At 43.2% G+C, this 144,179-nt stretch overlaps 3 protein-coding genes and 1 pseudogene across 4 annotated transcripts; 3 read left to right on the top strand and 1 right to left on the bottom strand.

Annotated features, from left to right (window-relative positions):
* Positions 1–5,216: 5,216 nt before the first annotated feature.
* Positions 5,217–6,098, top strand: LOC135559673 (uncharacterized). The gene has a single exon (XM_065000423.1). It carries the CDS (start codon positions 5,217–5,219, stop codon positions 6,096–6,098), a length of 882 nt encoding a protein of 293 aa, XP_064856495.1.
* A 10,134-nt stretch (positions 6,099–16,232) lies between these two features.
* On the top strand, positions 16,233–68,397 carry LOC115108061 (FERM and PDZ domain-containing protein 4-like). 2 transcript variants are annotated; one of them, XM_029632028.2, is made up of 17 exons: positions 16,233–16,451; positions 48,435–48,551; positions 56,469–56,629; positions 56,947–57,049; positions 57,863–57,908; positions 59,042–59,146; positions 59,663–59,770; positions 60,429–60,560; positions 61,071–61,190; positions 61,461–61,597; positions 62,149–62,275; positions 62,449–62,538; positions 62,675–62,857; positions 63,063–63,192; positions 63,314–64,345; positions 64,735–66,000; positions 66,472–68,397. In XM_029632028.2, exons 1-17 carry the CDS (start codon positions 16,396–16,398, stop codon positions 67,860–67,862), a joined length of 5,304 nt encoding a protein of 1,767 aa, XP_029487888.2. In that variant the 5' UTR covers positions 16,233–16,395; the 3' UTR covers positions 67,863–68,397. The 2 variants fall into 2 exon arrangements, with proteins under 2 accessions (XP_029487888.2, XP_029488061.2); XM_029632201.2 differs by lacking the exon at positions 16,233–16,451 and adding an exon at positions 46,171–46,438.
* A 3,090-nt stretch (positions 68,398–71,487) lies between these two features.
* Positions 71,488–71,987, bottom strand: LOC115141910 (toll-like receptor 7; annotated as a pseudogene).
* Positions 71,988–80,152: 8,165 nt separating this feature from the next.
* Positions 80,153–88,603, top strand: LOC115108358 (toll-like receptor 8). Its single transcript, XM_065001594.1, has 6 exons — positions 80,153–80,170; positions 82,627–85,727; positions 86,550–86,571; positions 86,870–86,883; positions 87,850–87,962; positions 88,100–88,603. The coding sequence occupies exons 1-6, from the start codon at positions 80,168–80,170 to the stop codon at positions 88,129–88,131; spliced, it is 3,285 nt and encodes a 1,094-aa protein (XP_064857666.1). The 5' UTR covers positions 80,153–80,167; the 3' UTR covers positions 88,132–88,603.
* Positions 88,604–144,179: the final 55,576 nt, after the last annotated feature.

Genomic DNA, 144,179 nt, shown 5'->3' on the forward strand with positions numbered 1-144,179 from the left:
TAAGAAATGGTAAATAAAATGCAACAATATTATCGAATCAAAATAAAACAGAAGTGTCTGTCCTATACCTAGGAGGTATAAGAAAGCTCAGGAAATATTTTAGTTTTTTTGGACACATATTTAACCCCTTATTTTTGTTGGCACAAAACTACCTCCATATTTCCATTGGTTTGTATTGGTTACCTTCAGATGAGTCCTGTGACACTTGTGGGGGTCATAGAGCAGAACGGAGAACATCATGATGTTTGTGAGCGTCTCCTCTTTCCAGAGAGTGTTGTCATACGCTACAGACGTTCGGACGCTCGGACGCTATAGATGTGAGAAGACTGATTTTCGGGATGTGTCATGGTCTGACGAACATCGCTGTAGTTCAGCCACCTTCCACAGCAGATGCAGAAGACCGACATAGTCAGATGGGGTGGATTGAGCCCACTGACGGATTTTGATGGGTATTTAATTAAATTATGTTAATACTGTTGACACACAGGTGCTTCAATAATCTCCTAAGAATTAAACTTCCATGGGCTTTGTGTCCTGCTATCAATCCCTATTTATTACCCTGCTACCCATATTACAAACCCTGAATAGTATTTCACCAATTGCTTTAGCAGTTATCTTTCCTCAAGGTAAAACATACAGTTATGACTATAACTACTGTTCCCAGAAGGAGGGAAACGAGGTACAACACAGCTATGGGGAGTTTGTGTGCTAGTGCCCTCTGAATCCCAGCCTTCCACAGGTGATTAACCAGAGGCACGGGATTCATTCCTTCTTCTCAGTATCGCTCTTCACCGAGCCCAAAACTGGGTTGCCCCTGAACAGGTGTTGTACTTAGTTTCCCTCTTTCAGGGAGCTATAGTTATAGTCAACTGTAAGTTCCCTTTCAATCGCTCATCTCTGTACAACAAGGACATTGTCAATAAGGACATTGTGGGCTACACTTGGGGCAGTGACATCCAAGCGATAAAACCTCACAAAACTGGATGGTGATGCCCAATTCGCCGCAGCACAAATGTCCCCTACATATAACCCTTTAAACAATGCCCAAAGACGCTGGCAGAGTGGGAGAGTACACTGTAAGGTAATTCCTGCCTTTTAATAGAACAATAGCCTCCACCATCATTTTAGATTTCAGTGATTTAGCAGACACACTTATTACATTTTAATACTTTTTTCATACTGGTCCCGTTTGGGAAATCGAACCCACAATCCTGGTGCCATGCTCTACCAACTGAGCTACACAGGACATAAAACAGAATCCAGTGTGAGAGACGCTCCTTAGAAAGTGCTCTCCCACAAGCCAGATTAGCAAAATAAACAAAACGTTTTTCACACAAACTGAGACCCCTGGTGGATAATGCTCTTACCGGACACAGGACATGTAACTGTTACTCCTCAGAAGAAAACGGAGGAGGTGAAAAGGGAAAAAACTCTAATCTAGAGGCCTGTAGGACATAGTCGTGACCGTAGGGTTGAAGGCCGCATTAGTACACAGCATCACTTTAGATTTGCCAAGGGTGAACTGCATGCAGGAGCAGTGAACGGATAACGCGCTGAGATCTCCAATGTGTTTAGCTGAGGCCAAAGCCACAAGCAGGGCGGTCTTGTAGGAGAGGATCTTCAGATTCACAGACTCCATCGGTTAATAATAGCCTATGATTAAATGTTTAGGCTATACTGGGGTCTCAACACCAACACCATCATCATTATCATTATTCACATCATTCCAATTCATTCAAATCACATTAATCAACTTTGGTATTGACATCAGTGAGAAGGCTTTCCAAGTGAGGACAGACACATGGGTAGGCCGACCAATAGAAAACATCTGAAAATGAAAATTATTATGAAATTCGGATCACAAAAATCCAATGTTTATTTGAATTCTGCCTTTTCCTATACATTTTAACAAATCTAGTCAGTCAATTTAATATAAAACAACATCACAAAATCTATTTGGCCTATATCGTTGCATTTAGTTTCATTAGGATACAGAAAATGTAGGCTATTTCAATAGAACAGAATACCATATTTTTTATAGATTTAGCCAAGGTTCAACTTTAAGGAAAATGCATCTTTTAAGACTATTTTGAAACTCACCTCATGTCTCAGCCTGGTCTCATAGACTGAACGCAACACAGTAAATATAAATCCGGGACACTCATATTAGTATGAGATGTTACGTTTGGTATGGTTACATAAGACAGAAGGTTACTTAAGGTAAAAAATGAAAGGAGGGTGATTGATTGGAGTGGAAGGGTGGGCGTATAACACAAACATTTAGTAACCCAAAGGTTGCGTGTTCAAGTCTCATCACAGCCAGCTTTAGCTAGTTTGCAACTTTTCAACTACTTTGCAACTACTTAGCATATTACTGTACCTAACCTTAACTCTTTTAGCTAACCCTTTTCCTAACCATTAACCCTTTAACCTAACTCCTAACCGTAACCCGAACGAACCCCTGACCCTAACCCCTAGCCTAGCTAACATTAGCCACCTAGCTAACTTTAGCCACAACAAATTGAAATTCATAACATATCATACGAATTGTAATTCGTAATATATCATACGGATTGGATGATGGACATCCACAAATGAATACATACCATACAAAACATATCATACTAAATGAAGTGTCTCAAATTTACAGTACATACAGAATAATACGAAATTATGATTGTTGAAACAGGATTGAAGTTCAATGTCTAATTTCACAGTTACAAGCTTATTATATTGATAGGCAAAAGACACTGTTATTAATACAAGGAAGTGTATTATGTCACACGATTTTGGACAAGTAAAATGTTATTAGAATGTATTAAAATGTTACATTCCCATGACGCCCAAAAGACGGTTCTAGTTTTAGGAGGTTTTGCTTAAATATAAAATGATAATCGGAAAACAACAAAGTATGCTGCTAACGAACAATAACTAGGCCCAATTGTTTAACTTTTAAACTATCCTCTTTGAACTGCTGGAACTGAATAAATGGGTTGGATTGATGTCTTCGATAGTCCAGCAATTGAATTGCAAGTTGTTCATATGCTAACAATCCAAATATTCTGCTTAAAAAGATATTGCACTGTTACCCTCAGTTTTCATTACATTTACATTTAAGTCATTTAGCAGACGCTCTTATCCAGAGCGACTTACAAATTGGTGCGTTCACCTTATGACATCCAGTGGAACAGCCACTTTACAATAGTGCATCTAAATCTTTTAAGGGGGGTGAGAAGGATTACTTTATCCTATCCTAGGTATTCCTTAAAGAGGTGGGGTTTCAGGTGTCTCCGGAAGGTGGTGATTGACTCCGCTGTCCTGGCGTCGTGAGGGAGTTTGTTCCACCATTGGGGGGCCAGAGCAGCGAACAGTTTTGACTGGGCTGAGCGGGAACTGTACTTCCTCAGTGGTAGGGAGGCGAGCAGGCCAGAGGTGGATGAACGCAGTGCCCTTGTTTGGGTGTAGGGCCTGATCAGAGCCTGGAGGTACTGAGGTGCCGTTCCCCTCACAGCTCCGTAGGCAAGCACCATGGTCTTGTAGCGGATGCGAGCTTCAACTGGAAGCCAGTGGAGAGAGCGGAGGAGCGGGGTGACGTGAGAGAACTTGGGAAGGTTGAACACCAGACGGGCTGCAGCGTTCTGGATGAGTTGTAGGGGTTTAATGGCACAGGCAGGGAGCCCAGCCAACAGCGAGTTGCAGTAATCTAGACGGGTGATGACAAGTGCCTGGATTAGGACCTGCGCCGCTTCCTGTGTGAGGCAGGGTCGTACTCTGCGGATGTTGTAGAGCATGAACCTACAGGAACGGGCCACCGCCTTGATGTTAGTTGAGAACGACAGGGTGTTGTCCAGGATCACGCCAAGGTTCTTAGCGCTCTGGGAGGAGGACACAATGGAGTTGTCAACCGTGATGGCGAGATCATGGAACGGGCAGTCCTTCCCCGGGAGGAAGAGCAGCTCCGTCTTGCCGAGGTTCAGCTTGAGGTGGTGATCCGTCATCCACACTGATATGTCTGCCAGACATGCAGAGATGCGATTCGCCACCTGGTCATCAGAAGGGGGAAAGGAGAAGATTAATTGTGTGTCGTCTGCATAGCAATGATAGGAGAGACCATGTGAGGTTATGACAGAGCCAAGTGACTTGGTGTATAGCGAGAATAGGAGAGGGCCTAGAACAGAGCCCTGGGGACGCCAGTGGTGAGAGCGCGTGGTGAGGAGACAGATTCTCGCCACACCACCTGGTAGGAGCGACCTGTCAGGTAGGACGCAATCCAAGCGTGGGCCGCGCCGGAGATGCCCAACTCGGAGAGGGGTGGAGAGGAGGATCTGATGGTTCACAGTATCGAAGGCAGCCGATAGGTCTAGAAGGATGAGAGCAGAGGAGAGAGAGTTAGCTTTAGCAGTGCGGAGCGCCTCCGTGATACAGAGAAGAGCAGTCTCAGTTGAATGACTAGTCTTGAAACCTGACTGATTTGGATCAAGAAGGTCATTCTGAGAGAGATAGCGGGAGAGCTGGCCAAGGACGGCACGTTCAAGAGTTTTGGAGAGAAAAGAAAGAAGGGATACTGGTCTGTAGTTGTTGACATCGGAGGGATCGAGTGTAGGTTTTTTCAGAAGGGGTGCAACTCTCGCTCTCTTGAAGACGGAAGGGACGTAGCCAGCGGTCAGGGATGAGTTGATGAGCGAGGTGAGGTAAGGGAGAAGGTCTCCGGAAATGGTCTGGAGAAGAGAGGAGGGGATAGGGTCAAGCGGGCAGGTTGTTGGGCGGCCGGCCGTCACAAGACGCGAGATTTCATCTGGAGAGAGAGGGAAGAAAGAGGTCAGAGCACAGGGTAGGGCAGTGTGAGCAGAACCAGCGGTGTCGTTTGACTTAGCAAACGAGGATCGGATCTTCATCTTCATCATTCTTAGAGGAGGTCAGAACAAGCAATGGAACCTGTATTTATCCTCTCTGTGGGTGGAAAAAATATCCTGCCACAAATAACGACAGACCTCAAATGAGTCCTTCTGGAAGTTCACCGAATATGACGTTTTCGAATGCAGAGGTCGCATAATCCTCACTGATGGGGTTATCTCCAAGTTATTTAGAGAATACAACCATATCCAGGATCCGAAAGGTGATGAATGGCCTGAAGGGGAGAAGCCTGAAGACCCAGGAAGAGCGACCAAGTTGTGGACAGTGATACACATTGTTTGCCTGCATGTATTTGGGGAGAAATGCCCTATCTGAAGAACATGAAGAAGTTGGTGCAGAGACACCGACAGAAGAACAACACGGCACCCCCTGTACCTACATCCCTCACCCCCTGTACCTACATCCCTCACCCCCTGTACCTACATCCCTCACCCCCTGTACCTACATCCCTCACCCCCTGTACCTACATCCCTCACCCCCTGTACCTACATCCCTCACCCCCTGTACCTACATCCCTCACCCCCTGTACCTACATCCCTCACCCCCTGTACCTACATCCCTCACCCCCTGTACCTACATCCCTCACCCCTGTACCTACATCCCTCACCCCTGTACCTACATCCCTCACCCCCTGTACCTACATCCCTCACCCCCTGTACCTACATCCCTCACCCCTGTACCTACATCCTCACCCCTGTACCTACATCCCTCACCCCCTGTACCTACATCCCTCACCCCCTGTACCTACATCCCTCACCCCTGTACCTACATCCCTCACCCCTGTACCTACATCCCTCACCCCCTGTACCTACATCCCTCACCCCCTGTACCTACATCCCTCACCCCCTGTACCTACATCCCTCACCCCTGTACCTCATCCTCACCCCCTGTACCTACATCCCTCACCCCCTGTACCTACATCCCTCACCCCTGTACCTACATCCCTCACCCCCTGTACCTACATCCCTCACCCCTGTACCTACATCCCTCACCCCCTGTACCTACATCCCTCACCCCCTCACATCCCTCACCCCCTGTACCTACATCCCTCACCCCCTGTACCTACATCCCTCACCCCCTGTACCTACATCCCTCACCCCTGTACCTACATCCCTCTCATCATCCCTGACAGCTATAAGGCCTCCTCTAGCATGACAGTGGACTCAGGCCAGACAGAATTCTGATCTTCACAACCACAAGCAACTTGGAATACCTGTGTGACTTAAAGGACTGGTTTGCAGATGGACCATTCAAGACACACCCTTGTCTGTTCAGCCAGGTGTACACCATTCATGGGTTGCAGGAGGGGAACATAGCTCCAACAATGTTCAAGTTGCTGCACAATAAGACAGGTATGTAGCAACAATTACTATTAACGTTGCTTTATTGAGGTGTTCATAACAACAACAACAACAACAAAGAAGACAAAATGTAGGCATAAACATGCAGTTTAACATTATATATTTTATATTTTTAGGGAACATACGCTCTTGCATTTGTGGCACTGAAGAACATGAGGCCTGACCTGAAACCAGACTGAATTTGAGCCTGCGTGTTTGAGCCGGCGGTTCCACAGCCGGGGATGCCTATTTCACGTGAAACAGGTCATTAGTGACCCGTTACAGACAGGGGAGGCATTTGAACTTAGAAAAAAAACTATTTTCATCAAAATGCATGTTTTTGCAGAAATGCCTTCTTGAGCATGTGAACTTTCATGTTCCTTAATAACAAACTCATATGTAATCTGTAAATATAAATAGAATGTGAAATCACAAAGCTGTTAAACCATGATTGGTTGAGATAATGAGGGAGCTGGGACATTCACGAGAAAGAGAGTCCATTCTGTCACTTAAACCTGCTCAGTGAAATGGCACATCCTGTTAAATGTTACCGCGAATATTTGAAAGATCCATTGGATTAACTCATATTTTCATCATGGACTACATGTAAAAGTGTAGCAACTGCTTTCAATACCAGTGTTGTCCTGGACACAGCTCTGTCTTCTGTTTCTAAAGCAGTCTGGACTGGTTGAAGCTGAGTTATTTTGAAAGCGTTTCAGACAAGTCTGCTGTGAATCATCATAATCCATATACTATACCGGTAAGAGTCTAAAGTTAAAATGCCAAGATAGCTACATGTACATACGTTGTCTTAACTGAATCTAAAAGGTAGTGTTAGCTGTTGTTAGTTATTGTTCATTGTTAGCTATATAGGTAGGTAGCTAGACAGTTGCGTTCAGGTACCGTTGCCGCTTGCTTCGTCCTGCAACGAGCCACTGTTTTAAAGATGGCTCGTTGCGAGACAAAGTAATGTTAAGACAGCTAGCTGAGCTGTCCATTTGCATTCTGTTGTTAATATGATTGCTGATGTGCTAAGGCTTGCATGACGTGATGATAATCTTTTTCATGCTTGCCAGTTTGTCATATTTAACTAGCTAGCTGTCGAAGATAGTCGCTAGGGTGCGAATGCTAATCGATTAGCAAGCTAATCAAACCTCATGTTATGTTACAGTGAAACATGCTAAATTGGCTAGCTAGCCACAATGAAAATAAAGCTAAGTAGCTATCTATTGGATTATAGATTTTGAGGTCGGTTTTGTTGCTTGTTCAACTAGCTGGCTAGCTAGATAAATACTATTTACATTTAGCCAGCCGGTAACTATGAAGCTAAATGTTTGCTAAACCTTGCTTTTTTATTGTGTCTGCATTGCCATTGTTGGTCTGGAAGCAGGTTATGTGTGTATAGGTCATTTCAGTACAGCTGTAGCAATAAACAGGCAAATAAGCAATAGGACATTAATGAATGTTTTAACTTATTTTTCTGGAATTTGTCTTTCAGCATAAACCTGCTCTCCGCCACCAGTACAAGGAGATGAGAAGGAGAGCCGCACACTCGGAGCTCAGATGCAATCATTATTAGAACCAATGTTTTGACAGCCAAGCTGTCTTCATCAGGGTATAATGACAAACTGCGGGTCACTAGTTTATATAGTTTGAAAAGAGACACACAGGTGTCTGTAATCATGGCCGGCTGCGGCTTGATTTCATTGGTCGATTTACAGATATATATAGAACATATAAAAAAGAGGAATGGATTACATATGATCGTAGATACAATTTGGCCACATACTGCAGGCCTACACACATTATTTACAATGGATAGCAAAAACCACAATCACAACAACAACAAAATATTTGTATTGCTGGTATGCAAGGTTTTAATGTCTTGTCTATTTCTGCTTTTTGTCTGCTTTCCTCCTTTACAGCCTGGTGTTGTTGTAGCCAAGGAGCTTTCACTCAGATGGATCCAGGTTTCAGCTGCTGTGCAATGTTGAAGTCCTTCCTCCCAGAGATGTAAAAGCATCCCCCGGACGAGACACAACCCGGCAAACATAGATTTTTGAGAAGATCAGAACATTTGCAATGAAAAGGCCATGGACATTTACATGTCCTGCTCTAAAGGCTAGCTTCCTTTCTTCATATCATATCATAACATGACCTGAACCACAGTTACTCAGAGGATCTTATGAGTAACTTAGATATTGTTTTTATCTTGATTATACAACAATAGGTAATTTCATACAGTAAATGGTTTGGCTAATGGGGGTAACTTGGTGAGATAATGTTCAGAGAATCCATTTAGGCAATTTGATGAAAGTATTCCTTCTCTAAATATACTGTATGTTCTCCAAGGATTAATGTAGGTCAGGTGTGAAAATGACAGCAAAATGTTTGAATGCCTTTTTCTACTTTTAAAACAGCATTACTTCCACGTTTCCTCCAACTAAAGTGTATGATATGCCCTTTTGAAGCTCTTTACAAAACACAATTTGAAATGTTTTAACATTTAGTAATCAAAAAATTTAAAAAATGATGGGGCAAAAATAACCAAAAAATAAGAGAAAGCTACATGACAATGCAGTGCCAAAAAAACAAGTTCACAAACTTTCCGCCGTGTTGAGGCGGATGCGCACCCGTGTTGAGGCGGATGCGCACCCGTGTTGAGACTGCCGGGGAGATGCGTCACCCAGAGTGAGGGAAAGTGCTCACTGCTCAACAGCAGTAGGGAGCGAGCCAAGGAAAAGATGGGGCGAGACCACACCATCCCTGTCTGTTGATGTATGCCACGTTTTGGGATATAACTTGACCCATGGGGGTCCCCAGTGACAACAGCTGCGAGCCCTTCCGCCGTGCTAGAGCACGTAGACAGGACTGGGACACCCGTAGTGACCGGTTTAGGTGGCGCGATGTGTCCAAGCGAGTGTCTATTCATCATGTGTGTAACACCCCAATTGTCCAGGTAGTCCAATATCCTGAGCCCCAGACAACGCTTCGGTGCCAAACTCTGCTCCACAACCTTTGTGAAAGTGCGAGGCGAGAGGGAAAGCCCGAACTTTCTGCGAGGGGAATATATGGCCATGAAAGTACGCCTCCTTCAGGTCGATGGAGGTGAACCAATTGCCCCGGGCGCACTGACTGTAACTGTAACAACTGGCTGTTCGTGAGCATTCTGAATTTGTAGACGCAGGTGTGCTTGTTTAGGACACACAGGTCTAAAAAGGGATGAAAAGTCCAAACCAGGAAATACCGGCTATACCAGCCATCCTGGGCCTCTGACATAGGAACCATTCGGTTTGCCTGCTTCTGGAGAAGGGAAGAAATCTCCTCCCTCAAAATGGGCACTGAGGCTTCAGGAGCAGTTGACATAATGCCTTTAAATCCTTGGGGACGCACAATGAATTGTAGCCTGTACCCCAATGTCACTGTTTGCATAATCCACGGCAACACTGTGCATCCAAGCCATTGGTCTTCAGACAGCGAGTCTCCCATAAAGTGCCATCTAAACGAGTTCAACCACGCCTTGTGGGCTCTGAGAATTTGGTTATTTTTCCATGCATTTTTTAATTTCCACAACTCTCAACAAGAAAGTGTCTGACTGTGTGGGAAACAAACTATTTTTATTAAGCTCACATATGGAGGACACAACCCTCTTGACACCCGTGAACACCATGGAACGTGAGGTAGAAATAATGTGTTTAAGATAAGATGTTTTAGAAGAAAAAGAAACGCACACCTATTAAGACGAGGTGCTGGCTAGCGGAGTAGAAAACATAAAAATAAAAGAGAGCCGCACACTCTAGAAGCTCAAGATTCAAAACTGTAATTACCAACGTTTCAACGGGCAATCTGTCTTCATCAGGGTATGTGGCTGTCGAAACGTTGGTAATTACATTTTTGCATCTGAGCTCCTACAGTGTGCGGCTCTCTTTTATTTTTAAGTGAAGATGTTTGCCTGAAGCCCGGTCCACTCTGGGTTCGTGGGCTTCGGCTACCAGTGACGTACCCGATATACCGTGCCACTTAGGGATACTGTTGTCACAGCGAACATCTGAAGAGGGGAAGAGGGGACCAGTGGGAATATCAGCTTGGCTAAATGTGGCTGGGCTCAGGTTGTCTTAAACTCACTTCACAAAACTAGTTACTAATTAACACACAATGTGCAGAAGAATGAGCTCGCCCTCCTTAAGTGGGACAGTTAAGTTGGAGTAAAGACGTTCCAATGTTTGTTTTTTAAAGAAAGGCATGAATTGTTCTGCTCAGCTCGAGGTGAAGAGCAGAAGAATTTAAGGAACGAATCCGGGACGTGGGTTTATCACCCAAGGAGTGGGGTGGGGCTTGCAATGAGGCACGGTGTTCATTGGCCTTGTCAGACGTGATTCAAATGTTCTTCAGTAGAGGGCGCTGGTGCGCGAACTCTCCCTAGCTGTGTTGTACCGAGTTGACCGACTGAAAGTTGAACTATCATTGAGGACTATGACCCTCCGATGAGCTCCACAACTAGTCATTCATATACCCTGGTTGTTTGATTTGGAATCCCCACAGCTGTTAAGGTTTTTCCTCCAGAGAAAAAAAAAGATTTACCAGAGGCTCCCATAGTGCCAGGGAGCTGGGGACTGGAGCACACCGTGTAGTCTGTGCCTGGCAGAGGGTTCATAGAGTTGTTGTCTCACCGGAGCCCGCTGCTTCACGCCTGTAAGGCTTCTGGGGCTGCTAAATGTGGGAGTTATTTCCTTCAATGATTTATTAGGTTATCTCTACACCGTTGCCCTGGGATTTCAAGTGGGCTGCAGAGTGAAAAAATGAGAGGAGGCCTAAGCTTTATCATCCCAACACTCCTGTTCTTCTGACTCGCTCACTTTGCAAGAATGCATATTCACATCACTACCCTAAAACACACATCAAAGCATTACATTATTTTTTGAGGTGTAGGTTATTCATTTAACAAATGATTGCCTTTTGTATTTCCATAATGCTGTTAGACTGTAGCAAACAAATTACACATACCGAAGGTGTTGCTTGGTCGGTTTCAAAGTGCAATTCCCTCATTGGTCACATGTCTGTGCTGTTGTTTGGTCTAGACGGGCAGTGGATGCCATCAGAACATTTACAATGTCTGAGTGTCAACTTGTTCCCACATTTCTGTTGATTTGTGTGAGGGGTTTTATTGTCAGATTTGATTGAAAATGCTTTGCTCACGGGTCAAAATCTTTAATAATTTGCATGATAGTAACATTACTCCCTGTATTCTGTAAGGATACCTTTTATAGTCACCCTATGTTTTTCAATGGACAATAAACAACGTAGCCTACCTTGACTGAACTTGACAGACAAAAAGAGCATTTCAGATGCTTCCCCTATTTAGCCTTAATCCATGTGGAAGAAACTAGGGCCATTTTCCACATGAGGTCAGTTTATGCCTACCCCTTTAGCTGATCAGTGAATTGGATTCCTCGGAACACATGCTTTTTTTGGTTTACTTGAATTTATTGAAGAGCTCTGTTATTACTCCATTTTCTATGTAGCCTATTGCTTCTGAACATCTTGCATCAGTACACAGTCATCTGTGTCCTGGCATAGGCTGCAAATGTAGTCATGGGAGACTATTTTACCACAATGATAAAGAAGTGCTTTGGAATTTGATTGCATCATTGTGTCTCTTGATAACATTTGTGTCTCTCCTCATGAATGATTTCATTGCCTGGGTGTGGGCCATTTTTTATTTACAGATGCCAAACTGCAAAAACGTGTCACTGCTTGACACCACAGGAAGTGATGGATTTTTCATGCCACTGCACCCATGTACTTAAACTGAGTCATCAGCCAATTATATGATAGTACTGAATCATCTCTCTAAGTAGAGGACTTTGAAACTCTGACCTGCAATTACTTTAATAGGTTAATATTTACTTTTGACCTGCAATTACTTGAATAGGTTCATATAATTCTCTCATGAAATATACTATATTTTACGGTCATTCAGATGGTTTCAGCCATATTGTGTATGGGAAATCAATAACCACAGTATCATTGGATAAGATAATAAGAACGTCCAAAGTACATCAATATGCTGCACACTATTTTGGATTACTGGAGCTTTTTGACTACACAGTGTCCAGGTGCCCGACTCACTGCTGAAAAATGTTACTATTGAAATACAACTGCTATCAACATTATCACCTTTATTGTAATTATATAGTAGCCAAAAGGCTTAGTATCTGTTACATGTTTTTCAAGTATGAGATCTTTGCTAAACCTATGAGAGACATTTGAATGTCTTTACAGGGCTGTGAATGTGAGGAAGCTATCAGGTCTGAGTGCTCTGATTATCAGTCTTCACACTTGATAGCCCATCTCCTCAACAATGGGGAAATGGCAGTAATGGTGAGAGAAATGCAATTTAGATGTGAGACAAGCTCTTGATAAACCACTTCCACTTGATAAACCACTTACAAAAGCCATGCCGTTTCACATGTCCACTTAGACTGAACATTGAAACATAACTGGCCCCCCATCTATTGATTTCCTTGTTCTTCTCAATATCATCCGGCTGTTGATAGGATTTACACCAGAAGACAGTCAGGGAAGACAGTCAGAGAAGGCTGGAAGAGAAGTCCTCCTCTCCAGGATAGAGGGGGCATATGGTAGATCGCAGGTTTTTTTTCTATTTGTCCCATTAGTTAGAGCCTACCTTGGAGGGAGAACATGGAGATAGAACACAGTGGTGTACCTGCAGTAGAGCAAGTCTGTGATGCCAGTTTTGCCATGGACGAGCACCAATTAGAGCAACAGAAGTGAGTTAAAAAATATATATATATATTTTTACTTTATATTATATTACTCTACTCCAGCGTGCTGATATGACTGAAGATACTGTAGCGTACAATGATTTGGACACTGCAATCATTTGTATGTAGTGCTACACATGAAATATGCATGTGTTATTGCTCTGTCTGCAGGTTATTTTTTAAGCACATTTCTAGTGTATTTTCACATGCTAAGTTATCACAGTTAACAGATGGATGTATATTAGTTAAGTGTCTCCACAGTTGTAGCAATATTCAAGTAGGATAATGCATTTTTTTTTGCGTGTAAGCCAAGAGCACACGACTGTTTAGGTCTGCCTTAGAATATATTTGTTAGGTAGACAAAACAAGGACATTTGGAAAAAAGAAAAGGAGAGCCGCACACTCGGAGCTCAGATGCAATCAGTTTTAGAACCAACGTTTTGACAGCCAAGCTGTCTTCATCAGGGTATAATGACAAACTGCGGGTCACTAGTTTATATACTTTGAAAGGAGACACACAGGTGTCGGTAATCATGGCCGGAGTTGGCTTGATTTCATTGGTCGATTTACAGATATAAATAGAACATGTGAAAAAGAGGAATGGATTACATATGATCCTAGATACAATTTGGCCACATACTGCAGGCCTACAAACATTATTTACAATGAATAGCAAAAACCACAATAATCACAAAAACCAAATGATTTTTTAGCTTTGACAATTGAGCCAGTCATGCTTTAAAAAGGTTCCAGCTGCAGGTCTGTGCTAATTTTTAAGTGACACCCTGGGCTTTGTGACCTTACTGGCTTTCCATGGCCACATTGATTTTCCTCCCACATTACAGATAATTGCTGGGTGCTGTGAATCCTATCCTCCCAGAGCTGTAACAGGGAGGTGCTGTAGTGTGTCGAGAGTTGCTATCTGATATTGGGAAGATGATAGACCTTAATCTCATTGACTGTTGGGTTTCACTGTAAAAACTCCATTCCTTGCTAGGAGTAGAGAAACAGTTATACACCCTATAGAGTGGAGTTGATGTGGTTATTATAGAGTTTGTTATGGAGTTAAATTGTATTTCATTAATTATAAACCTTGTTTTCAAAGTGGTTACTGTATCATGAAAATGAGATACCAAAGAATGGGCTACATAAAAGTTTTAAGTTTAGATTCAGAACCGATAGGGAGTATTTTACACACTCATAACGATGTAACCGTTGTAATCGCTGACTTCCATGCAATATAGTATTTCCATATAGCTAATATCATTCATGAGAATAATGTCCAATGTTATGAAGAGTTCATTCTAATTGGTCAACATATAATGATACACTTTTCAAATTGTGAAACAAATCACACTATTGCTCCAATAAATTGAGTCCATAGGTTTTGTGAACACGTTAGTCACCTTTAGGACAGTGTTTGGTGTCTCCCGGAACTGCAGTTAATATATGAATAATTCTGCTGTTTTGCATGGTGTTACTGTCATCGTTTTATTCAAATCGCTGCATTCACTGTTTCTTCTGCTCCATAAACTCGGACAAAGACACTTTCCCCCGTTCTTAATATGTCACACACACACAACTACTTTGATAAAACTAACTCACTGCGAGTGAATCACTTATTTGTAGACCATTTCAAGTCTGTCATGTACAGAGTAGTCATATAAGTGTAGTTGGTGACTATTGTATGGTTATTTTGTGGCTACTAGAGTACCATCCTTGTTATTTGTTTTATTATGTTATATATGCCTAAGAGTGTGGTTGATAAATCTGAAGTTTAGAACCTAGTGTGATAACCATGCTGGTCAGGATAGTATTTTGTAAGGAGGAAGGCAGCTCACATCTAGAATTAGATGATTTAGGCTACCTCCCACACACACTGGCATTTTATCAAACCTAAAACATGTATCGTCATTACTGTGGTGATGACCGTTGTGCATATTTACCCGAATCTTAACATTTAGGCTCGTGATGAATTAGATCAACAACAACAACAAAAAGATAGGCGGCATTGCCTCACTTGGAGTGGCCCCCATCCTTGGGCTAAATGGTACGGTCTGGTCTAGTTTGTGTGTCATGGAAAAACAGGCCACTGATGCATTGCACTGTGGCCCAGGGGCCAGTGGCAGTCCACATGACTGGATTGGTTCATGTCAAGTATTTATGTCACAGGGGGAAATACTTTTTCGACCTCGGCCTAGTCCATATGGTTATCCTCAACTTTATGGTAATGAGAAAAGGGTGTGTTGGAGTGCTATACAAGGTGTATTGGACGTGTAGAATTTCCAAAAGATAATTGTATTGGGGATTACTAGCCTGTACTTAATCATTCATACAGTAACTGTTCAGTTCTCATGGACAACTGTCCAAAACCTACAAGACATCATATCTGTTATGTCATTTAATTTAATTCAGTTGCAGCAAGGCAACACACATGTGCTTCATTTCATAACTAATGGAAGACTGCGTATGCCATTCACGCATGAGAGAATCTGCTCAGGGTAATCCAGCATGAACTATCGTAATGCTGTAACGCTGCAGCTTTAAGGGATAATTCTGCCCTAACAATCCCATAATCAGACTCATACTCATTAATTGAATAGTCTGGGGCTAGAATTTACTGTAAGCTACAGTACATGATTAGTGCATATTATTGGCAAAGCCTTGTTTTGGACAGGTGCTTGAGTGATGGCTAGTAGGCCATTTGATTTCATAGTGTGACGTTCAAAGTTGGTGCTGGTATCTATGGGCCTGAAAATATATTTTTGTCTCATCTGCTGCTCAAATGGTTGGGGAAAGTTACATGTGTTGTACAGTAGTGTTCCACAAACAGCCCACTGCTTCGATGTCCTGCGTCATCGTTGTCACCATTGTGCAGCTAGGTGAAGGGGAAGGAAGGAGCAGGTGAAATCCTGACTTCCAATAGGTTTTTCAAAAAAAATTAGTGCCCATTTTCTTAGCGAAGCATCAGTAGTGCACCAGCGCAGCCACTTATCGGTTCCTAGCTGTTCACGATTGATCCCTCTTTTGCTTTCTGATGCAGTGGCCCGGAATGTGATGTTATTTCATTACTGAGGCAGAAGAGACGAGCTGGGTCCCAGCCCTGGGGGCATCTCTCTCTCCCTGACTTGGACAGGACCACAGTACGTGATAACAGCTGAATGGTTCATGCAGGCTAGCTCAGTCAGTTGCCTATTGTAACTCCTGCTGGAGCGTGGAACAGACAAGAGACTCTGGACTCTGGAGAAAGGAGTGAAGGAGTGAACATCCAGTAGAACTGGTGAAAGGGTCAGTTCGGAGAGAGAGAGGAGGAGAGGAGAGGAAAACGAGGGCTGTTTCAAGGCCTGTCTTTAGCTATGGACCCAAATACGGACCCAGAAGACAATGAACTTGGAGTGTTCACCGTCATTCAGTGAGTAGATAATTCAAGTCCTAGTACGCAGTTCTGTATTGTACTTTTGTAATGAATTTGCTGAATATTGGTTTGATTACATAACATTTTTATAATTTGGAATTTTAAAACATCAGTGTTAGTAATCAATGAATGCTGTATAGGATTCATTTCAGGATTGTGGATTAACCATAAATCCACTTCTGGTTGAAGTTATTTGCATTAAACATGTCACATCAAAGTTGTAAGTCTTTTTAGTCTATAAATGCCAAACAACTGAGGATAAGATGTATCTTGTATACATATAATTTCTCTCTAAACAGTGATTAGAATGGACTGTGTGGATGCTGGGTATTTGTTTGGCGATGACACAGTAATTGGCCATGTGATGATTGTACTCTCCACTGATGTTATGTAAATAGCTTGTATTGACAGATGGAACCTCCAAAACCCAAACACGCTTTACCCAGCATAGGATGGAATAATATTGGTCTGTGCCTCAAAGTTTTTGGGGAATTTTGGTTTATCCCTCTTTGAAGAATTCCACTGTACTGTAAATAATATAATTGCCATACGTATTGTACTATGTGACCTTATCTTGGATTAGCATGGTGTTGACCTCTTTTAACGTGAGCTTCGAACTTCTTAAGGTGTTTTACTAAAACTGATCAACTGAATCAAAATCCATTTTGACTTATTCTGTGATCTCAGCCAGGTTTCACTCCACTTCTAATTCCAATTAGTCACACTGGTGAATATTCATGGAACATGCCATTAAAATGTTGAGCTTCCTGCTTACACTGTTTAATTCAGTGAATAAATCACCAGTGGCATGGGGATAATGAGGATGGCACAACTAGATCACAGACACACAAACAGATTGGCTAGGTTAAAGCACTGATGTGTCACACATATAGGCAGCCAGGAAGGCAGATGAAAGCGCACACGCATACGCAGAATAAGATGGACAGGGGGGCAGGGTGGTGTTAGTGGTCCATGTCAGAGTGCAGCTTGCTGTGACGGTTGCTGACACGTACATCTGGTTGAGGGCCAGGGGCCAGGTGAGGGCGAGAGGGCAGTCTACCACCACTGACAGATTAACCTTGTACTGTATCTCTGCTGTGGGCTCCAACAAACTAACATACACAACATCACTGAGAAAACGCACCATGTACAAACAATCTATACTGTATATTTTCCTTCACAGTCGGATACAGTATCGGTCTGAAATGTATATTTTGATATCTTGAATGGGAGGATATAAGTCTGAGTATGTGCTGCTGTCCTTAAATCACACTAAACACTAAACTCCCGAAAGTGATTACTCCATAGCCTTCTGCTTATAGGTCTTCTAGCTTTCTTTGCGAGCAACTTGAGTTAAAGGTACAATACATACATTTTATCTCAATATCAAGTCATTTCTGGGTAACAACAATTTATTGTGATTGTTTCAATTAAAATTATACAAAATAAACAATAGCTTCTTAGCAGAGAGCAATTCCTCAAGCAATCATTTTGCTAGGACTACTCTGGGACTACTGTACTCTGGGAGTGCTTTGATTTGGAAAGTTAGCTGTTATTGACAGAGAGGTTTGGAACTCTCTTTCTTATTGGTCTATTAACTAATTTACCGCATGAATGCCAAACCTCCCTCCCACCAAAACAGGCTGAAATTTCAGGCGGTCTTTTCAAACAGCTCTTACACTAAAAGGGCATTATCATAGTTTTAACAATTTCACAGTATTATTTCAACCTCATAGTGTGGAGATGCATATAAAACACAGGGAAATCACGTTTTTGACTGCACTGGGCCTTTAAACTCTGGACTTGCAGAATTTAGCTAACCGCGGGTGAAATCAGCTGTTTTTCAAACGAGCTCAGTGATAGAGGCAGCTATGTTAGGAATCAGAGGGTGAGCTTTGATTGGTTCAAGGCCCGGGCCACAGTTTCCTTAGATGTCCTTCCTGTCTGACCTTAATATCCTCTGCCACTCCCGCTGGCCTCTAGGCAAGGCAGTGGCCCAAATGGACAAACAGCCCAGAATACGCCGAGTCTCTCTTTCTCCACCACAGCCATGGGACAAGCAGACTGTCAGATATTTTCCACTCACTGATCTGATCTGGGTGTACTAGATGCCTTGGCTGTTTGGCAGTTAGGAGCATTGGGCCACTAACTGAAAGGTTGCTGGATCGAAAATCCCTAGCCGACAAGGTAAAATCTGTCGTCCTGCCCTTGAGCAAGGCAATTAACCCTAATTGCTTCATGGTCACCGTCAATAATGGCTAATCCCCTGGCTCTGACTCCACTCTCGACGATGTCTCAGGGGGAATGAAATACAGGTTACCCACTAGTACAGGTTACCCACTTGTACATACAAGGACTATATAAGCAGGACTATATAAGCACACCCTAATTAAATAATAATACAATTGTTACTATACATGATCTGCAACATATATGTTCATATTTTGTAAGATGGTTATACTGTACCTCTATATTTCAGGCTGTGCCTCTTATGTGTGTGATGTTGAGCTTTACAGGTTGCTAGATTCTATTGACCAACCGTATGCAGATGAAGACCATATTTCCCCGTTTCCTTAATGGTTACCGATGAAGTTACAAAGTTGCAGAGAGTCAGCATTCCTGAGGCTCAAGGTCTCTACATGGTCAGTGGGGCATCAGGGATGTCTGAGTCTGACTGATCAACCACACTTCTGCCTCACTGCCTTAAAGAGAGCAGCCAAATCATGAATCTGAATAGAGTGGGAATGACAAGTTGCTTTATTGCACGGCTCACCAACAAAGGCACTCTAAGTCACTCTCTAGACGCTAACAAGCTGTGGCGTTTTAATATGGAATGGTTGCTGTGTCTCTGCAGGGAAATGGCTACGGATCATTGTTTTAAATGCTTTAGCCTGAGTATCCTAATATTATACTAAGAAATGTCAAACGCATTGTGTGTGTGATGATCACAGGAGAGAGAGTGTCTGAATAGATTGCCTTTATTACCGAGGAGAGAAGACCATTTTATCAGGATGTCGGAGACAAGATGAGGCAGTATCAAACCCCATATATCACAGACACCTTAACGATCTAAATTGCCTCTTGGTGCTTTTTGACAGAGAGACCTGGTCTGTAGACTCTGATTAATGAGGGGCGATTCTTCCTCAATTGGATAATAGACATTTGCTAATCTATCATTTGCATGTGAGACTGTAGAGTGGGCTGGCACTGGGGTAATTTGAGTGTGTTTGCAGGTGGCATTAGTTATGAAATAGGCTACATTCCTTTATATATTTCCTTTGTTAATATCCTCACATCCATCAACATGATTCCACAGACCATATTGAAAATGGCTTTGAAAAGCAATGCCTTTACGTGATGTAAAATATGTCTTTCAGTCTAGCAATGTGAAACATAGGAAACATTCAAACTCAAAATGTGAAAAAACAGCTTCTGAATAATTCAATGGCTATGAATCATAGGAGCGCCTCAGCCCTCCTCCCATCCCATCTTATCTGATCTTAAAAAAATATTAAAAAATTGTACATCATGTTTCTTATTACTTAAAAGGGCTTCTGGACATCAGAACAGCAATCACTAACCTCAATTTAGACGAAAACTTCTACTTTAATGAGTCTTCGACGCAGGACATATTGCTCACTCCGGACCAGGCTCTATACCCTCACACTCGGAAGAGAAAAAAGCCGTAATATCCTATGCTTCTCGGAGTCAAGAACAAGGACATGGATAATATACAGTTAGCTGTATACAGAGCCACAGGTGACACAATCTCTATTGCACTGCACACTGCCCTTTCACACCGGGACAAAAGGAACACCTAAATGAGAATGCTGTTCATTGACGACAGCTCAGCATTCAACTCCACAGTGCCCTCTAAGCTCATCACCAAGCTAAGGACCCTGGGATTGAACACCTCCCTCTGTAACTGGATCCTGGATCCTGGGAGGAGGTCAAAGATCTGTCACTGTGGTGCCAGGACAACCTCTCCCTCAATGTGGGCAATACAAAGGTTCTTATCGTGGACTATAGGAAGTGGAGGACCAAAAATGTTTTTTTTTGTGGTTTGTATCACTTGTTTCACAACATGCCTACCACTTTGAAGATGCTAAATATTTTTTTATTGTGAAACGAACAAGAAATAATACACAAAAAAATAGATAACATAAGAGTGCATAAATAGACAGCTAACTATTCAGCTCCTTCAAGTTGGATGGATTCCGCTTGTGTACAGCAATCTTTAAGTCTGGGATTTGACTAGGCCATTCCAAGATATTTAAATGTTTCCCCGTAAACCACTCAAGTGTTGTTTTATCAGTATGCTTAGGGTCATTGTCCTGCTGGAAGGTGAACCTCCATCCCAGTCTCAAATCTCTGGAAGACAAACAGGTTTCCCTCAAGAATTTCCCTGTATTTAGCGCCATCCATCATTCCTTCAATTCTGACCAGTTTCCCAGTCCCTGCCAATGAAAAAAAATCCCCACAGCATGATGCTGCCACCACCATGCTTCACTGTGAGGATGGTGTTCTCGGGGTGTAGAGGTGTTTGGTTCGCGCCAGACAGTGTTTTCCTTGATGGCCAAAAAGCTCAATTTTAGTCTCATCTGAGCAGAGTACCTTCCATGGTTGGGGAGTCTACCACATGCCTTTTGGTGAACACCAAAAAAAAAATCTTATTTTTTTCTTGAAGCAATGGCTTTTTTTTCTGGCCACTCTTCCGTAAAGCCCAGCTCTGTGGAGTATACGGCTTAAAGTGGTCCTATGGACAGATACTCCAATCTCCGCTATAGAGCTTTGCAGCTACTTCAGGGTTATCTTTGGTCTCTTTGTTGCCTCTCTGATTAATTAAAAATCCTACAATGTGATTTTCTAGATTTTTTTTCTCATTTTGTCTGTCATAGTTGAAGTGTACCTATGATGAAAATTACAGGCCTCTTTCATATTTTTAAGTGGGAGAACTTGCACAATTGGTGGCTGACTAAATACTTTTTTGCCCCACTGTATACTGAGATCATGTAACACTTAGATTGCACACAGGTGGACTTTATTTAACTAATTATTTGACTTCCGAAGGTAATTGGTTGCACCAGGTCTTATTTAGGGGCTTCATAGCAACATACACATGCACGCACCACTTTTCCGTTTGTATTAAAAAAATTAAAAAATGAAACAAGTAATTTTTTCCATTTCCCTTTCAAATGAAATCCAAATAAAAATCCATTTAAATTACAGGTTGTAATGCAACAAAATAGGAAAAATGCCAAGGGGGATGAATACTTTTGCAAGGCACTGTATCATGGTTTGAACACCAATACAGTAAAGAAGAGGGCATGACCTTGCCTCTTCCCCCTCAGGAGGCTCAACATTTTTAGCATGGGCCCTCAGATCCTCAAAAAGTTATACCACTGCACCATTGGGAGCATTTTGATTGACTGCATCACAACTTGGTATGGCAACTGCTCGGCATCAGACTGCAAAGCACTACAATAAAGGAATAATAATAGTGCGTATGGCCCAGTGCATTAATGGGGCCGAACTCCCTGCCATCCAGGACCTCTATAGCAGGTGGTGTCAGAGGAAGGCCCTAAAACTTGTCAAAGACTCCAGCCACCAAAGTCATAGACTGTTCTCTCTGCTACCGCAATGCAAGTGGTGCCAGATTGCCAAGACTGGGACCAAAAGGTTACTGAACAGCTTCTACCCCTATTTACTCTCACACATACTACACTGACACACACACACACACACACACACACACACACACACACACACACACACACACACACACACACACACACACACACACACACTATAATAACGCTCACACACACTACACTGACACACACACACACTACACTGACACACACACACACACACACACACGCACACAGAAAAACTTTATCACTCTTTAACACTCTTCACACACACTGCTGTTATTCTGTTTATTATCTATCCTGATTGCCTCAACTACCTCGTACCACTCGGTACTGGTATTCATTGTATATAGCCTCGTTACTGTTATTTTATTGATACTATTTCAAGGTTCTTTTTCAAATTTAAATTGTTACATTTAAGCATTTCACAGTTAAGTCTACACCTTTTGTATTCGGCGCATGTGACCAATGAAAATTTGATTTGATTTGAATAGGTTAGCTGCCCCGCATATCGCCATTTAACAAGCGTTACAGCTCTGCGATCTGGACAGAAAAAATACAATTCCAGTGGGATTTACAATAAAGGAATAATGTCCTAGATGTTTTGACTGAAATAATGAAATCAATGTGTGTCCTCTCAAATGGCCATGTCAAATTGTTTGGAGATGTGGTTATGTGAGCTGGTGTCGAGGGTGAATGGTGGAGACATTAGCTATACAACCACTGAAGAAAAATGACAGGGTCCTTTTCCCATCTCTGCCTGCAGCTAGTCCTTCTGCTCCTCTATGGCCATGGTGTTCATGTATTGTACAGATCATCCCCCTCTCTCTCTCTTTCTCTCTCTCTTTCTCTCTCTCTCGCTCTCTCTCTCTTTCTCTCTTTCTCTCTCCCCTTCCCCCCTTCCCCTCATCACCCTGCCACACCTCCTCTTTCCCTGCTGAGCAACACCCACGCTGCTGCTGTGATCTCTCCTCCTTCCTCCATACTTTCATTCTCAAAACACAACACATGATGGTGGGAATTGATGAGACTGCCCTTTGCAGAGGAGAGGAGGAATTCAAGGAACAGGCTCAATCCATCAGCAGTGATTTGTGTGCCCTACAACCCCAGCGTCCCCCCTACATCCCACCCTCTCTTTCTCCCTCTCTCTCTCCCTCTCTCTTGCACTCTCTCTCTCCCCCTCTCACTCAGCCTCTCTCTCTCTTTCTCTCTCTCTCTCTCTCTCTCTCTCTCTCTCTCTCTCTCTGTGTCTCCCATCGCTCTCCCTCTCCCTCTCACTGTGTCCCTTCAAAGCTGTTTTTACTGCACGGCCCCTGCACATCATTCCACTGCGATGGAAATTAAATGAAGGTGGCTTAACGCAGCTGAACGGAGGCATGCTTTGAAGGATGTAGCCGGGTGAAGCGCCACTGCCAGATTCTTTTCCAGGGGCGGTGGATTTGTGCTGCTGAGGCGAGGACACAGCAATCACTCAGCCATGCAGAAGCCCTGACAAGAGAACTAATCTCTCCACCTGACTTGTGGAAGCTCCAGCTTTTTTCTCCCTGCATTATTTATTCCCAGTGCTAAAGACAGTGGCACAATGGAGCCAGCAACGTGAAGTAGATGGTCGATTTGTAGTCTTGGACGGACTGACCATAGTCTGCTGCGCACATGGATGTGTTTAGCTTTGTGAAGATGGCAAAGCTGTCAGGGTGAGTCGGATGGATGCTGTTGAATTTGCCTGTCTGCTTCGATGCCACTTGTGTAATAGGTGGCGGTGTATACTTTACCCACATGATCGACAGGGATGGGAAACGTGGGATTTAACAAGCACCATTTAGAATGGAATCTGGTGTAATGGTTGTAGAAACGGCACATACTGTTCAAGGATTATTATAATGACAGTCCCGAGTGCTGTCGCATGCAATTCACATGAGAGAGAGAGAGAGCGAGAGAGCGAGAGAGAGAGAGAGTGAGACAGTGAGAGATAACGGGGAGTGAGGTGGTTGAAGTGATGTGGTCCATGTGTCTAAACTTAATGAGGTGCTTTGTTCAGAATGTGAATATATGGTCAGGTTTTAATCTTGCATTACACTGACTCTGTTGCATATGTACTGGAGTGTTTATGGTGGGGTTTATAGCATACGCACACACCCATGATTAAGTGTGTGTCAGCGACACTCAACTGAAAATCATATTTTGGTTGATGTTTAATTGGATGATTCATATAGTTGTCTTTTTTCAATGGAATATTAGATATTTATACAGGAGTGTTTATGAAGCTGTATTTTGTAATGAATCAAATGTAAAATAATGACAAAGAGATATGATGATACTAATTAGACATGAGTGAATACTGTATAAGTGTATATTTAGCTAGAGGTTGTTTAGTGTGTGTTTAGTCAGCAGATTGAACTGAGGAAACATTTGTCAATGATTGCAATGACTTCAGTTGTGTGCTATGAGGCAGAAAGCTTGCCATGTTGTGTTATTTTAAGCCTACTATTTACATATACTGTTGTCAGCATCTAGCAGACAACAATTCAATATGATATGAAGTGTGTTCAGCCCCCAGGGGTGAGTTGTCAATCTATATTGTCAATGCTGTTGCATCTGATTAGGTTGCAGCTTGATCATGTCACCACATTACTTGCACATATGTCATTTACAAAACTCAACTACAGTGCCATGCAGTTATGACTAGGCTATACAGCATAACATGAGAGGAAAGGTGACTGGAATATGTATGTCTGTCTGTATATTGTAAAGATTCTGAGCAAGATGAAAGGTCTCCCAGACAGACTGTCACCTTTTGCCTCTGTTGTATCTGGTTCAATCTGCAACACTGCTTGTCTATGGCTGTGACATCAGTTTATCATCGAACCTCATATCACATTAAATGTCCCATTTTCCTGATAAACAAACACTTGTGATGCCAAGTGTCTCAATGAAAGACTTATAAACTCAGCAGAAAAAGAAACGTCCTCTCACTGTCCACTGCATTTATTTTCAGCAGACTTAACATGTGTAAATATTTGTATGAACATAACAAGATTCAACAACTGAGACATAAACTGAACAAGTTCCACAGACATGTGACTAACAGAAATGGAATAATGTCTCCATGAACAAAGGGGGGGTCAAAATCAAATTTAACAGTCAGTATCTGGTGTTGCCACCAGCTGCATTAAGTACTGCAGTGCATCTCCTCCTCATGGACTGCACCAGATATGCCAGTTCTTGCTGTGAGATGTTACCCCACTCTTCCACCAAGGCACCTGCAAGTTCCTGGACATTTCTGGGGGGAATGGCCCTAGCCCTCACCCTCCGTTCCAACAGGTCCCAGATGTGCTCAATAGGATTGAGATCAGGGCTCTTCGCTGGCCAATGCAAAACACTGACATTCCTGTCTTGCAGGAAATCATGCACAGAACGAGCAGTAGGGCTGGTGGCATTGTCATGCTGGAGGGACATGTCAGGATGAGCCTGCAGGAAGGGTACCACATGAGGGAGGAGGATGTCTTCCCTGTAACGCACAGCGTTGAGATTGCCTGTAATGACAACAAGCTCAGTCGATGATGCTGTGAGACACCGCCCCAGACCATGACGGACCTTCCACCTCCAAATCGATCCCGCTCCAGAGTACAGGCCTCGGTGTAACGCTCATTCCTTCGACGATAAACGCGAATCCGACCATCACCCCTGGTGCGAAAAAAAACGTGACTTGTCAGTGGAGAGCACTTTTTGCCAGTCCTGACTGGTCCAGCAACGGTGGGTTTGTGCCCATAGGCGACGTTGTGGCCAGTGATGTCTGGTGAGGACCTGCCTTACAACAGGCCTACAAGCCCCCAGTCCAGCCTCTCTCAGCCTATTGCGGACAATCTGAGCACTGATGGAGGGATTGTGCGTTCCTGGTGTAACTCAGGCAGTTGTTGTTGCCATCCTGTACCTGTCCCGCAGTAGAAAGGCCTCTTTAGTGTCCAAGTTTTCATAACTGTGACCTTAATTGCCTACCGTCTGAAAGCTGTTAGTGTCTTAATGACTGTTCCACAGGTGCATGTTCATTAATTGTTAATGGTTCGTTGAACAAACTGTGTTTAAACCCTTACCAATGAAGATCTGTGAAGTTATTTGGATTCTTACGAATTATCTTTGAAAGACAGGGTCCTGAAAAAGGGATGTTTCTTTTTTTTGCTGAGTTTAAGATGATTCACAGAAATATGTCCATACCTGTTGAATGGCAAATGAAAAGCAAATGATTAAATAAATGGCAATGACTTCTACAAGGGATGACTAAAGATTATCTCAAGTATTTTTTTGTGCAAGTTAGTTGATTTACCAAATCACTGAATATCTAGATCTGTATCTATTTAATTCTGAATATAACCATAAATAAAACATTGCTGTGTGTTTTGGGGAACACTATTTTGGGGAACACAAATGACTTATTTGGAACGAAGGAGGACAGGCCTGTTACTTTAAATGATGTCACTGTTTCTCCACACTGTTGTCTTTCCCATGGCAGTGAATGTTTATGATGTTGCTGCTGTTGGGGCATTAACGTCAGTGCACCGCTGTCACTGTTAATAATGGAGCCTATGATTGTGTTCTTACTGTAGTGCTACACAGGCTTCCTCTACTGCCAGCCTAGCTGTCCACCCTGTCGCTATCTTATGATGGCAAATGGAATGTTTTAGAATGTAATAAATAGACGGTGTTTCAGAGATCCAGGAGAATGCAGATCTCTTTTATATTTGTCTCCGCCTCATGCCTACCGACACCCTGTCGTCTCAGCTGTCACACAGAAGAGCTTGTCCCAGCCTTGTTTTTCTCTCTCACCGCAGCAATGGCACCTTTCTTGTGCGAATGCTCTGAAACACATGGCTAACCTGTATTCATGTTTTGTGTGAGGGAAAGCTTTGTTTACATTTTTTTTAATCATTATGTGAAGGATACTGAAACACAAATAATATCCCCTTTTGATCGTTTTTTTTATTCGATAACGACATATGTAGGATTTTGCTGGTGCAATAATCTTGCACCAACAGGAAATGTGGTTTATAATTCATGGACATTTTTGTACGGGTTGACACAATTTTCTCGAGGGAAGATCAAGTCTGAAATGTCAAAGTGGGAATGACAAACTTCAAAAGACCTTTTAAACGTCAAATACATTACAGGCTTTGAATGTCCTGCATTGCAGGAAAGTTCTCCCACAACAGGGGGTAATCAAATGAAAAACCTACATCTGTATATGGGTGTAAGTCTTGTTTTACCACAGTATGAGGGTTAAGAAGGACAGGACCAGCCATTATTACTCTTCTGGAGGGGTTCACAAGCCCAGCTATGTAAACCAGATGAGGAGGATATAAAAAGTGAGCGCTACGGTGTGTCTGTCCATTGCTGTATTATGAAGGTGGTAAAATACACTTTTTTTTTTGCAGTTGAAGTTTCACCAGGTTTCTACAGCCTCAGATATTTATCACTTACACATAAACACTCCTCAAAGCTTAAAAACTCTGTTCAACATAAAAAAGATACATTTTTGCAAAATGCCCCAAACAGATTTGAACTTATTGACGGGTATATGCAAAACTGGCTGGAGCCAGCCAGCATGTCTTTATGGTAAAAGCTCTAACATTTGGTTTATGAAAAGTCATATAAAAAGAAGCACTTGGGCGGAAGTATGGAATGGCATGTTTAATGCATGATTCCCCCATGCCTCTGAGTTTTAAAAAAAAAAAAAAAAAAACATTAAAGTACTCTGTCTAAAATATAAGTTGTGAGTATACTGTAATGAGATTGCAATTCAGAACCAGTCTTTGTTTGGCTTAAAGCATATTTACTCTCTAGAAGCACGAAGCCAAAGCCTACTTAAAAACAAAGCTACTGTATGTTGAATATTTAGACAACTAGACATGAAGGCTTACAGCACTTGAGTACATTCTGTTGTTTTACTCCATTTTCTTCTAGGCCTTCACCATTAAAGCTTTAGATAATGACATTCATGAAATCAGTTTGCCTAGGTCAAGCCCATTTTACCTATCCAGTTTCCAGATACATAACTCACTGGACTGGACAACATTTGATTACCCTAAATATTCATTAGAGTACAAGGGAGGAGGTCTGTTTTAGAAATGGGGGCCTCTTGGGGACAAGTATGGCGGAGATGGCATGGTAGAGGATCCAGCTGGCTTGTGAAAAGAGAGAGAGAAAGAAGGAATGGCGAGGAAGAGAAAAAAGGAGGAAGAGAACTGGAAAAATACAATCATTTGTTTTGTTCTCTTGCTTTAAAGCTTGTGCATGAATGCAGCACTACAATAATGTACAGTAGAATTCAAAGGCAACCCTGTGGCCAAGGGGTAATTGGGTTTGTGTAAGACTTAACATGAGCATTGGGGGGCGAAAGGGTCTGGGCAGGGTTTATACTGTACAGTATCAAAGGGTCTGGACAGGGTTTATACTGTACAGTATGAAAGGGTCTGGACAGGGTTTATACTGTACAGTATGAAAGGGTCTGGGCAGGGTTTACTGTACAGTATGAAAGGGTCTGGACAGGGTTTATACTGTACAGTATGAAAGGGTCTGGACAGGGTTTATACTGTACAGTATGAAAGGGTCTGAGGAGGGTTTATAGTGTACAGTATGAAAGGGTCTGGACAGGGTTTATACTAGAGTTCAACCGATTAATCGGAATGGCCGATTAATTAGGGCCGATTTCAAGTTTTCATAACAATCGGAAATCGGTGTTTTTGGACACCGATTTGGCCGATTAAAAAATATATATATTTTTAAACCTTTGTTTAACTATGCAAGTCAGTTAAGAACACATTCTTATTTTCAATGATGGCCTAGGAACGATGTGTTAACTGCCTTGTTCAGGGGCAGAACGACAGATTTTTTACCTTGTCAGCTCGGGGATTCAATCTTGCAACCTTACGGTTAACATGTCCAACGCTCTGACCACCTGCCTTACATTGCACTCCACGAGGAGCCTGCCTGTTACGCGAATGCAGTAAGAAGCCAAGGTAAGTTGCTAGCTAGCATTCAACTTATCTTATAAAAAACAATCAATCAATCAATCATAATCACTAGTTAACTACACATGGTTGATGATATTACTAGTTTATCTAGCATGTCCTGCCTTGCATATAATCGATGCGGTGCACATTCGCAAAAAAGGACTGTCGTTGCTCCAACTGTACCTGACCGTACACATCAATGCCTTTCTTAAAATCAATACACAGAAGTATATATTTTTAATCCTGCATATTTAGCTAAAAGAAATCCTGGTTAGCAGGCAATATTAACCAGGTGAAATTTTGTCACTTCTCTTGCGTTCATTGCACGCAGAGTCAGGGTATATGCAACAGTTTGACCCGCCTGGCTCATTGCAAACTAATTTGCCAGAATTTAACGTAATTATGACATAACATTGACGGTTGTGCAATGTAACAGGAATATTTAGACTTATGGATGCCACCCGTTAGATAAAATACGTAATGGTTCCGTATTTCACTGAAAGAATAAACGTTTTGTTTTCGAGATGATAGTTTCTGGATTCGACCATATTAAGGACCTAAGGCTCGTATTTCTGTGTGTTATTATATTATAATTAAGTCTATGATTTGATAGAGCAGTCTGACTGAGCGATGGTAGGCAGCAGCAGGCTCATAAGCATTCATTCAAACAGCACTTTCCTGGGTTTGCCAGCAACTCTTCGCAGAGCATTGCGCTGTTTATGACTTCAAGCCTATCAACTCCCGAGATTAGGCTGGTGTAACCGATGTGAAATGGCTAGCTAGTTAGCGGGGTGCGCGCTAATAGCGTTTCAAACGTCACTCGCTCTGAGACTTGGAGTAGTTGTTCCCCTTTCTCTACATGGGTAACGCTCCTTCGAGGGTGGCTGTTGTCGATGTGTTCCTGGTTCGAGCCCAGGTAGGAGCAAGGAGAGGGACGGAAGCTATACTGTCACACTGGCAATACTAAAGTGCCTATAAGAACATCCAATAGTCAAAGATATATGAAATACAAATCGTATAGAGAGAAATAGTCCTATAATTCCTATAATAACTACAACCTAAAACTTCTTACCTGGGAATATTGAAGACTCATGTTAAAAGGAACCACCAACTTTCATATGTTCTCATGTTCTGAGCAAGGAACTTAAACGTTAGCTTTCTTACATGGCACATATTGCACTTTTACTTTCTTCTCCAACACTTTGTTTTTGCATTATTTAAGCCAAATTGAACATGTTTCATTATTTATTTGAGGCTAAATGTATTTTATTGATGTATTATATTAAGTTAAAATAAGTGTTCATTCAGTATTGTTTGTAATTGTCATTATTACAAATAAAAATTTAAATAGTCCGAATTAATCCGTATCGGCTTGTTTTGGTCCTCCAATAATCGGTATTGGTATCGGCGTTGAAAAATCATAATCGGCCGACCTCTAGTTTATACTGTACAGTATGAAAGGGTCTGGGGAGGGTTTATACTGTACAGTATCAAAGGGTCTGGGCAGGGTTTATACTGTACAGTATGAAAGGGTCTGGGCAGGGTTTATACTGTACAGTATGAAAGGGTCTGGACAGGGTTTATACTGTACAGTATGAAAGGGTTTGGGGAGGGTTTATACAGTACAGTATGAAAGGGTCTGGACAGGGTTTATACTGTACAGTATGAAAGGGTCTGGGCAGGGTTTATACTGTACAGTATGAAAGGGTCTGGACAGGGTTTATACTGTACAGTATGAAAGGGTCTGGGCAGGGTTTATACTGTACAGTATGAAAGGGTTTGGGGAGGGTTTATACAGTACAGTATGAAAGGGTCTGGACAGGGTTTATACTGTACAGTATGAAAGGGTCTGGGCAGGGTTTATACTGTACAGTATGAAAGGGCTTGGGCAGGGTTTATACTGTACAGTATGAAAGGGTTTGGGGAGGGTTTATACTGTACAGTATGAAAGGGGTTGGGGAGGGGTGTGAACTATGGAAGTGAACTATGGAAATATACACAGTGTCGAAATAGTATCTTTGTAGAGTATTTCAATATTTTCTTTATTATAGCATACAACTTGTGATTTGTATATAACATGCTGTTACATACGTTGATACAGTTTATTCTGTAAGTACAGCAAAGTACTGCCATGGTGGTTTGAGTGGCGTGTGTGTGCCTGGCAATAGTATAATACATTTCTCTGTGTGTGTGTGTGTGTGTGTGTGTGTGTGTGTGTGTGTGTGTGTGTGTGTGTGTGTGTGTGTGTGTGTGTGTGTGCGTGCGTGCGTGCGTGCGTGCGTGTGCGTGTACGCACGTCTGTCTACAACTGATTTCCAATTATATTCCAATTATATTCCACAGCATTTCTATATTCCACAGCATCCCGAAGTCTGATCAATTTGATGTTATTTTAATGCTTAATGGACCAAAAAAATGTGCTTTTCTTTCAAAAACAATGAAATTTCGAAGTGACCCCAAACTTTTGAACGGTAGTGTAAGTAGAAGCAGATCAGCCCATGGTTTATATAACATAGGACACACATTCACACTGGAACTGGTGCAGACAGACACAGTTCCTCCCAGGCTAAATGAGGAAGAACATCTCTATTTGATTATGTTCTGGCTCTCCCTGAATAACATGTAGACCGTGTTCAGACAAAAAGACAGCAGGATTTCAACCACACTCACAACAACAATACTCAGTAAGATCTTGGCGGGTGGTTTAATTCCCAGATGTCAATTTTTCTCAACACAGAGGAGATTAGCTACAATGTAAAATACCCTATAGAGAACTGGTAGAGAGAGAGAGAGAGAGAGAGAGAGAGAGAGAGAAGAGAGAGAAAGAGAGAGAGAGACTGCCTGCCATAACGTAGTAGTTTCCCATGACAACAATATCATCACTTACAAATAGGGGAATGTAATATTCAGCTCTTTTTAAATAATAGTAAAATATGGATAGAGGGTCTTGCCCAGTAGCAGAATCCAATGCACGGTGCTAGATACCGATACTCTCCTTCCTTACTGTATGGACAACAACTGTGAAGTGTTCACACCACTCTGGGGTCTGGATTTGGCTCCATTTACTCTGTTAATTATTCTCTCCTCCTGCTGATCATTTTGCACGTGTGATGTAGGTGGTTTACACAAAAAAAATTTACCTTTACATATGCCAAATAAACAGTGAGAGATGCTACACAACATAGACCTGTTAAATGGCTCACCATGACAGTGGTTCTACATTTCTGCTGCAAGACAAGTATTCAAGTGTAGCATTCATACTTTAGGCTTGAAATGATGCAATGTTTTCATTGGTTCTCTTTCAAAATCAAATTAAATTGTATTTGTCACATACACGTGTTTAGCAGATGTTATTTCTGGTGTAGCGAAATGCTGGTGTTTCTAGCTCTAACAGTGCAGTACTACCTAACAATTTCACAACAATACACACATCTAAAGTAAGGGAATGGAATTATATAAATATTATATAAATATTTGGGTGAGCAATGTCAGAGTGGCATAGACTAAGAGGGCAGCAGCCTCTAATGTGCTAGTGATGGCTATTTAACAGTCTGATGGCCTTGAGATAGAAGCTGTACTGACCTTGCCTTCTGGATGATAGCGGGGTGAACAGGCAGTGGCTCAGGTGGTTATTGTCCTTGATGATATTTTTGGCCTTCCTGTGACATCGTGTGCTGTAGGTGTCCTGGAGGGCAGGTAGTTTGCCCCCGGTTATGGGGCAGACCGCATCACCCTCTGGAGGACCCTGCGGTTGCGGGTGGTCCAGTTGCCGTACCAGGCAGTGATACAGCCAGACAGTTTTGAGGGTTTTAGATGGAAAGCCAAATTTCTTCAGCCTCCTGAGGTTGAAGAGGTGCTGTTGCACCTTTTTCACCACACTGTCTGTGTAGGTGGACCATTTCAGTTTGTCAGTGATGTGTACGCAGAGGAACTTGAAGCTTTCCACGTTTTCCACTGCGGTACCATCTATGTGGATGGTGGGGTTCTCCCTCTGCTCTTTCCTGAAGTCCATAATCAGCTCCTTTGTTTTGTTGACGTTGGGTGAGAGGTTATTTCCCTGGCACCACATTCCCAGGCCCCTCACCTCCCTGTAGGCTGTCTTGTCATTGTTGGTAATCAGGCCTACTACTGCTGTGTCATCTGCAAATGTGATGATGGGTGAACAGTCATGATGAACAGGGATTACAGGTGGGGGCTGAGCACGCATCCTTGTGGGTCCCCACTTATAAGGATCAGCGAAGTGGAGATGTTTAATCCTACCTTCACCATCTGTGGGCAGCCCAATAGGAAGTCCAGGACCCAGTTGCACAGGGCACGGCAAAGAGCTTAATGATGAGCTTGGAGGGTACTATGGTGTTGAATGCTGAGCTGTAGTCAATGAACAGCATTCTTACATACAGTTGAAGTCAGAAGTTTACATACACTTAGGTTGGAGTCATTAAAACTAGTTTTTCAACCAAAACTATAGTTTTGGCAAGTCGGTTAGGACATCTACTTTGTGCATGACACAAGTAATTTTTCCAACAATTGTTTACAGACAGATTATTTCACTTCCAGGGGGTCAGAAGTTTACATACACCAAGTTGACTGTGCCTTGAAACAGCTTGGAAAATTCCAGAAAATTATGTGATGACTTTAGAAGCTTCTGATAGGCTAATTGACATAATTGGAGTCAATTGGAGGTGTACCTGTGGATGTATTTCAAGGCCTACCTTCAAACTCAGTGCCTCTTTGCTTGACATCATTGGAAAATCAGCCAAGACCCCAGAAAAAGATTGTAGACCTCCACAAGTCTGGTTCATCCCTGGGAGCAATTTCCAAACGCCTGAAGGTACCACGTTCATCTGTAAAAACAATAGTACGCAAGTGTAAACACCATGGGACCACACAGCCATCTAACCGCTCAGGAAGGAGACGCGTTCTGTCTCCTAGAGATGAACATACTTTGGTGCGAAAAGTGCAAATCATTCCCAGAACAATAGCAAAGGACCTTGTGACGATGCTGGAGCAAACAGGTACAAAAGTATCTATATCCACAGTAAAACGAGTCCTATATTGACATAACATGAAAGGCTGCTCAGCAATGTAGAAGCCATTGCTCCAAAACCGCCATAAAAAAAGACAGACTACGGTTTGCAACTGCATATGGGGACAAAGATTGTACTTTTTGTAGAAATGTCCTCTGGTTTGATAAAACAAAAATAGAACTGTTTGGCCATAATGACCATCGTTATGTTTGGAGGAAAAAGGGGGAGGCTTGCAAGTCGAAGAGCACCATCCCAATCGTGAGGCAGCATCATATTGTGGGGGTGCTTTGCTGCAGGAGGGACTGGTGCACTTCACAAAAATAGATGGCTTCATTAGAAAGGAAAATTATGTGGATATATTGAAGCAACATCTCAAGACATCAATCAGTCAGAAAGTTAAAGCTTGGTCGCAAATGGGTCTTCCAAATGGACAATGACCCCAAGCATACTTCCAAAGTTGTGGAAAAATAGCTTAAGGACAACAAAGTTAAGGTATTGGAGTGGCCATCACAAAGCCTCTGACCTCAATCCTATAGAAAATTTGTGGGCAGAACCGAAAAAGCGTGTGCGAGCAAGGAGGCCAACAAACCTGACTCAGTTACACCAGCTCTGTCAAATCACCCAACTTATTGTGGGAAGCTTGTGGAAGGCTACCCAAAATGTTTGACCCAATTTAATTAAACAATTTAAAGGCAATGCTTCCAAATACTAATTGAGTGTATGTAAACTTCTGACCCACTGGAAATTTGATGAAAAAAATAAAAGCTGAAATAAATCATTCTCTCTGCTATTATTCTGACATTTCACATTCTTAAAATAAAGTGGTGATCCTAACTGACCTAAGACAAGGATTAAATGTCAGGAATTGTGAAAAACTGAGTTTAAATGTATTTGGCTAAGGTGTATGTAAACTTCCTCTTGTCCAGAATGGATATGGCAGTGTGCAGTGCGACGGCGATTGCATCGTCACTCTTGTGATTCAAGATGGCGTAGCAGTCAGACGTATGTTTTTGTCTTGTCCCTTCCTGTCCCTTGTTAACATCGTTTTTCCTTGGGGTTTTTCCATATATACATTTCATATTTTAATACCACTTTCTATGTACGGACTGAATATTCTCTCCTGCAACTCGCCTCGCCCAATGTGGTACGGATCTGCTATCTTTATACGTAAGAACTCATCAACTCATCAAAAGCTACCAGCTAACTGGCTACCAGCTAACTGGCTACTAGTTAGCCACAGCCCGCTAGCTGTCTAAAGTACATCAGACTGTTTGCTTAAGATGCCCATCGGACAAATTCTTTGGCCACTATACCCACCATACGTTGCCCCTCTGATCCGTCGGCTGAACCGTCGCCTGAACCGGAACCCCGACAGAAGTTAGCCAGCTAACATTTACATTTACATTTAAGTCATTTAGCAGACGCTCTTATCCAGAGCGACTTACAAATTGGTGCGTTCACCTTAAGACATCCAGTGGAACAGCCACTTTACAATAGTGCATCTAAATCTTTTAAGGGGGTGAGAAGGATTACTTTATCCTATCCTAGGTATTCCTGAAAGAGGTGGGGTTTCAGGTGTCTCCGGAAGGTGGTGATTGACTCCGCTGTCCTGGCGTCGTGAGGGAGTTTGTTCCACCATTGGGGGGCCAGAGCAGCGAACAGTTTTGACTGGGCTGCGCGGGAACTGTACTTCCTCAGTGGTAGGGAGGCGAGCAGGCCAGAGGTGGATGAACGCAGTGCCCTTGTTTGGGTGTAGGGCCTGATCAGAGCCTGGAGGTACTGAGGTGCCGTTCCCCTCACAGCTCCGTAGGCAAGCACCATGGTCTTGTAGCGGATGCGAGCTTCAACTGGAAGCCAGTGGAGAGAGCGGAGGAGCGGGGTGACGTGACTAACTAACTAGTAGTCAGCTAGCCACTGCTAAGCGGTCATCAGCCACCTCTAGCACAGACAACTCTCGCCAGTCTGCACAGAGCGACTTAAACTAGAGCAAAAAAAATTCTCCCATCTCCCGGTTAGCCAAAGAGGTCCATCAGCCACTACTTGGGCTACAATACCTATTTTGCCAACTGGCTTGGACCCCTGCCAACTCATCACGACTGGACCACCAACGTGATTTACCCGATGTGTTTATTCTCAACTGGCTCAGCCGTTGCTTCGTCCCCTGAAATCCCATCCGCTAGCATGCTAGCCGCTGCCTGCTTGCTGTCCAGAGCACATCAGACTGTTAGCTTAAAAGGCCCACCGTTTAAATTATTTGGCCACTATACATATTTTGCCAATTGGCCTGGTTTACCACACAGAGCCCTGCTGATCCGTCTGCTGACGCAACAGCACGAGGGGGCCACAACAGACTTTCTTCCGTCGCGACGTCCCTCCAAGGCACTTCTGTTAGCTTGCTAGCCCCGGCCTGCAAGCTGCCTGAAGCCACTCACTGGACTCCTATGATCACTCAGCTACGCATGCCTCTCGCTAACGCCAATATTCCTTGTCCATTGCTGTTTTGGTTATTATTTATTGCGTTATTTCACTGTAGAGCCTCTAGCCCTGCTCAATATGCCTTATTAAATACTTTAGTTCCACCTAACACACATGTGGTGACATAACCTGGTTTAAATGATATTTTTAGGGACAATATCTCTTTCATCGAGATTCTATGCACAGGTTTACCCTCAATATATCCACATCCTACCATACCTTTGTTTGTACATTAAGCCTTGAATCTATTCTACCGTGCCCCAAAATCTGCTACTTTTACTCTCTGTTCTGAACGTACTAGACGACCAGTTATTTTAGCCTTTAGCCGTACCCTTATCCTACTCCTCCTCTGTTCCTCTGGTGATGTGGAGGTTAATCCAGGCCCTGCAGTGCCTAGCTCCACTCCCAGGCTCTGTCATTTGTTGACTTCTGTAACCGTAAAAGCCTTGGTTTCATTCATGTTAACATTAGAAGCCTCCTCCCTAAGTTTGTTTTACTCACTGCCCTAGCACACTCTGCTAATCCGGATGTCCTAGCCGTGTCTGAATCCTGGCTCAGAAAGACCAACCAAAAACCCTGAAATTTCCATCCCTAACTATAACATTTTCCGACAAGATAGAACTGCCAAAGGGGGTGGTGTTGCAATCTACTGCAGAGATAGCCTGCAGAGTTCTGTCTTACTATCCAGGTCTGAACCCAAACAATTCGAGCTTCTACTTTTAAAAATCCCCCTTTCCAGAAACAAGTCTATCACAGTTGCCACTTGCTATAGACCACCCTCTGCCCACAGCTGTGCCCTGGACACCATATGTGAACTGATTGCCCCCCATCTATCTTCAAAGCTCGTGCGGCTAGGTGACCTAAACCGGGACATGCTTAACACCCCGGCCATCCTACAATCTAAGGTTGATGCCCTCAATCTCTCACAAATTATCAATGAACCCACCAGGTACAACCCCAAATCCGTAAACACGGGTACCCTCATAGATACCATCATAACCAACTTGCCCTCCAAATATACCTCTGCTGTTTTCAACCAAGATCTCAGCCATCACTGCCTCATTGCCTGTATCCGTAATGGGTCTGCGGTCAAACGACCACCCCTCATCACTGTCAAAAGCTCCCTAAAACACTTCAGCAAGCAGGCCTACCTAACTGACCTGGCCCGGGTATGCTGGAAGGATATTGACCTCATCCCGCCAGTAGAGGACGCCTGGTCATTCTTTAAAAGTGTCTTCCTTTCAAAAAATCTAGAACCAGAAACAGACATAGCCCTTGGTTCTCTCCAGACCTGACTGCCCTTGACCAGCACAAAAACATCCTGTGGCATTCTGCATTAGCATTGAATAGCATCAATATGCAACATTTCAGGGAAGTTAGGAACAAATATACACAGGCAGTTAGGAAAGCTAAGGCTAGCTTTTTCATGCAGAAATTTGCATCCTGTAGCACAAACTCACAAATGTTCTGGGAAACTGTAAAGTCCATGGAGAATAAGAGCAACTCCTCCCAGCTGCCCACTGCACAGAGGCTAGGAAACACTGTCACCACCGATAAATCCACTATAATTGAGAATTTCAATAAGCATTTTTCTACGGCTGGCCATGCTTTCCACCTGGCTACCCCTACTCCGGTCAACAGGCCTGCAATCCCCACAGCAACTCGCCCAAGCCTCCCCAATGTATTTATTTATTTATCTTGCTCCTTTGCAACCCAGTATCTCTACTTGCACATTCATCTTCTGCACATTTACCATTCCAGTGTCTAATTGCTATATTGTAATTTCTTCGCCACCATGGCCTATTTATTGCCTTACCTCACTTATCTTACCTCATTTGCAGTCACTGTATATAGATTTGTATTTTCTCTACTGTATTATTGACTGTATGTTTGTTTATTCCATGTGTAACTCGGTATTGTTGTATGTGTCGAACTGCTGTGCTTTATCTTGGTCAGGTCGCAGTTGTAAATGAGAACTAGCATACCTGGTTAAATAAAGGTGAAATAAATTATTTTAATATTTTTTGTCTATGGATCTATTGAGGAGGTAAGCGAATTGAAGTGGGTCTAGGGTGTCAGGTAAGGTAGATGATCCTTGGCTTGTCTCTCAAAGCACTTCATGATAGTTCATTTAGTTCAGTTACCTTTGCTTTCTTGGGTACAGGAACAATGGTGGATATTTTGAACCATGTGGGGACAGCAGACTGGGATATGGAGAGATTGAATATGTCCGTAAACACACCAGCCAGCTGGTCTGTGCATGCTCTGAGGACGCTGCTAGGGATTCCGTCTGGGCAGGTAGCCAAGCGAGGGTTAACACGCTTAAAACCTGTTAGGGATGCTGCGAATTTTCGCAGCTTTTTGTAAAAAATCGCGCAACATTTCAACGTCCTGCTACTCATGCCAGGAATATAGTATATGCATATGATTAGTATGTGTGGATAGAAAACACTCTGAAGTCTCTAAAACTGGTTGAATCATGTCTGTGGCTATAACAGAACGTGTTTAGGAGTCAAAATCCCAAGGAAAACTGTTCACAAAAAACACCCCAAAAATATCCATCCGCCAGTCTCTATATTGTCTATGCCAAGGGAAAAGAGATGGAGTCCCGTTTACAATGCCTACAGCTTCCACACGATGTCGCCAGTACTGGCAATTCCGTTCTGGTTTATCCTTGGTGTGATGACGATGAGGCACTTCCTGTCTTGGGGTACACCGAAGGAAGTTATGAAAGGAAAAATATGGACGATGATTTCAAGACTTGCTGCTATCGAATACAAATCGCCCCGTGATCAATTTGATCGATTATTAACGTTTATTAATACCTAAAGTTGGTTTACAAAAGTAGTTTGAAGTGTTTTGTAAAAGTTTATAGGCAACTTTTTAATTTTAAAAAATGACGTTGTGTTTTGGAAAGGTGCTTTTTCCTGGATCAGACGGGCTTCCTAAATGGACATTTTGGGTATACAATGACGGATTTAATCGGGGAAAAGACCCAATTGTGATGTTTATGGGACATATAGGAGTGCCAACAAAGAAGCTCGTCAAAGGTAATGAATGTTTTATATTTTATTTCTGCGTTTTGTGTAGTGCCGGCAACGCTAATTCTTTTGTTTGCGTCTCGTTCAGGTATTTCGGGGGGGTGCATGCTATCAGATAATAGTTTCTCATGCTTTCGCCGAAAAGCATTTGACAAATCTGACATGTTGGCTAGATTCACAACGAGTGTAGCTTTAATTGAGTACCCTGCATGTGTGTTTTAATGAAAGTTTGAATTTTATCGAGTACTACAGTTGGCGCTCTGAAATTTCCGCTGATTTTGGTCCCTGTACAGGGACCGCAGCCGTAAAAGGTTTTAAATGTTTTACTCATGTAAGCCACAGAGAAGGAGAGCCCACAGTCCTTGTTAGCGGGCCACGTCAGTGGCACTGTCATCCTCAAAGCGGGCGAAGAAGGTGTTTAGCTTGTCTGGAAGCAAGATATTGGTGTCTGGTTGGTTTTCTCTTTGTGGTCCGTGATTGTCTGTTGACCCTGCCACATATGTCTTGTGTCGGAGCCATTGAATTGTGACTCCACTTTGTCTCTATACTGACGTTTTGCCTGTTTGATTGACATACGGAGGGAATAAATACACTGTTTGTATTCGGTCATATTCAAAGTCACCTTGCCATGGTTAAATGCGATGGTTCGGGCTATAGTTTTACGCTAACGCTGCCATCTATCCACAGTTTCTGGTTAGGGTAGGTTTTAATTGTCACAGTGGGTACAACATCTCCTATACACTTCCTGATAAACTCAGTCACCATGTTTGTGTATTCGTCAATATTATTCTCGGAGGCTACCCGGAATATATCCCAGTCCGAGCGATCAAAACTATCTTGAAGCATGGATTCCGATTGGTCAGACCAGCGTTGAATAGTCCTTAGCATGGGTACTTCCAGTTTGAGTTTCTGCCTTTAGGAAGGGAGGGGCAAAATGAAGATCAGATTTGCCGAAGGGAGAGAGAGGGCCTTGTAGGCATCTCAGAAGTTGGAGTAGCAGTGGTTGAGTGTTTTAGCAGCGCGAGTACTACAGTCGATGTGTTGATAGAACTTCGGCAGAGTTTTATAAGGTGCCACTCATCTGTCCTACGCTCATTCTCACCTCTTTTCCCTGCAGAAGATCACTACGGCTCCTAAAGCTCTCCTCAGCATGACTAGATCCCTGTCTTCCTACTTAACTGTTTTCAGGCGAACCGTGAGGTTAATGCTGCCGAACGTAGGACCTTAGCTTCTGTCAATAGTGTTGTGTATCGGTATTGGTATTTATTGGTATTTATTCAGATCCCCATCCTCCCAGCGGTCCCAGCTTACGTGGCCAAAAGCCAAATGCAACTGATCCAGCATAGTCCAAACCAGATATTTTGCTATCATGGACATGGAGGAGCTAGGGTTCAGCAAGCTGTCCCTGGCAAACCACCTCAACCACAGTGCCTAGTCACTGACTGGCACTTCTCTCCCTGGGAAGACAGAGCACTTTTCCGCAACCATCTTCCAGAAGGTCTACTTGTCTGTGGCCCATTCAGTACGGGCGTTGAACATAATGTCCCTACTGTTGGCTTACCAGGCCCATTTGTTACTGGAGAAAGGCAATCTCTTGGACATTGACACAGCTATCCAGAACCTATTGAAGGTGCCATTCAAGGCTGTGGGTGCTCCACAAGCCTTGCTGTGTTAGGGGAGAGAGCCCTGTGGCTCAACTTGTCCAGCCTCTTGGACAAGCAGATTTCCTTGACGGTCCTATTGAGCCGAGGGAACTGTTTGGACCAGTACCGCAGCAACCCAGTCTACCCCTTGACGAGCCAAGCCTTCGCGGCAGGGAAAGGGCAACACACTGGCACCAGGGTTTTCCACACTGCAAAGCACCCAGCGACGAACAGGCAGCGAACCCACAGTTCGAGTATCCTAACAGAGGCTGGCAGTGGGGAAAGCCACCCTTTGCTGCAGCCGCATCTAAATTCCGCCCAATTGATTCCCTGGGGGAAGAAGGGGCACCCGACTTAGTGGTACTTTCCGAGCAGCAGAAGGGGCAGCCAAAAGTTCACATTGTGTCCTGGCCTGTCCCCACTCGGGTGGAGCACAGACTTCCCCCCCCAATCTAAAACCCTAACCCTTGTGCAGTGGCTCATTCAGATGTATCTGCTCAAATGGAAGATGGAGGGGGCTCACTCTACCCCCAAGTGCCCAGTTTACCCCTCCGTGCTACAGCTTTCCCCTCGGCTCTCGTTCAAGTAGCCGGGGCAGGTCGCCACCAAGCACCATTGTTTTGATACTATCCCTTTAAATCATATGAGTCTCTGTCCCATTCAAGAGTCTTGTCAAGGCCACAGAGCAGAAATAGCAGAAACTCACTATAACGCCACCAGGGGGCACACCAGGACCACTGGTGAGCGTTTGTCATCCAACTTGTGGGTGACTCGCCACAAGAGCAGGGAACTGGCCCGCATTCGCAGCCCAATCCTGGGTCTTGTCCACAGTTACAAAGGGGAACTGGCTATGAAGTACAGGAGGTTGGTAGCACCTTAATTGGGGAGAAAGGGCTGGTGGTAATGACTGGAGCAGAATCAGTGGAATGGTATCAAATACATCAAACACGTGGTTTCCAGGTGTTTGATGCCATTACATTTGCTCCGTTCCGGCCATTATTATGAGCTGTGATCCCTCAGCAGCCTTCTTTGCTATGAAGCCATCTGTTTTCAAAGGGATTTTAGCTTCAATAGCTAGAATCCCGTGGTGACTCAGCTTGAATACCAGAGCAGGAAATCTCCTCTCTATTGAGCAACAGTGCAATCAGAGCAATACCAGCGAAAGAGAGCCCTAACAGCATCTACTCCCGGTTTTTCCTGGTTCCCCAAAGAAGGAGGGGATACGCCCCATTCTGGACCTACGGGTCCTTAACAGCTATCTGAGAAAGTTCACGTTCTGTACTCTCTATTCCCTGGGTCGACTGGTTTGACCTACAGCACGCTTATTTTCACATAAGTATTTTGCCAGCACACAGGAGGTTTCTCAGTTTTTCCTTTAAGGGCTCAGCCTATGAATACCTCGCTGTCCCCTTGTTAGCACTACCTCCCTGGACGTTCAGCAAGGGTGTGGAGGTGGCTCTAGCATCCCTGAGAATCAGGAGGCTGAGAGCCTCTGCCTACGTAGACGATTACCTGCTTTTCTCCCTGACACAGGAGCATGCAGTGTGAGTTACGGCTTCCCTTGTAACCCACCTCACAACCACCTCAGTTGTTGTACCGCTAGGTCAACTGAGAATGAGAGACTCACAATGTATGTGTACACAACGTCACCTCAATCGAAAGATGAACAATAACCTCAGAATGTCTTTTGGCTTTCTGTCACTAGACGAGCCCCTCGATCTTCGTTTCTGGCAATCCCCTAGCGGTAGTATCAATGAGGAAGGTGGTGGTGACAGAGGCATCACTCACAGGGTGGTGACCGGTCCACGAGGGAAGAGCAGTAAACGGAGCATGTCTGCGATATGGGAGTTGGCCATATCCACATTGTAAGATATTGAAACAGGTATTTGAGGGGCCTCCCGAGTGGCGCAGCAGTCTAAGGCAATGCGTCGCAGTGCTAGTGGTGTCATTACAGACCCGGGTTCGGTCCCGTGCTGTATCACAACCGGCCATGATCAGGAGTCCCATAGGGCGGCGCACAATTGGCCAAGTGTTGTATGGGTTAGGGGAGGGTTTGGCCGGGGGGGCCTTACCCAGCTCATCGTGCTCTAGAAAATCTATGTGGTGGGCCAGGCACCTGCAGGTTGACCTCAGTCGTCAGTTGAACAGTGTTTCATCTGACACATTGGTTTGGCTGGAGGGCGGTTGTTAAGAAGCGCGGTTTGGCAGGTCATGTTTCAGAGGACGCATGACTCGACCTTCACCTCCCGAGCCCGATGAGGAGTTGCACTAATGATACAAGATCAAAATTGCGGAAAAATGGAGGGTAAAATACAAGACCAACAAAAATTTGAGAAACAAGTATTTGAAAGAGAACTCAAGTTTTATTTTGTAACCCCGGTTCTGATAGTATGTGTGGAAGTAAGAGACCCTTAGTTGGTTTCTGATTCCTAATTATATGGTAGGAACTACCTAGCTGGGTCAAACAGAGGGGAGACATTACTTTCACACTCCCCCAAAATGTCAGATGCCAAAGCAGGTGCCTCTCCACCCCAGGAGGAGGCATCTTGTCTGAGAGCTTTGGTATGCGTCTCAAATGTCACCCTACTCCCTATTTAGTGCACTACTTTCTACCAGGGAACATAGGGAACAGGTGTGTGCAGGGGGGGGGGGGGTGTCAACAGAGTGGCAGATGTTAAACCAGTTACGCAACATTTTCACTACACAGCTGAAAATGACTTCCAACACACCTGAAAACACTAGCAATATTCTCCCACTTTGGGGATTTTATGCAGTGGTTATGTTGAAGAAAACTCTGTTGTACTGTACAGCAGCAGATACTGTCATGACATTACGGTGATAAACATTCTTGTTTTTACAATTTGTTCTGCATGTAGCTACGGTATTTTAATGTTAATAAGTACAGTAGTGAGGGGCAAATATATTGGAATCTCCTATAGGGTTGTTTACTGTAGGTTAAAGGGTCAATCTGCAGTTGCTACATCCAATTTTAGACATCCAATGTAAAATAATAATATGTACACATTGATTTTTTTAAGAGTATAACTTATGAGCTCAGTCGAACCCCATCAGAACCCACAATATAAGCGTATATATCTCCAATGTTTGTAAGGAAAGTAAATGTAAACAAACACTGTATAGCCTCAAAATATGGTTAAAACTATAACTTTGATCATCCATAGCCCTGTCTATGAATTTGAGAGTAGTTACATTTCTCCAGCCCCATCACTCAGCTTTTTACCAAAACAGTGGTGGGGATTGTTATTGTTTAAACGGCAGATTGCCCCTTTAAGGATACTAAAACTGCGTATTGCCCCACAAGCACAATAAACATCAGGGGTTATACATATTTCCTGTTTATAATGATGTGCGTCTTGTTGTAGCCATAATGGCCGACAGCCACTTGAATCCTCAATGGTGAAACCGCCACGTCCGTTTGCGATATTACAACAACAAAGCATTTACTGCAAACAGTGAACAGGTTACTTTCCCTCGGACATCGTTGCGGCGCGGGATAGAGCGGCAGCACATGTACTGCAATTTCACCCATTTTACCATCATGTGCAACGCTCCCCCAGCCTCCCCCACCTCTGCTTTGTCGACAAAACAAAAACAATAACAACGGCTGTGGGGTGGACAGTGGCACTGTTTCCCCCTTACTGTGGATTCCATCTTTAACCCTCAATGTGGGTAATGAGAGGGATGTCGATGCCAGTGTCCGGCTTTAGTTTCACTCATGGAGGTGATCCCTGTGAATTATTCAAGCAGAGTGGAGTGTGTCTTGTGTTCCAATGGCCGTGCTTGGTGTAGTCTCTGCCACCTATCAAGCAAAGGAAGATCATTCATTAACACCAAGTCTTCAGGGGAATATACTATGACATGTTCTCACCAGAACCTGGTTGATAAAGACAACGAGAGAGAAAGAAAGAGAGGGAGAGGAGAGAGAACGTGCGAGGTAGTGAGCAGAGTGATAAAGAAAGAATGAGATTAGTTTAGTTATGCTATGTTTATTATCGACTGAAAAGGGATAGCTCCCCTGACTGCATACAGGCTCAAGACCATTGGGTCCTTATGGTCGATTGTTGGGCTGATGTTGGTGTCAACTTAATAAACTATGCACAGAAATCCGACACCTTTTGAGGCAAAGATATTTCTTCCTCCTCCCCCACACATATAGAGGTTGACATTTAGCCGGTGTAAAATTAAGTCCCTTTAATAAATGCAGGCGAGGTTGTGATCTTTGTGTTTAAACTTGGAGTATAAAGTAGAGCCTGAACTATGCCTGACCTTCATTGTCATGGCAACAGAGGCTATGAGACTCCCAGGAGTGCAATACTTCTAATGGTTATTATTCACCATCAGTAATGTTTCCAGAAGGTTGACTGCTGGTGGAAAATTATCGCCTACCTACCTGTACTCTAAGGAAGGTAATTTAAAGTTGTTGATCTTATTATTGTCTGTGGTTTATGGACTTAGGTGGCTCTGTTTCAGTTGTATACAACATTGTAGAAGGTAATGTTGGTATTTTAGAACAGATTGATAATTGATTAGGATTGAATAGTTCCTCATTAAACATCCAGTACCATACTTAAAAACAAAATATACACAGTATCCTCTTGTCTATCCACTTTCTGTGGTGTTCTTTATTCCAAGAGAAGTCTAAAGGAACCTCTTATTCTCAGAACACAACATTGAACAGGGACTCCCCGTCCATCTATTAACAGCATTTTTGAGCATCAGAGACTAACAACGTCCAGAGACCCAGTTTCTCTGACTCCTGGCTAACCTGGTAATGAATTGCGCAGCGTGGATTACCCACCTGGGCCCGTCCTGGCGCTCTACTAATGCCAGATAGGGTAGTCATCATTTATTAAAGCCTACCTAGGCTTAGTTTCACTGTCCACCACTGCAGCGAACTTCCTCAACTCCTCTACTGGCTATTATTCTTCCTCCAGAACACACAGCCTCAATGGCATAATGTATTCTGGGACTACAGATAACAGAAAGCAAAGATCAAAATACCAATGACTGTGCCATTAGGGGAGAGAAAGATAGGGGAGTGTGGCTGAAAAGAAAGAGAATGGATATTATACAGCTTCTGGTCGATTCAGAATGGGATTTTGAAGGCACATCTTCGGAATCTGTGAGTAGAACCATGCTCCATTTGTATAGCAAAGACTTCCGGAGAATTGTCATAGTCACCATAGCTGCATGGTGCCCTGCTTGCTGTTCTGAATGTGGAGTATTGAAGATTATGGGTGTCATTAGAGTTCAAGGACTTCTCTCAATTGAGAGGACAGGCTCAACTCTCCACAGTCACATTTCAGTGATGGTGTCATGCTATTCAGTACACCACTTAGAGAGTTCAAATTTGGCATTGAACTTTATTACCAATGCCTTATTGTAGGATACCACAAAATCCCCACTGCTGTGAAATAATGTACAGTGTTTACCAAATAAATACAACATGGTATTTGGTGATGTAAAAATATGTTTAAAAAGGAAATTGTAAGAAAGAGACAATACAATGCTAACTCATTTCCCAAATGGGGAAAAAGAGAATGAAATTATGCGGGCAGAATCAATGTGATGAGGACCTCTGGCCAGGGGAACCTGCTGCTTTCTGTTAATGCATTGTGGCACCCATAAATTCATAGCATGTGGAAACGCTAATACCTCTCAAAACACACGATTGTATTGGAGGAAATCAGATTGCACCCGTTTGGAGCCCAGCCTATCCCACTGCTCTGCTGTTCTATGGGTTACAGAGTAGGCTACAGACGCTATTTCCAGCAGACTCCCCTATGATTTAATATGAACACATGCAGAATCAATGCATCCAGTAGCACTTAAGTGCTTTTTTAACGAGGTTAAGTAATCTCAGAACTACCGTAGACCTATTGGCTGTTGCTTTATTTAATTGTTGCTGGATGAAAGTAACATAAGCCTTGTTATCAAGGTCATGCAGGTCACGTTCATGGCAGAATTATACAATATAGCTGCTCGGTTGTCTATTGTTTTCTCCTCTGGCTTTTGAATCTACTTTACATGTTGTGTTTTCATGCATAGAGCATGCAATGTAATATGACACACACACACACACCACACACACACAGACATAGACATTAAGTTGGTTGGTAACCGGGGAGAAATAAAGAGGGGAAGAAAGAGAGGCTTTGAATAATGAATGCGAAGAGGCCTGTTACACAGCAGACAAGCCTTTGAAGTGACATAACTTACTGCCACAGCCTTCATATCTTCACCCATTGCTCACATAGAGAGAGAGAGACAGGGAAAGAGAGAGAGACAGCGATAAAGAGACCAAAAGCTAGTAAGAGAGGGGAGGGACGGGGCAGGGGAGAGAAAGAGAAAGAAAGAAAGAAAGAAAGAAAGAAAGAAAGAAAGAAAGAAAGAAAGAAAGAAAGAAAGAAAGAGAGAAGTATGAGGGCATACATCATGCTCTTAGGCTCATCATGGACCTATTCCTATTCGTTTTACTTGAACATTGAAGACACAGGAAGGGATCTGTTTGATGACTTGATTTAAGTGTTGTGGCAAAGTAAGGATTAGAGCCTTTGGTGATTTCGCTCTTAGACGATTTGATTTAGATCATTTCCAGCTGGAAGACAAATTACAGCACAGATTTCATAGGAAAGATGGGTTCTACTTTGCTCTTTCAGTACTATCCATTATTTCCTGAAAAGGGACTTAACACATGGGTCTCCGTTCTCTCACTTATAAACTCTGAACTCTTCCTGGCACTGCCCTTATCACAGAATTCCTCCGGGTTCCCTGCTTTCTGAGGAATCTGGGGACATCTCGGAATAAAAACGATTTCATGCCTCTGAGAGCACAAGAGTGAGGCATGACAATTACGCCTACGTGTCTCAATTACATTATTCATGTGATTTACATTCATTGACTGAACACTGGTTAAGGAACATTGTTCGTGACGTTCAAATTAGACATCCACGTGCTATGAGTTGGGATGCCTCAAACTGTGCCATGATGACTCACCTAGTGTAAAAAGTAGTGCACTACATGGGGAATAGGGTGGGTTTTAAGATGCAGACTATTGGACTTTTGCCATTGCTGTAAGTATGTTATGACTGACCTCCTCCCCCTGTCCTCCTCCCCAGCCACAGGACCAAGTCATCAGGCTGGCCCCCTCCTTCTGGCACCTGGAGCGCCGCTCATGGACCCCCCAATGGATGGGACATGGCCACCAATAGAGACGGGCGAGACTGCTACATCAAGTAAGTCGAGTCGAGGCGAGGCGAGGAGAGGAGAGGAGGAAAGAGGAGGGAAGAGGAGAGGAGGAACGAGGAGAGAGAAAAAAAGAAGACAGTGGTTCTCTCTCAGTCCCAGATGTTTGGGAGGCTTCGGCAACCTGTGATTATTTCAGCCACGTCATTGCCTAGTGCCTCCACACTCTGTCTCTCTCTCTCTCTCTCTCTCTCTCTCTCCATCTGTGCCTTCAGAATACTGATTCCCCTTTTCTTTCCATTGCTGCGCACAGACACAGACCCTGTCTGCACACAGACTCTCTCTCTCTCTCTCTCTCTCTCTCTCTCTCTCTCTCTCTCTCTCTCTCTCTCACACACACACTCACAGACACGCTCCAACCACTTTACTGTAGCTAGCTCTGGAGCAGAGAACTAAACCCTAATTATGTTCTCTGCCGGCTCCTGATAAAGAATTCACCTGCGTAGCGACTTTCTTTGATCTCTATGAGACTGCATGTGGCTGCAGAGACGCTGGGGTGCAGTGCTATCAGCATAATCGATCCATAGCCATTCTGGATATCTGAGGAGGACTACAGGTAAAATAATCCTCTCTGTCTATCTGTCTCTCCTATGATCTGAATGTGGTTTGACTGTATTGTTCTGCTCTGTACTGTACTGTTCTGTACTGTATGCGGGCAAGAAAGCCCAGAGTAACAAGTGAGTGTTTGGCTGTTTCTTCATGCCTTATGATGCTTCTGTAGGAGGATGAGGCTTTGCAACCACAAAAAAAAGAAGACAAGATTCCCAGCCATACTGTGGCATTCGTACTTATCTCTTTATGCATAATATAGTGCTTTCTTATTCAGACACAGTGTGTACTCATGGAATATGCACCCTGCTGTAACACAACATTACGTACTGCATGTGCACATTGTTTGCCTGGTGATTACATATAAACCCAGAGATTTGCGACATGTTATATTGTGACGTTATGCTGCATTGAGATAGGTACTGTCGGAAACAGGCTCGGGAACTTATCATACTTGGGTTAGAGCTTGAGCAGCGTGATGTCAGACAGGTTACATAAGAGCTCCAGAGGAGGACCGAGTGCATTGGATGTACATAGTCTGTCGGGATGAGGCGCATCACTGAGGCTGGTTTGGCTCGAACCTTTGCTAAAACGGGAAGGAGACTCATCAGTAACGTGGCGTGTCTGTGTCCGCAGTGGTCAAGGTTCTAATTGTGGTGTTGCTTAACGAAACGGGTACAGTATGCATGACAGGAAGGCGTGAATAAACCAGTGACAGTGACTAAGCATACTGTATCACACCATATACACTGAGCGTATAAAACACCTGCTCGTTCCATGACATAGACTGACCAGGTGAATCCAGATGAAAGCTGTGATCACTTGTTAAATCCACTTCAAACAGTGTAGATGAAGAGGAGGAGACAGGTTAAAGAAGGATTTTTAAGCCTTGAAACAATTGAGACATGGATTGTGTACGTGAGCCATTCAGAGGGTGAATGGACAAGACAAAATATTCAAGTGCCTTTGAACGGGTATGGTAGTAGGTGCCAGGTTTGGGTCAAGAACTGTAACGGTTTCCTGTGGGCATCCAGCCAACTTGACACAACTGTGGAAGTATTGGAGTCAACATGGGCCAGCATTCTTGTGGAACTCTTTCGACACCTTGTAGAGGCCATGCCCCGACTAACTGAGGCCCTTCCGAGGGCAAAATTGGGGAGGGGGGGCGGTGCAACTCAATGATAGGAAGGTATTCCTAATGTTTGGTATACTCAGTGTATAACAGAGATAGCTAGCTATATGACTTTGGTAAGAGGTGTATATTTACAGTCCATGGGAGCTACAGTCCATAGGAATCCAAAAGGTTGGATTACATCAGTAGCATTGTGGTGATATGGTCAAAAAGCCCAGTTTCATGAAGACTGATCATAGAAGAGGATAATTCCATAAGATATCTAAGATTATAATGTACTGTCTCCCTCTCTGTACTGTCTCCCTTTATCAAAAGATTTACTTCATACATTAGGCATTATATTGCTTGTCAATGGTAATTCAAAGTGCTTAGAACATTGCTACCCAAGCTGGGAGTACACGGCCAAAGAAACGAAACAAAATGACTTAAAGATAAATTATTAGCTTTTTCTCTCTCATCCCACTCTCCTGTTTGTAATATAGGAAACATATTTTAATCTAAGAGTACATTTAAGGTGTAAAGGTGGGGAAAGCAGAGCTGCGAGTCAGCATCCTTTCCCAAAGTTGGCTTTATCAAAAGCTTTACTTCATACATTAGGCATTATATTGCTTGTCAATGGTAATTCAAAGTGCTTAGAACATTGCTACCCAAGTAGGGAGTACACGGCCATAGAAACAACACAATTACTTCAAGAGAAATGGTTTGTTGCAACCCTTCAGACGATCTCCTCTGAAGAAGATGTGGTCCTGGTGGAGACTCAGTAAGGACAATAGTTTGTGTTGCTTATGTTTATATATCTTGTGTTGCTTACGGTCGGTCATATGTTTCTTAGAGCTTGGTGAGCTTGTGGTTGTCCTGGTTATTTTGGATACAACCTTACCACAACTTTCTGGGAATGGTGCAGGATAGTTGCTTGGCTTTGGAACATTCTCAGCACATTTAAGGAGCTTGACAAAAAAAACAATGTTTTCTTGGTATTTCATGACTTTAACAAAACTTTTCCTAAATGTTCAAACATGATTAAATGTCATTTCAAATGTCCTGCAATAGTTCAGAGAACGTTAAGAAACAATGTTCCTCTGTGGGAATTTCAGTACTTCAGCATAAGGTTTCCCACAGGTTTTATCATGGTTCTATTTAAAGTCATGTTCTCAAATTGTTCCGAGAACATTAAGAAAACTTTCCATAAAAACAACAAAAAAAGCCTTACTGACTAACATTTTGAGAGAACATTCTAAGAATGTTATTAAAAAATATATACAATATATATAGTCAGACATTTTACATTGTGGTGTCGCTCTAAACATGCGCATAATTCCTATCGGAACTCAGCCCTTTTAAAAACACAGGGCTTATGCAACATCATTTTTTGTTTTACATACAAAACAGGACTGATATACATATGAGGAGACAGCTGAAGGCTCTACCTATCCATTGATGTAAATATACACCCTATCTGATTCCCATTTTGTCCACTAAATAGCAGTAGGAGATCATATGAAGTCTCTTGGCCACTTCATACAAGTTACCTCTGGTTTGGGTAGTGAAACACTGAACTGATTGTCAAGCCTGACATCTTAATGTTACCCTAGAAATCAGGGTTTTAAAGTTATCCGGACGTGCGACCTGTCCCAGACCTGCTGTTTTCAACTCTCTAGAGACAACAGGAGCGGTAGAGATACTCTCAATGATCGACTATGAAAAGCCAACTGACATTTACTCCTGAGGTGCTGACTTGCTGCACCCTCGACAACTACTGTGATTATTATTATTTGACCATGCTGGTCATTTGTGAACATTTGAACATCTTGGCCATCTCCACCTGGCACAGCCAGAAGAGGACTTGCCACCCCTCATAGCCTGGTTCCACTCTAGGTTTCTTCCTAGGTTTGGCCTTTCTAGGGAGTTTTTCCGAGCCACTATGCTTCTACACCTGTATTGCGTGCTGTTTGGGGTTTTAGGCTGGGTTTCTGTACAGCACTTTGAGATATCAGCTGATCTAAGAAGGGCTTTATAAATACATTTGATTTTATTCATTTTTGTTGTTGTTGAAATAAGAAGACAGGAGAGAAAACTTCAAACTTCTGTTCCCATTCACTTTTCCTATTGTAAATGAGTGAGATAGATCATGGAGGTTGTGGAGGACGCATAGAAGGTAATGTGGATGGGGAAGGAAATGCATTGCTTTACACTGACCATCAGGGTGTACCCTTTCCATGCATACTAAATGACCGACATTGCATACTCTATGAATATGACTATGGCCTTGGGAGAGGAGAGCAGAGGAAACGTATGGCTTCATTCCAACAACCAATGTGAAACCAAAAACATACGTTCGCACAACTTCCAAGGAATTAAATATGCTAGCTGAGAGGGCTGTCAGTACGTTGGGAGGCGGGCCATCTCTAGCAGGTGGCCGTGGTTGGAGATGAGACAGCACACTTCCTGGTTGCAGATGTCCATATGTTTTTCCACTGCACACAATCTGTTGTGGTTGTCATGTATAAGTGCTGAAACCAACATCACAAATCCAAAAGTGACTTTGTCTCAGTGGCACCTTAGCAATATGATATGTTTTATCGCAACCCAAAACCAAGGGAATCAACCATATAACATTACTCACGATGTGTTTCAAATGTCAGTAAGAAGACGTCTGTGTGTCTGTTACCATAGGCCTCCGTGTAAATGTCAAGAAGCCCCTTCCTGCACCTTCCCTGCCCTCACTCAGTGCCTTGAAAGATTCATTGTGGCTATTCAGTGACGAATGGAACGTGTGTCAGGAAGGACTGTGATTTACACACTGGCTCCCCAGTCAGCCCACAGGCCTAATTACCCAACACAGTGGCTACCATGGGAAGAGTTGCTATTGCTGCCTCTGATACTACAGTTCTGCTGCTGGAGAAGGGAAAGATACTGGATGAGGAAAAACTGGAGGAACATACAGAGGAGATGCAAAGCTACAAATTGGCACATAAACAGTTTTGTAGACAGTTTATGTGGTGTAAATGTAAAGGATATTACAGTTTGATTAATTGATGTACTGTGTATGATCTACAAATACACTTATTAACACAGTTAACATGATAGTCTAATTGAATTGCAGTCTATTTACATAGATCCATCTAGAGGGAATATCCCGAAATAAAGTCAATGTTGACTAGTTCAAATGAGAGGGGTGGTCGGGGTTCAGACTGAGGAGTGCCGGGCAACAGACTAACAGGTATCAGTGACAGGTTGGCCAACCACAGTGGTTCCACAGGTCCAACATGAAGCCAGTCTGTCTCTGTTTTAACCTCAGGACTTGGCCCTTCCCTAATCACCAGCATACTACACCACCTCACACAGGTCAAAGGCTCATTGGCCAATGGCCACACGTTCTATTTCTGGTTTCCCATATGGCTGAAGAATCACATGCAAGTAAGATGCTGCCATATACTTTTTTTTAGTGCTAAATCTGTTTCCCACTGGGCACACATTCCCACTGGGCACACATTCCCACTGGGCACACATTCCCACTGGGCACACAACTGGGCACACATTCCCACTGGGCACACATTCCCACTGGGCACACAACTGGGCACACATTCCCACTGGGCACACATTCCCACTGGGCACACAACTGGGCACACATTCCCACTGGGCACACATTCCCACTGGGAACACATTCCCACTGGGCACACATTCCCACTGGGCACACCACGTCATTTCAATGTGGATAATTGATCATCAATGTGGATAATTGGGTAATATTTGGTTGAGAAGTTGATCGATAATATTACAACCTATATTCACCCACTCAAAATACACATAGTTTGTTGAATTTCCAATGCTTTAAAACATCTGAAAGCACAACCAAATTCCAATGAAAAAACAATGTCTTATTTTTGGTTTAGTTGTCATCCAAATGTTTATCACTGTGCTTTTTAAAGGCACAGCAAAGATCAGATGGAAATACAATGTCAGATCTTTTTTTAAATGTATGCAACACATGAATGTGTTATTACTGTGCTTCATCTAATAGCAGAACCAAATGACCTGGATTGCAGTTGAGATTACATAAAAAGTACATGGAGCAAACAATCAATGCCCTTCGAGATTCTGCACAGATTATTGCAGCATTTACTCTATAATACTCCGTAAACTGGTCATCTATGTATACCCGTCGCAAGACCCACTGGTTGATGTTTATTTATAAAACCCTCTAGGCCTCACTCCCCCCTATCTGAGATACCTACTGCAGCCCTCATCCTCCACATACAATACCCATTCTGCCAGTCACATTATGCTAAAGGTCCCCAAAGCACACACATCCCTGGGTCGCTTCTCTTCAGTTCGCTGCAGCTGGAACGAGCCTCAAAAAGCACTCAACCTGGACCGTTTTATCTCCATCTCCAGGGCTCCCGAGTGGCGCTGCTGTCTAAGGCACTGCTTCTCCGCGCTAGAGATGTCACTAAAGACACCCTGGTTCAAATCCAGTTTGTATCATAACCGGACGTGATTGGGAGTCCCATAGGGCGGTGCACAGTTTGGCCAGCGTAGGCCGTCATTGTAAATAAGAATTTGTTCTTAACTGGCTTGCCTAGTTAAATAAAAAATCGAATTCATTCAAAGACTCGATCATGGACACTCTTACTGACAGTTGTGGCTGCTTTGTGTGATGTGCTGTTGTCTCTACATTCTTGCCCTTTGTGCTGTTGTCTGTGCCCAATAATGTTTGTGCCATGTTTTGTGCTGCTGCCATGTTGTGTTGCTACCATGTTGTTGTCATGATGTGTTGTCACCATGATGTGTTTTCATGTGTTGCTTCCATGCTGTTGTTGTCTTAGGTCTCTCTGTATGTAGTGTGGTGGTGTCCCTCTTGTCATGATGTGTGTTTTGTCCGATATTTTTATTTTATTTTTTTAATCCCAGCCCTCGCCCCCACAGGAGGCCTTTTGCCCTTTGGTAGGCCGTCATTATAAATAAGAATTTGTTCTTAACTGACTTGCCTAGTTAAATAAACCTTTAAACAAATAAAAGCAACATCTGAAGATCTTCACAGACCTGCAACCGATGCTATTTTTAACATGCAGGCTTTGATTAAGAAGCAATGTATACAGTAGTTACAGTAACCTTGAAATGTTGTCATGGATATTCTACTCATGTTAAGGTTGAATGTTACATTAGTTTGTAAGAGAGCCTTAACTTTGGGTTGTTTATTGTATTACAAAAGTAATATTGAATTGTGTTTGGTTGAAAACACAGCCAACTATCAACATTCAAAGGAGCTTGGATAGATCCATCTGTGCCACCGGCTTAATCCCTTTCTTGAACTTTTCTTTTTGGTTTTATTTGTGGTTGAGTTTTCTTTTTGGTTGAGGAGATGTGAATCCAACATATGATTTGTTACCTTGTCGACTAAATCAGTTGCACAGTTGAAACTGTCCAAGCAGAAGATAAAATTGGACTTTTTTCCAATCCAATGTATTTTCAACATAGAGTCCATGTCACAATACGTCGGCCAATTACGTTGAAATAACTTTGATTCAACCGGTTTTTGCCCAGTGGGTTTATCTGCATTATCTGCATTAGTATGTGTGAGTGAAAGTGAGGCTGTATGAAGATGTAACCACAGCTAGATTGTCATCGCCCACGTGTTCTATTTTGAGGCATGGCAGTAGTTTGTAATTTCAGACTAAATGCTACTTTTCAGCGTTGAACATTTAAGGAACTTAATAGACTGGGAAACATTCAGTTCATATCTAAGAGCATGACATTTACTGCTGTACTCCTACTGTATGTTTCAGATTTATGGAATAAACTAGCCAAAGTTACAGTAGTATTTCATATATATTTATTTGCAATGTTTTTAGATTAAAAAAACAACAACATATTTTGTTAAATGGATTCTTAACACCTTATGGCCCATTTTGGATATACTGAATCACATCTCCATTTTAAAGATGAAAGGTCAAATCAAATCTAAGGTTATTTGTCACGTACACAGGATACAGCAGTTATAAACAGTACAGTGAAATGCCTGCTTGTAAGCTCTTACTCAACAATACAATACTACTAAGTCATATAAATAAAATACACACAAGAAATCAAATACAATAATACACATGAAAATATACACTACATACAAGTTTTGTTTTTTGTTGGTGTTCAGTCGTGTAGTGACACTATCACCTGTTTAGTGACCTGTTGGACTTATGGTTGTCCCCTTCCCTCTTCACTCTCCCAGCCACGTGTCCCAAAGCAGCTCCCTGGAGGAGGTTCGTCTGGACGGGGACAAGTTTGTACCTCCAGCCCCCCGCAAGGTGGAGATGAGACGAGATCCAGTCCTGGGCTTTGGCTTTGTGGCAGGCAGTGAGAAACCTGTGGTGGTCCGGTCAGTCACACCAGGTAAACATACCAGCCCACCTGTAAACCAATCATGTCACCATTAATAACCACAGTTTCACACATAGCCATTATCAACAGGAAGTAAGATGTATTACTGTATATCCAATAGTGACCAGATGACAAAAGATGGCGACCAATCGGTGATGATAACCAATGAAAGGCCACATTTGATTTATAAACCATGCACTTCAGGGTACTTGATATATTAGCCAACCTTACGCCTAAAGAGTACAATGAATCCAGAAAACAAAGAAGAATTACTAGCTAGTACCTTTGTAATTGGTACCACTCCCCTGTGGTTCCCTGTGTCTTGGTAGGAGGTCCCTCTGAGGGCAGATTGACTCCAGGAGACGAGATCATCATGATTAACGATGAGCCGGTTAGCTCCGCCCCCAGGGAGAGGGTCATCGACCTCGTCAGGTACAGGAACTCAATGTCTCTAACATACGTACAGTATCCCTGCTGAGTTTACATGGGATTGGTGTATGCACAGGAAGTCATTTGGACATTTCTTTCCTAAAACATTGTAATGTCAAGCTGTGTGTGCCTTGCCTTGCTGAGTCATTTCCATGACTCGTGAGTCATGACAATAGGCAGTAAATGTCTATATGAATGAGACTCCTGTTTTAACTGGTTAACTAACTATAAAAAAAAAAATTAAAAACCTGAAGTGAATGCCCTATGTATAGATTCAATGTCAATGCCAGAAATACCCAGATAGTGTGGGGTAATGGGGTAGAGTATTTTGCCCACGTTTGCACCATGCGGGTCCAACTATATACCCGTGTGAATTATTTCTGTCTTACTACATGCTTGACTCAGGTGAGTGAGTGAGTGGCTGAACGGCCATATGACCTACATTCTGTGGACTGTGGAGTGAGTTTGTACAGTAGATTAGTGCAGTGAAATATGTCCATAAGGAGTCCAGTCCATCACTGCTCCCCTGGCCTTGAGTCAGTGTGCTGGGCTCCATCTCAGCAGTAAACTACTGTTTCATTACAGGAGTAACAGCCAGGCTTGAGGCATGGCTAGAATAGATTGCTCATGTTGTTAGACCTTCTTCATGGGCTCATTTCAGCAGTCAGAATCTGCTCACTGCATAGGAGAAACAATGCCTGACTCAGTCCTGATTAATCGACTTCCGCTGTACATGAATATGACTTATTTCCCTTTTTAATCTACAGTTTAATGATGTTTTCGTTGACTTGTTTGTGTTGTGTTCCTTCTCTGTAGGAGCTGCAAGGAATCCATTGTTTTGACAGTGGTTCAACCGTACCCAGTAAGTATCAATCGTCCCATCTTTAAAGGTTTCCATTGATAAAATTCAGAGCGAACTTCTGGGATATGAAGTTCAATGGACTGTGTGTCTGTTGACTCGGTGAATCCAAGACAATCCGAGACGTAAAAAGGTGGCCATGTCTCTGCTGGCGTCAAAACGGCGAGGTAACTGCTTAGTGTTCGCCTGGCTAACTCACAGAGATTTCAGTCCAAACACTGAATACTGAAAGTTGTCCAAGTCCTCTCATGGTAGCAACAACCCCTAGCACGAGACCCCAGATGAACCTCAACCTGCCACATTGACAGCTGTTAGCACCCGGGAGGACCATATGAGGATGGATAGAATGCCACAATAACAGCTACTGTGAATGTAGGTGATATTATGATTCATAAAATAGGTCAATGAGATGGATTTGTGCCGTCACCACCAAAATAGACAATGACTTGTATATCAAATAATCGGAATATCACCATGTAAGTTCGAACTCTGGCAGAAATCATTCTGTGTTGTATCCTAGCTTTGGGTAGCATATTTCAGACTTCCACTCAACAATGGTTTATATATGACAAAAGCAGCAATTACGTCCAGAAAGACCGCACAGAACTTGTAAAACATATTACATTTAATATTTTCACACACACCTCTGAAAATTATATAATTTGAGCATTCATTTCTTCTAATGATATTTTCCTGTATGAAGACTGTCTCAAGGGAAATAGCCTGACGTGTTATTCTACTGGAAAGGGCCTCAACTTGAGAAGAAGTTCATCTTGAAAATGTCTTCGGTTTGCAGAAAAAAAAACAGATCGAGAGAGCTCCAGAATCCCATAAGATGCATGCAAAACCGGCTCTTCTAATTCAAAGCTGTGCTGTGACTCAATAACACAGACACCAGTGGGGGTGTCCTTCCACTACACACCCTTACAGCATCTCTAATCATATCAATGTATTACAATATGAGGAATTGAATGAAAACACTAGTGTTAATGGTAGTGGGATGAGGATGAGGATGAGGATGGGATAGTGTAAATGGAACGTTATTCTTCTCCCGCCACGGGGGAATGGCTGATTGGTTGTGGCTTCTCTGAAGGGGTGGTCCTGTTGCCAACTGTGTTTTTTATTCACCCCCCCAGTCTCCCAAATCTGCGTTCATCAGTGCAGCCAAGAAGGCCAAGTTAAAGTCTAATCCAGTGAAAGTCCGCTTTGCAGAAGAGGTCATCATTAATGGACAGGTCCCAGTAAGTACAACAGTAGTTTTCTACAACACTACATCACACTCTGTCTCATATTATTGTATACCAAAGTTTTCCAAAAGGTAAAAGTATGCACCTATGACATTGACCTTGAATCTTCTAATATTGCAACATATGTTGGACTGTTGAACTGTATTGGATGCCAGTCGTGTTCTTCTTTCCATTGCCATTACCTGCCATTACACATTGCTTTCTCATTATATTAAAAAAATATGTTTAGGTGCAGTGAAATGTGTTGTTTTACATGGTCAGCCATAGTAGCGCAACACCCTTGGAGCAAATTGGGGCTAAGTGCCTTGCTCAAAGGCACATTGACAGATTTTTCACCTTTATCAGCTTTGGTATTTGAACCATCAACGTTGCTGGCCCAACCCACAAACCGCTAGGCTACCTGCCACTATGTACCCCTCTAAACGCTTACTGTGACCATTTAACAGTGTAGCGTAGCCTACTGATCAATTAAAAGGCTGCAAATTAACACCATTTTCTTCTCATTTACAGGAATCTGTGAAGGACAACTCTCTACTCTTCATGCCAAATGTTCTGAAGGTGTACCTGGAGAATGGACAGACCAAATCCTTCAAGTTTGACAGTAACACATCCATTAAGGTGCAGCAATACACCCTGCCCTTCACTAAGACATCTTAATGGGGACATTGATAAAAAAAAAAGATTTTTCAATTTAACCTTACATCACTCATAGACCACTTACAGAATAGTTTATTTCTTTGATCACTGTGGCATACTGTATTCTCTTTACTTATGATTCAGCAAGTATCCAAATGTGCATTACACACAGCACTCCCACAAAGGCAAGTGAGCTGTAACTTCATTTAAGTGCACGAAGAAGTAGGCCAGCACTTTTTTCTTGTGGTGTTGCTACACAAACATCTCCAAAGTGTGCTGTTTAATCTGTGTCATTTTGTGTAATGCAGCTGACATTTAACGTCAAGTTGCGCACTGTATATTTGTGATTATGAATGTGAAAAATCCTACATTTTTAACAGGTTTGATTGAGAGGAGTTTTTTTTTTTCCATAATCTTTCTAGGATATGCAGTATTCAACAATCAAATTGTTTGCTTAAGAACGTATACATTCGTAGCTACACCTACAGTATCTGTCATGCAAACGAGTGTTTCACACAGCTCCTCTCCTCTCTTCACACCTCAGTCCCTCACACGGTGGTCCCCTATGCTGCAGTCCTGCTGTGCACGTTCCTGGCGCACGCCATATTAATAATGAATGTCTCATCTTTCTGTGTGAAAGGATGTCATCTTGACCCTGCAAGAGAAGCTCTCCGTTAAGAGTATTGAACACTTCTCGCTGATGCTGGAGCACAGGAACGAGGGCTCGGCCAGCAAACTCATGATCCTCCACGAGCAGGAGATGTTAACTCAGGTGAGGCGTTGTGGGGTCACCTACAGTGGGGTGAGCAGCCTCACACCCGGGTAGACGACAGATAGACAATATTAGGGCCTCATACAGTTACTGTTACAGTGCCTTCAAATATGACCCACGTTCGTTCATAGCAAGTGGGAATTGGGTGGTGGTGGGCATGTGATTAAATGATTGTATGTGAACAGACTGAGTGTAGGGTAACGTAGAACACAATGCAGACCCTCCATAAGACAGACTGTAGATAGAAATGATCATAATGGGTCTGGAATATTGTTTTACACCTTTTGCCCATTGTTGTTTTATGTATTTGATTATTATCATTATGGTTTATACATTTTTTGTAACATTGATGTTGTTTCTGTATGCATACAAATGAGGATATATATTTTATCACTATTTTGTACCTTTGTGATTCTTTCTTTTTTTTTGCCGTGCTTTTGAATCCATTATTCATTATTCATGACATCTCATCACTAAATGTTAATTCCGTGTCCTCGCCTGTTGTCCTAGGTGACACAGAGACCAGGGGCACACAAGATGAAATGCTTCTTCCGCATCAGCTTTGTCCCAAAGGACCCCGTTGACCTGCTCAGGAGAGATGCAGTAGCGTTTGAATACCTCTATGTTCAGGTGATTCACAGCACATGGAAAACAACACTGCCTGATTAACAAATGATTATGTTGATTGTGTAATCAACATTTTTGTATGATATTCATTGATAAGCATTTGGTAAGATTTCATATAGAAACATTAGCTCAGAAAAATGTAAATTACCTAGTGTTGACTTGGAGCCCAACACACTAAATGCATTATGGTCAGTAACAATAGTCCAACCAGTTTAACCTTCTCTCCTACTCTCTTCCTCTCCTCTCCTCTCCTTTCCTCCTCTCTTCGTTCAGAGCTGCAATGACGTGGTGCTGGAGCGATTTGGGTCAGAGCTGAAATACGACACGGCCCTGCGTCTGGCTGCCCTGCAGATGTACATCCTCACCATCAATACCAAGCAGTCACAGAAAGTCTCGCTCAAATACATTGAGTGAGTGGCTCTTGTGTTTTCTCTGTAGCTCAGTAAGTCGAGAATGGCGCTTGCAACGCTAGAATAGTAGGATCGATTCCCGGGACCACCAATAGGCTACATGACATGTATGCGTGCAAGTTGCTTTGGATAAAAGCGTCTGCTAAATGACGTATAATAGAACACTGCTGCACCACCACCAAGTCAGTATGGATCAGGTCCAATGTCTCGTCTGGTCCCCTAAAGTTCACACATGGCCCTGCATCTTCTCACATGTTCAATCTGGCAGTACATTGTCATGAGGGCTAATCTGAAAAGAACAAATCGCATCCACGTCCGATTAACTAACGACATCCACGTCAGATACAGTAACGACCCCCCCCCCCCCCATGATTGTTATGTCGTGAGTACCACAGGTAATTCATATGGATGTTGATTATAACCGATTACCTGTTGGTTACTCAACGGATCCTCTCTTTATAAAGTGATTGATGTTCGCCTGAAGGAACGTATTCTGCTGTTCTATCATGTTGTACATAAAACGTATGTCACCAGTGTTTCTTGCTCTACAGGAAGGAGTGGGGTTTGGCACTGTTTCTCCCTCCTGCAGTACTGTCCAGCATGAAAGAGAAGAACATCAAGAAAGCTCTAACACACATTCTCAAAACCAACCAGAATCTGGTACCTCCTGGAAAAAAGGTACCTTTATTCTCTCTCCTGTATCAAGAATTGTCATCCTCTCGTAAATTTCCCCACTGTTAGATAATGTAACGCGTCAATGTGACTAATCACAGCGCCAGTTTCATTGTAAAAGAAATCCCCTGTGCACATTCGTATTGTCAATAGCCTAAATTGCTCGTGTTCTCTTTCAGCTGTCAGCATTACAGGCCAAGGTCCACTATCTGAAGTATCTCAGTGACCTGCGACTGTACGGAGGACGGGTTTTTAAATCTATACTGCTGGTAAATAGCTACCTCTCTTCTTCTGAGCTCAAACTATTTGAATAACTAGACACAAAAACATCAGAATATCATATCTCATTTAACGAGTTCATGTGTACTGTGTTTCAATTGTTTCCCCTCTGCTCAATGCCCCCAGCAAGGAGAGAAGCACACAGAGGTAACCCTACTAGTGGGTCCCAGGTATGGCATCAGTCATGTGATCAACACCAAGACTAACCTGGTGGCGCTGCTGGCCGACTTCAGCCACGTCAACCGCATCGAGATGTACACAGAGGACGAGAAGAACGTCAGGGTCGAGCTACATGTTCTGGATGTGAAGGTGAAATCAAACAAATCTTCAAGAGGGACTGAATGTGACATGATCATGACGATCAATGCAATGAGTTGACATCTAGCCTGATTTAATGAGCTATATAATAGAATTTTCAGCAATAACATTATACAAGGAAATGAATGATCGATGAGGACATTGTGTCAATGTGTTAATGTGTCCGTTGTCGTCCTCTTGTCTCCCTATTCTCCAGCCCATCACTCTGCTAATGGAGTCCACTGACGCGATGAATCTGGCCTGTTTGACTGCTGGATACTACAGACTACTAGTGGACTCTCGCCGTTCCATCTTCAACATGGCAAAAACAGGGAATGCAGACACCGGTGAGTCAAGACTCTACACAGTTCCGTTGTTTTCAAAAGCCAACAATACTGTAAGTTGATACATTAGCATCACTGATATCACAGAAACGGGATTATCAACCGCTCTTTGGTTCCTTCTCAGGCCATGACTGCAGAGTAAAGCAGAACTATCAGGCTATAGAGTGGGCGTACAGCACCTCCTTTAGAGGGTGTGAGGAGCACCAGCACCACAACAACCAGCGCTGTACGTCCAGGGAGCCCTCCTCTAACAGAGACTCAGACTGCGTGGACCACGGGAGGAGTGAGAGTGACATGTCCCCCGTCTATATCACTGAGATCCAGCAGCCACCCCAGAACAACATGGCAGAGAGGGTAGATACCAGAGGGGGGACCAGAGGCCCAGCACACCCCCAGCCCTACCTCTGTGCCTCCAGACCCAAAGCCCAGGACTCCCCCCGCAGTGCCAAGGTCTCCTTCATCTTCGGGGATCCACCGTTAGACAGTGTGAACCCCCAGAACCTTGGCTACCAGAGGCTGATGGACGACGTCCCAGAGGTACTACACGACCACAGCCCCATGTATACGCGACTAGAGGAGGACTACAAGAGCAAGGATCCCATGGACGGGGAGGGCTATCCGTACAGCGCCAAAATCTTCGGCAACACTGAGTGCATTGAGGAGCCGCTGCTGCACGACATCTGCTACGCCGACACCACGGACGCCGACGAGGACGAGGATGACATCAGCTGCGAGGAGGACATGGGGCTGATGGGGGATCTGGACAAGGCCACATTCCTCTCGCTCTCGGGGTCCAGCGATGACATCATCGACCTGACCTCCCTGCCCCCGCCGCCAGAGGGTAAAGACGAGGAGGATAACGAGGATGTATTGCTTCACTCCCTCAACCTGGCCATCGCAGCCCCGCCCCCAGGCTTTAGGGACAGCTCTGATGAGGATGAGCAGCACGGTGGGGCCCAGGGGCATGTCAGAAAGGGCCAGGGGACTCGTGACGATATCCCTGTATCCCTCATAGACTCAGTCCCCACACAGGGGGAGGAGGGCCCAAAGGTGGAGGGGGCCCTGGACGATGCTGTGGTGTCCACCTTACAGGCACTGGAGGCCCTTGCGGCTTCTGAGGAGCAGAGCCCACACCCACAGTCAGAAAATAGCACAGGTTCTTCTTCTTACACTATTGTAACGTTTATTCATTAACACCATGCGGATGTTCCAGCCATTAACTTTTACATTTGTTGTTGTTGATTTTTCAATAAAAAAAACATTTTGTTCTATGTTTCCATTTAGTGTGCACATTGTTTCATTCGTTTTGAACATAAAAAATGTCCTGTATTTCACTCATTTTTGGTTCCAGTCCTTTTTTTGTTGTTTTTGTGTTTTGTGGATCATTTATTTATTTAGTATCATTTATGATCAGCCGCACAAATGCGTTTCAACTCACAGCTTTCATACTCTTTGTACCAATGAATTGTGTGCTTTTTTATGATATTTCTAAGATGCCTCAGGTAAAATGTGTTAATAAAATGTCTGTCTCTCTGTGGCACACAGGTGTAGAAATATCAAGGGCCTTTAGCCCCGAGTCCTCATCGGACTCTGGCAACGAGACTAACTCCTCAGAGATGACGGAGAGTTCAGAGCTGGTCGCTGCCCAGAAACTCTCTGAAACCCATTTGAGACTGTATGTGGCCACTGCGGAGGGCTACCACACTCTGACTGAGGAGAAAACAAAGTTTCCCATAACACCTTGTGAAGGAAAGGTAGCCCTGGCCATACAGCAGAACCCTCAGGAGACCTGGGAAGGGGGGGAGGAGGAGGAGGGGGCCAAGTCCTCAGCTGTGTCCTCCACCCAGATCCTCCACTCAGATGGGGGAGAGATGGAGCCAGAGACCATGGAGACCAAGTCCCTCACCGACTATTTCAACAAACTGCACAGGGGCTCTGTGATGAGAAAGCAGCCAGGGAAGCTGAGTGACACGGAAGGCAGGATTCAGGGAGATAACGATGACTCAACAGAAAAACGACACAGCAACATCCAGAATTCAAATAGAGGGGACCCACCCAAATATAATTCAGACCCACCCAAATATAATGCTATTCTAAGGGAACCTCCATACATGAACCAATTCGAATTGGGGCGAACACCCTATCCTTATCGAGAGAAGCCCCCAAGATATCACCGGCCTCCTGAAAACAAAATGGCGGACAATCTTTCCCCAGATTCTGTGATTGATTCACAAGCCTCGCACTCGGATAGGGGAACAATTAAGGGAGACAAGCAGGACTCAAATGAGAGAAGCCTGCAGTTAGACTCTCATTCCCGCTCCCCCGCCAAAGTCCCCCACAGTACTGAGGAAGTCAATTTACCCAGCAGCGACCCACAGCAGCAGCAGACGAGGGTTCCCTCGGCCGAGCAGGATGTCACACGGTTACACGAGTATCACCTGAGTAAGCGCATGTCATTGTTACAGGGCAGCGAGGGCGTCCACTCCCTCCAGAGCTCCCAGTGCTCCTCCATAGATGCTGGCTGCAGTTCAGGAAGCAGTAGCTGTGTCACTCCCATGGACTCTCCCCTCTGCACTGGGGAAAACATGCATCTGCTCTCAGAGTCTTCCCTCAAGGGGCTGGGCTATATTAGTGGGGAGGAGAAGGCCTATGGCACCCAAGGCCAGGGGACACAGCAGGGCAAGGCTAGACATCAGACCATAGATCCCACCCTGCTGAGGAAGATCCACGCAGCCACCAGTGCCGAGCCTGGATTCGGTACCAAACGAGGAGATGGCTGCCACCGGGTGCCTAAGATAAAAGAAACCACAGGTACAACTAAATAGAGCGGTCTTTTCCTTTGACGTCTGTGCGTTTAAATGATAAACACAATTCCAGGAGCACATTGAGGCTGTTGATAAATTATTCACTAGCTGGGGATTAGGATATGCATCATGGTGTCAGAGTAGCATTATCCATTCAGACAGAAGATAATAACAAGCATGTCACTAGCTAAGGACATGCAACAGTGCATACATGTGTAGAGGATGTGATTGGTAGAAGAAATACTGCTGTGTACTGGTTCATTATGTAACACTTGCTGCACAGAGATCTGATAAAAGTGCTGAAATGCACCTTTATTCTATTTTACCCCACTCTCTGTTATGAAAGGACAATTAGAGCAACATTTGACTAAAAGGTCATCTAATGAAAACAGGAAAAGGTTAGAGATCAAAGCAATGCACCATGTTGTCAGGGAGATGCTTAACGATTCTATTTGATTTTCTGCTCCCCCTAGTGTAGCTTGCACCCAGCTCAAGATGGCTGCAGGGGAAGACTCCTCCTCTGCTCTCTCCAACGAGGTCAACGCCGCCGCCACCACCACCTCACCACCATCATTAACCAGTAGCAGCAGCACAGAGTCCAGTGTGCCCAGTGCCACAAAGCAGCAGGGGTGCCCCTGCACTGAGCCCATCCCATGCCGCGCCCAGGCTTTCCCTTCAAGCTTACACCCATGTGACCCTATCACAGGCAGCCTCAGGAAGCCACCGCAGCAAAGGGGTCGGATGCTGAGAAGGAGCTGGAGCAGCATCACGCCGGGCTCCAGGAGCCTCGAAGAACTGTTGGAGAAAACCAAAGCCACGCTGAGTGGGAAGAGTGCCCAGAGAGTCCAGTCACCCGACGACCCCTCCAAGCCACAGAGGAGATTTTCTTTTTCCAAGACACTTTCCAAGAGCTTGTCCTTGTCCCAGGGATCAGTATGGTCTGTTAGATCAGTTAGCTCTCAGTCCTCTGGCAGGAAGCTCTTCAGAGGCGTCTCTATCATGCTGCCAGCGTCATTGGATGCCAAGCAGCTCCAAGCTGTGCCACTACCCAGACTGGACAGCAGCACCTGGATGAGGTGCCATGGGCCCTTCACACACTGCTTCCCCAAGAGGAAGACCAACACTGATGATGACGATGACGATGAAGTCGGAGGTGGAGCAGGAGAAAGCCCCACCTCCCAGCCATTCTCTGGGGGTCAGAAGGCACAGTCACTCCCTACCAGCCCCAGAGTTGACGCAAAGAACACAGTCTCTTTGTATGCCTCTGGATCTGAACCCCCCGCTGTGGCTGAACAGCTCAACATGGCCAGTGGTGTGACTGTGAGCGGCATGAGCCTGGGAGCGAAGCTGAGCCGTGTCAACTTACTGAAGGGAAAGACCTACACCCTCCCCCAGGGGTTCTCAGATGCACAGAGAGATGCCCTGGATATGATGTGTCTGGTGCGCTCCGGTGTATGCCAGGGAGGTGGCCAGAGGTCAGAGGTCAGTGAGTCCGACCTGTGGAGGTTCAGTCAGCTGCTCTCCATGGAGGCCCTAGAGCTGGGCAGCGCCTGCAATCACATGGCCCTGGTGCAAGGCAGCCCCCAGGACACCCTGCTCTCCCTGACTCACAGTTTCCACACGGTCTGTTGCTTAACACAGGCCTGCATGTCACTGGTGGAGGGCTTGAGCCCTGAGAGCCGGCAGCGCGAGGTGGTAGCAAAGGTAGACGAGGTCGTCATGAACTATGTGTGTCTGCTCCAGGCTGCTGAAACGGCTTTGGATAGTTCCCCCAATGACCAAAGTGTGAATGCATTGACACGTCACTCCACCACCATGTGTGCTATCGTCAACAGACTGAGTCACTCACTGACAACACTCTACAAGTAAACATAACACGGTTATGATTAGCGATTTCAAAGCCATACATAAGAGACGTGGGTTTATTCGACCCAAACCAATGTGAACTGCTGTGACAAAACCTTGCCTTGTGTATATTTTGTTTGATATGTAAAGTCAAATAAACTCTATTAATCATAATGACACTTTTAAAGGTGGTTATATTCAGGCCTCTGAGAAGAAGAACATGTTCCTGAGGGTATATAAACTGATATTACTTGATAAGTATACTTTTACAAATTGATAATCACCTTTTGGGGTGTAATGTGTAGATGAACAACTATTAATTCTGTATTTATTTGTATGAATTATTATGTTACACATGATACATATGTGACAAAGAGCTCTAGACAAATCACTGCGCAAGACAAGAAATTAAATGATATGATACAGTCCATTGTGACGTCGATATTTTTCATTTGCTGAAACCGACATAGTTTATGAATCTTTGCACATGTTCACTGAGTACTTTCCTCTTATTTTTGTCAGCACTACCATAACATATTAAAAGTAAAAAATGTTGCAACCTGAAGTTGATTATTGTCTCCTTTATTATTCTCATAACGATTGTTATACAAAGTATAGGTCCATTTCAATTATCAATTAAAAAACATTATTGTTCTCTAAAGCCAAGTAATGGTCTGCTTACAGTGAGTGGGGCTTTCTCCAGCTTTCTCTAAAAACCTATTTGTCACAAAAATTGCATAATTTATACCAAAAACTCCCCTGGACCATGTTTGGTTGTATTAAATCATGTTTGATTATTTACTGTTTTACCATTTACTAAGTCCAGGGTGATGATCATGCATTTTGCATGAATGATGATGGACTGTCTAAGTTTGAAGGCCGGAGAGTGTGTCTGCATAATGTATAATCTGCAGAGTAACGTTGCTTGAAGGCACAGGCTGTACAGTTCATCGCCACAGCTACTAGCTAACGTCCCAGCTGTCCTGTGTTTCTCTGAACTGAGGTTTCACTTTTATTTACAGAGAAGAAGTGGCATGTATTTATGTATGCCAAGGAAAGCCAGGCTTCTCCCCCCCCCCCCCAAAATTGCAACAAAAAATATACTAAACAATTGTTCTTTCATGTCTCTGTGTTTTCTTAAATGTCCTTCAATTCGCAAGAGGCTGAATGTATCTCACCGGAGAAAGCATCCGAGCGAAGGAAACAGCGCCCCTCTATCTCAGTATATGTGTTGCCCATCTATCTGATGCTGTCTGATCAAAAAGAGTGTGATCTTGTTGCCGCCTATAGCATTGAATGCAAGGGAAGCCAGTGAGCATTTGGCCTCCCTTGATAATAATAATAAAAAATAATAGCCAAACTGAGTGAGCTCAAAAGTGAAGGGTCCTGGCGCGCACAAAAAAGTGTCAAAGGAAGCCAGATAGGTGTGTAGCCATATCCAATCACATCACATCAGATGCCAAACGCCATTGACAGAAAAATTGTTGCATCTCGTTGTGTTGTTGTCCTCCGGTGGCTAGCTAGCAATTTCCTAAATTAGCCATAGATAGAAATAGGGATTTGGACTTGTGGTTTTACATAATTCTCCATACTGGTCAATGATTATAACAGTGATTCTATACCAACCATAAATACATACATAGTGCTCCTGGCCTGAGAGGATGGAAGTTCAACATATAGCTAGATGTAGTAGGCTAATGTTAATTAACTGGCCTGGCTTTCGTTGCCAATGAAAGGAAATTAGGCTAGCAAGCAAACATTTTACTGTTAGCCAGGTAGCCTAAAAGTGTGTACTGTATGACAGAGTCATTGACAATTTAAATCAAATTGTATTAGTCACATGCGCCGAATACAACATGTGTAGATCTTACAGTGAAATGCTTACTTACGAGCCCCTAACCAACAATGCAGTTAAAAAAAATATGGATAAGAATAAGAAATAAAAGTAACAAGTAACTAAAGACAGCAGTAAAAAACAATAGCGAGACTATATACAGGGGGGTACCGGTACAGAGTCAATGTGGAGACTATATACAGGGGGGTACCGGTACAGAGTCAATGTGGAGACTATATACAGGGGGGTACCGGTACAGAGTCAATGTGGAGACTATATACAGGGGGTACCGGTACAGAGTCAATGTGGAGACTATATACAGGGTGGTACCGGTACAGAGTCAATGTGGAGACTATATACAGGGGGGTACCGGTACAGAGTCCATGTGGAGACTATATACAGGGGGGTACCGGTAGAGAGTCCATGTGGAGACTAAATACAGGGTGGTACCGGTACAGAGTCAATGTGGAGAGACTATATAGACTATATACAGGGGGTACCGGTACAGAGTCAATGTGGAGACTATATACAGGGGGTACCAGAGTCAGAGAGTCCATGTGGAGACTAAATACAGTGGTGGTCACCAGGTACAGAGTCAATGTGGAGACTATAAACAGGGGGTACCAGTACAGAGTCAATGTGGAGACTATATACAGGGGGGTACCGGTACAGAGTCAATGTGGAGACTATATACAGGGGGGTACCGGTACAGAGTCAATGTGGAGACTATATACAGGGGGGTACCGGTAGAGAGTCCATGTGGAGACTAAATACAGGGTGGTACCGGTACAGAGTCAATGTGGAGACTATAAACAGGGGGGTACCGGTACAGAGTCAATGTGGAGACTATATACAGGGGGGTACCGGTAGAGAGTCCATGTGGAGACTAAATACAGGGTGGTACCGGAACAGAGTCAATGTGGAGACTATATACAGGGGGGTACCGGTAGAGAGTCAACGTGGAGACTATAAACAGGGGGTACCGGTACAGAGTCAATGTGGAGACTATATACAGGGGGGTACCGGTAGAGAGTCCATGTGGAGACTAAATACAGGGGGGTACCGGTAGAGAGTCAATGTGGAGACTATATACAGAGGGGTACCGGTAGAGAGTCAATGTGGAGACTATATACAGAGGGGTACCGGTAGAGAGTCCATGTGGAGACTAAAAACCTTCAGTATGTTGTTGTTGATGTAGAGCTCAGTACATTTGTCTGGCAGTTGTCTAAAGCCTTGCTGAGGGAGGGAGTTGAGGTTGTTCTGAGAGATGTCTAGGACCCTCAGATTAACCCATTTCCGAAAGTAGTTGATGTACTGTATATAGTATCTTATCCCTCCACAGCATATCTAAACGGTTACCTTTGAATTCTAACTTCTTCAGAGAAGTGTTTTCCAGCTCTGTGTTGGTGGAGGTGGAAATGTTATTGTAGTTCATGAGTAATATCTTCAGATTGGTCAAATTGTTGGTGAAATTCAGCATATGAGTCAAACCCTCAGACTCAAAGTAATGGTTGTTGTGGCTTATGTCTCACATAACTAAACTTCTCAGTTCCTGAAATGCTGAGGAATAGAAAAGGTTGAGACAGTTAGATGAGAAGTCAAGATACTTTAAGTTAGTGAGATAAGTGAACTCGGAACCATTTAGACTTCGGCTCATCGAATTTCCATAGAGATTTAGGCATCTAATGTTAGCAAGGTTCAAGAATCTGGAGTGAAGGAAGAATATCTTATTCCTGCTGATATCCCGTTTTTTTTCTCCAAACTGGCTGCACAGTTATTAACGAATGAATTCAGTGTCCCAGCCTCCTTGTCCTACTATTTGCAGCTGCATGCATACTCATCATATCTAAACCAATGAATCTCTCTCACTTCTCCTTTGTGGTAGTGCTCAGCATCTGACATTGGGGAGCCATTTAAGGCTTCCCCTCCAGAAAAATCAACAGAATTACCACTTTGAGAAGGGGACGATATGTTATTGTCTAATGAATTGATTATTTGGAAGCTTTTGAGCTCCATTAGAGTGCTAAGGTTGGTCATTTTGATGAAGTTGGTGCCCAGGTCCTTGAGTCTGCATGGGTCAGTTGTTTGAAGATAAAGCCCCTGAGGGTGAATACTTTCAGGGATTTCAGGAAGGAGAATGAGTGATTCGGGTTCAGAGTAGCTGGGTACTTCTGCAACTCGTAGTTAAAAGACAGGTCCAATTATTTGAGGTTGGTTAGAGCTCGTGGGAAGTTAGCATTTGCTATTTATCTAGCTAAAACATTGGTTGAGATATAAAGTACTCACAGCTCTGTACAGTTCTGAAACCACGCCATAAGTACAGTCGTGGCCAAAATTTTTGAGAATGACACATATTAATTTCCACAAAGTTTGCTGCGTCAGTGTCTTTAGATATTTTTGTCAGATGTTACTATGGAATACTGAAGTATAATTACAAGCATTTCATAAGTGTCGGAGGTTTCTATTGACAATTACATGAAGTTTTGACCCTTCTTTTTCAAGACCTCTGCAATCCGCCCTAGCATGTTGTCAATTAACTTCTGGACCACATCTTGACTGATGGCAACCCATTCTTGCATTATCAATGCTTGGAGTTGATCAAAATTTGTGGGTTTCTGTTTGTCCATGGCAAGGTGCTCCATCATGCTCGAAAAGGCATTGTTCGTCACCAAACTGTTCCTGGATGGTTGGGAGAAGTTGCTCTCGGAGGATGTGTTGGTACCATTCTTTATTCATGGCTGTGTTCTAAGGCAAAATTGTGAGTGAGTAAGCTCCCTTGGCTGGGAAGCAACCCCACATATGAATGGTCTCAGGATGCTTTACTGTTGGCATGACACAGAACCGATGGTAGCGCTCACCTTGTCTTCTCCAGACAAGCTTTTTTCCGGATGCCCCAAACAATCGGAAAGGGGATTCATCAGAGAAAATGACTTTACCCCAGTCCTCAGCAGTCCAATCCCTGTACCTTTTGCAGAATATTAGTCTGTCCCTGAAGTTTTTCCTGGAGAGAAGTGGCTTCTTTGTTGCCCTTCTTGACACCAGGCCATCCTCCAAAAGTCTTTGCCTCACTGTGCTTGCAGATGCACTCACACCTGCCTGCTGCCATTCCTGAGTAAGTTCTGTACTGGTGGTGCCCCGATCCCGCAGCTGAATCAACTTTAGGAGACGGTCCTGACACTTGCTGGACTTTCTTGGGCGCCCTGAAGCCTTCTTCACAACAATTGAACCGCTCTCCTTGAAGTTCTTGAAAATTCAATAAATGGTTGATTTAGGTGGAATCTTACTAGCAGCAATATCCTTGCCTGTGAAGCCCTTTTTTGTGCAAAGCAATGATGACGGCACGTGTTTCCTTGCAGGTAACCATGGCTGACAGAGGAAGAACAATGATTCCAAGCATCACCCTCCTTTTGAAGCTTCTAGTTTGTTATTTGAACTCAATCAGCATGACAGAGTGATCTCCAGCCGTCACACCTGTGTTAACGAGAGAATCACTGACATGATGTCAGCTGGTCCTTTTGTGGCAGGGCTGAAATGCAGTGGAAATGTTTTTGGGGGATTCAGTTCATTTGCATGGCAAAGAGGGACTTTGCAATTAATTGCAATTCATCTGATCAATCTTCATAACATTCTGGAGTATATGCAAATTGCCATCATACAAACTGAGGCAACAGACTTTGTGAAAATTAATATTTGTGTCATTCTCAAAACTTTTGGCCACGACTGTACAAATGTGAGGGAGTTACTACTGCAAACGTGGTATCCTCAGTTTGGTTAACATTTTAAAAGCATTTGAATTTATCTGAAGTTGTGAATCGTGAGGGCATGGAACACAAGGAAATGGTGCATTGTAACAGCGTGGGCAGTTTCCACTTACGTCAAGAATCTCAAATTGGGTAAAATGATAAAACTCTTGTTATTATAGAGATACAACTCTCTGAGACTTGATGGTAATTTTGGGGGGAATGTAGGATAGGTTATTTGACTTGAGGGATAGCAAAGTAATGTTACCAAGCTGTAGAAACGCACCCCCCTTAATTTGATAGGAAACATTACATGGGTTTCTGACAGTAACATTTTGGACCCAAATAAAGAATCTGTACATTAGTGATGTCAGAGAGGTTATTTTTCAGAATGGTATATATTGGATTCACCTCTAGACTGAGCAAAATGAGGTTCGGAGGGAGATAAAGTACCTTCAGATTCCTCAGGTCTTTGAAGGTGTTGTTTCGATGGTCACATTCTCCGTGCACATCTTGTTCTTGTGGCCGATCTTGCAGCGCATGTCAATCTCCATGATGTTCTCCAGGCCCTGTAAGGAAGTGGAGTTGATGTAAGGGATGTGGTTGATGGTGAGGGTTATTGTTACAACTTCTATGAATGGTGAGTGGAGGAGTCAAGTGCAGAGAGCAGGTAATTCTGTCCGTTGATCTTTATTCCAACGACAGCGGAGACATGGACATGCAAAACACTAGGGCGCATGAAACAACCCGTCCCAAATACACAGGACTAAAACTGTCCGGAAAAATAGCGATCATACTAATACACCAACACCAAATAAACAGAGAACAAGCCCGCACAATACCCAGCGGGCCTAGTGTCCTTAAATAGCCTATAAACAAAACTAACTCAAAACAGGTGTACCCAATTAGACCCAATTAACAGAAACAAAAGGAAAGGGAATCGATGGCAGCTAATAGGCCGGCGACGATGACCGCCGAGCGCCGCCCGAACAGGAAGAGGCAACATCTTCGGCGGACTTCGTGACAGTTATATTGGTGATGTTTTTGGAAATGTCATTTTGGACCTCCAGGAGTCCTCTCTCAGTGCAGTCCACATTGACCCCGCTCCCGTTGCTGGCCAGAGTTGGCAGAGTTTTTGGGTACCAGCCTCCAGCTGCCAGCATGAAGAAGCACCACAGGCCCAGCAGCATCACCACACACACCTGGAGGGATAGGCACTCTGTTCTCTGACAGGGGGAATAAGGACAGTGTCATTACTAGAGGGGTATTGATAATTAGTTGTATTGCCTCTTAAACCACAGGACACAACAAGTCTCAGATTAAAATTCACTGCTCAATAAAATATAAAAGTATAGAAACCAATCACTTCTGTTTGCTGGGATTCAAATAAATTGTACATGACAGTGGCACACATCAACAAAGAAATTGTTATATTAAAAGGTTATGGGGGCATTTCCCCCCCAAAAAATATTCTGATTGACCTTTCCTATGTTGTTCTACATAGACTTAAAACTAACAGATCTATGCTAAAAATATATCATTTTATTGTGATCTTTCTATTAATGTTTTCGGCATCACGAGTTTCTTTCTTTTTTAATCAATCTTTTGTTTCTCTCCATTCCCCAGAAACACAATAGATGTACGTACTCAAGTACTTTATATTCATGAAATGATCAGTGCCTTGCAAAAGTATTCATCCCCTTGGCGTTTTTCCTATTTTGTCGCATTACAACCTGTCATTTAAGTTGATTTTTATTTGGATTCCATGCAATGAACATACACAAATTAGTCCAAATTGGTGAAGTGAAATTTAAAAAATAACTTGTTTCAAAAAAGTATAAAAATAAATAACTGAAAAGTGGTGCGTGCGTATGTATTCACCCCCTTTGCTATGAAGCCCCTAAATATGATCTGGTGCAACCAATTACCTTCAGAAGTCACATATTAGTTAAATAAAGTCCACCTGTGTGAAATGTAAGTGTCACATGATCTCAGTATATATACACCTGTTCTGAAAGGCTCCAGAGTCTGCAACACCACTAAGCAAGGGGCACCACCAAGTAACCGGCACTATGAAGACCAATAACCCTAAGAATACTGCTAAAGCAACACTAGTGGTTTAAGGGGAAACATTTAAATGTCTTGGAATGGCCTAATCAAAGGCCAGACCTCAATACAATTGAGAATCTGTGGTACGACTTAAACATTGCTGTACACCAGCGGAACCCATCCAAATTGAAGGACCTGGAGCAGTTTTGCCTTGAAGAATGGCCAAACATCCCAGTGGCTAGATGTGCCAGGTTTATAGAGACATACCCCAAGAGACTTGCAGCTGTAATTGCTGTAATTGCTGTAAAAAGGTGGCTCTAACAAAGTATTGACTTTTGGTGGGTGAGTAGTTATGCATGCTCAAGTTATTTTTGTCTTATTTCTTGTTTCACAAAATATTTTGCATCTTCAAAGTGTTGTGTTAATCAAATGATACAAACCCCCCCAAAATACATTTTAATTCCAGGTTGTAAGGCAACAAATTAGGAAAAATGCCAAGGGGGGTGAATACTTTTGCAAGCCACTGTATTATCATATGAAAGTTATTCTTACACTCATGTAAGACAACATTGATCAGATGTTTGTGTAGATAAGAATTCTCACGGTTCATTTCTGTTCTTCCCATAATATGAAAGGAGAGTTAAGATTGTGAACTATGATGATGACAATGAGAACAATGTGCGAGTGTCTTCACTTCCCATTTGTCAAATGACAGAGACCTGTCATTAGGCATACAGCTGTTGCGTAAGGTCAAGTTCCCAAAATATATATATTTTTTATTGATATTCCTTAAATCAATGTTATCTAATGGGGTGCAGGTTTAATTAAATCATGCATAAGCAGCGTTTTAAGCATGTAGGCTTTCTTGCTTAATCAAATCTAACACCTTCATTTTATAGTGCACTGAATTATTTAACATTTGTCACGCCCTGATCTGTTTCACCTGTCTTTGTGCTTGTCTCCACCCCCCCCCCTCCAGGTGTCGCCCATCTTTCCCATGACCTGTTTTCTGTTTGTCTGTTGCCAGTTAGTCTTGTTTGTCAAGCTTACCCGCGTTTTGTCAAGCATACCCGCGTTTTGTCAAGCATACCCGCGTTTTGTCAAGCATACCCGCGTTTTGTCAAGCATACCCGCGTTTTGTCAAGCTTACCCGCGTTTTGTCAAGCTTACCCGCGTTTTGTCCGATCTGTTCCCAGCCGCTTTTCTCACCCTCCTGGTTTTTGACCCTTGCCTGTCCTGAACCCGCCCGCCTGACCACTCAGCCTGCCTGCCGTCCTGTACCTTAGCCCCATCTGGATTTCCGAACTCTGCCTGCCTCCCGTCCTGTACCTTTGCCTCTGTTGCTGTAATAAACATTGTTACTTCGATACGGTCTGGGTCTTACCTTATCCTGATATATTTATGCAGTTTGCAGCAGTACTAATTAAATTGTGGGTCGATGCAGCTTTTCTTCAGCATTTGCTCATCCTTTCTTTGTAACATTTATTGAAAAAGTATGGATACAGTTAATCTTAATTATAATAGCATAAACAAGGAGGAAATGTACTGTAGACATGAGGGGACAGATTTATCTCATGTCACAATGTTTACATATCTTACATTACTCGTCTGTGTATATACTGTATTTTATACCCTCTATTACACCTTTCTTATGCCATCGCTCATTCATATATTTATATGTACAATTTCTCATTCACCCCTTTAGATTTGTGTGTCTTAGGTAGTGTTGGAGAATTGTTTACTTGTTAGCTATTACTGTGCTGTTGGAACTAGAAGCGCAAGCATTTTGCTACACTCGCATTAACATCTGATAACCATGTGTATGTGACCAATAAACTTTGATTTGAGCTTGCACTGTGTGTTTGCTGATGAATGCCCTGATCTCTGGCCAGTCAATTGGTTAAATTACATTGTTTCGTCTCTTAATCGCTTCTAATATATCTGAAAATTATGCAATAACCATGAATTTAACTGATTGTATATAATGAGTGATGTCCCACGTTAAACCTGGACACACAAATAGTAGGAATTTGCACTGGCTTCAGCCATGATGGCATGAGAGGGAAATTAAACATCTGCACATCGCCTGCAGGTGCGAATGTGTGTTTCTCTGTCCAATCCGAGGCTTGAATGTGATCTGAGAATGTTTGGTCTCTTGGGTATCTTGGGAAAGCCTCAAGGGAGAGCGGACAGTGCATTCTAAACAGAGACGCATATACTGGCCAAAAAGTTTAACTTTTTCTTTTTTTTTCGAAAAAAGTGAGGCGGGGCATCTGTTAAACAGTAATTCAACTTTGTCCGGCCTAAAACTAAATTTAAAAAGTAGCACAAAATAATGAGGCTATATACAGAGGTTACCGAGTCAATGTGCAGGGCTACACGTTAGTCAAGGTAATTTGTCCATGTAGGTAGGGGTAATGTGACTATACGTAGATAGTAAACAGCAAGTAGCAGCAATGTAAAAACAAAGAGTGTCAATGCAAACAGTCCGGGTGGCCATTTGATGAATTGTTCAGCAGTCTTATGGCTTGGGGTAGATGGTGTTAAGGAGCCTTTTGGATCTAGACTTGGCGCTCCAGTACCGTTTGCCGTGCGGTAGCAGAGTGGGTGACTTGAGTCTTTGATAATGTTTTCGTCTTCCTCTGAAACCGCCTAGTATATAGGTCTTGGATGGCAGGAAGCTTTGCCACAGTGATGTACTGGGCTGTATTCACTACCCTCTGTGGCACCTTATGGTAGGATGCCGAGCAGGTGCCATGCCAGGCGGTGATGCAACCGGTCAGGATGCTCTCGATGGTGCAGCTGTACAACTTTTTGAGGATCTGGGGTCCCATGCCAAATCTTTTGTCTCCTGAGGGTGAAAAGGCGTTGTCGTGCCCTCTTCACGGCATTCTTGGTGCGTTTGGACCATGATAGTTGATGTGGACACCAAGGAACTTAACTCTTGAGCCGCTCCACTACAACCTCTTCAATGTGAATGGGGGCGTGTTCGGCCGTCCTTTTCCTGTAGTCCACGATCATCTCCTTTGTCTTGCTCATGTTGAGGGAGAGGTTGTTGTCCAGGCACCATGCTGCCAGGTCCCTGACCTCCTCCCTAAAGGCTGTCTCATCGTTGTCGGTGATTAGGCCTGCCACCGTTGTGTCGTCAGCAAACTTAATGTTGTTGGAGTCCTGCTTGGCCACACACAGAGTACAGGAGGGGACTGAGGGCCCTGAGGAGCCCCCGTGTTGAGGATCAGTGTGGAAGATGTGTTGTTGCCCACCCTCACCACCTGGGGGTGGCCCGTCAGGAAGTCCAGGATCCAGTTGCAGAGGGAGGTGTTTAGTCCCAGGGTCCTTAGCTTAGTGATGAGCTTTGGGGGCACTATGTTGTCGAATGCTTAGCTGTAGTCAATGAACAGCATTCTCACATAGGTGTTCCTTTTGTCCAGGTGGGAAAGGGCAGTGTGGAAGGCGATTAAGATTGCGCCATCTGTGGATCTGTTGGGGCGGTATGGAAATTAGAATTGGTCTAGGGTTTCCAGGATGATGGTGTTGATGTGAGTCATGACCGGCCTTTGAAAGTACTTCATGGCTACCGATGTGAGTGCAATGGGGTGGTAGTCATTTAGGCAGGTTACCTTCGCTTTCTTGGGTACAGGGACTACGATGGTCTGCTTGAAACATGTCGGTATTACAGACTCGGTCAGGGAGAGGTTAAAAATGTCAGTGAAGACACTTGCCAGTTGTACATGTCCTGGTAATCCCTCTGGTCCAGTGGCCTTGGGAATGTTGACCTGTTTAAATATCTTGCTTATATCGGCTATGGAGAGCTTGATCACACAGTCGTCCGGAACAGCTGGTGCTCTTATGTATGGTTCAGTGTTGCTTGCCTAGAAGAGAGCATAAATGGCATTTAGTCCTTCTGGATTGGCTCGCGTCACTGGGCAGCTCGTGGCTGGGTTTCCCTTTGCAAGCCCTGCCACATCCGGCGCGGGTCAGAGCCGGTGTAGTAGGATTCAATCTTAGTCCTGTATTGACGCTCTCCCCATAGATTTTGCAGTTACATAATGTCCCCATGAGTGACTGAACACTGACCAACCCCTACACTCCGAATTTTACTCTTGCTGCCCCAACACCACAGAAAGCACTGAGCTAGGCTGAAACAGATGCATTTTGGAGCTGCCTTACTCAAGAAAGCAAAAAAGAGACCATATTTGCATGCAGCTTTATTATTATTTTTGTAAAAAAAAAATATGTTGATTTTAAACGGATATGTGACACGTATTAATGCCAAAATAACATGCTAAACAGGTGTGGCTCAAAACAGGTGGGGCTCTACCCCGCTCTAAAACAGTATAAAAAATAAATGCCTTCAGAAAGAAGGAAGCAAATCAGGTGAGAACCTTTAATAACCCCAATAATATGTGCCACGGCACCCAGAGTAAACCTGGTTGAGGGAACCAATCAGCTTGCAGAACACATTTGACTCACTGTAGCTGCAAGGGGAAATTGAGCTGCTCTTCACTTGTGATTGAGTAGAGAAGAGTTGAGTCATTACATACGGAAACAAAGCGATGCATAAAAACATCCTAATAATAGACAGGCATTTGCAGTTTCATTAAACTTCCTTTTTTTGCTTGCTGGAAGCTAAAATACAGACAACGACCAGGCACTACTTATTTGATAAGGTTTTCAAAGCTCACAAGGGATCAACAGTAAATAATATGGTAAGTTAGATGAATTACAATTTTAACATTGAAGACGATTACCAAGACTATGTAGGATGTGCTTTTCTCAAGTGGCAAAAGGTATAATGAATCATTTGACAATATTATTATTTATAGGGGGAAGTAGAATTCAGTTTAACATCCATTTTACTGAATTGTTACATTCACAAATGCTTCTTCTAGGCAAAATGATGGTGCATAACTGCTATCCTGAAATTAGTGCAGAAAGTTTGGGCATGGTATTTTGAAAAACATTTTTTGGGGGGTGGGTACATCTTCCCATTCTAATTCAACTAATATGGTAGCTCAATTACTTTCATTTCTACTATTATGATAACATTGTACCACCAGTAGGAGTAGTAAAACGAATGGTAACAGCAATGAGCATTTTTTGGTAAATAAGGATTTTCTGAAATGAAGGCCACAAATGCCCAAATCTAAGGTCATCAATATTTTTAAATAATTTATTAAAGTGATATGATTATCTGATTTTGCTCACAATGTTATGTGCCTTCATTTAAATTGACTAACACCAATTGACACGTTGGATTTAGATGCACCAAATTGATAATTGTTAGCACATATTTTGTTATTGTTAGCACATTTTTCAACGCGGATGAAGAACAGCTTGGCACACTGCCTGTCACCAAGCTTTCCACGCACATGAAGTATGTCCTCACTGATGCTGTGGACATTCTAACCCCGTTAGATATTTGTACCTTTATTTAACTAGGCAAGTCAGTTAAGAACAAATTCTTATTTTACAATGACAGCCTACCCCGGCCAAACCCTCCCTTAACCTGGATGACTCTGGGCCAATTGTGCGCTGCCCTATGGGGCCCTTGATCACAGCCAGTTGTGATACAGACGGGATCGAACCAGGGTCTGTAGTGGTGCCTCTAGCACTGAGATGCAGTGCCTTAGACCACTGTGCCACTACATAAAAAGGTGGGCACAGATTGTGTCACAATCAGCTACATCCTTCCATGCATCAGAGGAATGACTAAACATCTAATCCGCTGGTTCTCAATCCTGGTCCTGGGGACCCACAGGGGTGACACATTTTTGTTTTCGTCCTAGCACTACACAGCTGACTCAAATGATCAACTCATCAAAAGGCTTTGATGATTTGAATCAGCTGTGTAATGCTAGGACGAAAAACAAAAATGTGCACCCCTTTAGGTCCCCAGGACCAGGATGGAGAACCACTGACTAACCAATTGCTCCACAACGGAAAACTTGTCAAAAACCTGAAACAAGCAGTGGACAAGCACCTGACTGTATACGAGCTGAAGAAACCATACCAGATTGCCTTAGTCTTAGATACACACTTTAACTGGCATTGTGCAATGCCACTGAGAAGCCTACCTTTACCTCAGACATCAATTGTCTTACCACAAAGTTTACCAGCACTACACAAGATGTCCCACACGGTGAGCCACCACCTCCAGCAAAGAAAAGTCGATTGGACACGCTGTTTGGTTTCATGGAACAACCAAGTACGGCAGCATGTACTCCATATCTCATCACCCCTATCTTCCACCAACTACTGATCCTCTGAAATTCTGGAATACACAAAGTCAAACATACCCAACACTGAGCAGAATTGCTGTTGAGTACCTACATATCCCAGCATCCTCTGCAGCTGTGGGGTTGCTTTTCAGCATTGGAGGGCATATCTTCAGACCAGATCAATGTCCAACTCGCTTTCTGAATCCCTGATGTTTTTAAAAATGTAACATGGCATCTTGTCCTCTTTCATTAAACACCAATGTAATTTATGGGCTGCATATTGTGATTAAAAAATGAAATACGACTTATACATATTAAGTTGTTTGTTATTTCAAATGTAACTACTAAGTACAATACATTCACAACTATTTTCAAATGTATCCAAATAATGTAATATTTTTGGGAAAATACTGTCGTTCAAATACGTCTAATGATATGTATTTTAATATATTATATATACATACCAATACTTTCCAAATTGTATTTTCAAATACATTTTATAATTCAAGTACTTTTAAAAAATACTTTTTTTTATATATGTATTGAAAAGTTTTTGAAATACCTGAAATTGTTTTTTTTTAACCCATTTCTGCATCATAATCATAAAAAAATATATTTTAATAGCTTTCTTGGTCTTATTGATCTATACAGTATATGAAATACTTTTGTTCACTGTCTAGCATTAAAAAACAGTAGATAGATATCTCTAAATCCCTAAAACATGTCACTACACCTCTACACGTCACTAGTGGGACAAGCCAATTTGCTAGCCCCCAGTAGTTTCTACAATGCATTCACATATATCTGTTGCAATAGAAAGGACTTACAATATAATGACCCTATTGCAATAGGGTGGCCATAAAATGTGTGAGTGTAGGTCTAAAGTCAACAAGTAAGTAATCATTATATTTCCATACTCACACGTGTGTACTGTTTGCTTGCAGGATGCTACCACCTGCTGGTTACAGTTGGCTCCATTGTTCCTATACCACTTCCTGGTACCTACCTCATGTCATTGGATGCCACGGCAGTTTCCATGTGACGTTACGGTCAATACTACCAATACCACGGATGACATCATCTTTAATTGTGAGGAGCGTCGACTGAAACATGTACCTGTTGGCATCACCTGGAATGTGACCGTGCTGGACCTATCAGAAAACAACATCAGAAATGTATCTCTTGATGCATTTTCTAATCTGGAGAACCTGACCCTTCTCAATCTCAACTGTGTCAACAAAAATGGTGACACACACTTCGCTGAAGGTGCCTTCAAGAATCTGACAAACCTGCAGGACCTAAGGCTTAATGGCAATGGCCTCATCAACATTCCTCAAATTCTCCCACTCATTCTGGACACACTCATGCTGGACAATAACAAGATCAATTTCTCGAATATGAGCAATCTTGTCGGTATACAACATGTGAAGGAGCTGTACTTATCCAAAAATTGCTATTACTGGAATCCCTGTGAGACTGACTTTACTATTGGATATGGCACCTTCTCAGTATTGACTAAGTTGAAGGTTTTGATGTTGGCCTATAATAATTTAACTCGTGTTCCAAAAGGACTGCCAAGCTCTATACAAGAATTACACCTCGATTCGAACAAGATACAGCAAATTGCTGAGGATGATTTCCTTGGACTAACCCATCTAACAATCCTGGAATTACAGGGAAACTGTCCACGATGCTCCAATGCTCCATATCCTTGTGTTCCCTGTCCTAATGATTCTCTGGATATTCATCCTCATGCATTTCATGGTCTTACACAGTTACAGACACTGCACCTAGCAGGCAACTCACTTCGTTTCATCAATAACTCCTGGTTTGAGAGCTTGAACAATCTTACACATCTGTTCCTGTCTTATAATTACTTAACCAATACTATCACCAGTGGAACCTTTTTTAGCTATCTACCAAAGCTAGAAAAGATTGATTTGTCATTTAATTATGATTTGCTTGCCTACCCTGAAACCCTACAGCTTTCAACAAACTTTTCACAATTGGTGTCTCTTACAACGTTACACATAATGGGTTTTGTTTTCAGGGAAATTCATTTAGAAACACTCAGACCGCTTTATGAACTCAAGCGTCTTTCAGTGTTGAACATCGGAACTAACTTTATTGTTCGATCTGATTCCCACATATTCAACAAATTCTCAAACTCAAGTCTCAAAGTCATATATCTTGCGGAAAACAGGCTTTATCCAATTTCAGTGAATGAGTCCCCAGGTTGTGGCACAGGCGGCAACTTAAAGTCGGTGTTGTACACGTCGCCACTGACTGGATATTATTCCAATTCAAGGGACTTTTCTTATGGAATAAATCACAACCTTGTGAAGCCAGAATGCTTTATCTCTGGTCGAGTGCTGGTCCTTAGTTCAAATAATCTCTTTTTCATTTCGCCAAAGCAATTTGAGGGCTATGGTGACATTGCATGTCTAAACTTGTCAAGAAATGGATTTTCAGCAGCACTGAACGGGACAGAGTTCACCTCATTACCAAACCTAAAATATCTCGACCTGTCCTTTAACAAGATTGACCTGGCCTATGACAACGCCTTCAAGGAATTAAAGAAACTCGAAATATTAGACCTAAGTTACAACAGCCACTATTTTGAAGTGTCTGGTGTGACACATAATTTACATTTTTTGAAAAATCTACCGACTTTGAAAGTATTGAATATGTCACACAATAACATTTTTACATTAACCACTAAGCAGATGACAAGCACATCTTTAAAAGAGCTTCAATTTCAACACAATTTGTTGGCTACATTATGGAAAGAGGGGGATGACTCATACAACAGCCTTTTTAAAAAGCTGACGAATTTGACCTATCTGGATATTTCATTTAACAGCATTGAGAAGATCCCATCAAAAGTCTATGAAAACATACCATATACCCTCCAAAAACTATGTATTAGTCATAATTCACTCTGCCATTTTGATTGGGATAAACTGGCAGGTTTTCAACAACTGAATTTCCTGGATCTAAGCTACAATTCTTTATTTCATGTGTCAGCAAATCTCTCAAACTTCACAGACACACTTCAGATTCTTGACTTAAGCCACAATCAGATTTTTCAACTCTCTCGTGGATTTCTTAGGGGTGCTCAAAGCCTTCAGATACTTGACCTCAGCTACAACCAACTGACTATCATCAATAAGACCACCTTCCTATCGGGCCCTGAAAACTACATGAAAACCTTGTCCTTGCAAGGTAATCCATTCCAGTGTACCTGTGATTTACTAGAGTTCATCCTGTGGATAAAAGATAACAAAAACGTGGAGATCCCCAGACTGGCCAGTGAGGTGACCTGCAACATGCCAGCCAAAATGAGAGGCCAACCAATGATACTGTTTAACATTAAAGAATGCAACGAGGACAACATAGCCTTCCTGATTTACTCCCTCTCCACTTCCTTGATCATATTCACTGTGGTCATCACTATGGCAGGGCATGTGTTTTATTGGGATGCCTCCTATATTCTATACTATCTGAGGGCAAAGCTGAAGGGCTACCATTCGTTGAAGTCAACAACAACAGGCAATCTCTATGATGCCTTTGTTACCTACGACACCAGAGACCCATTGGTGTCAGACTGGGTACTGAACCAACTGCGGGTGCAGCTGGAAGAGAGGGGGGAGAGACACCTGCCTCTCTGTCTGGAGGAACGAGACTGGGCCCCCGGGGTCCCCCTAATAGACAACCTCTTCCAGAGCATTCGACAGAGCCGCAAGACTGTCTTTGTGCTGACCGAGGCTTACATCAGGACTGGGAACTTCAGGATGGCTGTGTACCTGGCCCACCAGAGGTTGCTGGATGAGAACATAGATGTGATTGTGTTGGTTCTCCTGGAACCCGTGCTGCAGCACTCTCACTTCCTCCTTCTGCGGCGGCGTCTGTGTGGAAGGAGTGTTCTAGAGTGGCCCCAGTCTGCAGCCGCTGAGACCTGGTTCTGGCAGCACCTAAGGAACGCTGTCAGGTTAGACAACCAGGTGATGTACAACAAGATCTACTCCAGGATCTTCACCAGCAAGTAGAGCACAGTCCAGACCAGAGACTCAAGAGGAAAATATCTTTCTCACACAAATAGACTGAGCAGTTACACACACAAACTGCGATACCTTTTACAAGCTCTGTCTCTGACTATATCAGTTTTTCTAACTCTTGCACTGAATAATATGGATGATACTGTACATCTGAAATCAACAATATGTATATCAATGTGCTATTCATTGTTCTAACACTATGGCCACCAGTAACTGTGCATTATAGTTGTGGTTCAGTTTTTCAGTTTTATGCTGTCTATGGGTAGTAGATAGTTCTATTCCTATTTGTTTTTGTCAATACATTCAAACTGCATGCCATTTGTAAGTAGATATCTGATTTTAAAAAGGATGACTTGGTGCAGTCTGTCTATGGGCATCCGTCTTTATATGATAACAGGAAGTGAACTAGTCTTAAGTTCCTGTTTCTTTAAGCTCAGATGAGGATGTGAATCTGAAGCCATGGTGCTAGCCTGTCAGTGGCACTTCTTTCTTAATTTCTTTTTACTTAGAAAACTATAGGCTACAGTGATTCAACTGAACCGGTATTGTTACAACACACTATTTTATTATATTAATCAACACATTGTTTAGGGAATCTCTTGTAAATGTGGACTATACATTGGACTACAGAGTCACAGCATCAAGGTCCCTTATGATAATTGAAAATGCATTATCTAAATGTAATCAATGACATAGGGATCTGTAAAATATTACAGTTGCATAGCCTCCAGACAGGTAGGCTTATGTTTCTAATGCAAACCAATAAACGCCAGTGTTACCACCTGATGTAATACTATGTAAATCCACAGGATGTCATCATTGAGACAATCAGTAAGAGTTACTTATGCGGTGACAGCGGACTGTTTTGTGTCGGCAGCGCAATGCTCTAATATCAAATCAGATCAAATGCAAGATCCAATACGTTAAACAAATAAAACCATAACTATTGTGTATGCTCTCTCGCTTGTAAATATTGATGTAATACGTATATATTCCAACCGAGATAAACTCAAGAGTGAAGGAACGTGACGTCATGTTACATTTGCATATTGCGGACTATAATAGACCTCGCTTGATTTACTCGCCTTCACTCGTTCTCTACGCAATCAGGATTGAGACACATCAGTAGCCAGTACAACTCCGGTGAGTGCACAAACACATTATTTGTTGTCATAAGCGCTGCATAGCCGGTTTTTCTAAATGACTTTACAGCAATACAATATGTTGGTTAAGCTAGGCTACAAATTGTCGAATCGCAGCAAAAAGGTGTAAAGCCAAATGCATTAGAGGATACTCACTTAAAATGTATATGTTGAAAGCCCTATTCAATGGCATGTAATTGTATCTTGTATACGTTTTTAAATGGCAAACCCAGTCTCGGGAAAGATGCTGAACCGACTCTTGAGTGTATCACATCCGGCGGTGATTGGGAGTCCCATAGGGCGGCGCACAATTGGCCCAGCGTCGTCCGGGTTTGGCCGGCGAAGGTCGTCATTATAAATAAAAATCTTCATAACCGACTTGCCTAGTTAAATTAAATGTAGTTGGGATTTAGGCTTATGTCGGTTTTTGTAGCGTGGATGGACTGTAGACTCTGTTAATGTTGCATAAAACATTATCATGGGTTTTGGGGTGTGCTACAATGACAATATGAAAAGCAAAGTTCCAAAGGTTTTTCTGAAAGGTCGACTCCACTTGCTTCATACTGTCTTTTTGGGATTCTGCGAAGCAGGGCGGTGGTTCTTCCGCCTGCCTGCAGACTGCTTGCACGGAGTGTCAGTTACTTTCTCTAGTCATAGCGCTGATAACGAGAACACGTGCTCGTGGAGTAAACGCCCTAATGAGATTTGCCTTGCTTTTTTTTATATAAAAGCAATGGATTTGTTGTAATTGTCGGATGCTTGCCCTGTGCTGTAGATCAATGAGAACGAACCTCTGCCTCAGAAGGTTGTTTAGAATATGGGCAATTAAGAGTAGCATCTGAGGGAAGCAATGCAAAAAGAAATGTTTCAAAGGCCTGGTGTCACATTTGCAAATGTATCTAATCTGTAATAAATGATCTTGCTGCCTTTTCATTCCCATTGAAAACAGTTTCATCTCTCTTACCAGATCCTCTGCAAGCATGTCTGACAAGCCAGATCTCGCTGAAGTCTCTAACTTCGACAAGACCAAGTTGAAGAAGACCGAGACACAAGAGAAAAACCCATTGCCCACCAAAGAAAGTAAGATTGGTGCTAGGTTTATTCTACTTAATAGCACACATCACTTGTGAAATTGGTGTTTACCGTACTAACAAATGGCCCATTTAAACACTTCAGCATACACACGGACACTAAAACATATTTACCCTTCTTTGCAGCCATCGAACAGGAGAAGCAAGCAACAGCATGAAGCCCAAGCCTCTACTATGCACTGTACATTCCACAAGCATTGCCTTTTTCACCTCGTACCTGTGTAACCCAAAACCTAAGTTGCATTGTGATTGGACAAAAGCAATGACTGTACAGCCCCTCCCTAGAACTTTTATTTTATTTTTATTTTTACATCAAGTCTGAAAACAACTACTGACTGGCACTCTTTGACTAGGAGGATGTGTTGCGTGTCTCTAATCACTTCCAGCACCGTCACCTGTCCCTGCTGTGTCTCCTACTTCCAGCCACTTGTGGTTGTGAAGGGAAGTGCAAGGGTGTGATGGATCTGCCCAACCCGGGGACCCACTTCTGATGTGTAATTCAGCTTCTGGCAACATGAAATGCTTTCAAATAAAGCAGTGTTCTGTTTTTCTTGTTCAAATTCTTTTGTATAAATTCAATTCTTGGAATGCAGAAGTTTGTTTTGATATGCAAATAAAGTTATAACTCTTTCTTTGGGTGACAGTAGGTTATTTTCATACATTTTGAATATGCTTAAACTAGTTTCAGTCATCACATTGCCTCTTGTAAATGTATTTTGTGCATCTTATGTGAAGTACAACTCTGCACATTAGGCAAGGGTGTATATACCAAATAAATTGGCCATATTTTGGCATCCTGGACTCTCATTGCATCAAAAGCCTGAGAAATCACAACCGCCAGAATCCAAGCAATGTTTCACCGAGCTGCTGTGGATTGCCGGGTGGGCTTTAGAGCACTAAGTGGATGAGCAGACATTGCCTGTGCTGTCACAGTGCACCTGCCAACTGACCTAGAAAAACACCTGTGGCAATCTTTACTGCAAATGGCTTAATGGTCTGCCTGCCCGAGCAAAACGATGCACCCTTTGGTGTCGGTCTGGACTGGAGGCAGAGAAGGCCTCTGACTTCTGGTGTACTCCATCCTTTACTGTTGGGCTGGACTTGTTAACTGTTGTCGTTGTACTGGGTCTGAGGGACAGAACCCTGTATGAATAATAGTCTAAGTCATCAGCGTTTAGGCAATACATTCTCGCTATTTTAAGATTTCCACATTTTTGCCACCAACTGCTTGGACCCTAAAATACGGGTTATTTAAATCCTCCACAATCTTAACTATTTTAAGGTTTATGGTCGGGGTGTGTGGATTGCTGTCAAACTGATAAGTGTCCATGACATTCATTCCATTGAACGGGTCTTGAGTGGCAGCCTGGTGTCCCTATTCCTCCAGGACAAGATGACCTTGTACCAGATCAAAAAGGTTAAATCATGTTTAGTATAGGGTACTTTCTGATATTACTCTCCATGGGAGATTAAATGTACTGTACAAAAGTGTAAACATGCACAGCAAACTGTAGACTCATATCTGCATTTATAGGACTTCTGACCTATCAACTCAGGCAGATTACAAGCTGTTGGAATGTCCTTTAAGACACTAACCTCAAGCTCTTATCTCATTAAACCACCCCCATCATGACACAGGCCAGACATACACGTCCTGCTCTGACCCGGGCGTATGATGGAGTCCATATCCTCTTTGGATAAGTCAGAAGCATCCTGAGTCCCCCCCCCCCCCCCCCACCACCACCACACACAGCGCTGTGGCACAGCATAACACATCACAGTAAAACCCAACACGGATTGGCCCAGCCCAGGGAAACTATAGCCTCCGCCTCAGATTTATCTAGCCCAGCCCATCTTAGTCAAGTTCAGCCCAGTCTGGTGTAGAGTCCACCCCAGGTCAGCCTGGTACAGCCCTGCACAGGACGTCTTCCTCTCAGCTGCACCAGGCCATTGTTCACGCAGTCCAGAATAACAGGAGCAGGAACCCTCACTGCCTCCAGCTGTGATGCAGCTATTTCAGAGAGCCAGCTGATGTAGACACACTGAAAGACTCCCCCCTCCGCTGTCATAGCTTCCTCCTACTCCCCAACTAAACAAAAAAAATAAATGTTCTCTCACTGTCAACTGCATTTATTTTCAGCAAACTTAACGTGTAAGTATTTGTATGACCATAAGATTCAACAGCTGAACAAGTTCCACAGACATGGGGGGTCAAAATCAAAAGTAATAATCTGTATCTGGTGTGACCACCAGCTGCATTAAGTACTGCAGTGCATCTCCTCATGAACAGCACCAGGTTTGCCAGTTCTTGCTGTGAGATGTTACCCCACTATTCCACCAAGGCACCTGCAAGTTCCCGGACATTTCTGTGGGGAATGGCCCAAGCCCTCATCCTCCGATCCAACAGTTCCCAGACATGCTCAATGGGATTGAGATCCGGGCTCTTCGCTGGCCATGGCAGAACACTGACATTCCTGTCTTGCAGGAAATCACACACAGAATGAGCAGTATGGCTGGTGGTAGTGTCATGCTGGAGGGTCATGTCAGGATGAGCCTGCAGGAAGGGTACCACATGAGGGAGGAGGATGTCTTCCCTGTAACGCACAGTGTTGAGATTACCTGCAATGACAACAAGCTCAGTCCGATGATGCTGTTACACACCGCCCCAGACTGTGACGGACCCTCCACCTCCAAATTGATCCCGCTCCAGAGTACAGGTCTCGGTGTAACGCTCATTCCTTCGACGATAAACGCGAATCCGACCATCACCCCTGGTGAGACAAAACCGCGACTCGTCAGTGAAGGGCACTTTTTGCCAGTCCTGTCTGGTCCAGCGACGGCGGGTTTGTGCCCATAGGCGTCGTTGTTGCCGGTGATGTCTGGTGAAAACCTGCCTTACAACAGGCCTACAAGCCCTCAGCCAGCCTCTCTCAGCCTATTGCGGACAGTCTGAGCACTGATGGAGGGATTGTGCATTCCTGGTGTAACTCAGGCGGTTATGGTTGCCATCCTGAACCTGTCCCGCAGGTGTGATGTTCGGATGTACTGGTCCTGTGCAGGTGTTGTTACACGTGGTCTGCCACTGCAAGGACAATCAGCTGTCCGTCCTGTCTCCCTGTAGCGCTGTCTTATGCGTCTCACAGTATGGACATTGCAATTTATTGCCTTGGCCACATCTGCAGTCCTCTTGTCTTCTTGCAGCATGCCTAAGGCACGTTCACGCAGATGAGCAGGGACCCTGAGCATTTTTCTCTTGGTGTTTTTCAGAGTCAGTAGAAAGGCCTCTTTAGTGTCCTACGTTTTCAGAACTGTGACCTCAATTGCCTTCTGTCTGTAAGCTGTTAGTGTTTTGACGACCATTTCACAGGTGCATGTTCATTAATTGTTCATGGTTCCTTGAACAAGCATGGTAAACCGTGTTTAAACCCTTTACAATGAAGATCTGAAGTTATTTGGATTTTTACAAATTATCTTTGAAAGACAGGGTCCTGAAAAAGGGACATTTCTTTGTTGCTGAGTTTAATACCTTGGGCAAGATTACTGTCTCAATGTGGTGGAGGGAGTGCAGTCTTCCCATGCAAGCTATCACACACATACTCACACACCCACCCACCACACACAGAGATTCTGGTGTGAGCTAAGAGAGATATGAGTAGTTTGATAATATACAGCACCAGAAAGATGGGTACTGCTGACTTAGTGTTGTCAAATTTACTGAACAAAAACAAAAGCAACACCTAAAGTGTTGCTTCTGTGTTTCATGAGCTGAAATTAAACATCACAGAAATGTTGCATACGCACAAAAAGCTTTTCTCACAAATTTGTTTACATCCATATTAGCAAGCAAGATAAGAGAATACATCCACCTGACAGGTGTGGCATATCAAGAAGCTGATTGAACAGCCTGGTTATTACACAGGTGCACCTTGTGCTGGGGACAATAAAACACCACTCTAAAAGATGCACTTTTGTCACACAACACAATACCACGGATGTCTCAAGTTGATGCAATTGGCATGCTGACTGGAGGAATGTCCACCACAGCTGTTGCCATGGAATTGAATGTTAATCTCTCTACCTAGAATTTGGCAGTACGTCCAACCGGCCTCACAACCGCAGACCATGTGTAACCACGCTAGCCCAGGACCTCCACATCCGACATCTTCACCTGCGGAATTATCTGAGATCAGCCACCCGGACAGCTGATGAAACTGTGGGTTTGTACAACTGAAGAATTTCAGCACAAACTGTCAGAAATCTCAGGGAAGCTCATCTGCATGCCCGTCGTCCACATCGTAACCGACTTCAGTGGGCAAATGCTCAACTTCGATGTCCTTTGCCACGCTGGAGAAGTCTGCCTTTCACGGACAAATCCCGGTTTCAACTGTACCGGGCAGATAGTAGACGTTTGGGCGAGAACTTTGCTGATGTCAACGTTGTGAACAGCGTGCCCCATGGTGGCAGTGGGGTTATGGTATGGGCAGGCATAAACTATGGACAACGAACACAAGGACATTTTATCAATGGCATTTTGAATGCACCGTGATGAGATCCTGAGGCCCATTGTCGTGCCATTCGTCCGCCACCATCACGGCCCCATGTCGCAATGATCTAAACACAATTCCTGGAAGCTGAAAATGTCAGAGTTATTCCATGGCATGCATACTCACCAGTCACCCATTGAGAATGTATGGAATGCTCTGGGTTGATGAGTACGACAGCGTGTTCCAGTTCCTGCCAATATCCAGCAACTTCGCACAGCCATTAAAGAGGAGTGGGACAACATTCCACCGGCCACAATCAACAGCCTGATCAACTCTGCGATGGAGATCTGTGGCGTGGCATGTGGCAAATAGTGGTCACACCAGATATTGACTGGTTTTCTGATACAAGCCCCTATCTTTTTTTAAGGTATCTGTGACCAACAGATGCATATCTGTATTCCCAGTCATGTGAAAACCATAGATTAGGGCCTAATGAATAATTTCAGTTGACTGATTTCCTTATATGAACTGTACCTCAGTAAAATCTTTGAGATTGCTAAATTGTATTTTTATATTTTTGTTCAGTATGGTAGCGACAATGTTGGTGTAGTAGTGAACTACACGTAGTTTAACTACCTTTTTCAGTAGCTTGTTGGTAGTTGAATCGAATTCAAATCTAGGCAGTGTTTTCCGTAGTTAATTACTTTTTTGTAACGTAGTGGTGTACCTAACTACTTGAACTACAAAATACTTTTTTTTGCAAAAGTGAAATATGGGTGAAGTAGGCAAGGATTTGCATTCTTTTTTGGCATCAGACCTGCATTTCTAAATTGAAACATTGTTTCGGTGTTTAATAGGATGAATTGCATATTCCATATGATCCCAAATTGAACTGTTCTTCCAATTTGTAGTCTGTGACATTTCAAATTTACGTGATAATCTTTCAAGTAGTTTTTCAAGTAGTGAACTACTTTTTCAAAGTAACTTTAGTTAACTTTAGTTTAGATTTTCTTAAGGGTAGATTTAGTCTTCCAGTCTGAAGTAATTGGTTGCTTGGTAAACTATGTTTTCAGAGTAGCTGCCCCAGCACTGGGTAGCGATGATGAATTTGCCAGTCTGTTGTATTTGTTATTTAAGACCTGGAGACCAGGCTTTTTTCAATGGAAATGAAGTATATACACAATGCAGTGGCGGCAGAGAGTGTGGTTTCTTGTGTCTACTGTGGCCTTGGGACGAACTGCTCAGTAATGAGGGGTGACAGGTACACAGTTGTTCTGCCTGAACCTAATCCAAGGTGACAGGCACCGTCTAGGTCATGTGCTCTAATATACAGTACAGGAGAGACAGCGACACTGGCAACACAGGTGCCGCCACTGCGCTGTAGGGAAATAGCAGGGGAAAACAAGTTTGAACCCTCCACTTTGTATTTGAATTGGTTCAGGTTTTAATAGCAGGCTACACTGTAGAGGAAGATGCCCTTGCCATGCTGCCAGGTCATGTCAAATCCAGTTGTAGAATCTAAATAATTATCTTCTTCTGGCCTGCTGATTTTGTCAACAGTAGCTACACCTTGGGATACTGTTGTTGTTAGGGGTTGTCGTCATCCACCATGGATCATCATCTGACCTATAATCTAAGCATTTATCTCATTTAGGGATAATGTGATTCCTGATTCCTGCTTACAAGCTAAAATGAAAGCAGGAAGAATCAGTGACTCGGTCTATAAAAAAAAGTGGTCAGATGAAGCAGATGCTAAACTACAGGACTGTTTTGTTATCACAGACTGGAACATGTTCCGGGATTCTTCCAATGGCATTGAGGAGTACACCACATCAGTCACTTTATCTAGGCAAGTCAGTTAAGCACAAATTCTTATTTTCAATGACGGCCTAGGAACAGTGTGTTAACTGCCTGTTCAGGGGCAGAACGACAGATTTGTACCTTGTCAGCTCAGGGATTTGAACTTGCAACCTTCCTGTTACTAGTCCAACGCTCTAACCACTAGGCTACCCTGCCGCCCCAATAAGTGCATCGAGGACGTCGTCCCCACAGTAATTGTACGTACATACCCCAACCAGATGCCATGGATTACAGGCAACGTTCGCACTGAGCTAAAGGATAGAGCTGCCGCTTTCAAGGTGCGGGACTCTAACCCGGAAGCTTACAAGAAATGCCCTGCGACGAACCATCAAACAGGCAAAGCGTCAATACAGGGCTAAGATTGAATCATACTACACCGGCTCCGACGCACATCTTATGTGGCAGGGCTTGCAAACTATTACAGACTACAAAGGGAAGCACAGGCCCGAGCTGCCCAGTGACACGAGCCTACCAGACGAGCTAAATCACTTCTATGCTCGCTTCGAGGCAAGCAACACTGAGGCATGCATGAGAGCATCAGCTGTTCCGGACGATTGTGTGATCACGCTCTCTGTAGCCGTCATGAGTAGGACCTTAAAACAGGTCAACATACACAAGGCTGCGGGGCCAGGTGGATTACCAGGACGTGTAATCCGGGCATGTGCTGACCAACTGGCAGGTGTCTTCACTGACATTTTCAACATGTCCCTGATTGAGTCTGTAATACCAACATGTTTCAAGCAGACCACCATAGTCCCTGTGCCCAAGAACACAAAGGCAACCTGCCTAAATTACTACAGACCCGTAGCATTCACGTCCGTAGCCATGAAGTGCTTTGAAAGGTTGGTAATGGCTCACATCAACACCATTATCCCATAAACCACAGACCCACTCAAATTTGCATACCACCCAAACAGATCCACAGATGATGCAATCTCTATTGCACTCCACACTGCCCTTTCCCACATGGACAAAAGGAACACTTATGTGAGAATGCTATTCATTGACTACAGCTCAGCGTTCAGCACCATTGTGCCCTCAAAGCTCATCACTAAGCTAAGGATTCTGGGACTTAACACCTCCCTCTGCAACTGGATCCTGGACTTCCTGACGGGCCGCCGCCAGGTGGTGAGGGTAGGTAGCAACACATCTGCCACGCTGATCTTCAACACTGGCGCTCCCCACGGGTGCGTGCTCAGTCCCCTCCTGTACTCCCTGTTCACCAACGAGGCACGACTCCAACACCATCATTAAGTTTGCAGACGACACAACAGTGGTAGGCCTGATCACCAATAACGATGAGACAGCCTATAGGGAGGAGGTCAGAGACCTGGCCAGGTGGTGCCAGAATAACAACCTATCCCTCAACGTAACCAAGACTAAGGAGATGATTGTAGGCTACAGGAAAAGGAGGACCGAGCATGTCCCCATTCTCATCGACGGGGCTGTAGTGGAGCAGGTTGAGAGCTTCAAATTCCTTGGTGTCCACATCAACAACAAACTAGAATGGTCCAAACACACCAGACAGTCGTGAAGAGGACACGACAAAGCCTATTCCCCCTCAGGAAACTAAGAAGATTTGGCATGGGTTCATTTGTATAGTTTGGGGAACTGTGACACAAATACACAGAAAGATCACTATGTTCATATATTTTTTTCAACAGATTATAGTCTGACATCAGCTTATGACTGATCATTACATAATGGAAAACCCAGTGTTTTTGCTGGGTTTAAGGGTTTAACTGTTGGTCTTGGTGCCCTCATTTTCCATGCCCATGTAGTTTTTGAGGAGGAGTGGGTGGATGTGCCCTCGTTCTGTGAACACAAGACAAATGATCATTTCCCCCATGGCATTGCCCCTATGTCACACATATACTGTGGCACACCTAGGCTCTGCAGATGGGGGGTTCTGCCAGTGGCTTATCCCCTGGCCATCTGCCAGCTGAAGGTGTGAGTGTGGAGCAGCATTAGAGGACTTGTTTAGTGGCTGTCAGTAGAAATTAGGTCCTGAGTGTCTGATGGGACTGTTTCGTGTTCTACTCCCTCTGTGAAGGGGCTACAGCTGCTTCTTTTCACTGCGTGTGTCTGTGTCTCGCAAATGACTTCCAGGCCTGCATCGAGCACGCACAGAACATAACAGCTGTGCTGAAATGACAACAACGGTTTGTGCTCAGGGCAGGGCACAAGTTCACATGGCTCGTTTTGATTCCCAGGCCTCATTTAATCCAAAGTCATTTTCTAGTGAACATGGTGCTGTTTATTTTCTATTTGCCATTTTGAGGGAACAACAATGGCTGTCACAATGAAAATGCCTCCTATAAGGCGACACACTGATCAGCAATCCAACAAACCATACAGACAGACAGAATAAAATGTGACATAACGCAATAGAAGATTAGGGTGAGGTTATCTAGATCAAGATAGGTTATTTTTAGAATAATAATCATAATAGAGGGGAATACTCAGAGCAGACGTTTAGGATCCCAGTGAACCCTCAAAACACTATACAATACTATGGGTTCTGTTATTTAGCTGTGCTGCAGAACCGTTACACGTCTGCGGTGCCAATCTCTCCTCCCCCTCCCTCTCTATGAGGCTCCAATCACAACAGGCCTTCAGTGTCCAAACACAATGTGGACAGACACAACGGCCGGACTCCGGAGGAACACAGCAGCCCATGCCACACACCCTGGGGGTGAGGCGCTGCCACGCCAGCCAGGGACGCTGCCACCCTTCTGTGCCCTCACTGACCCTAATTAATTGAGTAACTGTTCGTTATATCAAAACACTTTCCAAAGACGGGCTATTTCAAAATACCATATGTCAATATTGGCTGTGGCAATGTTGGGATCCTACTCATATTATTTCCCGTTGTTTGGTGATTCTGACAAATGTGTAGTATTTCGGTGATTCTGACTAATGTGTAGTATTTATGTCAAGCTGTTTCAGACCAAAGAGCAAGGGGTTTTATCTTGGTGGAATAGATGAGCATGTGTTATTGAACAGTTGCTGCTTTTCAGTGTGAACCCTGCCCCAAAGTGCCCCTTCAGCCAACCCCAACAGTAAATAAACTGTTTGAATGTATGGCTAATCCATTGCAGTCTCTGACTAGTAGGACTTTAAACTGACAGGGTAACTTCAACTCCTCCTCTGCCCAATCTGGGGCTCCCTCCCTCAATCCACTGATGTTTTCATGGGCTTTTCTGCAACGTGATGCAATTTCCATTATCTACACAGTGAAGGAGAGACGGTTGTCCAGAGAAAGGGATGCAAACACAAACACACACAAACACACAGTCACACTGAGAGGTCATTGTGATGAATTTGGCCCAGAGCGAGGACCAGGAGGCCATCTGCCAGTGTTGTGACGGGACGGCACTCGCCTCGCTGACTGACTGGACCGGGTGTGGGCTGCAGTTTAGCTGTCTCTCTCTCTCTGGGAAAAACACAGATGTCTTTGAGTCCCTGGCTGCCACAGCCACAGCCTCATGATGGCCGGAGTGTCAATCTAATCAAGAGCTTGGAGTGTCATGCCACATTGATGCTGTGGCTACTGTACTATGGTCTGTCTATACTATCCAGTAATGAAGACATACTATCTTGTCAATGCTCATCTCTACAGAAATACAATTATGTGATGCTTCATACCAGAGCCATATATTTAAATACTTGACAACATTCTCATTGTGAAAAAGTTCAGGAAATAAATAGTACAGTATGATACAAATCCACAACAAACTCTCTAAGCCATCAAATACTGTACCCCTCTCAAGCCGTAAATAAACGAGAAAAGCTGTACTCAAATTCATAAACGTAAGGTCATACAGATACTTCACTGCACCAGCCAGTAATTTTCTGAAAAGGAAACACTGCAGGGTGAAAGAGACAGGGCTGGTTCCTACAGGTTAGTATTACTGGTTATACAAGAGGAAGTTGCAAGCGGTGCAAGAATAACTTCAGCTAGCAGCCTCTGTTGTGGCGAAAAATGTTTATCTCTGTTTCTGTGTTCAGTCTCAGAGCTTAATGGCCAGGTCCTTCTTTCTCTCTCTGTTTCCATGGTAGCAGACAGGTGCTTACGGCTTTTACTGAGACGGGTGCGGTTCACAATTCGAAATCAATGAGCTTTGGTTGATGCATGTGGTTTTGAGGATACATAGAATGAAATATTCCTCATATTTCCACATTTCCAAGAGGAACAAATGGAATGTGGTTAATAATTGTTTTGCTGTAGAATATTGCTGATTCGCCCATAGATAAGTGTCGTAGAAATACAGTACTGAGAGAGACTTGGTCATTTCTTCAAACAATCATCTTTATTTAATATCGATTAATAATTGCAATAATGAAACCGTCGACCCCACACTCTGAAGTGTGTTGCCGAGTGCTTAACTGATAAAGAAAAAACAGATGTTATATAGGACCTAAAAATGCTTAGTCAGACTGGTTCCAACTCCCATAAGCCACCTTGGTTATCGACACAGGATGGTGTTTTACCCCCAACCCAGCTTAGATTCCCAGATACCAGGAAGATGAGACAATGAGGCATTGTCCTAAACTCTTCCAGGCTATCACACACACCACATCGTGTCTATGAAATGCCAACTTTAGGTTTTTATCACCAAGCCATTGTCAGCTCAAGCTATCTCTAGCAAAACCCATTTTCCTTCACCATACGCCCAGGCTATCTGCAGGAAGCTAGAGAGGAAACCATCTCCTTAACAGTTGCCAGCCCAAGCTTCATAAAGACTCCTCTCAGTTAACTCAGAAAGGGAGAGAGAGAGTCCTAAGAACCTTACTCTATTTCATAAAACAGCCATCTGGTACATAAACATAACATCATCTTGTAATTATGCTACCACATAAATTAATCCTAATTTTCAGTCCACATTTTCATGTCACTTCTCACCAATCTGACAAAAGCAAGCGTTATACACAGTCATATACTGCATATCTTGAACATGTAAGATACATCTACACAGTCAGCTGTCATATATACTGTAATCTAAGTAGTTGTAGTATCACTGGTGGGCTTGAGACACTGTTATTCCATTTCTGGCAGTTCTTGTACACTGTTGCAACTTGCAAGTTGGAAACAACGCGAGGGGATTTAACTCTATGGACCATTTTCAGTAGTTCAGTTGTCAGAAAGTTAGTTCCTCAGTGCTGATTATAGTTCCTGTTTATAACTATTGCAGTCAGTCAACAGCCTGGAACGATGCTATTGGTCTTCTCACGGCAGCCCTTTACAGAAATGTCCAAAATAAACAAAAAGGCTTTTCAAGTGTGATCATACAGTGTTATACTTCAGTGAGACAATCTGGTTATATTAACTGCCTAGTACAAGCAAAAACATGATTTCCCTGTGTTTTATATGTACACTGAGCATACAAAACATTAAGATCACCTGCTCTTTCCATGACATAGACTGACCAGCTGAATCGAGGTGAAAGCTATGATCCCCACTTAAATTGGTGTATATTAAGTGGGGGAGTTTTTGTAAGTCGCTCTGGATAAGAGCGTCTGCTAAATGACTTAAATGTAAAATGTAAATGGGAGATGGGTTAAAGAAGGATTTTTAAGCAGTGAGAATACTGAGACATGGATTGTGTATGTGTGTCAATCATGGGCAAAAAAAATATATATTTATGTGCCTTTGAACAGGGTATGGTAGTAGGTGCCAGGCGCACCGGTTTGAGTGTGTCAAGAACTGCAATGCTACAGGGTTTTTCACACTCAACAGCGTCCCGTGTGTATCAATAATGGTCCACCACCCTAAGGACATCCAGAAAACTTGACACAACTGTGTGAAGCATTGGAGTCAACATGGGCCAGCATCCTTGTGGAATGCTTTTGACACCTTATAGACTCCATGCCCCGAAGAATTGAGCCTGTTCTGAGGGCGAAAGGCGAAATTTTCAGTTTACCCCTCCCTACTTAGACCACTCCCAGACAGTCCTAGCTAAATTCTTGCTTGAGAAATTGCTCCTTGCTAATTGCTAAGAAGCTGTTTCTGTTTGAAAACAAGCACAGTAAGGTACTTGTTACCCAGAAATGATTTGATACTGAGATAAAAAAAAATGGTTGCATTGGACCTTTAATCTATAACAACGAACAACATTATGAAATCTGGTCCGCTTAACTCATCATATTGGGTTGTGAAAACATTTGTCTCATTGTGAATCATTCGAAAGCATATAAAGTAAGTGATTCAATAATAATTCACTATCAGGTAATTAGTGAATTATGATGCCACATAAACATGCAATTTGTCTCTCAACTGGGCTGCCTGGATACTTGCCCAGTTAGGAAAAGCCTCCTTTTCATTTGCAAACAAGCAGGTGACAAATCTTGGTATATGGTCAACCTTCATAGAAGCCCTCAACTGTTCCACAGCAGAGGTTAGCTTACCTTCCAAGAATGGGAGGGGGGGGGGACTATTTTCTGCCTGAGAGGTTGACAGTGTGTTGAGCAGGTGAGGACTCGAAACCTCCTCCCTGGGGAATGTTAGGGTGAAAGTGGCAATTTACCTGTCCAAGCAGGCAGGCACACAGGTCACATCTCTGCAGGCACAACCCACATCTGGCACAGAAAGCATTTACACCCTGGAGGTTGTGTTTAACTGTTAATGAACAACAATTGCACTGGAGTTGTGGTTTAGGTGTTGTATTATATAACACAAAATTGTCTCTTCACTAAAGTGACTACAAATCATATAGATTAGCTCTCGAATTCCAAAACTCAGCAGATTAACAATACATTGTCGGTATCAGTACTAGAATGTGCACATCAGTGTGCTGTGGGAATATCCCCTGACTAAGAAACAAATAAACATACCCACCTAACCTTTGAGGAAATGCCATTGTTGAAATGTCAATGCCTTGTTATACTCTGCTGAACAGATAGCAGCAATTTACATGCCTAAAGACATTCATGCCTCGATGAGTGAAAACAATGGTTATGAAATAAAACTGAGCAGAGAGGTTTATTGTTGGCTTCAGTAGGCTTTGCTCTATCTAGGCAGAGAGCATATCCTTCATAGGAAATCCAGAGAGCCAATGGTTGTTTATGTTAGTGGGGGTTTCCATCTTGACTGTATTTTATGGGAAAAGCACAATTCTCTGGAACAGTGAAAACATCACAAACCTATTCCACTTAGTTCATTTGATAATGATCAACATTAGTCGTCCCAAAACAGAGGGCAGAGATACTCATTGAAATATGCAATACGTATGGAAAAGATATTGAAGAATTTAACCAGATTTGTATATGTTCTACCTGGAACTTGTAACTAATACATATGGCAGCAAATACATATACAAGATTAATATCGGACTTATACGGGTGGTTCACATTTAGACATAACAGAAATGTTGTGTGTATTACATAAAAAGCAGAGAAGAGATGTGTAATCTAAGCCTTCTAAGGTCTCACATACATGAACATGGGACATGCAAATTTCCAAGCACTTACATACCACTGTCTGACGTCATTGACACATGCAATGCGATACTTATTGAAAAATGAAGCAAAGTCTGCAGTGAGGAGGAGGACGAGTGACTTCGGTAGCAGCAGTGAATATATTTAGTTATTAAGTGGACATCTCTCAACAATCATTCTCACAATAGCACATTGGTAGTAGTCAGTAAATAAATACCAAAGCTGGGCTTGGTTAAAACCTTGGATGAGAGACCAGAGCATAGCTGTAGATAACACAACTAACTGTGCAGTAGGAGTGTGTCATCAAGGCAAAGGGTGGCTACTTTGAAGAATGTCAAATATAAAATATTTTTTGATATTTTTTGGTTACTACATGATTCCATATGTGTTATGTCATAGTTTTGAAAAAAAAAATCATATATATAAAAATAAAAAATAAGTGTTCAACAAATCTAAATATATTTTAAATTTGAGATTCTTTAAAGTAGTCACCCTTTGCCCTGATGACAGCTTTGCTCACACTGTGAAGCATTTTTTATTTATTTTTATGCTTCAGAGAGTGTGAAAAAAAAAAAAAAAACCTTGAATGAGCAGGTGTTCTAAAACATTTGACCGGTAGTGTATAAGAAAAAACATACAAAATCTTACCAGATCCTTATTAGAGCAGGGACACACACATAGGACTGTCTACCGTTTGCCAGCCAAGAGTAATAGCAGCTCTGAACAGTTTAATTCACTAACCAAACAACCCATACTGCCAGTGCCAGCCCATAATCAAATGTTTAGCTAGCTAGCTAACGTTAACATATTCATTAGCTAGCTAAGGACACCTAACTAACACGGCAGCTAAAACAGGCAGCTGTTTCATGGAAACTAATCCAATGTGATTTAATTATAATGGAAATACTAGCTACAGTGGTTAGCTAGTTTGGATGAAGTATTTAGTGTTGTGTGCATTGCGTCTGTGCACTTAGCTAGCTGAGATCACTTAGCCCATAAGTGTGACTGGCTCATGACATTTAATCGTGGCTGTACAAAGAAAATGACCTATTCTTTCATTACCTATTCTTTCATGCTCTCTGATTGGCTCAAAGTCAAGTTATTGGCCACTGACGATCATTGCGATTGTAAATGGCAAGTTTGTCGCTACCGGGTCAGCACGCAGCAGGTGCTTTTGTTCTAGCAAGAGAAGGAACGGCCTCCCACTGTGATGAGTACCTATCCTCAGTGAGGATTTTTCAATGTGTTTAATGCTTTAGATTACTTATTAGATTTATTTTGACAAATAATCTTCTTCTGCCATACAAGATTCTTATTTGAATATTATGATTATTTTCCATACGGGTTTGATATTCACAGCACAGTCACTGTTATAGTTACTCTTGGTGGAGTTGTAGTCATACTGGGGACATTAGGAGGATTTGGGCAGCATACGCTATTTCTAGTTATACCACAGTTGTACTAGAAATGTAGGATATTCATTTCATCACACTGTTGCAGGAGAATGTTCCTGCAATCCAGGGCACTTTTCACTTGAAGTGTATTTGATGTATACACTCAAATTAAGCTCCTACATCTGTAGCCTCATCAATGGGATAAGCAGTCCCTGAGGCTGTGGCCCTGGCCAGACCAGTCTTACTTGTTCTGACCCTGGGACCATCACTAATTCATTTTGTTTATCAAGGAGCATAGGCCACTCCTCTATGTCCTGCAGAACCACAGTCATAGAAATAGAAATGACAAGAATGGACCTCCACATACAAATCAGTGTTCTGTAATTATATTTCTATGCTCCCAGAGAGACACGTTTGGCTCTAATGGAGGTTCTGCTGGAAACATAAAGTGACATGGGATGAATAATTAAACTGTTTAACATCAATCTAAATCTGAATGCAAATCTAATGCTAGGGGCACAAAATGGAGAATAGCAGAGTGTTTTCTTGAACAGTAGGCAGCTCATATAATTCATTATTGGTTAATCGGAATCGCAATCTCATGTATACATTATTCACGGTGTGTGAAGAGGTAGGATTCTCAAAGAATGAGCTCCATCTTTTGTGACACCAGTGGAGCAAGGAAAATGTACTGTAGGTGTGTGGGAACTGGAGAGTTCCTTGTTAGAAACCATTAGCCCCAGAGCTTTCTTAAAGCCTCCCTTTACTGACTGCTGCTCTCCCTGTCTGACTGGTGATGATGACATGTCACGCCCCTCCCTCACACCTCCCCCACGACCAATGGGCTTTCTCCTGCGACTCAAGACCAGTCTGAGCAAGACTACCATGACACACCAAGGTCACAGATCCGCAGCATTCCAATAGAGAATTCTACATTTTCCCAAACAAAATACAAAATGCCCACAGTAACCCTTGATCTTTAAAACTTTCTTGACATTTTTTTGGGGGGGGGCTAGCCTAGTGATTAGAGCGTTGGACTAGCAACCAAAAGGTTGCAAGATCGAATCCCCGAGCTGACAAGGTAAAATCTGTCGTTCTGCCCCTGAACAAGGCAGTTAACCCACTGTTCCTAGGCCATCATTGAAAATAAGAATTTGTTCTTAACTGACTTGCCTAGTTAAATAAAGGTTAAAAAAAATAAAAAAATAAAAATAAAAACATGGAATCACATGGAATCACACTTTATTCCAAATCACATCAAATGACATGTTTCGTGTACAGAATGATCAATCAATAAATCGCACTATTCCTATGGAGACAGACAGTCATAAACGAAACACAAATGCAATCTACCCGTGAACTGTCTTAGCCAGGTTGAAGTGGTTAACTGGCTGCATGAGAGCCCTCAGCATGGGAGGGTGCTTATGAATCCGTACCAGCAGCCCATCTGATACAACGCTGACTCATACTACTGCTGTGAAGCCATCGCTTAACATGGGGATCTCACTCCTTTAGCAGCGTGTCAAGGGTCCTACAACACAAAAGGGCCAGTACAATCCACATATTCATTGACTTTGGCTGCCACATAGAGGGTGTTTTAGAGACGATTACACAACGATAGTGCTATTTATTCCGATTTCTGTCCTACCTTCAAACATATTCAAGAGTAATGAATAGAGTCATTTATATGAGATTTGTCATCATTATATAGTGCGATAGCACCTCTAAGGAAGAGCAGGTGTTGTTGGCTAAGGAGGGTGTAAATAGTATTAATGGACCCAGGGGATGCTCAGCCTCTATTTTGTGCTCCCTTTTTGAAAATCCACCAAGGGAATGACTATTCTTTTCTGTCTTCATTATCATATCCTTGGTGGGAAAAAAACGCCCCTGCTATTGTGTGATTGGTAGGCACAATGGGGCAACATCCTGTAACAGTTGCCATGCATGACAAACTAATTTCCAGATTTTGCTCACCTAAATTTGAGGAGAGAAGGAGTGAAAAATGAAGGAGTGAAAGAGGGAGAGATAGAAATGGTATAAAGCTGTACTGAAAGTTTATTTATTTAACCTTTATTTAACCAGGAAGGGCTCATTGAGATTAAAATCTATTTTTCAAGAGCGCCCTGGCCAAGATAGGCAGCACCAAGTCATTACAAAAGAATTACAGACAGACAACATGAAAAACTACAAGTAATCTAGTAAAAACCATTGAACTCACAAGAGTATAAAACAGCCAATTAAAAACATTGACAGGTCAGGGAATCAGCCTCAAAATCCTTCATCAGTGATTTAAAAACACTAATCGGGACAAGTTCTTCCAGTTTAAAAGTATTTTGTAAGGTGTTCCAAGATGATGGCGCAGAGTACATAAAAGCCCCTTTACCAAATTCAGTTTGGACATTTGGAACAGGATAAAGTCCAGCGAACAGTACCCACCACATTTCTGAACAATAAAAATGCACAAGTAAAAAGGTAGTAAACCCAAAATGGCTTTGTAAATAAAAGTATACCAGTGACTGAGTCTACGAGTGACTAGAGAAGGCCAGCCAACCCTGGTATACAAAGTGCAGTGGTACGTAAGGGTTTTGCAGTTTAAAATACATCTCAAAGTGCCACTGTAAAGAGTGTCAATTGATCTCAAACACTGAGCGGAAGCATTCATATATAAAATATCCCCATAGTCTAGTAAAGGCATAAATGTAGCTGATACTAGCCTCCTTCTGGCTTCAAAAGAAAAACAGGCCTTATTCCTAAAATAAAATCCCAATTTCAGCTTCAATTTTTTTGTAAATTGTTGAATATGCAATTTAAAAGAGAGGCCGTCATCAATTAAAATTCCAAGATATTTATATGAGGTTCCAACCTCTCTCCTTGCCCTGACAGGTAGTAATAGGTGAACGGTTCAGAGGTCTATTTCTTGCATTAGAAAAACACCATTAGTTTAGTTTTGTCAGTATTGAGGTGTCAATCTGGATCAATTTTATCCCCGAATCACATGATTCAGTCTAATGACACATTGATTATGACCAATATCTTTGTGTGTATCATTTAAAACGCAGGTGTCTTAGCTAATGAATGCTTTAAACACAGTCGTTTGACATTGCACGTGACAATTTGATAGCCCGTTATTATGTTTTGTTTGGCTTGATAATAAGGCAAAGATGACATAAAGGCAGAGAGAGTTCCCAAATCTGTTTGTTAATTCCCTGTAGGGTGGAAGGTGAAAAAATGATAGACTAATAGAGGCTAACTGAGCTTCCTCTCACAGGAAGTTAATTCCACACAGAATGGGAAGAGAAGTCAAACTGTTCCCAAGAACTGGGTCTCCAACTGACCAAAGAATACTCTGCACATTGATATTCAGTAGGGGACTTGAGAGAGAAAACCAGTTTCATATCTTTCATAAAATATGCAACAGTGCACTTAGACATAATCTAATAAGGTTTACAAAAGCCTACAAAATCTCTGGAGGCACTGGAATGACGCGTATTTTGAATACTATTTTATAATGTCAAGTGAAGTCATTGTGTAAAAGGCTCTATGTATTCCATACTCAGGTCCAAAAATGTGTATTTCCAAGTGATTTCTTTTCAGTGTAAAATAAAGTATTTTTTTTCCAGAGAATGGGGTGTTATAGGACACAGACAGTGATGTGACCACATAGCTATCTCACTGAGGACTGAGCCCATGCCCTTATTAGGAAGTTTTTAAAAAAAACTGGCATTTTTCTGCAGAGGGATTTGTCTTCATCTCTGTGGTGTCTGCACACACACCAAGGTAACCTGTTTTTGAATGTTTTGGTGACAGACACTTATCCTGTACACCCAATCAGAAGGAGGGGGAGTGAAAACACCGGGCATGGACTTTTTAAGGATCGGAGAGCTAAATATATACAGTTTAGAATTCCATGTAGTTCTCATTTTATCAGCCTTACTCATGTCTGAAATAGCTCCAGTGTTTCTGTTACCGCATTGCTATACGTCAAGAAGCTAAATTTGACCAGCTTACAGTTTTTCATACTGTTCACTTCTAGGACCTATTGCAGAAATCAAACCCAATTACTCACAAAGGCAAAATGCTACGTATCAGACTACAATGGCATCACAATGGCAAAATGCTACGTATCAGACTACAGTGGCAACATCTTCTTCTGTGTTTATAACAGAGGACTTTCAGGCTGTGTAAGATGTCTGTCAGACCGGTTTCCTTAGAGCTACTGACCTAGGAAGTGGACTAATCTTTTGTTTGTAACTTGCTAGAAGTCTTGAAAAGTGGGAAGGGAGGGGATAAATTGCTTCTCTATAACGTACAGAAGGATAGTTTCGAACAGTCTCAAAGTCTGCTGTAGATTTCAAGTCCACAGTAAAGGCTCCTGAAGTATGGCACTGTGGAATTTCTATGGGAGAAAAATTCCTTGGAAATCAGCTATTGCCAGTGGAGTCTTAATCAAATTAGCCAATCAGGCTGGTTGCACAGAAAGAGATGCAGCCTTTGCAATGTGACATATGCATGAGACCTTTCATCTGAAAGAGAGTCGCTCTGCAGTGAGGAGTAGCACTCCAGCTGTGAACCTGGCACAGGCCCATACAGGCTCAGGCACACACAGACACTCACATTGTCTTTGTGTGAATTCACTCATGCACAGTCACGCCCCTCCCCCAGCCCCTCTGCACATGGCAGGACATGCACGCTAAAGACAAATGCAAACATGCATAGATTTCTCAAGACATGAAAACCCCTGCCTGACAGGACAGCCCCAACACAGTGTCTCTGCAACACTAGATGCTTGAGGACACGGCTATTAGGAAGACAGATTGGCAAACAGGCTATGACACACTGCGATGGCAATCTCCCTCTGTAGCTTTGTGTGAGAGGACAGAGTGAGGTTACGGTCAAGAAATCATCAGCATCTATATAATAACAAAGTCCCAACAACCATGCACAACACCAAAACATAAACACGCATTCATTGTTGTGACTAAGCCAGTGTCACAGCCTGTATCATATCAAGCTTAGACCCAGTGCATAGTACATGTAAAGGAAAAATAGGGAGATACGATATGTCACTTTATGCATGACAGAAGTGAACAAGTGTGACAGAGAGAGGGGAGGGAGAGCGGGGGGGGGGGGGAGACAGACAGAGAGAGAAAAGTGTGTGTGTGTCTAAACTGGTGATCACATGACTGAAAAGGAGAATCCTGGGACCATGGTCTCTGTGACACTAGCCTCTCTCAGGGCACATCAGACTGGCTCATTATCTTAGACCATATCTCCAACTCTATCTGACGTTTGTATTTTTGATTTTATGTAAAGAGTCAAATCAGTTAAGAACAAATTCTTATTTACAATGACGGCCTCCACCAGCCAGAACCCAGACAACGCTGGGCCAATTGTGCGCCACCCTATGGGACTCCCAATCACGGCCGGTTGTGATACAGCCTGGATTCGAACCAGGGTGTTTGTAGTGATGCCTCCAGCACTGGGATGCAGTGCCTTAGACAGCTGCGCCACTCGGGAGCCCATCTGAAATGGAGGTGGGGGGTGTGTGGGGGAGGTTCTATACAGGAAACAGTGGGTTTTGTGGCCTGCTGGAGGTCTTTTTGCAGGGCTCTGGCAGTGCTCCTGGCTTCGTCCATCGATTGTACTTCCGGGTTGGAGCGAGCCGGTCGCATCCGCGCTTCGGTCTGCAGGTTGTATAACTTTTTCATTACATTTTCATTATAGTACAACGGTCTGATTTGTCTAATCTTAGCAATTTCTTCTTAGCTAGCTACATAGTCGTCGTTGTATCAAAGATAATTGCGTAATTATCGTATTTCGTCGTCTCCTATCTGCCCAACACGTTCACCGTCTACCGTAGTACTGTAGTAACTATCACACTCAACTGAACGACTTGATTAGTGTAGTATTAGCTAGCTACATAGTTGTCTTTGCTGTCTTCGTATCCAAGATAATTGTGTAGTTAGAGTGTGTAGTCTTAGAGTGATTATCTTAATTTACCGAGGTTAGCTAGCCAGCTATTTTGTCGTCCTTAACGTAGGAGACACTCCTAGCTAGCCAATAGCCAGCCAACGTCTACTGAATAGAACTTTCGTATTCCGGTCGCATTCCGCTTCGCTCCACAGGTAGTATCATATTTTCATTTCATTTCATTACAGTCCCAACGGTGTGATTTGTTTGATCGTAGCTAGCTACATAGCTAGCTACATAGCCGTCTTTGTTTCAAAGATAATTGTGTAGTCTAGAGCGATTTTCTAGGTTAGCTAGCCAGCTATTGTCGTTCTCCTAACGCAACGTAACGTAACCAACACTGCTAGCTAGCCAGCTAGCCCCCGAAAAGCAGCATTGTAGAAACTTCACACTCAACGGAACGACTTGATTAGGGTAGTGTCAACAACGCAGCTAGCCTACCTCAGCAGTACTGTATCATTTTAATCATTTTAGTCAATTAGATTCTTGCTACGTAAGCTTAACTTTCTGAACATTCGAGACGTGTAGTCCACTTGTCATTCCAATCTCCTCTGCATTAGCGTAGCCTCTTCTCTAGCCTGTCAACTATGTGTCTGTCTATCCCTGTTCTCTCCTCTCTGCACAGACCATACAAACGCTCCACACCGCATGGCCGCGGCCACCCTAATCTGGTGGTCCCAGCGCGCACGACCCACGTGGAGTTCCAGGTCTCCGGTAGCCTCTGGAACTGCCGATCTGCGGCCAACAAGGCAGAGTTCATCTCAGCCTATGCCTCCCTCCAGTCCCTCGACTTCTTGGCTCTGACGGAAACATGGATCACCACAGACAACACCGCTACTCCTACTGCTCTCTCTTCGTCCGCCCACGTGCTCTCGCACACCCCGAGAGCTTCTGGTCAGCGGGGTGGTGGCACCGGGATCCTCATCTCTCCCAAGTGGTCATTCTCTCTTTCTCCCTTACCCATCTGTCTATCGCCTCCTTTGAATTCCATGCTGTCACAGTTACCAGCCCTTTCAAGCTTAACATCCTTATCATTTATCGCCCTCCAGGTTCCCTCGGAGAGTTCATCAATGAGCTTGATGCCTTGATAAGCTCCTTTCCTGAGGACGGCTCACCTCTCACAGTTCTGGGCGACTTTAACCTCCCCACGTCTACCTTTGACTCATTCCTCTCTGCCTCCTTTCCACTCCTCTCCTCTTTTGACCTCACCCTCTCACCTTCCCCCTACTCACAAGGCAGGCAATACGCTCGACCTCATCTTTACTAGATGCTGTTCCTCCACTAACCTCATTGCAACTCCCCTCCAAGTCTCCGACCACTACCTTGTATCCTTTTCCCTCTCGCTCTCATCCAACACTTCCCACACTGCCCCTACTCGGATGGTATCGCGCCGTCCCAACCTTCTCTCTCTCTCCCCGCTACTCTCTCCTCTTCCATCCTATCATCTCTTCCCTCTGCTCAAACCTTCTCCAACCTATCTCCTGATTCTGCCTCCTCAACCCTCCTCTCCTCCCTTTCTGCATCCTTTGACTCTCTATGTCCCCTATCCTCCAGGCCGGCTCGGTCCTCCCCTCCCGCTCCGTGGCTCGACGACTCATTGCGAGCTCACAGAACAGGGCTCCGGGCAGCCGAGCGGAAATGGAGGAAAACTCGCCTCCCTGCGGACCTGGCATCCTTTCACTCCCTCCTCTCTACATTTTCCTCCTCTGTCTCTGCTGCTAAAGCCACTTTCTACCACTCTAAATTCCAAGCATCTGCCTCTAACCCTAGGAAGCTCTTTGCCACCTTCTCCTCCCTCTTGAATCCTCCTCCCCCCTCCTCCCTCTCTGCAGATGACTTCGTCAACCATTTTGAAAAGAAGGTCGACGACATCCGATCCTCGTTTGCTAAGTCAAACGACACCGCTGGTTCTGCTCACACTGCCCTACCCTGTGCTCTGACCTCTTTCTCCCCTCTCTCTCCAGATGACATCTCGCGTCTTGTGACGGCCGGCCGCCCAACAACCTGCCCGCTTGACCCTATCCCCTCCTCTCTTCTCCAGACCATCTCCGGTGACCTTCTCCCTTACCTCACCTCGCTCATCAACTCATCCCTGACCGCTGGCTACGTCCCTCCCGTCTTCAAGAGAGCGAGAGTTGCACCCCTTCTGAAAAACCTACACTCGATCCCTCCGATGTCAACAACTACAGACCAGTATCCCTTCTTTCTTTTCTCTCCAAAACTCTTGAACGTGCCGTCCTTGGCCAGCTCTCCCGCTATCTCTCTCAGAATGACCTTCTTGATCCAAATCAGTCAGGTTTCAAGACTAGTCATTCAACTGAGACTGCTCTTCTCTGTATCACGGAGGCGCTCCGCACTGCTAAAGCTAACTCTCTCTCCTCTGCTCTCATCCTTCTAGACCTATCGGCTGCCTTCGATACTGTGAACCATCAGATCCTCCTCTCCACCCTCTCCGAGTTGGGCATCTCCGGCGCGGCCCACGCTTGGATTGCGTCCTACCTGACAGGTCGCTCCTACCAGGTGGCGTGGCGAGAATCCGTCTCCTCACCACGTGCTCTCACCACTGGTGTCCCCCAGGGCTCTGTTCTAGGCCCTCTCCTATTCTCGCTATACACCAAGTCACTTGGCTCTGTCATAACCTCATGGTCTCTCCTATCATTGCTATGCAGACGACACACAATTAATCTTCTCCTTTCCCCCTTCTGACGACCAGGTGGCGAATCGCATCTCTGCATGTCTGGCAGACATATCAGTGTGGATGACGGACCATCACCTCAAGCTGAACCTCGGCAAGACGGAGCTGCTCTTCCTCCCGGGAAGGACTGCCCGTTCCATGATCTCGCCATCACGGTTGACAACTCCATTGTGTCCTCGTCCCAGAGCGCTAAGAACCTTGGTGTGATCCTGGACAACACCCTGTCGTTCTCAAATAACATCAAGGCGGTGGCCCGTTCCTGTAGGTTCATGCTCTACAACATCCGCAGAGTACGACCCTGCCTCACACAGGAAGCGGCGCAGGTCCTAATCCAGGCACTTGTCATCTCCCGTCTGGATTACTGCAACTCGCTGTTGGCTGGGCTCCCTGCCTGTGCCATTAAACCCTACAACTCATCCAGAACGCCGCAGCCCGTCTGGTGTTCAACCTTCCCAAGTTCTCTCACGTCACCCCGCTCCTCCGCTCTCTCCACTGGCTTCCAGTTGAAGCTCGCATCCGCTACAAGACCATGGTGCTTGCCTACGGAGCTGTGAGGGGAACGGCACCTCAGTACCTCCAGGCTCTGATCAGGCCCTACACCCAAACAAGGGCACTGCGTTCATCCACCTCTGGCCTGCTCGCCTCCCTACCACTGAGGAAGTACAGTTCCCGCTCAGCCCAGTCAAAACTGTTCGCTGCTCTGGCCCCCCAATGGTGGAACAAACTCCCTCACGACGCCAGGACAGCGGAGTCAATCACCACCTTCCGGAGACACCTGAAACCCCACCTCTTTAAGGAATACCTAGGATAGGATAAAGTAATCCTTCTCACCCCCCTTAAAAGACCTAGATGCACTATTGTAAAGTGGCTGTTCCACTGGATGTCATAAGGTGAAAGTACCAATTTGTAAGTCGCTCTGGATAAGAGCGTCTGCTAAATGACTTAAATGTAAATGTAAATGGTTGACTTGACCTATATCTCAGCACAGCGACAAAGCTAAGGGTGAAATGCAGTGATATAAAGCACAACCTTGTTCTTATATAATTGTATAATTTTACCTAAATTATAGTAAATGAGTTGAATCAAAAGAAAAATACTAACTTAGGACAGAAAAAACATACCTGAAATTCTTGCCTTGTCTTGTTGCTAAAGTTGACATTGTTGAGCATATTGAGTTAACAGTAATCTCAGTGGTTGACAATGATGACTCCTGAATGAATGAGTGCGTCAGATAACATGACCTCTGTCTATAGGGACACTCTGTGCAATGGTTACCATGCCAACGGTGAATTAGAAAGAGGAGGGGACAAAAGCGTCTATCTCTGCAGATCTATCTAGGAGGACTCTCAGTTGGTCTTACTTGTGTTTGTTTTGGGCCATGTTTATGTGATTATCCTTGAGTTAAAGTCACATGTTCAGAGAGTGAAATGCCAATGCCTTCTGTATTTTCAAAGTCATATCAGGAAATGAAAGAGCTAGCTTCCCGTTGAGACACAGTGCTCAGTAGTCTATCTCCCCCATGGTTCAAACTGCAGCAGAGCTGCTCCACAACATCGGCCAGAGTAATCTAAGTTCCGACTCTGTCTGCCTCTCTGAGCACACAACAGGAAGCATTGACAACTGTGACACAGAATCTATTGGAACCATTTTGAACAATAGTTCGAAACAACAAAACAAAATGACCACTATGTTTTTTTCTCTTCATGAAACTGTGTGTTATGTGTGCCCAGTAGTTATATTTGTGAACTATTTTCGGGACTGATTTAGGGTCAGCTAAGTCTGTTTTAAGTTGGGTAGGATCTATTGATGCTCTCTAGTGCTTAGAAGGATATTTGGGGATTTTGGTAATGAGGTCCTTTATCTACTTCCCCAGAGTCAGACGAACTTGTGGATGCCCTTTTTATGTCACTGTGTCCAGTATGAAGGATGTCAGAGGTAGGGCCCCATTGCCAAAATCCCGAAGTATCCCTTTAACATTACAGTCTGAGTTTAAACTTGTCATTAAGCCAGAACAGCACAGGAAGTGCTGTTAACAAACCCTCCAAGGTCCCTTAAGTGCCATAACATCCGCTCCCTCCCACTTCAGCAGTCATGCACACTTCAGATGTTCCTATTTCATGCTCTAATCCATCACACCAGTTATACTCTACAGTCTACAATGTTAGTCGTCCCACCAAGAGAAGATTCCATTGGCTTAAATTATTTGTATCTCCCATAGCCTTGTGTCTTTACAGGAATCACGTTACTGCTTGTTCAGGTGATGGCTGGATTTTTAGACACTACAGTCTAAACATAAAATGTGCACAGTCAGTCCTCCAAAAGACAACCAACAATAACAATAATGACTACACAGCTAGATTCTTTATCCAATCTTTTGCCAAAGTTAAGATGTATCTACACATTCTATATTGACCTGACAATGTTGAGTCCTGTGATCTTACTACACTGTCCATTGATCAGACAAAGGAGTGTAAACATTTGCTTGGTGCAAAGAGTAGTTTGACTACTTTGGCTCTACAATAGTGTGCTTGTTGTGTTCACTAATAGCTTGTGAGCAAGAACACCAGGTGGAGTAGACTAGGAAGTGGTTAACAGCAGGAGCAGCATGTTAACAGCAAGCCTCCATCTGGGCCTTGTTCTCTACAAATACATATCCTGTCATGTATGTACCCTGACCTTCTCTGACCTACCCAAGCATCATACATAAGATTACAATGCGTTTACAGGACTATAGGCTATTTATGGCAGTCATGATACTCAATGTAAATGTCCTCCCTTGTTCATAAGTAGCTCAGTGCAGAGACTTGAGGATCGACACTCAACAAGCCTCCACGATGTCCTGGGTACTGCCCTCTTGGCCCTGAGAGTATAATGGAGGAAAACAAAACAAGAATTCTGTGCTCATAAGACAAAAAGCCCCAATAGTGATGAGATGTTTATCTTCTCAGGGCATCCAAAGTAGAGATTTCATCTTGACTTTACAGATGTGGGATCCTCATTTGAGCCATTTTTCTGCAGCAGGAAAACAATCCTGCAGCAACAGGAAATGTGAATTATTGTGTGGATTATAATTTATGGATTTTTTCCAGTGGTTGATACATTTCTCGTAAGAGGGAATTAAGTCTGAAATTTCAAAGGGGAGATTACAAACTTCGGAAGCCTGTTTAAATCTCAAATACACTACATTGTTTTTATTTCCTGTATTGCAGGGAAGTTCTCCTGCAACAGGGTGATCAAATTTTGATCCTACATCTGTACTGTCAGAGACGTATTATAAACCCTGTGGTGGATTGAGCTGGCTTGATGAGAACCATCTGAGGAATGTGCTTATCTGTCACTCCTCTCAGCATCTAGGCCAGTTACAGCTTGCCTGGTAGTATTGGCCCTAACACAGGGATTCTAATAACTGTGAGGATCTGTAGGTATGTTTGTGTTTGGGTTGTGAGGTACTCATACTATCATGTCAACTTTGAGCATGCTGCAGACCAGCTCCAATGGGTGTGTTATTAGTGTGAAAGCCTGCCTGTTGTGAAATAAGGCAACTAGTGGCCAATGGTGTAAGAAAGTAGGCCACTTGGTCCTTCCGCACAGTCTGAGAATGTCTTCATCTTACTACAATTCAACTTCCAATGCAGTGTGTGTGTGCGTGTGCGTGTGCGTGCGTGTGTGTGTGTGTGTGTGTGTGTGCGTGTGTGTGTGTGCGTTTATGTTTGGGTATGCATGTGTCTGTTCTTTCTAAGCTATTAACTAAGACAAACACCTAGTTAGACTCTTTTGCACTTTAACTTCCGTCTTCCCATTTCTGAGACTTTTTCCTTTTCCATTAGTAGCTGGCTGCTTCCTTTCTTCATTGTGCTCCAGTTTAGAGGAACCTGGGTGTTTCACACAAGCTCTGTGAAGCAGTCGTCAAATGGAAACTCTCTTTACTGACTTTCAACACAAAATGTTGACAAAGATACTTCTTGTGAGGTTCCTCAAAAGTTTAAGATAAATAATATCCTTTAATGCAGTTAAAGCTATCAACAGCCTGTATCTCCTCTATTGTTCGGTTGGCTCTGAGTCCTGTCACATTGTCCAATAGGACATGACCTGGTCAAGGGGTCAAAAGGGCCACAGTCAACTGAGCCATGCGCTCCTGTTGACATGAAAGGGAAAGAAAAGTGAGCTACTATTAATCTACTCCAATCTGTCTCGGTTTCTGTCTCGGTTTCTTAAGACTTCTGAGATGTGTTTTCTCTCAATAGAGTGGCATGGTTAGCTAATGCGGCCTAACTTTGATGGTACTGACATGACCCAAAACAAGACGAGACATGACCCAAAAAAAACATGAAGAATTTCATGCTCCGGATGTGAGTGGCTAGTTAAAACACATTACTGTATTACTTGAAACCTTCCCTGGTGCATAGGCCCAAGTGCAAAATAGTTCATGTAAGGGGAGTTACCTCTTGTGAAAGCCGTGAGGGACTACAGCTAAAAGAGCTACTTAGTAATCATTCATCCTCGCCAGAGGGACTAAGCAATATGTACTGTGGGATATCTGGAATGTTTATTATATCTCCAAACACTAATAGCTAGAAAATAACAAATCAAAGCATACACTGAAAGGTATTGTCAGATGTGTGTGTTCTTTTTCCTGATTAGCTTGAGAACATCTGCTAAGAGGAAAGGCACACCTTAATTCAAAGGACAGCTTTCATTCGAGCCTACGTTGGCTATTTGAGAGGAAAGGGAAATTGCTTGGCAGAGGCCTGCCATAAGATTCAGGCTCGTGTGACTCAAGGGGAGGTCTCTTATCATAATGGATGGTGCGGTGGTGAGGTTTGGTGATGAAATGTAGAAAACAAATGACACATTCCTCAAATATCGAACTCTGAAACTCATCAAAAATAACTGGATAGCTGCAGGAGAGTAAAATAAAACACTTCCTAGCTTTGCGGGGGTTACAGAGTAGTCTTGTTGGCCTTTGTTGTTGCTTTGCACTCTTGTGGGGCTAGTGAGAGTACATGTCCCTCAGAGAGAAAATTCAATCGGGATCATGGGAAAAGAATGCTGTGAATCACCAGTGAGATGAATTATAAACTCAGTGTTGGCACAGCCAAGGAGAGCTTCACATCCTCACAAAACATTGGCTGGGAAAATGGAGTCTAGTGGATCAAACTGAAAAAGCAGTGAAGAACACATTCAGAAGCAGACACGAGATACTATTGTCTGGTAACTGCAGTCTTGATTTTATTTCAGTTCAGTTCACAGATTATTTCACAATGTGAAACACTGAAACACCCTATGACTAGGTAAAGTATCCAGTCATAAGATTGAAAACTAGAAGACCTCTTTTGCTTCAGTGGACCCGCTTCGTAGGACAAGAGCCTTATAAGTGAATAGTATCAGTTATCTTGTCTGTGACTATGACAGAGCAAATGTGCCACCATAAACAAATCTCTCTTTCCAGCCAATCAGATGAATAAGTAATGGCCAGCCATACTGCATACCTCCAGGGAGAGCCTGTCTGAGCATCTTCATCAAGCACCCGCTAATAACATGGCACAACAGTGTATCCTGCATAATTAATGAGCAGACAATGGCAGGTGTCCAGCAGACGAGACAGACTGTGTTTAGCCCACCACACCAGACATGTAGAGGAGTGAATGTAGCTGTCGGATCTCAAGGACAGGATGGCTGCTAGCCAATCCCTCGGGGTCGGTCTCCCTGCTTGACTGACTTCCAGTGCCTGTTGGAACCATGCATAGGTCTAAAGCCATTATGATGTGAGGACAACCGGTGTTAATAAAGGACAAACTGGATTAACTTGGCCAATGGCCTTGAAATAACAGGTGTGTTTGGTTGAGGTTCATGGCCCTTTGGCTTGATGACCTGACTGAAAAATGGCAAGAAAGACAAATGTGAAAGACAGTGAAAGCTGACGCAAGACAAATGCAATGGTGACTGAGCTCAACTGACCGGGGACAAGCTGAAACCGTAGCCTACAGTATTTATCACCTGGGGCAGAGGTCAGCAAAGAACAGAAGATAACATGTTGTTGGATAATGTTCTTCGAAACCAAATAGCTCTGTTTGCAGAGAAACCAAGTGAGTCTATTTTTAGGAGCCACTGTATTTTCAGTATGGTCAGAAACATTTACATTACATTTAAGTCATTTAGCAGACGCTCTTATCCAGAGCGACTTACAAATTGGTGCTTTCACCTTATGACATCCAGTGGAACAGCCACTTTACAATAGTGCATCTAGGTCTTTTAAGGGGGGAGGGGAGAAGGATTACTTTATCCTATCCTAGGTATTCCTTAAAGAGGTGGGGTTTCAGGTGTCTCCGGAAGGTGGTGATTGACTCCGCTGTCCTGGCGTCGTGAGGGAGTTTGTTCCACCATTGGGGGGCCAGAGCAGCGAACAGTTTTGACTGGGCTGAGCGGGAACTGTACTTCCTCAGTGGTAGGGAGGCGAGCAGGCCAGAGGTGGATGAACGCAGTGCCCTTGTTTGGGTGTAGGGCCTGATCAGAGCCTGGAGGTACTGAGGTGCCGTTCCCCTCACAGCTCCGTAGGCAAGCACCATGGTCTTGTAGCGGATGCGAGCTTCAACTGGAAGCCAGTGGAGAGAGCGGAGGAGCGGGGTGACGTGAGAGAACTTGGGAAGGTTGAACACCAGACGGGCTGCGGCGTTCTGGATGAGTTGTAGGGGTTTAATGGCACAGGCAGGGAGCCCAGCCAACAGCGAGTTGCAGTAATCCAGACGGGAGATGACAAGTGCCTGGATTAGGACCTGCGCCGCTTCCTGTGTGAGGCAGGGTCGTACTCTGCGGATGTTGTAGAGCATGAACCTACAGGAACGGGCCACCGCCTTGATGTTATTTGAAACGTTTGTTTTCCTGTGTTAACTACTCAAGACTGTCCCTCTTTACTGTCAAAGCTGCACAGTGCCTTGCAAAAGTACTCATCCCCCTTGGTGTTTTTCCTATTTTGTTGCATTACAACCTGTCATTTTAATGGATTTTAATTTGGATTTCATATAATGGACATACACAAAATAGTCAAAATTGGTCAAGTGTAATGAAAAAAATGGAAAATTGGTGCACGTGCATACGAATTCACCCACTTTGCTATGAAGCGAATAAATAAGATCTGGTGCAACCAATTACCTTCAGAAGTCACATACTTAGTTAAATAAAGTCCACCAGTGTGCAATCTATGTGTCACATGATCTCAGTATATCTACACCTGTTCTGAAAGGCCACAGAGTCTGCAACACCACTAAGCAAGGGTCACCACCAAGCAAGCGGCACTATGAAGACCAGGGAGCTCTCCAAACAGGTCAGGGACAAAGTTGTGGAGAAGTGCAGATCACGGAGCACCACAGAGGAGATTGGAGTATCTGTCCGTAGGACCACTTTAATTAAGCCGTACACTCCACAAAGCTGGGCTTTACAGAAGAGTGTCCAGAAAAAAGCCATTGCTTAAAGAAAAAAATAAGCAAACATATTTGGTGTTCGCCAAAAGGCATGTGGGAGACTCCACAAACATATGGAAGAAGGTACTCTGATCAGATGAGACTAAAATTGAACTTTTTGGCCATCAAGGAAAAAGATATGTCTGGTGCAAACCCAACACCTCTCATCACCTCGAGAATACCATCCCATTTTTCATTGGCGGGGACTGGGAACCTGGTCAGAATTGAAGGAATGATGGATGCCTCTAAATTCAGGGAAATTCTTGAGGGAAACCTTTTTCAGTCTTTCAGAGATTGGAGACTGGAACGGAGGTTCACCTTCCAGCAGGACAATGACCCAAAGCATACTGCTAAAGCAACACTCGAGTGGTTTAAAGGGGTAACATTGACATGTCTTGAAATGGCCTAGCCAAAGCCCAATCCTCAATCCAATTGAGAATCTGTGGTATGACTTAAATATTGCTGTACACCAGCGGAACCCATCCAACTTGAAGGAGCTAGAGCAGTTTTACCTTGAAGAATGGGCAAAAATCCCAGTGGCTAGATGTGCCAAGCTTATAGAGACATACCCCAAGAAACTTGCAGCTGTAATTGCTGCAAAAGGTAGCCCTATAAAGTATTGAATTTGGGGGAGTTAATAGTTATGCATGCTCAATTTATTTCTTGTTTGTTTCACAATAAGAAATATTTTGCACCTTCAAAGTGGTAGGCATGTTGTGTAAATGAAATGATACAAACCCCCCCAAAAATCAATTTTATGTCCAGGATGTAAGGCAACAAAATAGAGAAAATGCCAAGGGGGTAAATACTTTTGCAAGCCACTGTATGTCCACCTCCCATAGACGTGGGTGAAATGTCCTTCCATAAGTGTGAAAATGCTATTAAAAATGTGTACATGAAAATGTAATGTCATTAAAATATTTTCCATGACACACTGCAGTGAGGTGGGACCTACTCACTGCTCAGCCAGAATTATTTCAGGATGATTCCAAGGTTACAGCTGTTACCTGCAGAGTTCAGCCTCTCCCTCCCTATCCCTGAAGCAGCACTACACTCAGATCAGACCAGCTCACATACCCATATGGCGCTATGATGAAAGACATTTAAAAGACATTAGGCCCAGTTTACAGGATGTCTAATTTGGTCGAGGCTCTTAAAGCAGTATAGTCATTTATTATCATTGTGAGAGAAAACAGCTTCTTATTTGGGTCTAAGTGTGTCTTTGTTTGGAGGCCCATATTCAGTGGGTTTCCAAATGCTGTTTTCCATTTGCGCAAAAAATGGATCATTTGCCAGGAAATTGTTGATGGCTCACACAATGGTAACTCTGATTCCATACTAATTATACTGCACCAGACGGTGATCCTCATACATAACAGAACCAAAAGCCTATGCAAATTATGAAGCTGGATGGAAAAAAGTTACTTAGCACTGTTTCATATGGTGTTTGACCCCATCACTTGAGCCATAGCAACCCACTGTCCAACAGTCTCTTTGATCCTGTATGGTATATGGCCTTCAATCTAACAGCAGTCACTGTCATCGCTACACATGCACAAACACACGCGCACAAACTCACACTGCTCATCTTGTCTCCACACAGGGCAGGATGTGGTCGTGTCGACGCCACTTTCAAAATAACTCTTCAACAGTCTTCTTTCTCCTTTTATAGTCAAAGCCATGTTGTTCACCATGCATTGTGTCACAGGCCATGTTACAGTGTGAGACACCTGAGAGAGTGGGTGTCTCCATCCTGATGTCACAGGTAATGAACCCTCCTTTCAGTGTGCCAGCAGAGGTTTAAGCTACTGTCTATGTGCAGGAACACCCATACTGATACATGTGACTTACAGCAGGGTTCTTATTCTAGTTCTATAGGAACACCAACTTCTGTATTGTCCTTGCGTTATCAAACTCTGCATTATTACCATGTTCCCTGACATATATATATGTGCTTTAGTCACATAGCTTAACAGAGGCTACTGCATTATCCCTTGATTATCAGACTTGACTTCTTGATATTGATCTATAGGCCTGGGGTTAATTGATGTGAATTCCAGGCCTGCATGTGAATTCCAGGAAGTAGTCTGAAAGACTTCCTGAAAGAAGTTGTCAATGACTCCACAGTATTGTAAAGCACCTTAATCGAGTAAAAAGCATCATGCAATATGATACGACTTTAGGCCCCGTAACAGCTCTCCTTTCAGAAACTGATATGATCAAAAAATGCACTTGCTTAAACAAACAATTACATTGATTTGTTTGTGGGAGCAGGGGAGGAGAAAGTAAGGATGGTGAAATGGGTTCCCTTTCATCATACTGTATGACCTGACAAATGATGCTCTTACTATGTAAAGCCTGCCAGTATCTGCATCACATAGACAACAAAATGGACGAATGGCCAGCACTTCTCTTTGTGATGTTTCATGCTGTATTCTCATTCAGGATGTGAAAATATGGAACTTCCCCTAGGCAGACTGAAACATAAGCAGACAGAGACCTCTGGTGACAGAAATGTTCAGACGGTTGAATAAGTTAGCTGCTCCTGGTAAAATTCCACTCACAACGAACTGAGATTTCTGCTCTGAGGCCAGACACTAGAATAAGACATCAGCGATCATAATATGGCATGGAATTAGAGAAACAGAACTAAACTGAGTGAATGATGAGCATAGACAACTCATTACATAATGTACATACTGTACTTGTGATTACCTCAGAGACATGTGGGCCCACCTCTGTTTGTGGAATTGAAATGCCGTTAGATAAACATGTTTTGGTGGAATATTTCCAGCCAAATAACATTTGGTTGTCTTTTTATTAGGCGATCATCAATGGCATTTCAGCCTGTGAGGATAAATCTATCAATAAACAAACAGATTTAGTCTATGTGGTGAGTCCAAGTTAATGTTTCAGCCTGTACAATCCTATTATGTGGGAGCAGCGTAATGACAGGCTCTGAGTTTAAGAAACTCAGGACTCCCCCATGTGGAGAAAACTGTCATTGAAAACAAGAGGAAGCAAGTTCACACATCCAATTGTTTTGGCACATACTTTCATCGCATAGCAAAAATATCTGCCCATGTTCCTGAAAACATCTGAAATGTTAAAATTGTTTAAGAGTATCTTAAATAATCCCGCAGTCCCCCCCCCCCCCCCTCCTTTTGTGAACTCACACCTGACTATTTTCCTCCTTCCTAGCTCTGACTTTGCTGATAGTAAATCAAATGTTCTTCAAGAAAGTAACTATGACTGTGATATGTGGTTGTCCCTCCTAGCTTTCTTAAGATTAATACACTAACTGTAAATCGCTCTGGATAAGCACATCTGCTAAATGGCTAAAATGTCAACGCAAATAGAAACAAAACACTTATTGTTGGTTTGACTCATGTATATATTATATCATATAGACTATAGGGTTCATTAACTCTTGTACTTCATCCTAATTTGGTATTTCCCAGGTTACATAAAGGATGAGGGGGGGAAACAAAACTAATTTAATGTCAATAGCTCATTTCAATATTTCACTTTTCTGATTCCTACTGCAGCCTACACCATCTGACTGATGTACTGTTACGCACGCCTCTATGAAGAGGGAAGGCAACACCCTGCTACAACTAAACTCTCCGTGAAGTGAAAAAGGTATGGACTGTAGGTGCGAGTAAGAATGACAACAGGCAGAATGTGGTACCGTTTACAAGGACTTTATTCCTTTACACGGTAATATGGGGAAAAGGGGCTGGACGGAACCAAAGCAAAGAAAGTAAATCTCAAAGCTCCCTCTCCTATCTTACCTGCCTAACCAATACTTACCTAATTTAGCACCACCTGGTGCCCTAACCAAAATACAGGGGGTGGTCCGCCCAGGTCTTACCCATTGTGCCTAGACAGTGAATATGCTACGGGTATATGTATGCCCGCGGGCCTCTTGCCTAAGCACTCCCTAGGTGCCTTCCCCTTCTCCCCCTGGGAACAAATGAAACAGAATATTAAACAATTTCACAAACAAACTAAGAAACAAAGGACATCAAATAAGCTCTATCTGAGCAACAAACTCACAGAACATACTACTTCCCAGCAATGAACTCCCAGCAAAGTCAACCTCTAGCAAAATCTCTCTCAGTAATCCCTACCTCCAAAATCTCTGCAATGACCTCCCAGAAAATCTCTCTGTCCTGAACAGAACACTGGCTTTTTTATATAGCTTCAGATTGAATGGGTAATTGGAGACAGCTGCGTCTTGACGAGGGGGCGGGGTCAACTCTCCAATTAGCCATGGAGTCAACCAATCAGCTGCTTGAGGGATTTCAGGAAGCCATTTCCTGAAATAAACACATGCAAATACACAAACTACAACACATAAACTGGGGAACGTAACATGTACGACATACAATACAGGTCTATAGCACATTCCCTAACCAACCCAAATTACCTTGTACTCCTGTACTTCAACTCGGTACTGTTATCCCGTGTATATAGCCATGTTATCATTACTCATTGTGTAGTTATTCCTTGTGTTATTACCTGTCTATTATTTTTCTCTCTGTGTTGTTGGGCCCGTTAAGTAAGCATTTCGCTGTTCGTCTACACGTTGTTTTACGAGCATGTGACAAATACAATTTCATTTTATTTCAACAGCAGAATGAACCAATAGAGAGGCACCATCTGTCCCAAAGGCTTAACGCCAATCAGGGGAAACAGGATCCTCTCTAGGTTCAAAGTCATGGGGCCACTGGTGTTTTCTCAGACTTAACCACAGATTGACTTTAAGGACAGAAGAGGGTGCTGTTGTTGAAGTGGGAATAATCCCTTCATCATAGCCAGCTGGGAGGCAGTTAGCCGTGCAGATAGATCAGGCTCCATCCCCTCTCAGCTTGGACTGCCAGAGCCTTGTGAGTAGGAGCCTGGACATCAGGAAACAGCTCCAGTTTCGACTGCTTGCATGACTGACATGCCTGAGATGTTTACCATAAGGTTTCACTGATCAGACGAAGTAGGGCATACATGGTGTCGGTAGCAGTGTGAATGATTGAGATATTCATACATTCTTGTCATGTGTGAATTTATGATATATATTTATCATGAGGTGAAGTAATCCATTATAATTCCTTGTCATATTTATTGGCAAAGTGCAATATGTACTGTTGCTGAACTTGAAACAGTGCAGGGAGAGGGCAAATATTTCAATTGAGTTCAGTTGAATTACTGTAATTATTTATCAAATCTTCTGGGGCAAAAACTTTGAAAACAATCATTTCTAACAGTTCCAGGATATAACAGGGGGATTCCAATATTCTCAAACTGTACTTTTTACTGATCAAATCAACTGTACATCAATGTACTGTGGTATTTTTTGAATGTGTGGGGTCCCCTTCAAGTATCCCAATTTGATCTATCCCTTAGATTATTATTATGTCATATATCAAATACATGTCATCAGCCAAACATTCCAGAGATAGAGGCAGACTTGTGAAAGATGAGTGTTTGTAAGAAACACCTGGGTGAAACAAGGCAGTATCTGCTGAAAGGTGTCAGATTAGCGATCTCACTTTCATCCCATCTCAGCGATGACAGGAATAAGAGGACATGTCATAGGAAAATGTAAAAACAAAAGACGCTTGCCAAAATTTCTACTCCCAACAAAGAAACTTCCAATCTTCACATGTTCAGAGCATTTGGAAAGTACTGTCACCTTAACTTTTTCCACATGTTTACGTTACTGCCTTATTCTAAAATTGATTAAATCGTTTTTTTTCCATCATCAATGTACACACAATACCCCATAATGAAGACAAAGGAGATGATAGTGGACTACAGGAAAAGGAGGACCGAGCATGCCCCCATTCTCATCTACGGGGCTGTAGTGGAGCAGGTTGAGAGCATCCACATCACCAACAAACTATGGTAAAAGCACACCAAGACAGTCGTGAAGAGGGCACAACATAACCTATTCCCACTCAGGAGACCATGACTATTTGGCATGGGTCCTCAGATCCAGGACCTCTATACCAGGCAGTGTCAGAGGAAGGCCCTCAAAATGGTCAAAGACTCCAGCCACCCTAGTCATAGACTGTTCTTTCTGCTACCACACCATAAGCCATAAGACTCCTGAACATCTAATCAAATGGCTACCCAGACTATTTTCACTTCTATGTTGCTGCTACTCTCTGTTATTATCTATGCATAGTCACTTTAATAATAACTCTACCTACATGTACATATTACCTCAATAACCTCGACACCGGTGCCCCCGCACATTGACTCTGTACCAGTACCCCCTGTATATAGCCTCGCTATTGTTATTTACTGCTGATATTTACTTTGTTATTCCTCTCTCTTACTTTTTTTTAGGTATTTTCTTAAAACTGCATTGTTGGTTAAGGGCTTGTAGGTAAGCATTTCACTGTAAGGTCCTTGACCTGTTGTATTTGAATTGATTGGATTTGAATGACAAAGCAAAAATATATTTTTTAATTTTGAAAAAAATAAAATAGACAAATAAATTGAAATATCACATTTCCATAAGGATTCAGAACCTTTACTCAGTACTTTGTTGAAGCACCTTTGGCAGCGATTACAGCCTCGAGTCTTCTTGGGTATGACGCTACAAGCTTGGCACACCCGTATTTAGGGAGTTTCTCCCATTCTTCTCTGCAGAGCCTCTCAAGCTCTGTCAAGTTTTTTCAGATCTCTCCAAAGATGTTCGATCAGGTTCAAGTCCGGGCTCTGGCTGGGCCACTCAAGGACATTCAGAGACTTGTCCCGAAGCCACTCCTGCGTTGTCTTGGCTGTGTGCTTAGGGGTGTTGTCCTGTTGAAAGGTGAACCTTCACTCCAGTCTGAGGTCCTGAGTGCTCTTGTGCAGGTTTTCATCAAGGATGTCTCTGCTCCGTTCATATACCCCTCAATCCTGATTAGTCTCCCAATCCCTGCCACCGAAAAACATCCCCACATGCTGCTGATGCTGCCACCACCCTGCTTCACTGTAGGGATGGTGCCAGGTTTCCTCCAGACATGACGCTTGGCATTAAGGCCAAAGACTTCAATTTTGGTTTGACTGAGAATCCTTTAGGTGCCTTTTGGCAAACTCCAAGTGGGCTGTCATGTGTCTTTTACTGAGGAGTGGCTTCCGTCTGGCCACTACCATAACGCCTGATTGGTGGAGTGCTGCAAAGATGGTTGTCCTTCTGGAAGGTTTTCCCATCTCCACAGAGGAACTCTGGAGCTCTGTCAGAGTGACCATCGGGTTCTTGGTCACCACCCTGACCAGGACCCTTCTCCCCCGATTGTTCAGTTTGGCCAGGAAGCCAGCTCTAGAAAGAGTCTTTGTGGTTCCAAACTTCTTCCATTTAAGAATTGATGGAGGCCACTTTGTTCTTGGGGACATTCAACGCTGCATAAACATTTTGGTACCCTTCCCCAGACCTGTGCCTCGACACAATCCTGTCTCAGAGCTCTACGGACAATTCCTTTTGACCTCATGGTTGGTTTTTGCTCTGACATGCACTGTCAACTGTGGGACTTTATATAGACAGATGTGTGCCTTTCCAAATCATGTCCAATCAATTGAATTTACCACAGGTGGACTCCAATTGTAACGGTTTTCTAGGTGTGGTGAAGGAGAGTCGGACCAAAACGCAGCGTGTAGATTGCGATCCATGTTTAATGAAAACAAACGTAACACGAATCAATACAAATGCACTACAAAACAACAAACTTAACGTAATGAAAACCGAAACAGGAGGAGGAAGGCTCTGGCTGCGCTGAACAGGCGGGAGGCTCCGGCAGCGCTGTAGAGGAGAAAGGCTCTGGCTGCGCTAAACAGGCGGGAGACTCCAGCAGCGCAGGAGAGGAGAAAAGCGAGGCGCACTGAAGGCCTGGTGCTGGAACTGGTGGTACTGGATCGAGAACACGCACAGGAAGCCTGGTGCGGGGAGCTGCTACCGGAGGGCTGGAGTGTGGAGGTGGCACAGGATGGGCTAGACCGTGAAGGCGTACTGGAGATCTTGAGAGCAGTGCTGGCACAGGACGTGCAAGGCTAGGGATGTGCACAGGAGGCCTGGTGCGTGAGGCTGGCACCAACTTCACCAGCCGACTAACACGCACCTCAGGACGAGTATGGAGCGCTAACCCAGGTGCCATCAAATCCCCAACACGTTCCGTCGGGCGAATTCCATGCAAAAAGCACCAACACAGCAACTCCCTCATTTCTCTCTCCTCCAATTTCCCCATTAACTCCTTCACAGTCTCTGTTTCGCTCACCTCCAACACCGGCTCTGGTTCTGGTCTCCTCCTTGGCTCCTCACGATAAACAGGGAGAGTTGGCTCAGGTCTGACTCCTGACTCTGCCACACTCTCCCCGAGTCCCCCCCCAAGAAATTTTTGGGGCTGATTCTCAGGCTTCCATCCGCTATGCCGTGCTGCCTCCTCATATCTGCGCCTCTCAGCTTTCGCCGCCTCCAGTTCTTCCTTGGGGCGGCGATATTCTCCAGGCTGAGCCCAGGGTCCTTTACCGTCCAGTTCTTCCTCCCATGTCCATTTCTCCAGGTGGTGCAGCCTCTCCCACTGCAGCTGCTGCTGCTCCTGCTTGTTAACACGCTGCTTGGTCCGTTGGTGGTGGGTGATTCTGTAACGGTTTTCTAGGTGTGGTGAAGGAGAGTCGGACCAAAACGCAGCGTGTAGATTGCGATCCATGTTTAATGAAAACAAACGTAACACGAATCAATACAAATGCACTACAAAACAACAAACTTAACGTAATGAAAACCGAAACAGCCTATACTAGTGTAAACTAACATAGAGACAGGAACAAGGACACTAAGGACAATCACCCACGACAAACTCAAAGAATATGGCTGCCTAAATATGGTTCCCAATCAGAGACAACGATAAGCACCTGCCACTGATTGAGAACCACTCCAGACAGTCATAGACTTTGCTAGATAACCCCACTAGCTACAATCCCAAATACATAACCACCAAAACCCCAAGACAAAACATACCACAATACAAAAACTCCATGCCACACCCTGGCCTGACCCAATACATGAAGAAAAACACAAAATACTTAGACCAGGGCGTGACACCAATCAAGTTACAGAAACATCTCAAGGATAATAAATGGAAACAGGATGCACCTGAGCTCAATTTCAAGTTTCATAGCAAATGGTCTGAATACTTATGTAAATAAGGTGTTTCTGTTTTTTATTGTTCATAAATATGCAAATATTTATAAATAAAAACTATTTTTGCTTTGACATTATGGGATATTGTGTGTAGATTGATGAGGAAAACATTTAATTTAATCCATTTTAGAATGAGGCTGTAATGTAACAACATGTGAAAACAATACTGAATACTTTCCAAATGCACTGTATTGTCGGTCTGCCATAGGTCTACTTGAAGGAAATATTTTTCTTGGGTTATATTTGACTTCCGTTTCTTTACTTACTGTATTACAACAATGTCTTCTTAGATTACATACATGTTTAAGACTCCATAGTGTAACTATCGTCGTTGGAATGAGGTGAGGACCAAAGCGCAGCGTGGTATGTGTTCATGATGATATTTAAACTCAGAACACTAAACTAAATAACAAAAGAGAAAGAAACGAAACCGAAACAGATCTGTAAGGTGACAAAACACACTAGACAGAAAATAAACTACCTAAGTATGATTCTCAATCAGAGACAACTAACGACACCTGCCTCTGATTGAGAATCATACCAGGCCAAACACAAAAACACAACATAGAAAACGGAACATAGACAACCCACCCAACTCACGCCCTGACCATACTAAAACAAAGACATAATAAAGGAACTAAGGTCAGAACGTGACACATAGAAAGGTTATCCCTTCACAGTCAGAGGACAGGCAGTCATACTGAGAGGTCTGATTCGATTATTATTCCTAGTAAAGATCTGGTCTCATCTTGTTTTCCATCTGCAGACTTCTAAGCAATGTCTCTCCATTTAGCAGTGTAGACTGCCCCAGGATTGCTTTTGCAGAATATCTCTGAGACAGAATAAACCTCATTTGCTTTTAACTCAGACTGAGATTCATGCTCAAGTCAAGTCAAGGTTATGGGCTACATGAATAACTGTGTCATGTTGGTTCATGTTACTGTTGGCCTATGTCACCGAATAAAGTGTGTATTCACTGAGAGTTTCCTTTTAAAAGACGTACACACACTAAAGTGTAAAAAAAAACGTGTTTTGGGTAAAATAGTGTTTTTAGACACAACTGAAAACTTCAAGCAGTTGGTCTGACGGGAATCCGTGATGTCATCGGCCTCCCCTTGCTTGAGGCTTGAGGGACAATAGATGAGCAATAGAGGAAAGGCCCACCCCCAAATTGTGCAATGTCATGACTCACCTGGACCACCTATTGAGATGTGCCATTTGTTAAGTCAATCAGGTGTTAAATTAGGTGAAAAGGAGACTCGAGCGATTCTTTAAAGGCATGTGATTTTCCTGTGTTTTACACAGTCCTGTGAAAAAGGATTTCTACCTGTGCATATTTTTGATATTGAATGCTATCAGATCTTCAACCAAAACCTAATATTAGATAAAGGGAACCCGAGTGAGCAAATAACACAACAATTACATACTTATTTCATAAACAAAGATATGCAACACCGAATGCCCCGTGTGAAAAAGTCATTGCCCCCTTACGCTCAATAACTGGTTGTGCCACATTTAGCTGCAATGACTCCAACCAAACGCTTCCTGTAGTTTTTGATCTGTCTCTTACGTAGCTGTGGAGGAATTTTGGCCCACTCTTCCACCCAGAACTGTTTTAACTCAACGACATTTGTGGGTTTTCAAGCATAAACTGCTCGTTTCAAGTCCTGCCAACACATCACAATTGGAATTAGGTCTAGCCTTTGACTAGGCCTTTCCAAAACTTTTTTTTTTTAGCTTTCTAGACATTTTCATGTAGTCTTGATTGTGTGTTTTGGATCACTGTCTTGCTGCATGACCCAGCTGTACTTTAGAATTCCTGTAGAATTCTCAGATACAGAGCAGAATACATGGTTCCTTCTATTAAGGCAAATCGTCCAGGTCCTGAGGCAGCAAGGCATTACCAAACCATCCCACTACCACCACATAATGGCGGAGATAATGACGCTGGAGGAGATGGCTGCTGTTTTACGGTCCCCTAACCAATTATTGGTTAATTATTACTATTGTGGGTTTTTTCACTTTCTTTGTAACTTATTTTGTACATAGTGTTTCTGCTACCGTCTCTTATGACTGAAAAGAGCTTCTAGATATCAGGACAGGGAATACTCAGAGTTGGACGCAAAGGATTTACTCCATTCACCCGACAAGGCCCTCATCCCCGTCATTCGCAGGAGAAAGAGACGGAGATATCGGGGACGTAGGTCTGGGTGCCTTGTAAGGATCTGCAGTCGGACGCCTGTTTTGTCTTGTCCCGTCCCGTGTAGATATTGTTTTCTTCGTATACAGTGGGGCAAAAAAGTATTTAGTCAGCCACCAATTGTGCAAGTTCTCCCACTTAAAAATATGAGAGAGGCCTATAATTTTCATCATAGGTACACTTCAACTATGACAGACAAAATGAGAAAAGAAATTCCAGAAAATCACATTGTAGGATTTTTAATGAATTTATTTGCAAATTATGGTGGAAAATAAGTATTTGGTCAATAACAAAAGTTTATCTCAATACTTTGTTGTTATATACCCTTTGTTGGCAATGACAGAGGTCAAACGTTTATTTTATTCACTGCTTTAGCACACTCCATCAACCCGAATGTCCTAGCCGTGTCTTAATCCAGGTTTAGGAAGGCCACCAAAAAAACTGAAATTTAATCTCTATCTATAACATTTTACGACAAAGAGGGCAGAGTTGCAATCTACTGCAAAGAAAGCATGCAGAATTCTGACCTAACCAGGTCTGTGTCCAAACAATTCGAGCTTCTACTTTTAGAAATCCACCTTTCCAGAAATAAGTCTCTCACCGTTGCCGCTTGTTATAGACCCCCTTCAGCCCCCGGCTGTGCCCTCGACACCATATGTGATTTGATCACCCCCCATCTATCTTCAGAGTTCATACTGTTAGGTGACCTAAACTGGGACATGCTTATAACACCCCTGCCGTCCTACAATCTAAGCTAGATGCCCTCAATCTCACACAAATTATCAAGGAACCTACCAGGTACAACCCTAAATCCGTAACCATGCGCACCCTCTTAGATATCATCCTGACCAACTTGCCCTCTAAATACACCTCTGCTGTCTTCTACCAGGATCTCAGCGATCACTGCTTCATTGCCTATGTGCGTAAACGACCACCCCTCATCACTGTCAAACGCTCCCTGTAACACTTCAGCAAGCAGGCCTTTCTAATGGACCTGGCCTGGGTATCCTGGAAGGATCTTGACCTCATCCCGTCCATAGAGGATGCCTGGTTGCTCTTCAAAAGTGCTTTCCTCACAATCTTAAATAAGCATGCCCCATTAGAAAAATGTAGAACTAAGAACAGAAATAGCCCTTGGTTCACCCCAGACTTGACTGTCCTTGACCAGCACAAAACATCCTGTGGCATTCTGCATTTCGCATCAAATAGCCCCCACGATATGCAACTTTTCAGGGAAGTCAGGAAGCAATATACTCAGTCAGCTAGGAAAGCTAAGGCTTGGGTTTTTGAACAGAAATTTGCTTCATGTAGCACTAATTCCAAAACATTTTGGGACACCTCCTCCCAGCTACCCACTGCACTGAGGCTAGGAAAGACTATCACCACCGAAAGATATATGATAATTGAACATTTCAATAAGCATTTTTCTATGGCTGGTCATGTTTTGCACCTGGCTACTCCTACCCCGTCCAACATCTCAGCACACCCTGCACCAACTTGCCCAATAAGTCTTTATAAGTCTTTGCTAGGTAAAGCCCCGCCTTATCTCAGCTCACTGGTCACCATACCAACACCCACCCGTAGCACTTGCTCCAGCAGGTATATTACACTGATCATCCCCAAAGCCAATACTTCCTTTGGCCGCCTTTCCTTTCAGTTCTCTGCTGCCAATGACTGGAACGAATTTCAAAAATCACTGAAGCTTGAGTCTTATTTCTCCTTATCTAACTTTAAGCATCAGCTGTCATAGCAGCTTACCGATCACTGTACCTGTACACAGCCAATCTGTAAATAGCCCACCCAACTACCTCACCCCCATGTTATTACTTACCCTCTTGCTCTTTTGCACCCCATTATCATCTGCACATATTTCACTCCTGTGTTAATGCTAAATTGTAATTATTTCGCCTCTATGGCCTATTTATTGCCTACCTCCCTACTCTTCTACATTTGCACACACTGTACATAGATTTGTCTATTGTGTTATTGACTGTACGTTTGTTTATGTGTAACTCTGTGTTGTTGTTTTTGTCGCACTGCTTTGCTTTATCTTGGCCTGGTCGCAGTTGTAAATGAGAACTTGTTCTCAACTGGCCTACCTGGTTAAATAAAGGTGAAATGAAATTAAGAAAAAAATACAATTAAAAACTGTAATATCTTATCTTTCACCGAGTCGTGGCGACGACATGAATAACATACAGCTGGTGGATTTTACGCCTTTTCGGCAGGATAGAACAGCCGCCTCTGGTAAGATAAGGGGTGGCGGTCAATGTATATTTGTAAACAACAGCTGGTGCATGAAATCTAAGGAAGTCTCTAGGTTTTGCTCGCCTGAGGAAGAGTATCTCATGATAAACTGGAGACCACACTATTTAACAAGAGAGTTTTCATCTATATTCTTCGTAGCTATCTATTTACCACCACAAACCGATACTGGCACTAAGACCACACTCAATGAGATGTATACGGCCATACGCAAACAGGAAAACGCTCATCCAGAGGCGGCACTCCTAGTGGCCAGGGACTTTAATGCAGAGAATCTTAAATTCTACCAGCATGTTAAATGTGCAACTAGAGGGAAAAAACTTTACTCCATACACAGTGACGGTTACAAAGCTCTCCCTCGCCCTCCATTTGGCAAATCTGATCATAATTCTATCCTCCTGAATCCTGTTTACAAGCTAAAACTAAAGCAGGAAGCACCAGTGACTCAGTCAATAAAAAAGTGATCAGATGAAGCAGATGCTAAGCTACAGGACTGTTTTGTTAGCACCGACTGGAATATTTTCCAGGATTCTTCCGATGGCATTAAGGAGTACAACACATCAGTCAATGGCTTCATCAATAAGTGCATCGATGACATCGTCCCCATAGTGAACATATGTACATACCCCAACCAGAAGCCATGGATTACAGGCAACATAAGCACTGGGCTTAAGGCTAGCGCTGCCGCTTTCAAGGAGCAAGACTCTACCCCCCGACCAGTGGTGTAAAGTTCTTAAGTAAAAATACTTGAAAGTACTACTTAAGTAGTTTTTTGGGGTACCTGTACTTTACTTTACTGTTTATATTTTTGATTACTTTTACTTTTGCTTCACTACATTCGTAAAGTAAATAATGTACTTTTTACTCCATACATTTTACCTGACACCCAAAAGTACTTGTTACTTGTTATTTTGAATGCTTAGCAGGACAGGAAAATGGTCCAATTCGCACACTTATCAAGATAACACATGGTCATCCTTTTTGCCTCTGATCTGTCAAACTCACTAAACACAAATGTATCTTTTGTACATTTTGTTGGAGTGTTGGAGTGTGGCCCTGGCTATCCATACATTTTAAAAACAAGAAAATGGTGCCTCCTACTTTGCTTAATAGAAGGAATTTGAATGATTTATACTTTTACTTTTGATACGAGAGTATATTTTAGCAATTACATTTACTTTTGATGCTTTTGTATATTTAGAACCAAATACTTTTAGACTTTTACTCAAGTAATATTTTACTGGGTGACTTTTACTTGAGTAACTTTCCGTTAAGGTATCTATACTTTTACTCAAGTATGAAAATTGGGTACTTTTTCCACCACTGCCTCCAGCGAACCATCGAGTAGGCAAAGCGTCAATACAGGACTAAGATTGAATCGTACTACACTGGCTCAGATGCTCGTCAGATATGTCAGGGCTTGCAAACTATTAAAGACTACAAAGGGAAGCACAAATTACAAAGGGAAGCACAGTTCAGAGCTCAACACCATAGTGCCCTCAAAGCTCATCACCAAGCTAAGGACCTTGGGACTAAACAACTCCCTCTGCAACTGGATTCTGGACTTCCTGATGGGCCACCCCCAGGTAGTAAGGGTAGGTAACAACACGTCCGACATGCTGATCCTCAACACGGGGGCCCCTCAGGGGTGTGTGCTCAGTCCCCTCCTGTACTCCCTGTTCACTCATGGCCAGGCATTACTTCAACACCATCATCAAGTTTGCCGTTGACACAACAGTGGTCACAATCTGATCACCGGCAACGACGAGACAGCCTATAGGGAGGAGGTCAGACACTTGGCCGTGTGGTGCCAGGGCAACAACCTCTCCCTCAATGTGATCAAGACAAAAGAGATGATTGTGGACTGACAAGGAAAGGAGGAAAGAGCACACCCCCATTCTCATGGAGCTGTAGTGGAGCAGGTTGAAAACTTTAAGGTCCTTGGTGTCCACTTCCCCAACAAACTATCATGGTCCAAGTACATCATGACAGTCGTGGAGAGGGCACGACAAAGTCTATTCCCCTTCAGGAGACTGAAAAGATTTGGCATGGGCCCTCAGATCCTCAAAAAGTTCTGCAGCTGCATGATTGAGAGCACCCTGGCGGGTTGCATCACTGCCTGGTATGGTAACTGCTTGGCCTCTGACCGCAAGGCACTACAGAGGGTAGTGCGTACGGCCCAGTACATCAATGGGGTCAAACTTTCTGCCATCCAGTACCTCTTTCCCAGTCGGTGTCAGATGAAGGCCCTAAAAATTGTCTCCAGCCACCCTAGTCATAAAATACAGCACTGAGCGGTAACTGAGCGCCAAGCCAACTTCCTAACAGCTTCTACCCTCAAGCCATACGACTCCTGAACAGCTAATCAAATGGCTACCCAGACTATTTGCATTGCCCCCCCTCTTTTATGCTGCTGCTACTCTCTGGTTATTATCTGTGCATAGTCACTTTAACTCTACCTACATGTACATATTACCTCAATTACCTCAACTAACCGGTGCCCCCGCAAATTGACTTTGTAACGGTAGCCCCTGTATTTAGCCTCACTATTGTTATTTTACTGCTGCTCTTTAATTATTTGTTATTCTTCTCTCTTACTTTTTTTACTTTTATGTTTTACTTATTTTTACTAACTTATTTTTTCATGAACACTTATTTTTCTTAAAACTGCATTGTTGGTTAAGGGCTTGTAAGTAAGCATTTCACTGTAAGGTCTACACTTGTTGTGTTCAGAGCATGTGACAAATACAATTTGAGATGATTTGACCATGCTTGACCGTTGGTATAAGGTTCTTACTGTGGAATGCAGTGTTTGGCTTTCGCCAGGAATAATACCACTTCCTGTGAAATATCATGGCATTTGAAAGTGTTCCAAAACCACATGATTTCCCATGTTTTCCCTTCCCCACAAAATTCTTGCTTGAGAAATTGCTCTTTGCTAAGAAGCCTTTTTTATATAATTTTAAGTTGAAAACAATTCAATTCAAGGGCTTTATTGGCATGGGAAACATGTGTTAACATTGCCAAAGCAAGTGAGGTAGACAACATACAAAGTGAATATATATAAAGTGAAAAACAACAAAAAGTAACAGTAAACATTACACATACAGAAGTTTCAAAACAGTAAAGACATTACAAATGTCATATTATATATATATATACAATGTACAAATAGTTAAAGGACACAAGATAAAATGAATAAGCATAAATATGGGTTGTATTTACAATGGTGTTTGTTCTTCACTGGTTGCCCTTTTCTTGTGGCAACAGGTCACAAATATTGCTGCTGTGATGGCACACTGTGGAATTTCACCCAAAAGATATGGGAGTTTTTCAAAATTGGATTTGTTTTCGAATTCTTTGTGGATCTGTGTAATCTGGGAGAAATATGTCTCTCTAATATGGTCATACATTGGGCAGGAGGTTAGGAAGTGCAGCTCAGTTTCCACCTCATTTTGTGGGCAGTGAGCACATAGCCTGTCTTCTCTTGAGAGCCATGTCTGCCTACGGCGGCCTTTCTCAATAGCAAGGCTATGCTCACTGAGTCTGTACATAGTCAAAGCTTTTCTTAATTTTGGGTCAGTCACAGTGGTCAGGTATTCTGCTGCTGTGTACTCTCTGTGTAGGGCCAAATAGCATTCTAGTTTGCTCTGTCTTTTTGTTAATTCTTTCCAATGTGTTAAGTAATTATCTTTTTGTTTTCTCATGATTTGGTTGGGTCTAATTGTGCTGTTGTCCTGGGGCTCTGTAGGGTGTGTTTGTGTTTGTGAACAGAGCCCCAGGACCAGCTTGCTTATGGGACTCTTCTCCAGGTTCATCTCTCTGTAGGCTTTGTTATGGAAGGTTTGTGAATCGCTTCCTTTTAGGTGGTTGTAGAATTTAACGGCTCTTTTCTGGATTTTGATAATTAGTGGGTATCGGCCTAATTCTGCTCTGCATGCATTATTTGGTGTTTTACGTTGTACACGGAGGATATTTTTGCAGAATTCTGCGTGCAGAGTCTCAATTTGGTGTTTGTCCCATTTTGTGAAGTCTTGGTTGGTGAGCGGACCCCAGACCTCACAACCATAAAGGGCAATGGGCTCTATGACTGATTCAAGTATTTTTAGCCAAATCCTAATTGGTATGTTGAAATTTATGTTTCTTTTGATGGCATAGAATGCCCTTCTTGCATTGTCTCTCAGATCATTCACAGCTTTGTGGAAGTTACCTGTGGCGCTGATGTTTAGGCCAAGGTATGTATAGTTTTTTGTGTGCTCTAGGGCAACAGTGTCTAGATGGAATTTGTATTTGTGGTCCTGGTGACTGGACCTTTTTTGGAACACCATTATTTTGGTCTTACTGAGATTTACTGTCAGGGCCCAGGTCTGACATAATCTGTGCATAAGATCTAGGTGCTGCTGTAGGCCCTCCTTGGTTGGTGACAGAAGCACCAGATCATCAGCAAACAGCAGACATTTGACTTCGGATTCTAGCAGGGGGAGGCCGGGTGCTGCGGACTTTTCTAGTGCCCGCGCCAATTCGTTGATATATATAAGTTGAAGAGGGTGGGGCTTAAGCTGCATCCCTGTCTAACCCCACGACCCTGTGTGAAGAAATGTGTGTGTTTTTTGCCAATTTTAACCGCACACTTGTTGTTTGTGTACATGGATTTTATAATGTCGTATGTTTTACCCCCAACACCACTTTCCATCAGTTTGTATAGCAGACCCTCATGCCAGATTGAGTCGAAGGCTTTTTTGAAATCAACAAAGCATGAGAATACTTTGCCTTTGTTTTGGTTTGTTTGGTTGTCAATTAGGGTGTGCAGGGTGAATACATGGTCTGTTGTACGGTAATTTGGTAAAAAGCCAATTTGACATTTGCTCAGTACATTGTTTTCATTGAGGAAATGTACGAGTCTGCTGTTAATAATAATGCAGAGGATTTTCCCAAGGTTACTGTTTACACATATTCCACGGTAGTTATTGGGGTCAAATTTGTCTCCACTTTTGTGGATTGGGGTGATCAGTCCTTGGTTCCAAATATTGGGGAAGATGCCAGAGCTAAGTATGATGTTAAAGAGTTTTAGTATAGCCAATTGGAATTTGTTGTCTGTATATTTGATCATTTCATTGAGGATACCATCGACACCACAGGCCTTTTTGGGTTGAAGGGTTTTTATTTTGTCCTGTAACTCATTCAATGTAATTGGAGAATCCAGTGGGTTCTGGTAGTCTTTAATAGTTGATTCTAAGATCTGTATTTGATCATGTATATGTTTTTGCTCTTTGTTCTTTGTTATAGAACCAAAAAGATTGGAGAAGTGGTTTACCCATACATCTACATTTTGGATAGATAATTCTTCGTGTTGTTGTTTGTTTAGTGTTTTCCAATTTTCCCAGAAGTGGTTAGAGTCTATGGATTCTTCAATTGCATTGAGCTGATTTCTGACATGCTGTTCCTTCTTTTTCCGTAGTGTATTTCTGTATTGTTTTAGTGATTCACCATAGTGAAGGCGTAGACTCAGGTTTTCCGGGTCTCTATGTTTTTGGTTGGACAGGTTTCTCAATTTCTTTCTTAGATTTTTGCATTCTTCATCAAACCATTTGTCATTATTGTTAATTTTCTTTGGTTTTCTATTTGAGATTTTTAGATTTGATAGGGAAGCTGAGAGGTCAAATATACTGTTAAGATTTTCTACTGCCAGGTTTACACCTTCACTATTACAGTGGAACGTTTTACCCAGGAAATTGTCTAAAAGGGATTGAATTTGTTGTTGCCTAATTGTTTTTTGGTAGGTTTCCAAACTGCATTTCTTCCATCTATAGCATTTCTTAATGTTACTCAGTTCCTTTGGCTTTGATGCCTCATGATTGAGTATTGCTCTGTTTAAGTAGACTGTGATTTTGCTGTGGTCTGATAGGGGTGTCAGTGGGCTTACTGTGAACGCTCTGAAAACAATCACAGTAAGGTACTTAATTGTTAACTAGACATTAAGTGATTTTGAGATAAAAATGGCTGCATTGGACCTTTAACTTTTCAACCCCAATATCGATCAAATAGTTGGGTCTTTCCACGAAATGAGTGCCTTTAGCATCCTTTTCATTTTTTTAAAGGAGAAATTGTGCACCAACATAAAAGCCTGTTATATTAAGTACCCTTTAATATAGACCACAGGATAATTCAATGAGTCACATTTCTTTTATATGAATAAAGACTTGCCAAAGTGCCAAAATTCAGCACTTTAAAATGTCCCTCTCTGCATCCTCTGTGACTTCTAGGCAGATTTTAACCCACTTCACCCCGAAATGTCTCCAAGTTTTCACCATCACTGTAAAGCCGTAGTTTAAAAAAAGTTTTTGTTGCCTTTTTGTTGCCTTGACAAAGTCACTTCTGAAGATGAGTATTTATTTCATGTGATTAGTGATTCATTTAGTCTCTCCCTCATTTTAAGGTCTGCACTGTTATGTGAACTTAACTCTCGTTTTAATATGGAGAAACTATTCCTTTTAAATATATTTTTTTCAAAAGTATATTGAACATCTAATGGTCAAATCATACTGTAAAAGCAGGTGAACTGGTTCTACTCTTTTTCTGACATTTTCTGGTGGAAAACTGAGCGGGTCAGACATAACACATCAACTCTGTTAGGCTAGAAATGTTTTAATATTTTTTTTGTTATTGGTGAAGCTTGCATTCAACTACCCCTCCCTGTTGCACACAACACATTTCCATTGCCCCTGTCATAAGCTGATTTAAGATGTAATCCTCAACCCTGTTAGTCAACCCTGGTAAGCACCTACTAGGCACTTAATATAGTATTGGTATTTAATAACCTCTTGAGATGGGAAAACATGTTTTTTATGAAGTTGAACAGGTACTCTATATGACAATGTTTTTTTATTTGATTTTTTATACCAATTTACACTGCTCTAAAGGCACCCAAATGGTGGAATGACCCATTTATGATCAGGTCAATTTAACATATAATCTGATTCTATGTTATTACTGTTACCCCTTTCTCCCGAATGAGTCGGGAAACATTAACCACTTTTCCAGCCTTCACTTTCTCAGATTTCCGCTGTTAAAAAGACCCTCCCACCCGCCCCCCCCTTTGGTTGTGGTTAGGTACAGTACAGTATATCCTGCGATGGCAGATAAATCACAGGGTCGTATTTTAACTACACTACCTGACTGTGAAAAGGCTTTCTTCTCCTCATGTGAAAGCAATTTCTGTTGTGCCTCAAATCATTGTTTGAAAGCTTGGAGGTAGACCGACTCTTTTAAAGGTGTGGTTCCGTAATATGGGCAATACCGCACAAAGCTTTCAAACATAAAATGTCACTCTCCATAAATCATAAGTTGAGAGGGAAAAAAACGGAGGGGAATGCAGATATAATAGTGATAATGCGCTTTAAGAAAAAAGGGTTACCCAGGTAGAACCCTTTTGGGTTCCATGTAGAACCCTCTGTGAAAAGGGTTCTACCTGGAACCCCAAAGGGTTCTCCTAGAGGGACAACTGAATAACCCTTTTAGGTTCTAGAAAACACCTTTTTTTCTAAGAGTGTGTAGTTTTTATTGAAATTTTGAAAGAGCACTGAGAAGTATCAAAGGCAACTTATTAACAAGTTCAGACATACAGTATTTAATCTAAACCCCAAATATGTTGCAAAAGTCCTTGTAAACTTAAGCAATTGGATCATAGACATCCAATAGGAAAGGGTAATAGCACATTGCCATGTTTCACTGAATTTAAAGCAAAACCTGACACCCAAACATTCCCACAACACTATTGTCTGTTGTGTATACTGGGGGCATAGCCCGATCTAGACCAGATGTTAGAGTTCACTTTGAAAGTATGCTAACTCATTAAGGGCTTTCATGACTTGAGATTAGCTTCGCTTGAACTTGGTATTAGCATGTGTGAGAGTAGGGCTTTATGGGTGCTGGTCATGAGCAGGACATCAAAGGACCGTGCAGCTCCTTTTATTTATTTATTTTTTATTTCACCTTTATTTAACCAGGTAAGCAAGTTGAGAACAAGTTCTCATTTACAATTGCGACCTGGCCAAGATAAAGCAAAGCAGTTCGACACATACAACGACACAGAGTTACACATGGAGTAAAACAAACATACAGTCAATAATACAGTAAAAAAAAAAAAAAAAAAGTCTATATACAATGTGAGCAAATTAGGTGAGAAGGGAGGTAAAGGCAAAAAAAGGCCATGGTGGCAAAGTAAATACAATATAGCAAGTAAAACACTGGAATGGTAGTATTGCAATGGAAGAATGTGCAAAGTAGAAATAAAAATAATGGGGTGCAAAGGAGCAAAATAAATAAATAAATTAAATACAGTTGGGAAAGAGGTAGTTGTTTGGGCTAAATTATAGGTGGGCTATGTAATCTGTAAGATGCTCTGACAGTTGGTGCTTAAAGCTAGTGAGGGAGATAAGTGTTTCCAATTTAAGAGATTTTTGTAGTTCGTTCCAGTCATTGGCAGCAGAGAACTGGAAGGAGAGGCGGCCAAAGAAAGAATTGGTTTTGGGGGTGACTAGAGAGATATACCTGCTGGAGCGTGTGCTACAGGTGGGAGATGCTGTGGTGACCAGCGAGCTGAGATAAGGGGGGACTTTACCTAGCAGGGTCTTGTAGATGACATGGAGCCAGTGGGTTTGGCGACGAGTATGAAGCGAGGGCCAGCCAACGAGAGCGTACAGGTCGCAATGGTGGGTAGTATATGGGGCTTTGGTGACAAAACGGATAGCACTGTGATAGACTGCATCCAATTTGTTGAGTAGGGTATTGGAGGCTATTTTGTAAATGACATCGCCAAAGTCGAGGATTGGTAGGATGGTCAATTTTACAAGGGTATGTTTGGCAGCATGAGTGAAGGATGCTTTGTTGCGAAATAGGAAGCCAATTCTAGATTTAACTTTGGATTGGAGATGTTTGATATGGGTCTGGAAGGAGAGTTTACAGTCTAACCAGACACCTAAGTATTTGTAGTTGTCCACGTATTCTAAGTCAGAGCCGTCCAGAGTAGTGATGTTGGACAGGCGGGTAGGTGCAGGTAGCGATCGGTTGAAGAGCATGCATTTAGTTTTACTTGTATTTAAGAGCAATTGGAGGCCACGGAAGGAGAGTTGTATGGCATTGAAGCTTGCCTGGAGGGTTGTTAACACAGTGTCCAAAGAAGGGCCGGAAGTATACAGAATGGTGTCGTCTGCGTAGAGGTGGATCAGAGACTCACCAGCAGCAAGAGCGACCTCATTGATGTATACAGAGAAGAGAGTCGGTCCAAGAATTGAACCCTGTGGCACCCCCATAGAGACTGCCAGAGGTCCGGACAGCAGACCCTCCGATTTGACACACTGAACTCTATCAGAGAAGTAGTTGGTGAACCAGGCGAGGCAATCATTTGAGAAACCAAGGCTGTCGAGTCTGCCGATGAGGATGTGGTGGTTGACAGAGTCGAAAGCCTTGGCCAGATCAATGAATACGGCTGCACAGTAATGTTTCTTATCGATGGCGGTTAAGATATCGTTTAGGACCTTGAGCGTGGCTGAGGTGCACCCATGACCAGCTCTGAAACCAGATTGCATAGCAGAGAAGGTATGGTGAGATTCGAAATGGTCGGTAATCTGTTTGTTGACTTGGCTTTCGAAGACCTTAGAAAGGCATGGTAGGATAGATATAGGTCTGTAGCAGTTTGGGTCAAGAGTGTCCCCCCTTTGAAGAGGGGGATGACCGCAGCTGCTTTCCAATCTTTGGGAATCTCAGATGACACGAAAGAGAGGTTGAACAGGCTAGTAATAGGGGTGGCAACAATTTCGGCAGATAATTTTAGAAAGAAAGGGTCCAGATTGTCTAGCCCGGCTGATTTGTAGGGGTCCAGATTTTTCAGCTCTTTCAGAACTTCAGCTGAATGGATTTGGGAGAAGGAGAAATGGGGAAGGCTTGGGCGAGTTGCTGTTGGGGGTGCAGTGCTGTTGACCGGGGTAGGAGTTGCCAGGTGGAAAGCATGGCCAGCCGTAGAAAAATGCTTATTGAAATTCTCAATTATGGTGGATTTATCAGTGGTGACAGTGTTTCCTATCTTCAGTGCAGTGGGCAGCTGGGAGGAGGTGTTCTTATTCTCCATGGACTTTATAGTGTCCCAGAACTTTTTAGAGTTAGTGTTGCAGGAAGCAAATTTCTGCTTGAAAAAGCTAGCCTTGGCTTTTCTAACTGCCTGTGTATAACGGTTTCTAGCTTCCCTGAACAGCTGCATATCACGGGGCTGTTCGATGCTAATGCAGAACGCCATAGGATGTTTTTGTGTTGGTTAAGGGCAGTCAGGTCTGGGGAGAACCAAGGGCTATATCTGTTCCTGGTTCTAATTTTCTTGAATGGGGCATGTTTATTTAAGATTGTCAGGAAGGCATTTTTAAAAAATATCCAGGCATCCTCTACTGACGGGATGAGATCAATATCCTTCCAGGACACCCCGGCCAGGTCGATTAGAAAGGCCTGCTCGCTGAAGTGTTTCAGGGAGCGTTTTACAGTGATGAGTGGAGGTCGTTTGACCGCTGACCCATTACGGATGCAGGCAATGAGGCAGTGATCGCTGAGATCTTGGTTGAAGACAGCAGAGGTGTATTTAGAGGGGAAGTTGGTTAGGATGATATCTATGAGGGTGCCCGTGTTTAAGGCTTTGGGGGTACCTGGTAGGTTCATTGATAATTTGTGTGAGATTGAGGGCATCAAGTTTAGATTGTAGGATGGCTGGGGTGTTAAGCATGTTCCAGTTTAGGTCGCCTAGCAGCACGAGCTCTGAAGATAGATGGGGGCAATCAGTTCACATATGGTGTCCAGAGCACAGCTGGGAGCAGAGGGTGGTCTATAGCAGGCGGCAACGGTGAGAGACTTGTTTTTAGAGAGGTGGATTTTTTAAAAGTAGAAGTTCGAATTGTTTGGGTACAGACCTGGATAGTAGGACAGAACTCTGCAGGCTATCTTTGCAGTAGATTGCAACACCGCCCCCTTTAGCAGTTCTATCTTGTCTGAAAATGTTGTAGTTTGGAATTAAAATTTCTGAATTTTTGGTGGTCTTCCTAAGCCAGGATTCAGACACAGCTAGAACATCCGGGTTGGCAGAGTGTGCTAAAGCAGTGAAAAGAACAAACTTAGGGAGGAGGCTTCTAATGTTAACATGCATGAAACCAAGGCTATTACGGTTACAGAAGTCATCAAAAGAGAGCGCCTGGGGAATAGGAGTGGAGCTAGGCACTGCAGG

This window comes from Oncorhynchus nerka, linkage group LG1 (genome assembly GCF_034236695.1).
Source record: "Oncorhynchus nerka isolate Pitt River linkage group LG1, Oner_Uvic_2.0, whole genome shotgun sequence".
In the NCBI taxonomy this organism is placed as follows: Eukaryota; Metazoa; Chordata; class Actinopteri; order Salmoniformes; family Salmonidae; genus Oncorhynchus; species Oncorhynchus nerka.

Bases quoted from the DNA above. Each gene is read 5' to 3' on its own strand.
- LOC135559673 (XM_065000423.1), top strand. From the start codon at position 5,217: ATGCCCTATCTGAAGAACATGAAGAAGTTGGTGCAGAGACACCGACAG.
- LOC115108061 (XM_029632028.2), top strand. From the start codon at position 16,396: ATGGACCCAAATACGGACCCAGAAGACAATGAACTTGGAGTGTTCACC. The intron at 48,552-56,468 runs GTAAGTCGAGTC...TCACTCTCCCAG, and splicing joins GGGCGAGACTGCTACATCAA to CCACGTGTCCCAAAGCAGCT. The intron at 60,561-61,070 runs GTGAGGCGTTGT...CTGTTGTCCTAG, and splicing joins AGCAGGAGATGTTAACTCAG to GTGACACAGAGACCAGGGGC.
- LOC115108358 (XM_065001594.1), top strand. The intron at 85,728-86,549 runs GTAGAGCACAGT...GTAAATCCACAG, and splicing joins TCCAGGATCTTCACCAGCAA to GATGTCATCATTGAGACAAT. The intron at 87,963-88,099 runs GTAAGATTGGTG...CCTTCTTTGCAG, and splicing joins CCCATTGCCCACCAAAGAAA to CCATCGAACAGGAGAAGCAA.